Below are 144,179 nucleotides of genomic sequence, written 5' to 3'. Positions count from 1 at the left end.
TATATTTAGGATCTTCCTTTCTGCCTCCTTCATCTTCAGTCTCCACTCCGTTCTATAGGCACAATCACTCCTTTATCTTCTTTTGTCCATCTCCAGATACATACATACATATATCAAAGGCTTTTTCCCCCTTACAAGGGAGGTAGCCAAAAAACAATACATATTTCTTATCAAATAAATCAGATACATATTTCATATCAAATAAAACAGATAAATATTTCTTACAAAATTGTTCATTACTTCCTCATTTGCTTGCCTACTTTACTCTTCACTTCATTCTTACTCACTAACACTAAATCCCTCCTAAGCACTCTCATATTCACCTTTAGAGAGTGTAGTGGCAGTTACCAGATTTCGTGTTACTGAAGGGAAGCCCAAGGAAGGAACACTGTTCATGTTAGAGGTGATGCAACAAGTATTAAACTAGATTATTCTTCACGAGAGGAATGATTTTTGACAATTATAATTACAGTATTTATAAATTCCAGATCTGATGGTCGGCCAAAGTATCTTGTTGTTAATGCTGATGAAGGAGAGCCAGGAACCTGCAAGGACCGTGAGATTATGCGCCATGATCCCCATAAGTTAGTTGAGGGTTGTCTTATTGCTGGACGGGCCATGGGGGCAAGGGCTGCCTACATCTACATCCGAGGAGAATTTTATAATGAGGCTTCAAACATGCAAGTTGCCATTAATGAGGTATGAACAGTATATTATGGTATAGGCAGTATATATGTGGTGTGGAAAATGGAAGTGGATAGCAGGAACTTGAGGATAAAACCAAGAATGAAATGGTGGATTGAGTGAAGGGGGTATTGGAATGTTCATTGAGCAAGGAAGGGAGTGAAATTGAGGGATGAATGGAGGGTGGTTGGAAATGGATGAGGAAATGACATCGCCTGAAGGAATGTTTACTTGTCTGCTTTGTCAATTTCTCAAGTGAATAAGAAGGAGGGGGTCACCATGGGAGTATTGTGGCATTATTCTTATCTCCTCACCACAGGAGCATAGGGAAATAAGAGGTGGAGGCTTAGGAGTTGTAAAAGATAGATATAAGGAGGATGGTAGAAAGGAAGAAGAGCAAAACTATAAAAGTTGCTCTGTGTTTCTTTGGAGGTTTGTCTCTAAACTAGATCAATCCTGTGTGGCTCAGAATCATAGAAGTTCTTCCAAAGTCCCTATGATATTGACTGCGTATAGCAATACTAGAACTAAAGATAATTGGGATCACATGAAGAATCGTCACCCTAGACTTCAACAGGTTGACAATTCTTTAAGTGGGCTATCCTAGGGTGACAATTCTTCATGTGTGCCATCCTGGGTTTACAATTCCTCAGTTGTATAAGTTGATGACAATAAGCTTATCCTTCATTCAACCTAACCTAATCTAACTTAATCTAACAAACCTAGCCTAACCTAATCTTTATTCCACTGTTGATATTCGGCATACTGGGGTGACAGTTCTTCAGGTGGTATCTCATGGGGTGACGATTCTTCATGTGGGCATTCTGGGGTGACAATTCTTCATATGACCCAATAATTGTTTTAACAGGAAACCATATCACCCTTCATTAATATTCAACTTTTTCCACAACAGGCATACAAAGCAGGGCTCATTGGCAGGAATGCTTGCGGAACTGGCTACGACTTCGACGTGTTTATGCATCGTGGTGCAGGAGCCTATGTCTGTGGAGAAGAAACGGCTCTTATTGAATCCCTTGAGGGAAAGCAAGGCAAGCCACGTCTGAAGCCTCCTTTCCCTGCTGATGTTGGAGTGTTTGGTTGTCCAACTACTGTAGCCAATGTTGAAACTGTGGCTGTTGCCCCAGTAAGTTATTTACTAATTCAGTGGATACTTGAACAGAGAGATAGAGTATTCTATTATAATTGGTATACATATTTCTAATATCAATGTAGTAATTAAAATTGCAGTCATTGTATTAAAGTAGGGTTTTATGTGGGTCTGTGGCAAGTTTCCACACTCAAAACTTAAAACTGCATCATCATAATTTAGCATAAGATAAAATAGAGAAGAAAATAGTGAAATATTGCTAAAACTAAACACAAAGCCTGACATTGAAAATCCATAAACAATGAGAAGTTTCTTCATACTTGAATAAAATCACTTGAAGATAGATTTGTGGATTACATATAAGAACTTTGATATATGTGTGTTAATTAACTATAAATTATGGACAGAAGATTAAGAGTTCTTTTACATTGATCAGACTATTTGTCGACGTGGAGGGACCTGGTTCGCAGGTCTGGGCCGTACTCGTAACTCTGGTACGAAGCTGTACAACATCTCTGGCCATGTGAACAACCCGTGCACAGTGGAGGAAGAAATGAGCATCCCTATGAAAGAGTTGATTGATAGGCATGCTGGAGGAGTGCAAGGAGGCTGGGAGAACTTGCTAGGAGTTATTCCAGGGGGATCTTCCACTCCAATAATTCCTCAGAGGTAATTAATCAGAATCAGTTGAGCTGTCATAGTTCTAAGAATGTACAGTACATATGTATACCAAAGGCTTTTTTCCCCTTTACAAGGGAAGTAGCCAAAAAACAAAGGCACAATAACCACTCCCACCCATTCCATTGCCTACATACTCCACTCCCTTCCCTTCCTCTTATCTTGGCTCCTCCTGGATGAGGGGTCATCCTTGCATCTCACCCACTACCCTGGATCAGAAGCAGTGTTGCAAGACACAGCATATCCACAGCAAGGCTGCTTCATTAAATTGGCAACACCCCCTCTCGATCCCCTTATGCAGAAATGGAGAAGACGGAGAAATCCCTTCGGGCTGCATCAATTTATTTTTCACACATTCCCTTACCCCCCCATCCCCTTTCATGCATCACAGCATCATCTATACACAACCATTCTCCATTCACCTCTATCTTCTCTCGTCCTTCCTCAACAGACATTCCCCTCTTTCCCAATGCCCCTTATACCCCATCCATTCATCCATCTCATCCTTGGTCACCCCCTCATGTTCACTCCTTCTTCCTCTTGCTTTCCACACCTCTTTTTTACTAATCTTTCTTCACTCGTTCTTTCCCTGTGTCCAAACCATCCTAACACTCTTTCATCAACCCTATCTCCCAACTCCCTTTCCACTCCTGGTCTCCTCCTCACCACCTCATTTCTCACTCTATCCAGCCTGGTAATCCCTATCATACTTCTCAGGCACCTTATCTCAAATACAGTCAAACTCTTCCTCTTGTGTTCCATGTTTCTGCCCCATACAGTGCTGATAATGGAAGGGAAGGTAGTAAGAGGAAGATGGGCAGAATATTTTAGGGAGTTACCAAGATAAGAGGGAGGGAGGAGGGTGGAGGGGATTGGAATATATAGGAAATGGAATGGGTGGGAGTGGTTTCAGTGCCTTTTTCTTTTTGGCTACCCCTCGTTTAGGGGGGAAAAGCCTTTGGTATATGTATGTATGTACTAAATGTGAAGGAGGGTAGGGAGGGAAAGGTAGTTGCCGTGGGAAGTGCTAAGAAAATGTGATGAGTGAGGAAAATGTAGGAGAAATAAGGAAAGATGAAGTGAAGGCAGTTGTTATGATGACAGCAGGTAAGACACCTGGGTTGGATGGATGTCATGCAGAATATCTGAGAAAAGGAGGTACAGTAATGGTGGACTGGCTGGTGAGGTTATTTAATGTTTGTTTAAGAAAGGATAGGGTGCCGGAGGACTGGAGGAGTGCCTGTATAGTTCCACTTTACAAGGGAAAAGGGGACAAGTGTGAGTGTAGTAGTTTCAGAGGGATCAGCTTGTTAAGTGTAGTTGGGAAGGCTTATGGGAGGGTCTTGATTGAGTGGATTAGGAGAGGAACAGAGTAATTGGTGAGGAATAGTGTGGGTTTAGGGCAGGTAGGTGTTGTGTAGATCAGATTTTTGTGGTAAGACAGATATGTGAGAAAGCTATAGGAAAAGGTAAGGATGTTTTTGGGCTTTTATGGATTTGGAAGAGGCTTATGACAAGGTAGACAGGAAGGCACTGTGGCATGAGGGGATGGAAGGGGGGTTGCTGATTTAATGAAGCGGCCTTGCTGTGGATGTGCTGTCTTGCAACACTGCTTCTAACCTAGGGCAGTGGGCAAGATGCAGGGATGACCCATCATCCAGGAGGTGCCAAGATAAGAGGGTTGAGGGGAGGGGAGTATGTTTGGGATGGAATGGGTGGGAGTGGTTTTTATGCCTTTGTTTTTTGACTACCTCCCTTGTAAGGAGGAAAAGGCCTTTGGTATGTGTATGTACAGTGCTGTTGGCACAATCACTCCTTCATACCCTCTTAGCATCCATTCCCAAATGTATTTCTTGTTACACTTTTTAAAAATGTACTTTTTTTATCATTATTTTTACTATTATACCAAGGCCATCTTCCCCCTTACTAGGGAGGTAGCCAAGTCAAAGGCATGCATCCACTTCCATCCACCAGAAGAGAGAGAGAAAGGAGACCGGAATGACTCTTCATCCATGAGGAGCTAAGATGGATTGGAATTGAGGGTGGTAGATGGGAGTGGATTAGGAAGAAACCCTTGGTGTATAGATACAATGTTGAGACACTGTGACAGGTTTGAGGAAGGTGGAAGATTAAGACACGGGTCTAGGGCCGAGTTTATTCCGGACCGGTTTTGCTTAGAGCTTCTTCAGAGGAATGATACTCCTGGATAACGCTGATGGTAGGCACAGCAGATCCGACACCACAATCCCACCAACTACTCTTCCACCTTCCTCAGATGGAATGTTGTATGTGGGATTTGTGTTGGGTCTGTACTTTGACTAGACCATATGCCCTAACAAGGGAGAAAAGCTCTTTGATATGTATCTGTTGTATGTGGGGTAGGGTAAATCAAAGAGTGTTCTGGTGGTTTGGGCATATGGAAAGAATGAGTGAGGACAGACTATCACAAGGAATGTGAATGCTTAGTGGATGGAGAGATCTTGAGAGGAAACCAGTGAGGGGATTGACAGATGAGTGGAAGGTGGCGAGGGGAGGCAGGATAATGCCGGAGTGAATGTTCTCTTAACGTTTTGCCGGATGTCTTCCTTGAGTCTATAGACTATCAGATTTTGTGGACAATATATACCCCAGTACTGGCTGATCTTGCCAGCTGTCAGGTGGATTGATGGGGGGTAAAGTAGGCATTGGATCCAAGAAGAATATCTATTAAACAAAGAAAAGAAAGTGCAAAAGATAGGAGTGAATGGAGAGAGGGTGAGGAATGAGGTTGCCATATGATGAAGCAGTGGGGGGTAGGTCAGGAGTAGCTGTCAGGCTCTGATGTGGAGATGCTGAGATAGGAGGAACAGTGAATGTGCATTGATGGGTGTAGAGTTGGTCTATACTTTGACTTGGCCTTCCCTTTGTATTGGGAGAAGACCCCATGGATGTGTGTATATATTTCACATGATGTAGTTGTACTTTTGTCTCCTAATTATTCTGCCTTTTTTATGCCTTTACAGTGTATGCGTTGATGTCCCCATGGACTTTGATGGGTTGGTTGCCGCACAGACGTCACTTGGTACGGCTGCTCTTATTGTAATGAACAAGCAAACTGACGTAATCAAGGCTATTGCCCGCCTCATGGAATTCTATAAACACGAGTCCTGTGGGCAGTGCACACCTTGCCGAGAAGGTGTTTCTTGGATGTTCAAGATTATGACACGATTTGGTAAGTAGAGATAATGCGAAATGTTCTCCACTTCCAGCTATTTATGTTTGAATATAACATTTTTTAAAGAAGTCTAACAAATATAATGTTGAACCTGCAGAACATTTTACTTATGATTCAATAATTTTTGTCACCCAGTTGAGGGTGATGCACACCCAGATGAGATTGATGCACTGTGGGAAGTCTCTAAGCAGGTGGAAGGTCATACCATCTGTGCCCTTGGCGATGGTGCTGCATGGCCCGTGCAAGGGCTCATTCGCCATTTCCGACCAGTCCTTGAGGAGAGGATGGCACAGCATGCGGCCAAGAAAGGAGCAGTAGCAAACTAGGTCATCCATAACTTGAAGTTCAAGCGTAAGTGACAGGGAGAGGCAGGTGGAAGTGTATTATCATCTGGTCAGTGTCAAAAGTAGAAAACAAAGCTGCATGTTGAAGGTAAAAAAAATGCAGTATATTAAAATATCTGGCGTTGTTACTCTTGGCTCTCATTCCATTTATATTTTTTCAGCAAAATTCAGGACATTGTCAAAGAGAGCATCTGCCATTGGGTAGAGAATGATGGTATTGTATATATAAAAACCAGTTATATTTAATAAACTTTAAGAAGTTTATGTTAGACATTCTCTTAACCATGTAACTGAAAGATTGTGTATTAAAAAGTAGTTCTTACAAGATTTTAGATATTTCCTGGGCCTTTCTGAAGACCAGGTACTACCCCCTCAGGATGGAGATATACACAGTGGCTTGCATCATGAAGAGATAATACTTTGGTCTATGATAGATCTTTGGGTGCCCTTCAAGCCTCTGTCTCTTCTCAAGGGAGAAAAGAAAAGAAAAGAAAAAAAGAGAGAGAGAGAGAGAGAGAGAGAGACCTCACCTCAGAAATCATCAGTAACATTATTTGCACCAGATAACCAAAAAGGTGTCCTTCAGTAAAGTTGAAAGGACAATTCCCATTAGGCGAGCCCTAAATTTCTCGGCCTTCAACCCACAGAACAAGGTACTAACGGTGAAGTTCAGCAAGAAAGTAAAAATATTTAGATCAACAGCAAGTGCAGGTTTTAGCAGACTGAAAGTGTAATCAGTCTAAAGAGGATTCTCTAGAACCTCATTTAAACCATACTTCCCTAACATGTTTCCATACAGTAAAAAAAAAATAGGCATCATAAACTAAACTTGAAAAAAGAAACATACATACATATACCAAAGGCTTTTTCCCCCTTACACAGGGGGTAGCCAAAAAGAAAAAGGCATAGAAACCACTCCCACCCATTTCATTTCCCATATATTCCATTCCCCCCCACCCTCCTATCTTGGCACCTCCTGGATGACAGGTCATCCTTGCATCCTGTCCACTGCCCTGGGTCAGAAGCAGTGTCGCAAGACACAGCACATTCACAGCAAGGCCGCTTCATAAATTTGGCGACCCCTCATGCAGAAAAGGAGAAGACGGGGAGAAATCCCTTTGGGCTGCATCAATTTTTTTCTCATATATACTTCCTTACCCCCCATCCCCCACCCACTCCCCATCAAGCATCACAGTCTCATCTATACACAACAATGTGTAAATAAATATAAGAAAATGACTATACAGTATGAAAAAGGACAACTTAAAAAAGAAACGTGTAAATATACAAAAATTACTATACAGTATAATAAAAGACATAAAATAGAAACAATGTATACATAATTATACACCAATCCAGAGTCCTATTCACTGCCCATCCTCTCATAGATTAAGGGTCATCCCTGCCTCTCTGAGTCAGAGGCAATACAGCAAGACACTTCCTCCACAACAGGACCTTACATTTGATGCTGATTTAGCTCTATTGCCTCATTACATGGTGATCCACTTAAGAAATATACAGAGCAGAAAAATCCCTTCAGTCCATGTCATCCTTTTACAATCACTTCACTCATCTATCTTTTGCCCTCTCTTTTCCTTGCTCAACATTCATCTCTACTTTCCACGCTCTTTGCTACTTTTTCTTCATTTCATATATTCAAACCATCCCAGTACTCTTTGATCCACCCTATCTGTCAGTTTTTTCCACCCTAGATCTCTGCCTCACCTCTTCTATCCTTGTAGCCACTACCATACTTCATAACATTGTCCCAAATATTTATAAGCACTTCATTTTTTATCTATCTATATACCAATGGCTTCTTCCCATTATAAGGAAGGTAGGCAAGTCAAAGGCACACCCACTCCCAACCATTACACACCTATCCATCACCCTTGTTTCCCTCTTATCTTAGCTCCTCATGGATGAAGGGTCATCATGTCTCCCTCCCACTGCCTTCCTGCTTCCATTAAATTAAGTATGCCCCACACATTGCCATGGATATAATCATTCTATTATACAAAGTCTGTGTTCACCCCACAGTTACCCAATTCAATAGAGGTGTTCAAGTGAATCAAAGGCTTTAACAAGGGTGATGCAAACAAGGTCATCATATCAAAATAACAGGGCAGGACTCGCAGTAATGGATTTAAACTGGACAAATTTAGATTTAAGAAGGAAATAGGCAAGAATTGGTTTACTAATAGGGTGGTCAACGAATGGAATAGACTTGGTAACCATGTAGTGAGCGCTGAAACTATCAGTTGTTTTAAGAAATGGTTAGACAACTTTATGGATGGGGATGACAGGTGGTGATGGATATGGAGTTGCCTTGTGTAGGCCTTATGGTCTCTTGCAGTCTCCTTCATTCTTATGTTCTCATGGCACTTTTCACTCCCTCAGACATTTACTACCATCCTTATTCTATAATTCACCTCCACACCCAACTCTTCCATTCATTTGTATATTTGACCCCAATTACTTAGTTCTCTACTTGTCCTGCTTCTTGCCCTTTATACTCACCTCCAGCCCTCCCCCTTCAGGGGTATAGCTATGGATTTGGGGTCCCTGGATTATCTCCTTTGGGGGCCCCCAACATACTGATGCTTATCATGGATGACACGAAATCAACCTGTCTTGCAACATTTTTGTGTAATCTGGTATGTCTGATAGTGTGTCAAATAAAATGATAAAAATAATGATTAAGAGACTTTGATACAGAATACTCTTATATGATGACAAAAAGTAACATACAAAATGTGAAACTGAGATATTACATTTAGCAAATGTACCTGTCCTTTGTTATGCCACTGACCCCCTTCTCGCACAACTTCACAAACTTTCCCAATGAGGGGATGGAGAGGAGGGTCACTGATTAAGTGAAGCAGCCTTGCTGTGGATGTGCTGTGTCTTGCTGCATTGCTTCTGACCCAGGGCAATGGGTGAGATGCAGGGATGACCTGTCATCCAGGAGGAGCCAAGAAAAGAGGGAGGGGTTGGGGATGAAATGGGTGGGAGTGGAATTATGCCTTTTGACTTTGGCTATCTCCCTTGTAAGGAGGAGAAAGTCTTTGGTAAATTCACCAGAAGAGTTCATATATGACCAATGTATGTGTAATGCTATGACCTCACATGCACTCCCCCCCCCCCAAGAGTTGGAGTAACAACTTGCAGTGTAGCAGTACTGAAATTCTTTCATGTGGGCAGGATTCAAACTTTGACCGCTGTAGTGGTGGCCACAATTGCTACCACTACGCCATCGAGTTGTGTTATGTATGTGTATTTATAAGTGTGCTCAGGGATTTGAGAACAATGTTGCCAATGATGATATGGTTTAACGTCACACACTCCCCCCTATTGGGAGGCTAGGACGGTGCCCCTCACAGAGGCCTTTGTAGCGTGGAATTTAATGAACCATGCCCTTGGTTCAACTTCGCTGGTGGCAGGATTCGAACTGCCCTCACCTCAACCTTCGCCGCATGTAACGACGCCCTAACCTGCTCAGCCAGCAAGCTTCCTATCAATGTTGCCAAATAAAATAAATAAGAAAAAAAAATGTAGTAGAAAATCTAAAGATTTTGTAAATCATAAGACAACCTCCCTAATAGAAGTTAACATAACCATAATAAATGTTGCCTTTGGTATATGTATGTATGTATCATTATAAGTCTTGGAACTTGGTAATTCTGGGACACACAAATTACCTAGAACATTGAAAACCTCAGTTCCAATTGATACCAAAATGATATTTTTCTTTTTAGCATTTTCTGTAATAAATAAGTGTATGAATGAAAGTCACTAGGTCCTTGGCTTATCTTTAATAGGAATTTGCAGTTGGGCAACAAACTGGGCTAACAAACCACCTGATCTCTTATGACTATGACAACAAGCTTACCCAGTTGCAGCAGGGTTACTAAAAACTACACCATGCATTTTCATACAGTGTGTGAAAAATATAGGTACTTTTATTGGGGAATAATAGTGAAACTATTAAAGATATTTTGGTGATGTCAATGAACTTCCTTATCATGATAACTATGCTTTTGGATGACTAGCTTTTGACATCAAAACCAACTTACAAGATTGCAATTAAGTGAAAGAAATCATAATTTATTTTTTTAGCCTCTGCTACAGTGACATTTCCCAAGTTAGATAAAATAGTCTGATAGTAGCAAAAATATAATCTGAGTATATCACCAGCAGAGGAGGGGGGGTAGGCTAAGAGCTATAACTTCTTAGATAGTATTGTCTATGTTCAATATAATCAACTGGTAGTTCCCAGAATAACACAGTATGCTGTAACTGCACCATTTGGGACCAACAATGGACACCTGAACAAGATGCTCATGTAGTGTGGATGTTAGAGGTTCACCTCTCTGTCCATCTCCAAAGCTCAACAAACAACCTCACCTATACCCCGAGGAACTGACCTTGGGGGACCCAAAATTTCTATCTACTTTCACATTTACCCAGGGATTAGAAAATTATCTTATGAAGACAGTCTTAGGTACATTAACTTATACTCTTTGGAAAGACAGAGTGCAGAGTAATTTAATAGAGGTATAATGGATCAAAGGTTTTAAAATGGATGCAGACAAGGTCATCATAGTATGACAGCAGGACAGGACTCAAAGTAATGGGTTTAAATTTGATAAATTTAAATTTAAGAGGGACACAGGCAAGAACTGATTTACCAATAGAGTAGTTGACAAATGGAATAGACTTAGTAACCATGTAGTGCGTAAAGAAACTATTGGTTGTTTTAAGAGAAGGTTAGATAACTTTATGGATGGGGATGATAGGTGGTAATGGACATGGAACTGCCTAGTGTAGGCCTTATGTTTTTTTTGCAGTCTCCTCCACTCCTATGTTCTTTTTTTTGCATAGAACTGACAAACACTTCCATTGGAAAAGAACACAAAATAATAGATCTCACTCTTGATAGACATTTGGGAATGGATGCGAAGAGGAGACTGTATGAAGGAGTGATTGTGCCAACAGCACTGTATGGGGCAGAAACGTGGAACATAAGAGAAGAAGAGAGAAGGAGTTTGAATGTGTTTGAGATGAGGTGTCTGAGAAGTATGGTGGGGGTTACTAGGCTAGATAGAGTGAGAAATGAGGAGGTGAGGAGGAGAACAGGGGTGAAAAAGGATTTGGGAGATAGGGTTGATGAAAGAATATTAGGATGGTTTGGACACATGGAAAGAATGAGTGAAGAAAGACTAGTAAAAGAGGTATGGAAGGCAGATGTGGAGGGAGTGAACATGAGGGGACGTCCTAGGATGAGGTGGATGGATGGGGTGAAGGGGGCTTTGGGGAAGAGGGGAATGTCTGTTGAGGAAGGAAGGGAGAGGACGGAAGACAGAGGTGAGTGGAGAATGGTTGTATATGGATGATGTTGTGACTGCATGAGGAGGAATGGGCGGGGAAGTGGGGGGTGGGGTAGTATGTGTGAGTAAATTTTGACGCAGCCCGAAGGGATTTCTCCCCGTCCTCGCCTTATATGCAAAGGGGGACGGAGAGGGGGGGTCGCCGATTAAATGAAGCGGCCTCGCTGTGGATGTACTGTGTCTTGCGACACTGCTTCTGACCCAGGGCGGTGGGCAGGGTGCAGCGATGACCCGTCATCCAGGAGGTGCTCAGATGAGAGGAAGGGTGGGAGGGGTGTGGAGTGTATTTAGAGATGAAATGGGTGGGAGTGTTTTTATGCCTTTCCCTTTTTGGCTACCTCCCTTGGAAGGGGGAAAAAGCCTTGGTATATGTATGTATGTATGTACTCTTGATACTACAGTAACATCTAACAGCGAAAATAAACAAGACAATAAACATTGTAAAATCACTCACAAGCACAAAATTTTGTTACTATCCATTCTTGGGCCCAGTACAGAGATCAAGTGCATGTTCCTCAGGGCAGAGGTAGAAGGATTGGTGGGTTTTGGAAATAGGCAGAAGGGAAAGAGTTCTCTCCATCATGTACTTTGAAGGCCCACCACTACCAGGTATCCTTCCGTGGCCCCTTTCAAGATGATGATGATGATATAGTTTAATGTCACAAACTCCCCACTAATGGAAGGCTAGGATAGTGCCCTTCACAGAGGACTTTGTAACCTGGAATTTAATGAACCATGCCCTTGGTTCAACTTCACCAGTGGTAGGACTCGAACTGCCATCCCCTCGACCTTCGCTGCAAGTAACGACGCCCTAACCCACTCGGCCAGCGAGCTTCCCTTTCAAGATAATGACCCTAAATAGATCTTGTATTTCTTATTCATAGTCCTTCCTCAGCTTCTTGTTTGATGGTATATCCTTCTGTATACCATTCCTTAATTTCCTTTCCATTACAGTCTTCTGCTAGCATTCCAACTGGTTCCTCTTTCAATCTTTCAGCAATCTCAACCTCTTCCTTCACAATGTAATCATAACTATCATCTTCTACTTTGACATGAAATTCATCTTCATCCTTCAAGGATTCATCAACACCCTTCTCCTTTGCAACAACTTCATCCTTGTCATCCATATCCTCGTTCAAAAAATCTTCACCAACATCGTGTTCTTTAATCACCAAAGCATTACCATTAAGCTCCTCTTTGGAAAAATTTTCCATATCCACATGAACAAGAGGAAAAGCAGCAACAGTCATTTCAACCTGAAATGTATATAATATAATATCAGGATTTACAGCACTTGATGTTGCAACCACTTTGAAAATGAAAGTTGTTCTTAACTAATGAACATTCAATTTATTTTGTAATAAAACAATTTAAAAAATCTTTACCACCACTTAATTTATGTGAGAATTATTAAACTTTCCATGGAATGCATAGAGAGGGCAGAAAGAAGTAAATGCGGGCAAAAATAAAGTGATAAGATATGCAAGGCAAGATGTTGGTGGCAGGTCTTACTTGCTTACTAGTTTCCCGCTCTTCCATAGACATTTCTGTTGATAATTTTCTGGACCATTTGAGTTGTGATGGGGCCACTCCATGATTGAGTCGAGCCTTCAGTGGATCATCTGGAAAAAAAAAAAAAAATTATCATCTTGTCTTTTTTTTATATATATCATGAGCCCTACAAGATAAAGTTGTATAATGACTTACAACAAAAGTGTGGAGTTCACAGTTTATTTTTAATTGTTGAAACAATCATGACTGTTGTTGAATCAACTGTTGCCTTGAGTTTTACTAAATGGAAAACCTGCAGCCCCACAGTGGTTGATCTTGGGCCCTTCTGCAGATCTCTCTGGGAAGGAAATGTGGACTGTTGTCTGTTACATTGGTATGGGAATGTTCCTGTCACTGGCTGAAATGTTAAGGGAAGAGGGGCAATTGCCAGTTGTCAGCTTTTCATGTGTGAAAAGTTGTAAGAAATACAGCTAAAGTTCATTAGAAAGATCTTGGGCCCAGTCTATACACTAAATTCAATGAAGCGGTGATTGTGCCAACAGCACTGTATGGGGCAGAAACTTGGAACATAAGAGAGGAAGAGTTTAAATGTGTTTGGGATGAAATGGCTGAGAAGTATGGTAGGGGTAACTAGCCTGGATAGAGTAAGAAGTGAGGAGACGAGGAGGAGAATGGGGGTGGAAAGGGAGTTGGGAGATAGGGTTAATGAAAGAGTATTGGGATGGTTTGGATACATGGAAAGAATGAGTATAGAAATATTAGTAAAAGAGGTGTGGAAGGCAGAGATGGAGGGAGTGAACATGACAGAACAACTATGGATGAGATGGATGGATGGGGTAAAGGGGGCACTGGAAAAGAGGGAAATGTCTGTCAAGGAAGGAAGGGAGAAGACAGAAGATACAGTTGAGTGGAGAATGATTGTGTATGGATGATATTGTGATGCATGGGAGTGGGTGGGGGATGAGGTAGTATAAGTGAATTATATTTTGGCACAGCCCAGAGGGATTTCTCCTTGTCTTCTCTTTTTCTGCATGAGGGGACAGAGAGGGGTTCACTAATGAAATGAAGCAACCTTGTTGTGTCTTGCTACACTGCTTCTGACCCAGGGCAGTGGGCAAGATGCAAGGATGACCCATCATCCAGGAGCCAAGAAAAGAGGGAGGGAGGGGTGGTGAATGGGAGTGAAGTATGTAGGAATGAAATGGGTGGGAGTGGATTTATGCCTTTGACTTTAGCTACTTCCCTTGTAAGGGGGAAAAAGCCCTTGGTATATGTATGTATAAATCTTTGTCTGCATAATGTCCTGACAATATTATATTCTTTTCCAATGTGCATGTTTTTCTTTTTCTTTTATGTTCTTCAGAGATCTGTTTGTCATATAAAAAAAAAAAATCAATAGAAAATCACTACAAACAAATAATAGCCAAAATGTTTATGGCAAAGTTTGATACGAAGGGCATATCAAAGGGTCACTGGAGCAGAGGTCACACTTGCCAGATCATCATAAAGAACTTGGCAAGAACAATGGGTAAAAATAATATTTTGGACAGTAATCACTTACCAATTACACAAATATTTTGGACAGTAATCACACTTACCAATTACACACAGTGTTCCTATAAGATCTATTTTTTCTTAGGAATTATCAACAAGAAATTGTCAGAGATTAATGATGATAACAGCACTCAATTTTGAAAACAATAAACTAGGCATGTACTATGGAGAAAACATCTATGTTGTAGTTTTGAAAATTTAAAGCATATAGGAAATGTTTAATTTTGGGCAATAATAACCTAACCCAGGGGTTCTCAAACTTTTTTGGCTGCGACCCCCTACAAATTACTTCGATAGTCGCGACCCACTTCCCCAACAACAAATTTCTGACAATCACTATAACGCATTTCCCTGTCTGTGTGTATCTGCTTGCCTGTCTATGTATGCATGTAACCTATGTAGGTACGGGCACAAAATTAAAAAAAAAAATTTAACCCTTAAATTATTGTTGCATATGAAAGACAACTTTATTAGAAACAAAATGCTAATTTTTTAAATAGCTTGAAAAATAAGGGATATGATTTTTTTAATTATTTTTAGCCCGCATTTTTGGCTAGACTTTACCATAACAAAATGTTAGAATTAAGGGTGGTAATTTGTAAAGATTTCGGTAAAGAAATACACATTAACTATAAACCACTGGTCCAATCTTATTAAAATTCGGAATACTTGGGTTTTATGGATCAACAAATCACATGAGCATATCAGAAACAATGCAAGACATCTCCATCATACCATATTTGCTTTTTCATGACAACCATGAAGTTGTCAATTTTCAGATTATATTATCATAAATAAAATCCAAACCACTGGCCCAATTGACATGCAACTTGACATGTGAAGGTTTTATGGGCCAATAAATCACCTGAGCATGTTAACAGCATTGCAGGACCTTCTTCTTATACCATTCTTACTAACACCTATCATTTTGCCATGGCAACTGTTGTCAATTAAGAAATAATCAATAAAATCCAAACTGCTGGCCCAATTGACATGCAACTTGACATGTGAAGGTTTTATGGGTCAACACATCACCTGAGCATGTCATTAAACATTGCAGGACCTTCTTATAACATTCTTACTAACATCTATCATGTTGCCATGGCAACTGTTGTTAATTTAGAAATAATCTATAAAATCCAAACTGCTGGCCCAATTGACATGCAACTTGGTATGTGAAGGTTTTATGGGTCAACAAATCACCTGAGGATGTCATTAACATTGCAGGACCTTCTTATACCATTCTTACTAACACCTATCATGTTGCCATAGCAACTGTTGTCAATTTAGAAATAATGCTGGTACATTGTGACAAATTGATGGTGGAAAAAGAAGTCACGGGTCTAGTTCCGAGTTCCTGAGTTTATTCCTGACTGGTTTCGCTCTATGCTTCTTCTGAAGAAGCATAGAGCGAAACCGGTCAGGAATAAACTCAGGAACTCGGAATTAGAAATAATCTATAAAATCCAAACCGCTGGCCCAATTGACATACAACTTGGTATGTAAAGGTTTTATGGGTTAACAAATCATCTGAGCATGTCATTAACATTGCAGGACCTTCTTCTTATACCATTCTTACTAACACCTATCATGTTGCCATGGCAACTGTTGTCAATTTAGAAATAATCAATAAAATCCAAACTGCTGGCCCAATTGACATGCAACTTGGCATGTGAAGGTTTTATCATAAAGCCCAATTCTTCAAAAGCAAACAAATATTCATCGATTCAAACGCAAATTTGGTTATCAACCTCGGCAAATTAGTTTTCTGAGTAAAAATATTAAGGTAAGGGATCAATAAAATATTATTATAATGTAAGAAAATTTTTGGACAATCTATAGTCTCACCCAACCATAGAATTTGATATGTGGCTTATGTGTTACTGGTGAGAAATGTTGTGATATGAACAATGGTGTACATCATTTCCATCGCATATGCATACTTTTGAAGTACTTAAGTATTGAAGTTATGTACTTTTGCCTTCATCTCCTGAACGATCTGGGGGGAGGGTGTGGGAAATCGGGGTTTTTGGGTGGGGAAGACTAATAAATGGAGTAATGCGCATTGCCAAACAACATAATAAAAATATATATATATACATATATATAAAAACAACAACTAAAAATCACATTTAAAGGGCCCTACACTCGCTCAGACTTTCAATCAGACTTGTCTGCACAGACCAAATATGAGCAAATAAATCTGCCTCCACACTATTCAGACAAGTCTGTGTGAACAGTTCAGTTAGCTTTGGTTCAGGTTAACAGGAACATGTATACAACCAAGGAAGACCTCCTAGCTGGTTTGGCTGTGACATTAATAGCAAGAAAAAGAAAACTAGACAAGAAGAAATTGAAAAAAAAAAGTGGTGTAAACAATGGCTTTTACAGAGGGATCAGTTTTCACATATGAATCTGCTATCAGAACTACGACTGGAGTTGAATGACTGGTTTTTAACTATCTACGTATGGATGAAGAAAGGTATTGGAACCTCCTGTCACTAGTTACACCTCTCATAGAGAAGCAAGATACCTGTATGAGAAAAGCCATTAGTCCCCATGAGTGCTTAACTGCAACTCTCAGGTTTTTAGCAACAGGAAGAAGCTATGAAGATATGAAGTTTTCAGCAATAATTTCCCCCCCAAGCATTAAGTGCTGTAATACCAGAAACATGACAAGCAATCTACAGGGCATTATATAAAAACTTTATGAAGATAAGTACTTTATTGAAGTTGCCAAAAATGCGAAACCAGTGGAATGCAGTGAAAACAAAATATGCGCCATTGTGGTTTTACTTTTTCGTGAACCTGTCAACTGAAAAACCATATGAAAATAGGAAACTTAAACTAGGCTTTTGCATCGAGCTTGTCAGGTCAATAAACATGATTAACAGTCTTAAAACTACATTGGATAAAAGGAACTGATATACTCACTAGCAGACAGTGACTGAGACGTCACGTCTGTTGTGAGTGACGAGTTTTGAGGGAGGTATTCAGGCTGGGGAAATGTACCTTCTAACCGTTTATTAGGCTTGGATAATGTCCAGTGCCTATTCAAGTTGCCAAGTTGAGCCTCAAACAGTACATCATTCATGAGTTTCACTGCATATAATCGCTGATCTTTTGCAACATGTCTAAGTGCTGTAGCAAAATTCTTCCCCATAATATCAAAATCATCTTCTGGAGGGAATAATTTAAAATGTTCTCCGATCAATGACAAAACAGCATCAGTCTGATCCACTTTGTGCTTTCGTTGAGGCTTCTTGCTTTTGGTTAATACCCCAGATTCTGTACAGTTGGAGACTAATGTTGGTTCATTGGTTTGACAGCTGGTGCTAGCTTCCAGTGATGTCTTGGGTGTCTCGGGTCGACTGTCAGCCTCACAGTCACTGATTTCCACTTCCTGTGAACAAGTAATGAAATTATTGTCAGTAACTTAGTACAGGACAAGTGTGGGGTTGGCCAGTACTGGCCTAATGCAATATCAGCGTATTTAGTAGTTTTTTCTTAGTTTCAGTTTCCCACATCGGAAGAAGAATGGAGAAGTGTTGGAAAGGGATTTGAAGACAAATGGCATTTTCCTCACTGTTTAGGAGCAGTGGATGGGAAACACATCCAGATCATTCCATCACCAGATAGTGGCTCATTTTATTACAATTACAAAGGCTACCATAGTTTGGTGTTGATGGGAATAGCAAATGCTAATTATGAGTTTATCATGTGTGACTTTGGTACAAATGGTAGAATCTCAGATGGTGGAGTCTTGGACAACACTAAATTTTATGATAAACTTGTTGGTGGTCTCTTGTGTGTATCTGTTGCAGAGAAAGTGCATAATAGTGAGAAAGTGCTAACCTGTATTTCTTGGTGACGAAGCTTTCGCTATGAGAAAAGATTTTCTTAAACCCTTTAGTCAAAAAGACTTAACAGATGAGCACAGTGTTTAAGGGGGTTGTCTCTCATTTCGGTGATAAGCTCGATCAGATTATGCATTTCCGGTCCTCCCAACCTTATTTTTTTATGCAAGACAATGGAAATTTAACACAATGTGCAAGGGATTGGGATGCATCTGTGACGGAAATTTCATTGAAATCCATTGAGAACTTTTTACACAACAGACAATTTACTTGCAATTTTGAGTTATTTTTGAAATAACGTTATTTTTCCAAAAGTATGAGGAGAATAATAATTTCCTTTGGTGTACATTTAGTAGACATCCAGATGTACCTAAACTAGCATACTCGTAATTATAAGTGAAAAAGAAAGTTAGCCTTACAGCAAATTATAAAAAAAAAAAAAAAAAAATAACAAATTTAAAAAATTGTCAAAAATATATTTCAAGTAGGTTAAGAATGAATTTCCTAGTTTTGTTAGATATAAGTATCACAATCATTTTCCAACAAGAATGATCAAAATTGCTTATTTACACAAAGTTATAGTTACTTTGGTGCGAAAAAACTAGTTTTGAGAAAATAGCATTTATGTTTATATATTCACTACTCCATAAAAGTGCCTCTAAAGCGTATCAAATGCACATATCTACTTACATAATCCTTTGACCATTTCTGGGAAGTAAGCAGCAATGGAAATAAGCGTAAATGCTTTTTGTGTTATCCTCGGCAATTTGCATTTATTATTTCGAACTATGTGTTCTTTTCATTATTTGCACTTCATGTACATTGATTCATTGCCAAATAAAGTCTATCTATCTATATTTATGAGTGTAGCTGCAGTGTGGCCGTGGGAAAGTTCGTACAATGTGACAGTCCTAACCTTCCATATCCTTCACATAATGAATGGTACACATGCATTACAATCCCTTTGCTAAGGTGAGTATTCTTGCACTTCTCAGGTTCAGAATGGAGCAAAATACTTTGGCAACTATCACATCTGACACTGATGGTGCAGTCAAAGTATGAAGGCGTAATTTTATAAGTACTTTTGTTGCCACAATCAACACAACTAACCAAATTCAGTATGTCTGATAATGTCTGATGTGAAATATTATACATGCCACTATTCTCACTCACTTCCTGAACGTTTGCAAGTTCTGGTGGCAACAAACTATGTCTAAAGCTTGCTGCACTTTGGGTGGGAGGTGGATAGAAGCGAGAGGCAACAGTGGGAGGGTCGCCAGCCACTTGTTGTTCCTCCAGCCCCGCGGCGGTGCATGTGGGTTCACCATTGTCTTTGACTTTTTTCCACCTCTTCAGAACGTTCTGACGACTTGCTGCACGTATAGCCTTCTTCTTAGCACTCACGCGAGGCATATTTAGTTATGGAGTAGTGAATTTATAAACAAGAAATGTATAATACAGGATACAGCACGTGGAGTGACGCACGTCTATACTCTAACCCTGTATCGATCGCACTGAGTGTCTGAGTGTGGTGACTGCTGCCTAAACTATCGTACAACAATATCAGAGTATAAAATTCTCAAAAACAACAACAAAAAAACGACAAAATACAAGGAAAACAAACCACAGCAAAGATAGGGGCGTGGCTGACGGGCTGACCTTTAAATTTCTGGCCCTTTAAACCCGCCATTACCTGAGAAGGGTGGCGTTCTACGTCTGGAAACCAGTCCCGCGGTGTTGAGGGACACCACACCAATCCACACACGAAGTGTGAAAAAATCGAATATTTTTCACCGAAATGAGAGACAACCCCCTTAATTATCGTCTGTCTAGAGCTCGTAGAGTAATTGAGAATGTATTTGGTATTTTGGGGTCGCACTACTTAGCGACAACTAGCAAGAACCAGCGACAACTAACAAGAACTAGCGTCAACTGCATTAATTAAACCGACAACTAATATTTTTGGGCATAAAATGTATCTTGCAATGATTTATGATGTATTCGAACCTAATTTGATGCGATATACACGACCTAAATTTAATTTATTTCCCGATGAATTTAGCGTCAACTAATCTCAGTGTACGCTGGCGGCCATATTGCTCTGCCAGCACAGGGGTTTGGTGTAAATTACCAACTCGCAATGGTTAGGTGGTTTACATCCTGATGAGGCTCACTTCCTTCTAGAAAAGCCTTTTTAACACGTCATCCGAAACTAATCCTTGAAATAAAGTAAAACATGCAAGACAAGATATATGTACAATAGAATGGATGGAAGCTATTGCGCAGCAAAATTACAAGAGAAAACCTAAGAGGAAATTTATTAATCATATTTATTTTGTTTTGACACTGATTGCCAATTTATCTTCACTTTTTCTTCAATTCAACAGTTGAGTTGATAGTTATTACTGAATTCTCATAAATTTTCGCAGTACCACTGACAGAGATGACACCGAGTTCACATGGCTTCGGGTGATTTCGGCCCAGGGTTTTTCTGGACCGAAATCGCCGGTTATGTATTATTCTTTTAATAATATATTTTCTTTCAATAATAGATAAATAATAATAGCAGTCCTCCAAATGTTGCTATCATTGCTTATCTATCATTGCAAGAGAATATTTTATTGAATGTTAAAATTACTTATATATCATTTCAAGTAATAATATTTTTTCCACATACTGTGTGAAAATGAAATTTATGAAACAAATTATCTAAATTGAAATTATACAACTTTCATGTGTGGACTAAGGTAGTGTAATTGTTGCACAAAAAGTTGCCTAACATTGATACCATATTATAACAAGGAGTCTAGGGTTGGGTTGTCCAAAAAACCAATTCTGGCGTTAGTATATTTTGATATTAAATGTCATGGTAACGCTCTGTGTTACCATGATGTTTAATGTCAAGATATATTTAATGCCAAGATAGTGCAAAAATTTGTTTTGAAAAACCCAGCCTAGAAGTTCAATATCATTAGTGAGCATGCAAGAGGGAAGCGCATCAATGTAGGATGTTTCGGCCACTGACGTTTCGGCCAGAACTCTGCAGGGTAGGACGTTTCGGCCAGTCCTCCAAATGTTGCTATTATTATTTACTTATTATTGAAAGAAAATATATTATTAAAATAATTAAAAAAAAATTCTTATATATAATTTCAACTTTTTTTTTTTTTTTTGTACATACTGTGTGAAAACGAAATGAAATTGTACAGTGCACCAAGCCAGGGCAGCAAGCCTTCAAGCTTAAAAGGTTATTTTCGCTGGGCCGAAATCACCTGATCCCGTTCATATCACCTTTCCACGCTCAACAATCGTCAGTTGAGATGACACTAATTACTGAATTCACATCACTTTTCGCAATACACAAAGATTTTTGCATCATCAATTCATCATAAGCTAATACAAGCTAAAAAAAAAAATCTATGCGACTTTTAATTTACAATAATCTTAAAATTAATCAAATATTGCCTACTAAAAAGATTACATAAATCGTGGATCTCATGAATAAAACATCTTTTTGGTGTATTGACTAAATTGAAAGACAATAACTTGTAGAACGCAGTATGTTGACGTTTTGACCTACATTTGTGGACGTTCCAACTCGTATGTGTGGACGTTCTAGACTCGATGTGCGGACGTTCTGTCTCGTAGGTGTGGACGTTTTGACAGGTTACCCCAAGGTCTAAATATACAGGTCAGACCGTTTGAATTATTGTGCGCAGTGAAACACTGAAGAAAACTGTGAAACGCCAAGGAAGACAGGAATATATATATATATATATATAGACAGGAACTATAATATATTTATATATATATTTTATATAATATTTGTCACAATATAACTAATTGCGTGGAGCGGTGCGAGCGAAGGCAACAACATTCCCGAACGACGGACCAGCTTCAACTGACAGCTATAGGACCCGAGAACCCCACTCTGAACAGCCAGGTGACGTTCACGGGCCCGCTGCGCCAACTCCCTCGAAATTCGGTCGGAAGTGGTTAGACCTTATGACCTTAGATCTTGGGTTACCCTTGGCAGCAACGAATTTTTTAGTCAACAAATATCCGCACAGTAAGAAATATGACAATATGAAAATAGTATGGAATAAATATGAACATGTATTCAGGTCCTGGCTATTTAAATGTGGACAAATTTCATTGATCGGATAAAAACATCTTATCTTTGATCATATTACATGGAAATCACACATTTTAAAGAAAATAGGTAAAATAATACAACCATATGCTATTTTTTTTATATATATAAAATCGTGCATGTCAGCAAAAATCGTCCTTTTTCAGGTTTGGTCGGTGTTAGTCGGTTATTAGTGAGTCGGACGGTATTCGTAACTGTGGCCGGTAATTTTGCAGAGGATAAAAACATAACTTTCTTTAACCAAATTACATGGAAATCACACATTCTAAAGAAGAAATAGGTCAAATAATGCAACCATATGCTAATTTTTTATATAGAAAAAACCGTCATTGTTTGGGTTTGGTCGGGTTGGTCGGCGATTAGTGAGACCCCCAGCGTCAACTGAAATTAGTTGACGCTAATTCATTGGCAAATAAATTAAATTTAGGTCGTGTATATCGCATCAAATTAGGTTCGAATACATTATAAATCATTGCAAGATACATTTTATGCCCAAAAAATATTAGTTATCGGTTTAATTAATGCAGTTGACGCTAGTTCTTGTTAGTTGTTGCTGGTTCTTGCTAGTTGTCGCTAAGTAGTGTGACCGGGTATTTTGGCTGCCAGATTTAGGATATTTCACACAAAAATATATGTAGGACTTCAGAACATAAACAGTGTTGTAATGGCTTGTTGTATTTTGCACAATTTTTTACGTATAATTTCCTCTGATCATTACACACCATCAGAGTGCTTTGATGTAGAAGACACTGAGAGTGGTACACATACTATAGGCCTCAGAACAGATTCAAGTAACTTGGTTTCACTGAACATAGGACATAACAGACATCCTGCCCTGGATGCCAAGCAAGTTCGTGAAATGTACCTACAATACTTTAACAATGACGGCAAACTTTTGTGGCAGAATCATATAGTAGTGGGGCCGCACAGCTCAAATATTCAGAAGAATTGTGCAGTTCGTGATAAAAGCACCAAATTGGGCACACTTGTAGAACGACATATTATGAAGCGATTTGGATATTTGGCCACCACAGATTTAGCCTCTGAGGGCTGTGGCAGCCATTTTACAAAATGGCGGCCAGGTGACATTAAAATAGCTACCAGAGGAATTAAAATGGCTATGGCTTCTACATTTGTGGAACGATTTCATCGTTTATGGGGTCTATGGATGCGCCTCACTGCGTACTACAAACGTATGGGACTAAATTTCCGAAACTCTAAATTTTTAGGGGGGGTCAAACCATCCATAGACCCCATAAACGCATCCATAGACCCCATAAACGATTAAATCGTTCCACAAATATAGAAGCCATAGCCATTTTAATTCCTTTAGTAGCCATTTTAATGTCACCTGGCCGCCATTTTGTAAAATGGCTGCCACAGGCCTAAGGGGGGGGGAGGGAAGGGACTCTAATATATTTATTTTTCATTGCAGATTGTTGATGGTGGTCGTCACTTAACAGCAGCCATGTCCAAGAGCTTCAAGTTGGTCGACCCAGAGCGACCTGTCTCAACGTCGTCACATCCACCAACAACGAAATGGAACCTGTGTATCATCTGTCAAGACAACACAAAAGAGACACTGACTCGTCCCTCACAGTCCAAGCGAAAAGATGTCGGGAGCGGCTACAGTTCCCTTGCCGAAAATCTGATCAGATTCAATGAACTAAAGGAGCTTCTATGTACGCTTCAGTTACACCGGCTTGACGAAGGTCATGGAATTGAAGCAGCTATGGTTGCGAACAGTGCTGGTTATCACGAAACCAGTCGACTAAAATATAACAGGACAAAACTACAGAGAGCCGAAAAGCGAAAGCGTGTAACTGTTGATGACAGCCATAATACTGGTGCATGCAAGCGCACCAGGTCCCTCTCAGCGAGCACAGGTAATTCAGGGCCCCCCTCCTGTTTCTTCTGTGAACAACCTGCAGGCTCAGAACGGCTTCATGAGGCAGCGACCTTCACAATTAACAGGCACGTGAGGGACTGTGCGACCCTCCTTGAAGACAGTACCCTACTTCGCAAACTCAGTGCTGGGGATATGGTGGCCCTGGAATGTAAATACCATGCCAAATGTTTGTCACAGCTGTATAATCGTGCCAGAGCGGCCCGATGTTCTGAAGCGACAGAAGAAACTGAACAAGAGAAACAGCTGTCAAGAGTAGCTTTTGCTCAACTTGTGCTCTTTATTGAAGAGACCAGGCAGCATGAGGAGACGGCGCCAGTGTTCAAGTTAGCAGAACTGGCTGAACTATACCAGTTAAGAATTGAACAGCTAGGCGTCAGGTGCAACACAAGGGTACATTACACACGTCTCAAGCAGAGACTCCTTGCCCACTTCCCTGACATGCAATCACACAGCAAGGGAAGAGACATCCTGTTGGCATTCCGAAAAGATGTTGGCGATGCTATTGCTAAAGCTTGTGAAATGGACAGCGACAATGATGCTATCCATCTTGCATGTGCTGCAGAAATTGTGCGCTGCCAGATGTTTGGTGAATCCAAGCCTTTCATTGGGTTCCCTGAAAGATGCCAGAAAGAGTCTGTGCCCCAAATGCTGATTTGCCTGGTCAACATGATTTTAGAGGGACCCAACATCAAGGGCCAGATGACAGACACAGGCACTGCAGCGGTTGCCATTGCTCAAATTTTGAAGTTCAACAGCATAAAACACAAACGTATGCAAAGCACCTCACCATCATCCACTGTACGGCACAGCCATGCGCAAGAAACGCCTCTTCCAATATATGTGGGGATGATGTTACACGCCCACACGCGGAAGAAGGAACTGGTGGATAGGCTCGCACACGTTGGCCTGAGCATCTCGTATGATCGTGTCCTCCGCCTCACAGCACAGATGGCGAACAATGTCTGCAAGCAGTTTCACTTGGAGCAAGTTGTCTGCCCGCCCTCGATGCATGGAAAAGTTTTTACTACTGCTGCAGTAGATAATATAGATCACAATCCGAGTTCAACAACAGCGAAGTCCTCATTCATGGCACAGCTATCTCACTGATCCAACATCCCAGTTTCATGGGAGAAGGTGTGGATCGAACCATAGTCGTAACTGGAGGATCTGGGAACGCAAGCACGTTCATCCGCCAGCTGCCACAGTGCTACACTGACGTCCCTCCTGTAACAAGCAGTGTCAAGAATGTGCCTGTTCCTGCTGTTAGGGTGATGTCACTTGACAGAGAGGCTAAAATGCATACTGAGGAAGAATATCTCTGGCTACACAATGCAAGGCAGGTCGTAGATGGAAATTATCAGGGAGGCGAGAACACATCTTGGGCCGCTTTCCATGCCAGCCGTCAGCCACCAGAAGTTAGACCAATCAGCCCCACCGCCCTGCTTCCCATGTTCCAGGACAGTGAGGACGGGCTGCATGATCCCCACTGGACAAGATTACCACAAGTAGCCTAAATTTGCCGTGAACTGCTGTCATGTAAATGTAAGATGGGTTGTATGAATCGTTGCAAATGCAAAAAGGCTGCACTTGAATGTACTGCTCTGTGCCTGTGTGAGGGGAAGTGCACCCAGAACTAGACATTTCTACATTTAATTTTGAGTGTTTCATCATAGCACTGTAACATCATGTTTCATTGAAACGTATTATGCTGAATTTTGTATTTCTTGAGTAAATTCTTTTGTATTTCTTTTGTCTTTCTTTTACACGCCATTCCATTGTCATTTCTTTTACGCTTGCTAGGTAATTATGTCACCCACAGAGCTATAGGTTGGACTATAGTTTAGGGTTAGGTTAGGTTAGCTAGTTTAGTCCAACCGATAGTTGGGGGAGTAGCGCCCGCCCGGGCAGCTTAGCTATAGTTAGGCCTTCCTGCTGCCATGTTGGGGGCCAACCAGTTGCGTGACCCTTTACGTAGTCGCGCGGACAGTCTTAAAAAAAAAATCCTAAATGTAGTGGGACACAGCGATTATTGTATTTTTCTCCTCCCCCCTTTTGTAGAGACATTTTGTAGAGCCTCATTAGTTGCATATATAGGCACAGTGATAGTTGTCACCAAAGTATAAACGTAGAAGCCACAGTGATTTGAAAAATACCCCCTTTTCCCCCAAACCCCCCCCCTAAAAAATTCGAATTTCGAAAATTTAGTCCCATACGTTTGTAGTACGCAGTGAGGCGCATCCATAGACCCCATAAACGATGAAATCGTTCCACAAATGTAGAAGCCATAGTCATTTTAATTCCTCTGGTGGCTATTTTATTGTCACCTGGCCGCCATTTTGTAAAATGGCTGCCACAGCCCTCAGAGGCTAAATCTGTGGTGGCCAAATATCCAAATCGCTTCATAATATGTCGTTCTACAAGTGTGCCCAATTTGGTGCTTTTATCACTAAATGCACATTAGGTTAGCTATGCTGCCCCACTATGGTGAGTGCAGACAAATAGTGTATATAAATATATAATGACATGAAATATAAATGTGTTTTACTCACCTGTATTGGAGAGTCATCTATAGTAGATACAGAGTGACTTGGTAATTCTTGGTCTGACAGAAACTGCAGAAAGTTAAAGTACCACAGACGAGGTGTGTAGACATCTTCCGCACCACTTCCAGATTTCTTGGAGGACACTACTTTTTTCAGTTCCCTTCTGTATGTACTGCGGATGTTATTTATCTTTTTAACTACTGTTTCTCTGGCTCCACTTCTCTCAGCTTTTTAGCAAGCCTTTCATATGCAGCTGCCTTTTTCTGCCTGTCACTGTATTCTTTGCTTTTAATTCTCCATATTGATGGTTCACTTCGATATATATCAATGAAGTCCATGATAAATTCCTTTTTACGAAAGTCAGACATCACTACCAGTTGTTTACAGTAGCGCTACAACTGAAATCTGAGGAAATGGCGGGAACTCGTCTACACACGCACAGAGATGTCTGCGCAGACATAATATCAAGCTACAGTTGATTTTGCACAGACCTAGCAAATAGTCTGTGCAGACCACAAATCTCCTCTGCACACATTCATACTTGTCTGCGCATACATGGTCTGTGCAGACAAGTCTGAGCGTGTGTAGGGTCCTTTACCCAATGATCTTGAGCTGCTCATATACGGGAGAAAATAGGTTAAAAAACTATATTCTTACATTAAAATATTATGTTATTGATGTCTTACCTTAATATTTTCAATCGGAAAACTAATTTGCCGAGGTTGATAGACAAATTTGCGTTTGAATCGGTGAATATTGATTTACTTTTGAAGAATCGGGCGTACACTTGCACAACAACAAGATAATTTGAATATCCTGCGCATACGCTGAACGCTCAAAGCATTCAAACTAAGCCAAACAAAATCCAACGGGTCGCAAAATATGGCGTTATAAACAGTACCAGAGCGATTGTAGCGCCACGCTTGTTTTCGGATGGGCTTGCTCTCCAGCCTTGGGGCGATGCTGGAAACCGCAAATGCCAGCCTAGCCTTCCGCATGCGGTCGGTGAGTAAAGGATTGCGGTCAGCGGTACGGCTAGGGAGATTCAAGTCCTTCTGCAGGCGGTGCATTACTGTCCTTACTGAGACATTTTCTAGAAGTTTCGGGTGACTTTCCTTTAGTTGTGCAGCAGTAACCCTTGGATTTTTCCTTACTTCCCTTTTTAGAAGGTTGTCAGTTGCCTTTGAAGTCTTTCGAGGGCGTCCAGGGATGGGTTTGTACTAGGGACAAACGTCGGGTGGGAGGCCGCGAGCTGCCGCCAGCAACGCCATCACCGTTGACTTGGCTCGGCCAGAACGCCATCACCGTTGACTTGGCTCGGCCAGAACGCCATCACCGTTGACTTGGCTCGGCCAGAACGCCATCACCGTTGACTTGGCTCGGCCAGAACGCCATCACCGTTGACTTGGCTCGGCCAGAACGCCATCACCGTTGACTTGGCTCGGCCAGAACGCCATCACCGTTGACTTGGCTCGGCCAGAACGCCATCACCGTTGACTTGGCTCGGCCAGAACGCCATCACCGTTGACTTGGCTCGGCCAGAACGCCATCACCGTTGACTTGGCTCGGCCAGAACGCCATCACCGTTGACTTGGCTCGGCCAGAACGCCATCACCGTTGACTTGGCTCGGCCAGAACGCCATCACCGTTGACTTGGCTCGGCCAGAACGCCATCACCGTTGACTTGGCTCGGCCAGAACGCCATCACCGTTGACTTGGCTCGGCCAGAACGCCATCACCGTTGACTTGGCTCGGCCAGAACGCCATCACCGTTGACTTGGCTCGGCCAGAACGCCATCACCGTTGACTTGGCTCGGCCAGAACGCCATCACCGTTGACTTGGCTCGGCCAGAACGCCATCACCGTTGACTTGGCTCGGCCAGAACGCCATCACCGTTGACTTGGCTCGGCCAGAACGCCATCACCGTTGACTTGGCTCGGCCAGAACGCCATCACCGTTGACTTGGCTCGGCCAGAACGCCATCACCGTTGACTTGGCTCGGCCAGAACGCCATCACCGTTGACTTGGCTCGGCCAGAACGCCATCACCGTTGACTTGGCTCGGCCAGAACGCCATCACCGTTGACTTGGCTCGGCCAGAACGCCATCACCGTTGACTTGGCTCGGCCAGAACGCCATCACCGTTGACTTGGCTCGGCCAGAACGCCATCACCGTTGACTTGGCTCGGCCAGAACGCCATCACCGTTGACTTGGCTCGGCCAGAACGCCATCACCGTTGACTTGGCTCGGCCAGAACGCCATCACCGTTGACTTGGCTCGGCCAGAACGCCATCACCGTTGACTTGGCTCGGCCAGAACGCCATCACCGTTGACTTGGCTCGGCCAGAACGCCATCACCGTTGACTTGGCTCGGCCAGAACGCCATCACCGTTGACTTGGCTCGGCCAGAACGCCATCACCGTCGACTTGGCTCGGCCAGAACGCCATCACCGTTGACTTGGCTCGGCCAGAACGCCATCACCGTTGACTTGGCTCGGCCAGAAAGCCATCACCTAGCTTTCTCCTCTTGGGATAAATATTTGTGAACCATGGAGGCAATTCATAGGCCAGAAAAGCTGTAGCTCCAAAATCTTGGGCACAATGGTCAGGAGCAAACCTCTACAACGTTTTACCTTGCCCTCTCAAACAACACTGAGTGGCCAAGCAGTCCGCCATGTGGTCCACAGACTCGCTGAGAAAGATGCCAGATGTCCCCAGCGACAGTAACCGACTGTATAGCCTACTCATCGCAAATAACATACGGACCTCGGTTCCATACCATTTTACCGGGTAGGTCCGAGTCTAGCTTCCTTCTGAATGCATTTACTTTGTCGTACATTGTCAAAATGTTTGTGTTTGGGCCTTGTATGGACAAGTTCAGCTCATTCAGTTTTTCATATATGCTTGCAAGATATGCAAGTTTTGCTAGCCATATGGAGTCACACAAATGAACAGAGAGTGGACCCGCATTCAAGAAGAAAGAGTCGAACTTCATCCCTCACCTGATACAGGCGTGTGAGAACTTTGCCTCGGGAGAGCCACCTGGCCTCTGTGTGGAGCAATAAAGCCTCATAGTCCGAACCCATGTCCTTACAAAGTATGGCAAACAATCTGGCGTTCAGTGGCCGTGACTTTATGAAGTTGACTATTAATTGCAGTTTCAAGAACACTGTTTAGCTCTGGAACAAGAGCCTTACTGGCTAGAGCTTCCCAATGAATAATACAATGAGTGAAATTCACATTAGGAGCCACCTGCATGATTTTTCCTCTTAATCCTTTCCTTTTACCTAGCATTCCCCCAGCCCCGTCTGTGCATACACCGACACACTGGTCCCACGGCAATCCCATCTCACGTAGCTTGTAGTCTAACTCTGTGAAAATAGCATCCCCTGTGCATGTTCCTTCCAGAGTAGAGCAAAACAGCATGTCTTCATGAAGTCTTCCATCAAAACTATATCTTATGAATACGAGTAACTGAGCAGAATTTGAGATGTCAGTCGATTCATCAATCTGCAAAGCATACCTCACATTCTTCACTCTTTCAATCAGTTGACACCGAATATTATCTGCAATGTCATGAATACGCCGCCTTACGGTGTCGTTTGACAGAGGGATGGTATCAAGGTCACCGGCCACTTTTTCTCTGTGCATAGCTCGACACATTGCCACTGCAGCAGGCTTTATGAGGTCTTCATCAATTGTACGTGCCTCTTTCCTCTGTGCAATTAGGTATGCAACCGCATATGATGCCGTTTGAGCTTTGGCAGGAGTTGTAATTCTCTGTATTATCACCTGCTTTTGTCCTTGTAGATATTTTTCCTTTCGTTGGAAAAAGTCTTTTGTCTTTTGAGCATGATCTGGATGTTTGGTTTGCAAGTGTCTTTTCATTTTTGCTGGTTTCAGGCTTTCGTGTGCAAGAACCTCAAAACACAGAACACACTGAGGAGGATGAATATCATTAACTGTACAGCAAGTAAATCCATACTGTATGAATTCTTCCTAATATTTTTGGCGCTTGGATGGTCGATCACACTGGTATGTTTTTGCGTTATGACTGTCATGGCCTTTATTCCCACTTGACGTGCTTGGTTGCTCGGAATTAACATCATCAGATGCTTCAGTGATATCTATTGATGTGTCCTTGCTTGTAGATCTACGAATTAGCCACCGTTCCATGGTGCAGGCTAGAGTAACGATGTCACGAGAGTAGAGTTACACGATCCTTTCGAAACGATACTAACGGCCTTCTCACAAAGTACACACCTTTACCGAGTGCATATGCCACCTGTAACTACACGAATAATTCTAGAATAAGACTTTCTGAAGTGAGGATGCACATTACAAAGCGGTAACTATTATCAATATTACAAGATTATTAGTGAGGCGTACTTAATATAGCAAAGAAAGCATGCATACATAACATGGTTTTATGATGTATTATCGAACATCGGGCACATCGACCACTACTGACAAGTACTATGCTTAAAGCATCGAAAAATGGCCTTTAGGGCGTGGTTTATGAAATCCCCAGTGTTGCCATTATCACCGTACCTCTGTCTTTCTTTCTCTTTTTGTGTTTCTATACAAAATTGGTGTATTTCCGAAGTTTTCGTTTCTCCCAGTCGTAAACTTGGCATATGATCGAGAGAGCGCGAGGCTGCAGTTTCCTGCACCACACTGTCAGTGGAGGAATTCTTGGGGTCGCATACAAGTGAAAGAACAGTAAGAAGGAGATGTGGCAACATTGGATGGTGGCTCCGCCTTATCGGCCATTTCTTGCTGCGGCGAGTTATAGACGCGTTAGGATGGGTAGTGGGAGGAAGAGGAGGAGGGGTTGCACGATCTCGATCGCGACCCCTCAAAATTATTTCGCGATCCCTCTGGTGGTCGGGACCCCCACTTTGAGAACCTCTGACCTATCCTACAATATAACCACCTTAGGAAGAAAATTATACTGAAAAAATATGGTTACATGCAAGAGAGACCTGGGACAATGAACTGACTCACTAAATGAAATGTTGTTGTCATCCTAAAAACTTTCACCTTTTTTTGTGACAGCACAGAACATGTAAACAAGGGCTTTGTGGTTCAGACTACTGTATGTCAGGGGGAAAAGTTACCCCTTTAAAATTTTGGAAATACTTAGAAATTGATTCATCATCCAGCTCTAATATTTTTAATTTACTATTGTAATGATTAGAATTAATTATAAAGAAATCCATAAAAAGAACTGGATTCGTTAACAAATGATGAAAAAAAATGTTACTACGTAAACATTAAGTCCTAATCTCACTATCGGACGAAGGGTAAAGAAAGGGCTCATTGTTTTGAACTAGTCTATCTACGTGGCATATTGGAGAAGCCACGAAAACTTCAAGACAGTCGACCCAGGCTGCTAAATCATACATACATACATACATATACCACGGCTTTTTCCCCCTTACAAGGGAGGTAGCCAAAAAGGGAAAGGCATAAAAACACTCCCACCCATTTCATCCCTACATACACTCCACACCCCTCCCACCCTCCCTCTCATAATCCGAAATAATCCCTTCACGAAGGTAAGAGTTAGTCAGAACCATTAATTAACATTTAAAGAAATTTAATTGGGAAGCCCTTGTCCAATAGAAGAGTGAGGGGAATGAGACGATAGAGGGGAATGCAAGTCGAATGCTAGCAATAGCTCCCTTGGAGTGTTGCTACGTATTTGAATAACCCTTTACGTTCTCATAACTAGGTTATATAATTTTTTAAATATGTATCAAACCCAATTCTCATTTATAGTCAGTTTTGAGGTCTTAAGGTGTCATGACATAACTACGGTATAGGGGGTTAGCCCTAACCTACCTAGCCTAACTTAAAATAATTTGTAAACTTTAAGAAGGGTAATTTAAAGATTTCTGAAGAGGCGTTTCCTATGTTATATTTCAGGAAGAGGCATATTAACCTCTTGTTACCTCCCTATAGTCTCGTAAGGATTTATTCTGCCTCACGAATCTTTCAGCTACCCTACGCCGTTTCTTATTGATGTAGTAGTGTTTCTGAAGACGGGTTATAAAATTTTACAGGGAACCAGTCCTGGAGTAAAATGTACTATTGAAAGGGAACACAAGTTTGCAACACCCCCCCCCCTTCCCTGGTGTGGGAAGTTTATGGAAGTTCTGGAAGAATAAATACAGAGAAAAGATCGAGTTTCCTTTCAACCAAGAATGGAAAAGTGGACTAGGACCCACTTACCCAATCCCCATGTCCTACCAGACGACTAATCTGCGGTCCAGTACCAACCCTCATCCTTCGGTTTGTGTGTCATTGACACAAGGAGCAGCGGAAAAATGATCGCTTACCCGGAGGGAGCGTTGCAATCTCTATCAACTGAATCAGTGTTGATCGGAACCTATGGTATTTTGATGTATTGATATGTCTGTCGCGTTTCGCCGCGATAGAATGGTGGCAGCGTGTTCGGATTCCTTAGCTTTATGCTATTGATTCCATCTTACCCACGAGACCTAATTACAGTAAATATGGTCACATAGTGTAGTAGTAGAAAATTCTTTATTTTTTTCTTGAGCTTGATCTTTGTCATGATTTATACTTTGCATGTCTCAACTATTGTTATTGAACAGATATGTCTTATGTTAGATGTTCACCTTTCTAAGATTTTTTTTAGTGGTTAAAGCGCACTAGGAAACATGATGTCTAATGATGTGGATGACTCCTTTACGGAGTTAATTCAATTGGAAAATGAGGTCCAACAAGCGGTAACAGAAACACAAAACCTTACACAGTCCCACCAGGAGGAGTGTGTTCACAGGTAAGGGATTTAAAACAACAGATTAACAATATGGACAGGCAGATGTCTCATTTACAGGGGACAATGCAACATTTAATACAAATGCATAATAACGCACAACCACCAGGTACACCAACACCACATGCACCTCACAACCCATACAATCCCTCCGCAGGTGGACCCCTCAATACTGTAACAGGGACACCGCAATCCAGACCCCAGGACCATCCCTTAGCAGGATGGTGAATCAAATCTGTTCCTAGTTGTAAGATTTACTGTTTTTGTACTTTTATACTTTTGTACTTGCTTGTAACTTTTGTGTAGTATCATAGGATTAGTCAAAGTAGATATTCCTCTAGGTTTAAGTTGGAAGGAAAGAAGTTTGTAATGGAAATTTTGTAATGTGTCACAGAAACTTTTCATAAATGTGAATGTTTTAGTGGTATTATGGATCTTGTCTTAAGTCTTGCTCTTGTGGTACCTGGTTGGTACATTTCTTAGGATGGAGTGCGCCCCTTTCCAAACCCCTTTGAAACTCAATTTTTAAGAGTTGTTTCTGGCAAGGAAGTCTGGACGGATAGTCATTAGGATGCCTAGATAAGAGCCAAGTTTGTCTTCTTAAATGGAGAAGCTCTTTTGAGGTAGAGTGCCGTGATCTCCTGTGTAAGTGGAGTCAATCCAACCCCAGCATTAGGCCAGGCAAAGCTACTAGGAAAGCAGTGTCCCCATTGAAGTGCTCCAATATATCCATGTTTTTATGTTGTTACAAGAGTAAAATATTTTTTTTTGGTATGCTAGACTGAGTTGGTTAGACAAAGATCTATATTCCACTGGAGCAGACACATAGTAAAGGTTATGCCAGCCCATGACGGAAAGGGCTTGATATTAGAGTGGACATGAATCAATTTTTCCCCAAGGGAAAAGCTATGTCAGGGGGAAAAGTTACCCCTTTAAAATTTTGGAAATACTTAGAAATTGATTCATCATCCAGCTCTAATATTTTTAATTTACTATTGTAATGATTAGAATTAATTATAAAGAAATCCATAAAAAGAACTGGATTCGTTAACAAATGATGAAAAAAAATGTTACTACGTAAACATTAAGTCCTAATCTCGCTATCGGACGAAGGGTAAAGAAAGGGCTCATTGTTTTAAACTAGTCTAGCTACGTGGCATATTGGAGAAGCCACGAAAACTTCAAGACAGCCGACCCAGGCTGCTAAATCATAATCCGAAATAATCCCTTCACGAAGGTAAGAGTTAGTCAGAACCATTAATTAACATTTAAAGAAATTTAATTGGGAAGCCCTTGTCCAATAGAAGAGTGAGGGGAATGAGACGATAGAGGGGAATGCAAGTCGAATGCTAGCAATACCTCCCTTGGAGTGTTGCTACGTATTTGAATAACCCTTTACGTTCTCATAACTAGGTTATATAATTTTTTAAATATGTATCAAACCCAATTCTCATTTATAGTCAGTTTTGAGGTCTTAAGGTGTCATGATATAACTACGGTATAGGGGGTTAGCCCTAACCTACCTAGCCTAACATAAAATAATTTGTAAACTTTAAGTAGGGTAATTTAAAGATTTCTGAAGAGGCGTTTCCTATGTTATATTTCAGGAAGAGGCATATTAACCTCTTGTTACCTCCCTATAGTCTCGTAAGGATTTATTCTGCCTCACGAATCTTTCAGCTACCCTACGCCGTTTCTTATTGAAGTAGTAGTGTTTCTGAAGACAGGTTATAAAATTTTACAGGGAACCAGTCCTGGAGTAAAATGTACTATTGAAAGGGAACACAAGTTTGCAACACCCCCCCCCCCTTCCCTGGTGTGGGAAGTTTATGGAAGTTCTGGAAGAATAAATACAGAGAAAAGATCGAGTTTCCTTTCAACCAAGAATGGACAAGTGGACTAGGACCCGCTTACCCAATCTCCATGTCCTACCAGACGACTAATCTGCGGTCCAGTACCAACCCTCATCCTTCGGTTTGTGTGTCATTGACACAAGGAGCAGCGGAAAAATGATCGCTTACCCGGAGGGAGCGTTGCAATCGCTATCAACTGAATCAGTGTTGATCGGAACCTATGGTATTTTGATGTATTGATATGTCTGACGCGTTTCGCCGCGATAGAATGGTGGCAGCGTGTTCGGATTCCTTAGCTTTATGCTATTGATTCCATCTTACCCACGAGACCTAATTACAGTAAATATGGTCACATAGTGTAGTAGTAGAAAATTCTTTATTTTTTTCTTGAGCTTGATCTTTGTCATGATTTATACTTTGCATGTCTCAAGTATTGTTATTGAACAGATATGTCTTATGTTAGATGTTCACCTTTCTAAGATTTTTTTTAGTGGTTAAAGCGCACTAGGAAACATGATGCCTAATGATGTGGATGACTCCTTTACGGAGTTAATTCAATTGGAAAATGAGGTCCAACAAGCGGTAACAGAAACACAAAACCTTACACAGTCCCACCAGGGAGTGTGTTCACAGGTAAGGGATTTAAAACAACAGATTAACAATATGGACAGGGAGATGTCTCATCTACAGGGGACAATGCAACATTTAATACAAATGCATAATAACGCACAACCACCAGGAACACCAACACCACATGCACCTCACAACCCATACAACCCCTCCGCAGGTGGACCCCTCAATACTGTAACAGGGACACCGCAATCCAGACCCCAGGACCATCCCTTAGCAGGATGGTGAATCAAATCTGTTCCTAGTTGTAAGATTTACTATTTTTGTACTTTTATACTTTTGTACTTGCTTGTAACTTTTGTGTAGTATCATAGGATTAGTCAAAGTAGATATTCCTCTAGGTTTAAGTTGGAAGGAAAGAAGCTTGCAATGGAAATTTTGTAATGTGTCACAGAAACTTTTCATAAATGTGAATGTTTTAGTGGTATTATGGATCTTGTCTTAAGTCTTGCTCTTGTGGTACCTGGTTGGTACATTTCTTAGGATGGAGTGCGCCCCTTTCCAAACCCCTTTGAAACTCAATTTTTAAGAGTTGTTTCTGGCAAGGAAGTCTGGACGGATAGTCATTAGGATGCCTAGATAAGAGCCAAGTTTGTCTTCTTAAATGGAGAAGCTCTTTTGAGGTAGAGTGCCGTGATCTCCTGTGTAAGTGGAGTCAATCCAACCCCAGCATTAGGCCAGGCAAAGCTACTAGGAAAGCAGTGTCCCCATTGAAGTGCTCCAATATATCCATGTTTTTATGTTGTTACAAGAGTAAAATATTTTTTTTTGGTATGCTAGACTGAGTTGGTTAGACAAAGATCTATATTCCACTGGAGCAGACACATAGTAAAGGTTATGCCAGCCCATGACGGAAAGGGCTTGATATTAGAGTGGACATGAATCAATTTTTCCCCAAGGGAAAAGCTATGTCAGGGGGAAAAGTTACCCCTTTAAAATTTTGGAAATACTTAGAAATTGATTCATCATCCAGCTCTAATATTTTTAATTTACTATTGTAATGATTAGAATTAATTATAAAGAAATCCATAAAAAGAACTGGATTCGTTAACAAATGATGAAAAAAAATGTTACTACGTAAACATTAAGTCCTAATCTCGCTATCGGACGAAGGGTAAAGAAAGGGCTCATTGTTTTGAACTAGTCTATCTACGTGGCATATTGGAGAAGCCACGAAAACTTCAAGACAGCCGACCCAGGCTGCTAAATCATAATCCGAAATAATCCCTTCACGAAGGTAAGAGTTAGTCAGAACCATTAATTAACATTTAAAGAAATTTAATTGGGAAGCCCTTGTCCAATAGAAGAGTGAGGGGAATGAGACGATAGAGGGGAATGCAAGTCGAATGCTAGCAATAGCTCCCTTGGAGTGTTGCTACGTATTTGAATAACCCTTTACGTTCTCATAACTAGGTTATATAATTTTTTAAATATGTATCAAACCCAATTCTCATTTATAGTCAGTTTTGAGGTCTTAAGGTGTCATGACATAACTACGGTATAGGGGGTTAGCCCTAACCTACCTAGCCTAACATAAAATAATTTGTAAACTTTAAGTAGGGTAATTTAAAGATTTCTGAAGAGGCATTTCCTATGTTATATTTCAGGAAGAGGCATATTAACCTCTTGTTACCTCCCTATAGTCTCGTAAGGATTTATTCTGCCTCACGAATCTTTCAGCTACCCTACGTCGTTTCTTATTGATGTAGTAGTGTTTCTGAAGACGGGTTATAAAATTTTACAGGGAACCAGTCCTGGAGTAAAATGTACTATTGAAAGGGAACACAAGTTTGCAACACCCCCCCCCCCTTCCCTGGTGTGGGAAGTTTATGGAAGTTCTGGAAGAATAAATACAGAGAAAAGATCGAGTTTCCTTTCAACCAAGAATGGAAAAGTGGACTAGGACCCACTTACCCAATCCCCATGTCCTACCAGACGACTAATCTGCGGTCCAGTACCAACCCTCATCCTTCGGTTTGTGTGTCATTGACACAAGGAGCAGCGGAAAAATGATCGCTTACCCGGAGGGAGCGTTGCAATCTCTATCAACTGAATCAGTGTTGATCGGAACCTATGGTATTTTGATGTATTGATATGTCTGTCGCGTTTCGCCGCGACATGTAGACCTTACTGTTCCTCGCCTCAACCCTGCCAATGTAAACAAAATTATTTATGTAAAGTGTTTGCTAATGCATAACTTTTAATTTGAAAATTATGAAATCATACCTTTTGACTTCACCCGAGCCACTTCACATTCCATTGGCAGTGTAGGATTTTTAACAGGCCTTTCCATTGGAACCAAATCATCCGTGGGAGGATCATCACTTGACTCATTATTACATGCTTCCTCAGACACTGCATCAGCAATGAGATGTAGATTTCCCCACTTCTTGAAAGCTCTTTGAGACCTCCGTGGGGTAAGCCTACAAACACTATTATCATTTGTATGATGAAGTGAAGGTGTGCAAGACGTGATAGCATCAGCTTTAGCAGGCTCTGGTAAATGGATTGTTGGGACTGCTGAATCTGTCCGCATCAACCTGAAAGTTAAAACAGCCCTTAGCTCACAGTTTTTTATGGTGGGTACAGGTATTTCTCGTTTTGTGCGAGATGTGGGTTCCTACAGGCATCGCACAAACTGAAATAGGATATATATACTGTACAGTATATATATATATATATATATATATATATATATATATATAAAAGAAACAGTGAAGAATAGGGGGGATGGGGTTTTGGCCCCCAAAACTTGCATTTTTTTTTTTTTTTTTGGTATGAAAAACATTTATTTGACTAATAAAGTGAACATGTTCTAAAAATGTATCTTTCTAAACCTATATGTAACACTAAGGTGTAAATAAAGTGTAAATAAAGCACCCATTAACATTTAACACGATGCTCCCTCACTTCTCATAGTCCCTCGAAGTCACTCGCCATCTTCGTCTGTGCTGTCTACTTAACTCTGGCACATCCACTTTCACTTCTGTTTCAGGGTCATCCAATTCCTTTTCTTTTTCTGTTACTGGTTGCACAGGCGGTTTATTGAAAAATTGGCATTTTTTCTTTTGAAATTCAGTCTGCATTTGAGTGTAGCAGAAAAGTGTGTCCATACACTTTCTTGTGATCGTGGTGCTTCGTTCAACATTGGGGTCATGTTCTTCCAGCATGGCAAAACCTTCTTTTATTTTCCCCAATGCTTCATTGATTACATTGGCTGTGAGCATCCGTCCTCTTTCAGCCTTGTTTGTCGCTGCTGCTGCCGCCACTTCTGCTTCTTGTCTTTCCCTCCTGTTCTGTGCTTCAATGTCCAGCAGGTCTTTATTGCTCAATTCTTGTCTGTGTGACTGAAGCAGTTGATTAATGTCCTCTTCCTCCACTTCATCAAGGCCTAAATCCTGGGCATAGCTGATTGTGTCCTTGTTTGCCTTTGAAACGATGTCATCTACAGCGAAGCCTTCAAAGGAATGAACAAACTGAGGACACAGTTTTTTCCAAACACCATTCAGACATTTGGTTGGCACTTCATCCCAGGACTGTTTGATGAAAGTTACAGCATCCTTTATTGTAAAATTCTTCCAGAAATCTCGCAGCGTCTTGTTCTCCTCATTCATTTTCTTTACTGCAGCAGCCATCATAGACCTCAGGTAGTAGGCCTTGAACATTTGAATCAGCCCCTGGTCACAGGGCTGCAGCAGAGAAGTCATGTTTGGAGGCAGGAAGGCCAGCTTGATGTTGTTGCTGAGATTTTCAAGACTGGCTGGATGATTGGGAGCATTGTCTACCAGCAACAAGATCTTGAAGGGGATGCCTTCCTTGTTGCAATAGGCTTTCAGCTCACTGTGCAACTTGTTCTTGTAGTAGTCACTGAATATTTCCCCAGTCACCCAGCCCTTCTTGTTGGCGTACCAATGGACTGGCAGGAAAGCCCGGTCATAGCCCTGAAACACACAAGTTATCAGAGCATTAAGGTGTGGCCATGCTCCATTTTCTTAACAAAGAAAATGTATAAGCCACTCATCTTGTGTCACAGACCTAAACATTTGTAATGTCACTTGCATACACTTCACAAACCCTGATTAATTTATTATGCTAAATATTTTACTATATAACAACCATAAGAACTATTCCACCTACTCCCAACCCAAAAGAAATCGCAAACCCTAATAAATTAACCGTGCTAAATATTTTTACACAAGTTCTTTTTACATAATAAATAGTAAATAAAAAAGGTATTATTTTAGTTGTGCACACCTACGCGATATAGCATTAGAAAATTAAATATAAATTTTATAAATTATAATACATGAACGTAATGTGCGATTTTCTTGGCGGAAATAAAAAACAACAAACCTTGCTACAAGCAAATTTACTATCGAACGAAGCCGCTAGGATATGGTCCAGACGCCATGTCAGTCCAGTCACTATCTGACGATAGCTTTCACGTTGTGGACCGGGTGTTCTCCAACTCTAGGTGACGTTAATAAGCGCTGTTACAGACAACAGGGCTTCCTTGGACTTTATGAGAGAACACGGGGTTCTGCCGTCGTCTGTTAATTGCCCTAAGTACAATGATAATCAGGTCGTCAGCATCCGTGACGACGACGACAACCCGGACGATCTTTAGAATTTGAGGTACCAAATTACTAAACATAGGTTAGGTTCGGTAAGGTTAGGTTAGATTAGATTAATTTATCTTCCTTTCATTTCTTCGACCTCGCGTTCAATCAAAACAAACATGGCGTATCATTCAACCGCAGCGACTTCGTTCGTTAGAAAATAGGTTTTAGCCATTTTTGTATTGATTTCCGCCATGAAAATCGCATATTACGTTGATCTATTATAATGTACAAAATTAATAATTAATTTTTTATTGCTATATCACGAAGGAGTGCACGACTAAAAATTTACCTTAACCAATCTCACCTTAAGGGCTCTGGGGTTCTGAGAGTGATAGATAAGGACTGGCTTCAGCCTGCAGTCCCCTTCAGCGTTGGACCCCAGCAGCAATGTCAGACGGTCCTTGGAGGCCTTAAAACCAGGCGCTGTCTTCTCCTCCTGTGCGATGTACGTCCTCGCTGGCATCTTCTTCCAGTAAAGGCCGGTCTCGTCTACATAGAACACTTGCTTGGATGAGTATTGTCCTTCTTGTAAGGTTTTCTTAAGCATCTCTGGTAATTTCCTGGCCGATTCTATGTCTGCTGATGCTGCTTCTCTTGTCATTTTGATGTTATGAAACCCGTGTCTTAGCTTAAATTTTGCAAACCAACCAGAACTTGCTTGGAAGGATGTATTCAGTCCATCATTTCCTTCGATGTCGTTAATGAGGCTTTTAACTTTTTCCTGAATGATGGCCAAACTAACAGGAATGCTGGTCTTGTTCAGGTGTTGAATCCAAGTCGCCAGCATTTTTTCCATCCTCTCCATGGTGGACGACCTGCTGTAGAACCTCTGTAATGTCCTAGACGAACCAGCTTCTACAGTTGCTCGTATTTTATCAGCATTGTCTCGGACGCGTCTCAGTGTGCTCTCCCCCAATCCCAAGGCATGTGATATGACCGAAGTTTTTTGTCCTTGGTCATAGCGGCTCAAAATTTCCATCTTCTTAGCCAGAGTAAGCGACTTGCGCTGTATTTTCTTAGCTGGAGGGCCGCTGCCGGTTACAGGAGAAGATGAAGGACGTTTTGGGGCCATCTTGACGAACTAGTAAACTGGCTGGACTGGCCGTGACTGTAAACACACGATAGGGCTGTAAACATGGTCGCGGTCGCCTGTTGGCAGTCAGCGGAACAGCGGAACTACACATCTGTAGCACTGTTTGAAATGCGGTTGGAGCAGATCGCATCTTAGCGAACAGATCGCACAATTTTAACTAATTATAATATTTTCAATGTCGCATCTTAGCGAATTCGCACACAAAGAACACACATAAAACGAGAAATACCTGTATCCCTTAGAGGTAGCCAGCCTAGCTGGAATATATTATGAGCATAATAAGTATTATATTGTACATAGCATCCTGACAGTCAAGAAGGGTAGGTCCACATACAAAATGATAAATACTTATGCTAGTGGCAGTGTCTAGTGCAAAGGTGGTAGACCTACCCTTGACTTTCGTACACCATTCACAAGTTAATTTTATGGACTCAAGACCATAACGATATTGCATAAAAGCAGCCATACCTTTGGGAAAAACCTGCACTGTACTGTTGCAGATTCAAGATACAGTTCTTTGTGAAGTGTTTGTAGCACAAAACGCTTGAGTTTGACGGTTCCCACTTGTCCCGTTTTGCCTTGACGAAAAGTGTCCATTGCTGGCGAAGTTCGGAAATCTTCCTCCTCTCAATTTGACCCAAACCCTTTCTCCGTGGGTTGGGGAACTCAAATAAATACCTATCTTGTTGGGAACAGTTCGCTGCCACGCAACGTCGAGGCATTTTGTCTAAAATATGTAAAATGTCATAACATTATTCCGTAAACAGTCTGGCGCTGGCTAATGTACCCTAGATTGGTGGAGCTGTGCCAATTGGATACACACTTTTCGCGCTTAAAATTTCGCGGGCTTTTTTGTCCATAATAATGCTTATGTGGTAACTTTTATTGTTTGAGTTATCAGTAATGATTATATTTTTTCTTTTAAGGGTGTTTTTACCCCATCTGGATATATAATATAGCCCCTATAAGGTAGCGTGTATCCAATTGGCACAGTTCCCACCGGTTACGTTACGCTTGTTGACATCGGATGGGAAAAGTCAAATCATTATATATCTTCACATGGTAGCTTAGAAACAAACATTTTGTATTGTATAGGTAGAAAAAAACACTATAATTGTATACACAACTCTATAATAGAGAAGGAATTGTCATTGTGTAGTTTTTTCAATTTCATTTTAGGTTGTCGAAACCAAAAATGAAACGTACTATATACTACACTGAAGATGAGTTAGCACAGCATGTAAACTCTCATGAGTTTCAACGTGGTTGTGATAATACGTCGGTGACAATAAATGAAAGTAATATAACCATCGTGACTGTAAATGAGGGTTCTAGGAGAGAGGGCCAAGGTGGCACAGTGCTCGCAACATCACCTATTTATATTTTTTGCGTCGCCAGAGACATTTATTGAATGCTTAGAAGGTCCTCATAGGGATTTGAGTGCTGTCATTACATCCTGTCTTCCCCTCCCCCTCTAAATTCCACATCCGGTTACCTCCTCTCCCTCAGTGCATAGGCCTACGCACCAATCCCCCCCTCCCCCTCTCACACTCCACTTCCGTCTCTATGTAAGTGCAATTTCATACAAAGAATATATGTTTCACATAGAAACACAATTTCATAAAAAAATAAGTACATGCATTATTTTTACACATTACACATAAAAAATCATTTCCAAAATCACCCATTTTCATTTAGTCAGGACGAAGTTTTTTTTGTACAATTGAGGTTTTAAAGGTTTTGTATGAGATGAATTGACATATGTAGGTCATTGTTATAATGTTTTTTGTTACCAAGTTCCTCTTATATTAGGCTCAGGAACACGTAATCTCAATCCTTTGATTTTCTGTCAAAGTTTTTTTCAATTGTTCATAGTTGTCATTTTTTATTTTTGAATTACGTTAATTTTGTATTAGCAGGGCTCTACGAACCCTATATTTATATTATAGTAACTTTAAATGGACAAAAAACACACGCATATATTTTATTTTAATTTTTTATTCTGTGTATCCATTTGGATACATGCCCACCGGAATCGCCAGCGCGCGCCACCTCCACCAAGCTAGGGCTGATCTATGCTGACAGTCGTTCTAGGATTGACGTCATGGCGCGAAATATGAAATGCGTTTCACGAGATGCTGACTGTGTAATAAGGGCAGGGTTGAAAAACAATTAGGTATTGCATTTATTCTTCTGTTATTGTTACTAAATGTTTCCAGACCAGCTGATGGAAATTTTTACCCTGTCGGTTCCTCTTGTATTTATTTCCGAGACGGGATCCGTAGCTACTGGCTTGACCGAATGTCGAACAAATTCTAACGGATTTTTTTTTTATCAGTATCACTTTGAGGGTTAATTATTATGTATTTTGTTTTGTTAACATAATTCATACACTATAATTGTGTATAAATTGAATCGTAATATAATCGATTACAAGAGCAAGGAAACCTTACTAATGTAATGTTATGACGTATCAATAAAGAATTAAGTATCTGACATGTAATTTAGATTATGGAATAATGTTTCGAATTTACAGAGTACTGTCGAAATATATGTTTAAGAAAACTATTTACAAAATTGTGTTTTGAGAATCGAACACGCATATGGTAAATGTACATTTACACAAATGAAACGTCTGCTACGTGTACGTGTACGTAAACAAATAGAGATAGACGAATGGAGTGAGAGGGAGAGATTACTGACCTATGGAGTATGGATATCTTTAGGTCCGTAACGCAAAGTGTACTGGGCACTCCACAGCCAGAAAAACAAATATCTGGAGTAGAAACTGTAAGTCTGAAGTTATACGATTATTCTCAAGGTTTTCGGCAGTAACCTTATTGAGATTATTGTAATGAAAAACATCACATCATTCCACTTACGAGTCACAGGGAAAGCGAAATAAATGTAAAACAAATAGGCCTTAGTAATGACAGACTAGGGTGGGTAAATGTATGTAATTGACCATTTCGAGTTCTTTGTACACAGTGAACATCTGTTACTACTGTGAATTCTCAGTGAAAGGTTACGTATCAGATTTGAGAAGAAATGATTAATGTGTTGGATTGACACATAAAACTGGGTCAACTGGACCTATGATATATTTATATATTAGTTGGGCCATGAAAAGGTTCAGTTGGAAAGTAGAGAGGACATATTGTGTATAGAACAAATTCAACAATATCATTGCACAGAATGACTACGAATAGAGAACTACTCAGATTTTTTTATGTGATGAAAGCATTCTGTTCATAGACTTGCATGTAGATAAATGCATACTGAAGAAATTGAGTGTTCCAGAAAAAAAAATTAAGCAGAAAAAATACATATACCAAAGGCTCTTTTCCCCCTTATAAGGGAGGTAGCCAAAAAACACAAAGACATAAAAAACACTCCCACCCGTTCCATCCCCATCACACTCCGCTTCTCTCCACCCTCTTCCCTCCCTCTTATCTTGGCACCTCCTGGATGATGGGTCATCCCTGCATCTTGTTCAGTGCCCTGGGTCAGAAGCAGTGTTACAAGACACAGCACATCCACAGCAAGGCCGCTTCATTAAATCAGCAACCTCATGCCGAAAAGGAGAAGATGGGGGAGAAATCCCTTTGGGCTGCATCAAATTATTTCTCACACACAATCCCTCACCCTCCATCCCCCACCCATTCCACCTCATGGATCACAACATCATCCATATCATATACAACCATTCTCCATTCACCCCTGTCTTTTGTCCTCTCCTGTCCTTCCTCAACAGACATTCCCCTCTTCCCCAAAGCCCCTTTTACCCCATCCACCCATCTCATCCTAGGTCGCCCCCCCATGTTCACTCCTTCCACATCTGCCTTCCACACCTCTTTCACTAGTCTTTCTTCACTCATTCTTTCCATGTGTCCAAACCATCCCAAAACTCTTTTATCCATCCCATCCTAGGTATGGATCAAGTTTAACATAAGCTAAGACTGGCATTCATCATTTAAAGACTCCAAGAAAAAATTAAGAAGGAATATTGTATTATGAAAGTTTATTGAAAGTTGAAAAGAAATACAGAACTGTGCTTTTGTAAAACTGGACAAATCTTATAAAAAAAAATCTAAAAGCAAAGCAAAGGTGTCCAGTCCAAAGCGAGGTTAAAGTAAAGAATTCCAGAACTGTGAAAACAGAAAAAGGGGATATAAACTGAAAAAGACATTATGAATGCATAAATACTCAGTTTCAATATTCTGAAGTCTTTTCTAGCACCATCACCTTTGTCCTATTGTTTGCAGCTTCTGCTCTTGTTCCCTCCATCCTCTCTATCCAACACTTCTTTTTTTTTCTTTTTTTTGCACATATCACTTTTTTTGTTCACAGCACTTTTTTTTTTTTGCACACAGCATTATTATTATTATTATTTTTTTTTTTTTCTTTTTACATAGCACTTCCTCCTTGAAAAGTACTCATTCTTCCTCTACTTCAGTTCCTCTTTTCTTCTTCACTTTGGTCTATATGTTCAGATTTGCCTGGTATTCCATATCTTTTTAATTTTTATTTAATTTTCTCACCTTTAACATGTCTACCTCTCTTTCCCTTCCCCTCTATTTACCTCTACTCTTAATAGCCCATTTACTAGATACTATGATAATCCTAACTCTTCCGTGGATACATTTACATGCAGAACTCCTATCCCAGTTTAGCCATTGTCCACATTGTCTTTGAAGATACTTCAGTCCACTCCATCATGTATTTGCCTCTCTCATCACTTACCTACCTTCCCTCACCCTTTTATTGCTCCCAAAACTATATCTGCCATGCTTCTAGTCCAATTTATCTATTCCTTTCAATTTAGTTTATCTCATTGCTGACACATTCATCTTTCATCTCTCTTCTCACAAATGTACTACTGATTTCTTCCCATTTACTCTCATTTGTACCATATCCACACACATTTGATGACCCAGTTACCAGTGTTTTGGTTGGAGTCTTACTCCTAGACCTTCTTATTCCATGGCTTTTCATACTCCTATCCTTCAGAGCCATCTGTAGAGAAGCTTTTCCTGCTTTTGCATAAAGGTTATCTCATGGAAAAGTCATGCACATATCCTATAGACATATATATACGATAATGAAATGATGTTGGAAACGTCAACCATCTAGGAGGCCAACTTTGAAGGGACTTGTTGAACATTTAGAACATTGTAACACTTTCATCAGTAAAAGATTATTTGGATTTTTCCTTGCTCTCCACAGACACTCCTCCCACTAGTTGTGACTCCTCTATCATATCAGACAAACTGCCTCACCATTATCAGTACTAAGATTGTCTGGTTATCTGACACAAGAAATAAGTGGCCTCACATGATATGTAAAATATGAAAATTGGATATGTTATTAATATATATTATTTTTTCAGCTTTTAAAATCTCACATGAGTACAATGGAAGCAGAGGGTCGATTTGTATCTTGTTTTCTTTTCCACTGCCTATGTATTGTACACCAGCTGAAGCAAAAAAGCCTCAAGATTTTTTTGTAAGAAATTTTTATATAAAGTGTAACCATACAGAAAGATACAACATTGCATAGGTTTTGTTAGAACAAAAGTAAATTAGATCTAGTTAGTTTTGCCAAAATGTGTGAATTTCTCTTTTGTCTTTTTAACTACAGTGAATTACTCCATGTATATGTAGTATTTTAGAAACCACTATACTTGGGTGTCTGCATAGTGGTCTGCAGTTAACATTTTGGGAACTGTTCTAAGGGCACCTACATGTACCACAGGCACATGTCATTTGTCTGTCCCTCCTTTATACTGTCCCCCTGAACCTGTTCTTTACTAATTATATGACTGTATTACTATCTGACCCTCCAGTGGTGGGGGAGAGAAGAACGCTGCTACAGTGATCCTGTACATGTTATAGAAGATGGAATGAAGGAACTAGGGACCCCCCACTTTGCATTTTTCTCCTATGAAAAGTCAAGGCATACAAATGATAATCATAATAACACCACTAATGATAATAGTACGTACATATACTAAGTGATCTTTCCCCCTTACCAGGGAGGTAGCCAAAGTCAAGCGGAATAACTCCACTGCCACCCATTCCACTCTCATCCACCACCCCTCCCTCCTTCTCATCTTGGCTCCTCCTAGATGACGGCTTATTCCTGCATCTTGCCCATTGCCATGGGTCAGAAGCAGTGCAAGACACTAGATACAAGATTACATTATTACTATTATCAATGATGATAGTAATAGTGTTTTGGGTGCATGATATTGTGAGGTAAAAATCTGCTCGGTAGCATGAAGCTGATACTTTAGGGGCACTCCTACAGACTAGAGCCACACATCATTTTGTCTGGGTTCGAAATTATGCTACTTTATTGTACTATGACTGTCCCCCACTTTTAACACTGGCCTGTACCACTTCTATGAATATATATTTCCATTTTCACCAAACCCTGTCGTAGGAGAGAAAGAATACTGCTGCCGAGTGTTCCCACTTGGGTCGTAAAAGGTGAGTCAAATGGGACAGAGAATAGGACAAGGCATCTTACTCTCTGTAGCCCTAAAGGGTAAATTCCTAAAAAGAGTCAAAGTATTAGAGGGTCTGTTAGGAGTTTTCCAATCGAAACCCTAAGGTTTGGGTCTTTCAATGTATGTGGGTGTAGTACAGATGAGAGTTATAGGGGTGTAGTACAGATGAGAGTAATAGGGGTGTAGTGCAAATGAGAGTAATAGGGAAGAGATAGGCAGTATGTTTGTGAGAAGAAAGATGGATGTATTGGCATTGAGTGAAACAAAGTTGAAAGGGAGGGGTGAGATTGAGTTTGGAAGTATGTTGGGAGTGAGGAGAGGACAAGGGAGGGAAGGGGTGGCTATACTAGTAAGTGAAGAGATAGGCAAGCATGTGGTGGAGTGGAAGGAGGTTCTTAGGGGAGAGAGTGGGGGAATATCAGATAATTTTTTGGTGGAAGGTAGGTTGAGAATGGAGAAGAAATGGAGAAAGAGAAAAGAACAGAAGGTAGGAGGGTGCTAAGTAAACTGCTTGAATATGAACAAAAAGGAGGAGTGAAAGAAGTTGAGAGAAGAGTGGGAGGAGGCGTAGGATAGACTAAAGGTAGGAGTGGAAGAAGGATAAGAGTGTTTCAAGGAGGGAGTAACAAGGTGTGCAGAGATTGTGTGTGGAACAAGGATGATAGGAGGGAATAGAAGGAAGTGTAGTGAGTGATGGGATGATGAAACAAAGAAGGTTGTAGAAGAGAAGAAATGAGCATTCATGGACTGGTTACATAATAGGATAAGAGAAATATATGAGATGTAAAAAAAGAGAGAGAAGTAAAACAAGATAAAGGAGGCAAAAAGAAGAGCAGATGTAAAATGGGGGAAGAGTATGACGAAAAGTTTTAAAAGTAATAAAAAGATGTTTTAGAAGTAAATAAGACAGGAAATGGAGGCAAATCAAGTAGAAAAGAAAAGTTAAAACGTGCAGATGGAGAGATGGTAATGGAAGAGGCGGCTGTGAGAGGAAGATGGGCAGAGTATTTTAGGGAGTCGCTTAATGGGAATGGATGCGAAGAGGAGACTGTATGAAGGAGTGATTGTGCCAACAGCACTGTATGGGGCAGAAACGTGGAACATAAGAGAAGAAGAGAGAAGGAGTTTGAATGTGTTTGAGATGAGGTGTCTGAGAAGTATGGTGGGGGTTACTAGGCTGGATAGAGTGAGAAATGAGGAGGTGAGGAGGAGAACAGGGGTGAAAAAGGATTTGGGAGATAGGGTTGATGAAAGAATATTAGGATGGTTTTGGACACATGGAAAGAATGAGTGAAGAAAGACTAGTAAAAGAGGTATGGAAGGCAGATGTGGAGGGAGTGAACATGAGGGGACGTCCTAGGATGAGGTGGATGGATGGGGTGAAGGGGGCTTTGGGGAAGAGGGGAATGTCTGTTGAGGAAGGAAGGGAGAGGACGGAAGACAGAGGTGAGTGGAGAATGGTTGTATATGGATGATGTTGTGACTGCATGAGGAGGAATAGGCGGGGTGGGGTAGTATGTGTGAGTAAATTTTGACGCAGCCCGAAGGGATTTCTCCCCGTCCTCTCCTTATATGCAAAGGGGGACGGAGAGGGGGGGGTCGCCGATTAAATGAAGCGGCCTTGCTGTGGATGTACTGTGTCTTGCGACACTGCTTCTGACCCAGGGCGGTGGGCAGGGTTCAGGGATGACCCGTCATCCAGGAGGTGCTCAGATGAGAGGAAGGGTGGGAGGGGTGTGGAGTGTATTTAGGGATGAAATGGGTGGGAGTGTTTTTATGCCTTTCCTTTTGTGGCTACCTCCCTTGGAAGGGGGAAAAAGCCTTGGTATATGTATGTATGTATGCTTAATGTGGAGGAGGACAGAGAGGGAATGGTGGTTTTAGTGGGAGGCACTAAGAAAATGATGGTGATGGATGAGGAAAATAGGGCAGAAATGAGAAAAGATGTGATGAAAGCAGTTATTAGAATGATGAGAGCAGGTAAAGCACCTGGGTTGGATGGGTGTCATGTGGGGTGTCTGGAAAAGGCAGGTACAGTGATGGTGAACTGCCTGGTGAGGTTATTTAATGTTCGTCTAAGGGAGGATAGAGTGTTGGAGGACTGGAGGAGTGCATGTATTGTTGGCTCCTCATGGATAACAGGTCATCCCTGCATCTCGCCCATTGCCCCAGTTCAGGAGCAATGCAGTATGACACAGCACATCCATAGCAAAGCTGTTTCATTTAATTTGCAACCCCCTCCTCTCTGTCCCCTCATGTAACATGTATCACAGTATCATCCATACACAGCCATTCTCCACTCACCCCTATCATCTGCCTTCTCACTTCCTTCCTCAATAGACATCCCCCTTTTCCTCAGTGCCTCTTTTGTCCCATCCATTCATCTCATCCACAGTCATCCCCTCAAGTTCACTCCATCCACCTTTGTATTCCACACTTATTTTACTATTCTTTACTCATTCATTCCATGTGCCCAAACCATCCCAGTACTCTTTCATCAACCCTATCTTCCATCTCCTTTTCCACCCATGTTCTCCTCCTTACCTCCTCATTTCTCATTCTATCTAACCTTGTCACCCCTACCATACTTCTCAGACATTTCATCTCAATTAATCAAAGAAACTAAATTAACATTATTAAACTTTGAAATTTGTTGTTTCTTTTCATATTTTAGGTAGAGAAGCTAATAGATCGTGTGGAGTCGTCAACATTATTAGAAGACAGAAGAGATGGATGTCGAGGACTCAAAGCTATGTCCCGCAAGTACAGAGTACATGTTGGGGCACATGGCATGGATACACTTGTTCAGGTTGAAGAATTTGTCTTTCCGTGTTAACAAGTTGCATAAATATGGCAAAGGAAACATGGACTGGGAATGAGGCGTTTACTGCTGACGTTTTGTCTATTGACTTTCCTTTGAGAACGTCAGGAATAAATGCTTCACTTCCAGTCCATGTTCCCTTTGCCGTGTTTATGCAATTTGTCTTTCTGTATACTTAATGCAACTTGTATGTGTATTTGAATTATATTGAAGGTTAGGAGTGTACTTGAATTTCTGCACAAAAATTTTCATATTTTATATATTCTCTTAAAGGTGTTGGAAAGTGACAGGAATGATCATGAAATAGTCAACTATGCTTTGGAGACGCTCGCAAATGTTACATCATCTGAGGTTTACCCAGAAGAATCTGGTATGACATAATATTTGTCACTCGATGTATTTATATTTGTAAATTTGTGAACTGATTCTGCTTAGTTTCAGTAATTTGAGACTTGCAAGTACTTAATATTTGTATATCTATTCCCATAGAAGAAGAAGAGGGAGCTGCTCCAGAGAATCAAATATCAGACCTAGGAGTTCAGTTCACAGAAATATTTATTAAACGACAAGAAAATATTTCTCTTGTGTTAGAACTTCTTGATGAATTTGATTTTAAAGTCAGATATCCAACGATCAAACTTCTTACCAATCTTCTACAGAACAGGTGACTTAAGTCATTTTTGTGTACAAGCACTCCATGATAACTTAGTGAGATATATATCATCAAATAAGAAATGGGAGAAAATATGTGCTAGTATAATGTGTGTTTAACCTTTTTGCATTCATGGGATGTGCTGGCTTCTGTCATTGGATTTTATTGATTCAATGTGAAAAGGTTAAACCTATGTTCTTTAACTTTTGCTTTTATCTATAATTTGTGTGCTGGTGATTGCTGGACATTTTTATTCATTTAAGGGGGAGCTACTGTGTAGCAAATAGGGTAAATTGTAAACATTCATCCAGCTATTTCAGGTTGTTTGTAATGGTATAATTCTCTTTTACAGGCCTAAAGAACTTCAAGAAGCTATTCTTGTTGTACCAAGTGGAGTATCTAAACTTATGGATCAACTGTCTGACAGTAGAGAAGTTATTAGAAATGATGTATGAACAGGAACTTTTTATTCTTCATGTGTATGTGTGTGTGTGAGTGCACATGTATGTGTGTATATATGCAAGTTCTCATTTTCCTAGTGGATACTTGCATATTTTGTGAATCACGTGTTGTTTGTGATTTCTTTTCACGAATGTGTGTGTGTGTATCTTGTCAAAATCCTTTTCCAAGTCCAGACATACACAACCCACCCAGTTCTCATGCAGCACATCAATCACTCATGAATGAAAACTTAACAGGTTGGTCGCACAAGACTTTCCTTTTCTAAATCCAAATTGATTGTCAACCACGATTTATTCTTCAAGTAGTTCATCCATGAGTTGGATGGATGGGATGAAAGAGGCTTTGAGCAAGAGGGGAATGACTGTTGAACAAGGAAAGGAGAAGGCAGGGGATAGGGGTGAGTGGAGAATGGTTGCATATGAATGATACTTTGATGCAGCCCAAAGGGCCTGCATGACTCCGTCTTCTTTATTTTCTGCATGTGGGAACAGAGAGGTGGAGGGGGGTAGCCACTTAGTGAAGCAGCCTTGCTGTGGATGTATTGTGTCTTGGTGCATTACTTCTGACGAGGCAATGGGCAGGAGACTGAAGGAACTAAGATGAGAGGGAAACAAGGGTGGTAGGTGGATGGTAGTGGCAGTCTGCAAACATGTTAGTGTGGCTTGTTCCTTTCATCATGTTATTTACATAAATCAAGAACATTGTGAGTGCTAGTATTGACCCTTATGGTAATTAGATGTGAGTTGCTGGAGGTAGGTTTTGAAACTACTAATTAGTATATTATGTATTTTTCCAGACACTCCTACTACTAATTCAGCTTACAAAAGGAAACACAAATTTGCAGAAAATTATAGCTTTTGAAAATGCATATGATCATCTATTTGAAATTGTCAAAGATGAAGGTTTTGCCGATGGTGGAGTGGTGGTAGAAGATTGCCTCATACTCATGCTTAATCTCCTAAGAAACAATCCCTCCAACCAAACTTTTTTTAAAGAAGGTTAGCAAATCCTTTCCTTAATCAGACATTGAAACAAAATTATTGGATTTTATATATATATATATATATATATATATATATATATATATATATATATATATGTATATATATACGTACATATATATATATATATATATATATATATATATATATATATATATATATATATATATATATATATATATATATGTGTATATATATGTGTATATATATATATATATATATATATATATATATATACATATATATATATATATAATATGTATATATTATATATATATATATATATATATAAGGGCCTTGTTGATTGATAGGTTTTCATGAGCAAGAAAGAAATGAAAACATTTAGAATATAGAATTTACAGATATCATTGAAAAAAGCATGTTAAGGTTTAACATTTTATGGTGCCTTTGAAAAATGAATATCTTATTCAAAAAATGTAAAGGAGGTAGTTTGTACTAATTTTGTTCTTAGTTTAGTCATGATTATAGGGTCAGTTATGCATGCATATACCAAAGGCCCCCATACAAGGGAGATACCCAAAAAAAACATTATTAAAAAATATGTAAAGGAGGTACTTTGTACTAATTTTGTTCTTGGTTTAGTCATAATTATAGGGTCAGCTATGATGTATGTTAATCTTTTGTCCTTCCGTAGGTAGCTACATACAGAGGCTTACGTCATTTTTCACATTTCCCTTGGACTCCACTGAAGTAGGATGGTCAGCACAGAAAGTTACAAATATACATTACATGTTGCAGGTTTGTATAATTCTATTATTTGTATGTATGTATATATTGGGGAAAAGGGGAATGTCTGTTGAGGAAGGACGGGAGAGGACAGAAGACAGGGGTGAATGGAGAATGGTTGTATATGGATAATGTTGTGATGCGCGAGGTGGAATGGGTGGGGGGATGGGGGGTGAGGTAGTATGTGTGAGCAAAATTTGACGCAGCCCGAAGGGATTTCTCCCCGTCTTCTCCTTTTATGCATGGGGAGATGGAGAGGGGGGCATCACCGATTTAATGAAGTGGCCTTGCTGTGGATGTGCTGTGACTTGCGACACTGCCTCTGACCCAGGGCAGTGGACAAGGTGCAGGGATGACCCATCATCCAGGGGGTGCTAAGATGGGAGGGAGGGTGGAGGGGAATGGAGTGTATTTAGGGATGGAATGGTTGGGAATGATTTTATGCCTTTTTCTTTTTGGCTACCTCCCTTCTAAGGGGGAAAAAGCCTTGGTATATGTATGTTTATATTACAGTTCATTTATGGAATATTTATTGATATAACATTTACCTCCCCATCCATATGTACATTGAACAACTTTGGGACCATAACACAACCATGACACATACCCTATAGTCACCTCAAATAATTCCATCTCTTCTTTTCTGACCCACTCACATGCACAATTAAATGTACATACATATACCAAAGGCTTTTTCCCCCTTACAAATGTAAGAAAAAAATTGACCATCTTCAATAGAATTCCTATTCCATACATCAACAACACAACAGTTGCCTTTCTACCAACCCTGTCATATATGTTCTCCAGGTCCATGAAATCCCCAAAAACATAATTACAATTCATCAAAAACTTCACACTGTGATCTGTCCTAAACCCACACTGCTCTTCTCCAGTTATTCCCTCTGTTCCCATCCTAATTCTTTTAGTTAACACATACCCAGCCACATACAACAGACTGTTCCCCCTAAAACTACTCAGTTAATACTGGTATCCCCTCCCTTTGTATAGTTGAACAAAGTGCAACTCTGATCCATCACACTTTCTTCACTGAGATTACACATACCCAGTGTAGTAAGCCCGCCCCCAATATATATACTGTATATATATATATATATATATACATATATATATATATATATATATATATATATATATATATATATATACATACATACATATACCAAGGCTTTTTCCCCCTTACAAGGGAGGTAGCCAAAAAGGAAAAGGCATAAAATCATTCCCACCCATTCCATCCCTGAATACACTCCACACCCCTCCACCCTCCCTCTTATCTTAGCACCTCCTGGATGACGGGTCATCCCTGCACCTTGTCCATTGCCCTGGGTCAGAAGCAGTGTCGCAAGACAGCACATCCACAACGGGCCGCTTCATTAAATAGGCGACCCCCCATGCATAAAAGGAGAAGATGGGGAGAAATCCATTCGGGCTGCGTCAAATTTTGCTCACACATACTACCTCACCCCCCATCCCCCCACCCATTCCACCTCATGCATCACAACATTGTCCATATACAACCATTCTCCATTCACCCCTGTCTTCTGTCCTCTTCCATCCTTCCTCAACAGACATTCCCCTCTTCCCCAAAGCCCCCTTCACCCCATCCATCCACCTCATCCTAGGATGTCCCCTCATGTTCACTCCCTCCACATCTGCCTTCCATACCTCTTTTACTAGTCTTTCTTCACTCATTCTTTCCATGTGTTATGATAATAATAATAATAATAATAATAATAAGTTTATTTGGCATTGAATCAATATACATGGAGTGCAGATAATGAAAAGAACACATAGTTCAAAATAACAATTACAATTGCCGAGAATAACAAAAAAGTATGTAAGCCAGTAATTTAATTGTTTGTTGCTCTATTACAGCTAGTAAGGACCTTGGTGTCCCCTCACAACACAACTCAGGTTGTGACATCGTGCCAGAAAGCCATGCATCAGTCAGGTCTCCTCCATGCTCTTTGCTCCTTGCTCATGGCCTCTGGCGTCCCCGCAGACATTCTCACAGACACGATAAACACAGTGTCAGATTTGATACGAGGAAATCAGATGAATCAAGAATTTTTTGCAAGTGTGATGGCTCCCTCTAGTCCACCAAGGTTAGATGTAATTAAGATTTCTTATATTTTTGTTACGATTTAGCGATGGGAATACCACTGAAGAACCATTTACGGTATTGTTATGAATATCTGTCTTTATGGTCTTTATTGACAGTATACATCTGGGAACTTTATCAACTTCTTCATATGCAACAAAAAACCAGTTCAGGACATCCTTCAACATTTGATCAGACACAACCTATTTAGAAAAAATAGTAATATTCCTTTCTCATTTTCTTCAGGCCAGCCATTGTTGTTCTGCTGATGTCAATGGTGAATGATAAACAGCCATTTGTTCTTCGTTGTGCTGTGCTCTATTGCTTCCAGTGTTTTCTATACCGCAATGAAGTTGGTCAGTCACAAATCATTCAGACACTGCTTCCACAGACAGCTGATGGTAAATTTTCAACTCTGAAGTTCCATTAGATTTATTTATAATTAATTTTGTTTGTTTTATTACTGGAAAGATGAATATGAAACCAGAGTATTTGCAGATTTCTTTTATTGTCATCTTTGAAGTTTGTACTGTGTTTTCTATAAGTGTAAATACTTTGAAACTAAGTATTTTTTTTTAAACATTTTGTTATTGTATAGTTAAGCAGAGGGGGTAAATCAGTTTCAGCTGTTGGGTCCAATGGTGAAATATGCATCACTGCAATGCATTTGATCAGGACTGGGATGGGGTTCAGCTTTAATTGTTCGGTTTTGGCAGATGACATCACATATTAACCATGTGATCAGAAATAACTAGTTTATTTAGATTTTTTAGACATTCAAGCTAATTTCATCCATTCAGATTGATATATTATGAACCTAATAATTTTTTTTCTCTTTCTTCCTGCTCATCACAAATCAGAAGGTATACAAGATGTAGAAAAAATTCTTTGTTATTGTGTGGGTGTATTCTGCTAGTGTACCCATAGTAATATTATTGACAGCTGTAGAATTATACAGATGAAACCTCTGTAGTTGTCAGTTTTTGTAGCATTGATTTGCCATAACACTGATTACTTACAAACTGTAAAGGGCACTAAAAACTGCATTAGATTTGGTTTATACCCTTACCTTGGTCCACATGGTTTCTGTATTCATAGTTTTCTTCTTGAGCTTAGCTGCTTTGGCAGTCAGCTTGCTATGACATTTTACATATCACATATCACACATATCAGTTTCTTTAGGGCCAGTGCTGGGTGCCTGCAAATGGTAGCTTTATGAAATAGAAGTAGAAGAGAATCAGTTCTCTGCTACTTCTTTGCGTGACTTGTCAACACCCGTACCTCCGTTTTGAGGGGCAGGCGCTCTCTCTCTCTCTCTGTGTCTCTCTCTCTCTCTGTGTCTCTCTCTCTCTCTCTGTGTCTCTCTCTCTCTCTCTGTGTCTCTCTCTCTCTCTCTGTGTCTCTCTCTCTCTCTCTCTGTGTCTCTCTCTCTCTCTCTCTCTCTGTGTCTCTCTCTCTCTGTGTCTCTCTCTCTCTCTCTGTGTCTCTCTCTCTCTGTCTCTCTCTCTCTCTCTCTCTCTCTCTCTCTCTGTCTCTCTCTCTCTCTGTCTCTCTCTCTCTCTCTGTGTCTCTGTCTCTCTCTCTCTGTCTCTCTCTCTCTCTGTCTCTCTCTCTCTCTGTCTCTCTCTCTCTCTGTCTCTCTCTCTCTCTCTCTCTCTCTCTGTCTCTCTCTGTCTCTCTCTCTCTCTGTCTCTCTCTCTCTCTGTCTCTCTCTCTCTCTGTCTCTCTCTCTCTCTCTCTCTCTCTCTCTCTCTCTCTCTCTCTCTCTCTCTCTCTCTCTCTCTTCTACTACTACTACTACAAGCCAAGAAGGCCTGAGGACCATTGCCAGCTGCTGTGGGGATGTGGGTTTCCAGTCAATGAAACTCTAGGCAAAAGTGATGATTATTGTACATCTCTGCAGCAAAATCATGCAAACATGCTCTGAAGCTTTGTGAAAATAAAAAATATGAAAGCTGAGGTTTGGGTGACCTAAACTGTTCTTAATGGGATGTTATCAAGCTTCTAAGAAATGTTGGCATGATTAAGTTGTTGAACTAAACTCCCATCCTTTTCCTGCTTTGTTTCTTCTAACATCACAACTAACCACAGGTCTTGTTTTGCAGTTGTGTCTGGAAACAAACCTCCTCGTAAGTCTCCTCAAACATCTGCATGATTTATTCAGTATCTAGCAATTGTATTTGAGTGTGAAATGTGTTTTGCATGACTGTGACAAAAATTTTAAAGGGTAACGGTGGAGGGTAATGTTTGTGATTCATTAAAACATTTTTCTTTCTATTTTGTTGATTTAGTGTGCAGTATAACTATTTTGCATTATCATATGCTGTTAAAAAAATTGGAGAGAAAATATTTATGTTGTTAGATATATATAGAAATCAGCTATATGCTGTTAAAAAAATTGGAGAAAAAATATTTATGTTAGATATATATAGAAATCAGCTAAGGCAAGAATGTTAGTAAAGGGTTGGTTCTTAGATACAGATCCTGATATAGATGTGCATGCACCTTATGACAAGAGGAGGGTATGCAGTTTCACACATTAAACTTGTCAGTTCTGTGGTGTATTTAATTTGGCACACAGTGATGGGCCCATGTGCAATTAGTTATGATGTTTATTAAATGTTATTTTTAGTGGGTTTATATGTGTGTGTATATATATATATGTATATATGTATATATATGACAGATTTTTGAGTGGACACTAGGGAGGAGTGTAACAACGTGTCTTGTCAGATTTTTGTTTGGACACGACACTGGCTTAATGATATATCTTTACAAATGTTTGAGTGAACACTGGGCTGGAATTTAATATTGTTTGGCTGTATGTTAATTTGAGCTTTCACAGATGTCTTATTCTTCTTTAATTAGCAAAAAATATCAGCTGAGTAGACAAGATTCTCTTAGCTGGTGTATGAGACCTTTTTGGGTTTTTATTATGGTTGTTATTCAAGCTTTACAATCCGCTTGGATTCTCTAGTTTCGCCAGTTTTTCAATTATAGTACTGGTGTGTTATAATACTATTTTTTTTTTTTTTCTACTTCAGTGTGCACTTTTTACACATTGCATTTTTAGCTTTCTAGTTGCACTATATCCTTGCAAAGTCTTTATTACAAATCTATTTGTGATTTTAGTTGAATTGGTTTGGAAAAAGAAATTTCAGCAGTAAAGGTAGTTCTTTGTCAGATCTTTGAAAGAGGGTTTTAGAAACATGCTTTTAGAAGCCTTGCTTTTATGTATAAAATGCTTTGAACATTTAGTATATATAAATCTATCCTTATCCTTACTTATAAGAGATAAATGAAACTGAAGTCTTGTTATTTTCTCCACTTACCTTTTACCAGTTATATTCTCTATACGAGTTTGTCATTGGGTTATCTCAGAAGATAGGTTGTCTTCTGTTGTCTGCCGTTAAGTGGTGAGGCTAATTCATTGTGGCTTGACATGTTTTTTTTTTTTTTTTCCTACAGCAAATCAGATCACTGCTGGACAGTTACTCTGTGGAGGTCTTTTTTCTGCCGACCCTGTATCCAATTGGTTTGCTGCCGTTGCTCTTTCCCACGCCCTCATTGATAACCAAGCACAAAAGGTTTAGTTTTCTTTGCATTTCATAGTTTAATACAGTAAATATGTTTCATAGGGGGAATGGGTGGGGGATGGGGGGTGAGGAAGTATGTATGAAAAAAAAATGTTGACGCAGCCCGAAGGGATTTCTCCCCATCTCCTTTTCTGCATGGGGGGACGGAGAGGGGGTTGCCAAATTTATGAAGCGGCCTTGCTGTGGATGTGCTGTGTCTTGCGACACTGCTTCTGACCCAGGGCAGTGGACAGGATGCAGGGATGACCCTTCATCCAGGAGGTGCAAAGATAAGAGGGAGGGAGGAGGGTGGAGGGGAGTGGAATATATAGGAAATGGATGGGTGGTAGTGGTTTCTATGCCTTTTTCTTTTTGGCTACCCCCCAGTGTAAGGGGGAAAAAGCCTTTGGTATATGTATGTATGTAAAAGTAAGGTGATGAGATGTACAAAGGGAGAAAGTGGTAGCAGACTGGAAATGAGTATTAAGGGAGAGACTGGAGGAAGTGAATAGTTTTAGATACTTGGCTGCGAATGTGGTGGGAAAGGGAGGAGTAGAGGAGGAGGAGGAGGTAGAATGTAGATTGAGAGAAGCAAGTAAATCCCTTGGGGGATTAAAAAGTGTAATGAGAAATAGACATTTGGGAATGGATGCTAAAAGGAGACTGTATGAAGGAGTGATTGTACTGACAGCACTGTATGGGGCAGAAACATGGAACATAAGAGGATAAGAAGAGGAGTTTGAAAGTGTGTGAGATAAAGTGCCTGAGAAGTAGAATAGGGATTCTTAGGCTGGATAGAGTGAGAAATGAGGAGGTGAGAAGGAGAATGGGGTTGGAAAGAGAGTTGGGAGATAGGGTTGATGAAAGAGTATTGGATGGTTTGGACACATGGAAAGAATGAATGAAGAAAGATTCGTAAAAGAGGAGTGGAAGGCAGAGGTAGAAGGAGTGAACATGAGGGGGCAACCAAGGATGAGATGGATGGATGGGGTAAAAGGGGTATTGGGAAAGAGGGGAATGTATGTTGAGGAAGGACAGAAGAAGACAGAAGCTTGGGGTGAATGGAGAATGGTTGTGCATGGATGATGCTATGATGCATGAAAGGGAGTGGGTGGGGGATGGGGGGTGAGGGAGTGTGAAAAATAATTTAATGCAGACTGAAGGGATTTCTCCCCATCTTCTTTCTTTCTGTATGAGGGGACGGAGATGAGGGGTTGCTGATTTAATGAAGAGGCCTTGCTGTGGATATGCTGTCTTGCAATACTGCTTGTGACCTAGGGCAGTGGGCAAAATGCAGGGATGACCCATCATCCAGGAGGAGCTAAGATTAGAGGGAGGGGGGTGATTAGGATTTTTTTTATTTATTTATTTTTATTTTTTTTTGCTACCTCCCATGTAAAGGGAAATTGCCTTTTTTACATGTATGTAATTAAACGAACTTGTACCACTTCGTAATAGTATATTTCAAATACTTCCTCAACAGGAGCAGCTACTCCGAGTTCAGTTAGCCACAGGTGTGGGGAGTCCTCCTGTATCCTTGCTACAACAGTGTAGCACCATCCTGCAGTCGGGAGCCAAGGTTCTCACCAGACTCGGGCTTTTGATGCTGTTGTCCACGTGGCTCACAAAGTGCCCAGTGGCTGCAGCACATCTTCTTGGTCAACCTTCCATGGTGCCCTTCCTCACAGCACATGTATGTTTATTCAGTTATTTGTTTTGTACAGTACTACCTCTCATTAACGGACTAAAAGGGGGATAATGATGTCCATTGATTTGGAGTGGATTTTGGGTGGCATAGTGATTGCATGCACTAAACAACAGCACTGAAAACACAGCAAAAACACCGCAAACACAGCTAATTAACATCCGTTAATGAGAGGTCTCACTGTACTTATCTTTTAAGGTGTCTGCTTAGTGTATGAATGTAGCCAATATTGAATGTTTTGTATCTTTCAGTATCCAGTTTGGTCTTAAAATCTTGTATAGTTTTTGCACTCGCTATTTCCTCATTCAATTTGTTCCAGATATCTACCACTCTCTGTGGGAAGCCATTCTTTTTTAGATCTCTTCTGTAACTATCCTTTTTAAGTTTCTTTTCATGTCCTCTTGTTTTTTCTTTTATCCCACTTTAATAAATTATCTCTATCAAGGACTTCCATCTCCTTTCATAATTCTGTAGATGGTCAGTAGATCTCCTCTTGTGAGTAAATCAGATCCAGCTGATAGGTCCTGCTTTAGAGGTGCTCCTTCTTGCTGCATCACCTTTGACCCTCCAAGCAGTGTGGTGGGGGGTTGGGGATGGATCCTCATCCACATGATGGAGTGATGAATGGGATTTGGATGGGTGAAGGTTTAATGTATGCTTTGGCTTGGCCACCCTCTTATGAAGGAGGACAATGGCCTTTGGTATGTATGCATTATTATTTTGTTTGTATTTATATATTCTTTAAATGTATTAATGCTATTTTTGTGCTCGCCTCAAATTTTAGCCTCTTTCCTGTAACATTTAAACACTTCGAAATAAATTTCCTGCTTTCAGTTAGGCAATTCCACTTTCAAAAGGTAAAATGATTACTTAATGTGCAAGAAAATTTAGGTGCCATTATCATTCCCATAAAAATTATTTCAATGTGATTGATTCAGTTTAACATCATGAAATTCCCCCTGTCAGGAGGCTAGGACAGTGCCCCTTACAGAGGCTTTTGTAGCATGGAATTTAATGAATTGTATCCTTCGTTCAACTCGCTGGTGGCAGGGTTCAAACCACCATCACCTCACCTCCATTGCAAATAGCAACATTAACCTATTTGGCCAGGAAGCATCCATTCTCCAATGTAGTTTGGTATAATCTTCAACTTAATGACCTAAGGTTCTTTTAAGATATACGAAATAATTTTGTGTGAGCCACTTATCTCTGTCTATCTATACTAAAGGCTTCTGGAAATAAGCTTACATGCTTTTTTGTGTTATCCTCGGCAGTTGTAATTGTTATTTCGAACTGTGTTCTTTTCGTTATCTGCACTTCATGTATATTGATTCATTGCCAAATAAACTAACTTATTTACTATTCTTCCCCCTTATAAGGGAGGTAGCCTAGTCACAAGCACACACCCGCTCCCACCCACCATCATTGTTTCAGCTCCTCATGGATGAAGATTCTTCCCTGTCTCCTGCCCACTGCCTGGGTCAGAAGCAATGCAGCAAGCCACAGTTATACCAGTTGGATATTTAACCTGTTAGGATAAAGTCCATACATACATACATATACCAAAGGATTTTTCCCCCTTACACGGGGGGTAGCCAAAAAGAAAAGGGCATAGAAACCACTCCAACCCATTTCATTTCCAATATATTCCACTCCCCTCCACCCTCCTCCCTCCCTCCTATCTTGGCACCTCCTGGATGATGGGTCATCCCTGCATCCTGTCCACTGCCCTGGGTCAGAAGCAGTGTCGCAAGACACAGCACATCCACAGCAAGGCTGCTTCATAAATTCGGTGACCCCCCCCTCTCTGTCCCCTCATGCAGAAAAGGAGAAGACGGGGAGAAATCCCTTCGGGCTGTGTCAATTTTTTTTTTTTCTCATACATACTTCCTCACCCCTCATCCCCCATCCACTACCCCTCATACATCACAGTCTCATCTATACACAACCTTCTCCATTCACCCCTATCTTCTGTCCTCCCCTGTCCTTCCTTTACAGACATTAATCTTTTTTGTAAAGCCCCTTTCACCCCATCCATCCATCTCATCCTAGGACGCCCCCTCATATTCACTCCTTCCACCTCCGTCTTCCACACTTCTTTTACTAATCTTTCTTCACTCATTCTTTCCATGTGTCCAAACCATCCTAATACTCTTTCATCAACCCTATCTCCCAGTTCCCTTTCCACCCCTTTTCTCTTCCTCACCTCCTCATTTCTCACTCTATCTAGCCCAGTAACCCCTATCATATTTCTCAGACATTTCATCTCAAACACATTCAGACTCCTTCTCTCTTCCATGTTTCTGCCCCATACAGTGCTATTTGCACAATCACTCCTTCATGTAACCTCCTCTTAGCATCCATTCCCAGATGTCTATTTCTCATTACACTTTTTAATCCACCAAGGCATTTACTTGCTTCTCTCAATCTACATTCTACCTCCACCCCCACTCCTCTCTTTCCTGTCACATTCGCACCCAAGTATCTGAAACTATCCACTTCCTCCAGTTTCTCACTCTTAATGCTCACTTCCAGCCTACTGTCACTCTCCATGATAGCTAATTTAATTTTGTCTTTTCAGATTAGCAGTAATGAACATGACGAACTGGAACTTGTCTGTCAAGGCCTGTGTGCATTTCTCTTAGGCATATGTGGCAAGTTCAATGACGGGTCTGTATCGAATTTTACACAAGAAGGAATCACAAGACTGATTGCTGACCGTATTGGTGTTGAGCATTTCAGTGACAAATTAAGTGATGTCTCAAAACATGAAGCGTATTCAAAGGCTGCCAAGTATCCCCAGATTTCGGCAAAGCAGCCATCAGATTTGGTGTTTGACCATGCGTTCTGCAAGCTTTTCAAGGGGCTAGAAGGTGAGCTTCACTATGGGAATGCATATTGTTTAGAAACAGACTTGGAAATCTGTATATAGTACTACCTCTCATTAACGGACTAAAAGGCGGGTAACGGTGTCCATTGATGTGAATAATCCGTTGATTTGGAGTGGTTTTTGGGTGGCATAGTGATTGCATGCACTAAACAACAGCACCAAAAACACCGCAAACGCAGCGAAAATACCACAAACACAGCTAATTAAAATTAATGTCCATTAATGAGAGGTCTCACTGTATTTAGTAAGTAAACCCAGTCAGCCGTAAATTGCATAGTAAGGTGGCTAAGCATGGGAAGGAGATATCTATTATACATACATACATATACCAAGGCTTTTTCCCCCTTCCAAGGGAGGTAGCCAAAAAGGGAAAGGCATAAAAACACTCCCACCCATTTCATCCCTAAATATCTATTATAATTTAGATAAACTCATGAACTTTATGTGTTTATTATTACTATATTTTTATCTCTCCCCCTCCCCTATGTGATGTTTACCAATGGCTTCTCCTTCTGTTCAGTGATGGCCCTTAGAGCTGTCACACCTGACTTGACAAATGGAGGAGTGACAGAACCTACACCTGCTGAAGTTACCAAATATAAGGAAATAATTCGTGAGCAGGATACAGAAATGACAAATTTGAAGTCGTCTGTGGAAGAACTTAAGAAAGAATTAGAGACCTTAAAGGCGGAAAGAGAGAATTTTACAACCAAGATTGCAGAACTCCAAGACCAGAACACAGGTGGGTTTAGAATTTTTTCTAATGTTGCATTTTATTTATTTTGTCTTTGGTATTGGCCCTGTCTGGGGTATTGGCTATATGTTATTGTGGCAAAGTAGCATGCAGTTGATACTTTAGGGTCTATATGGGGTGCACCTACGGACCAGAGGCACACATCATTTTGCCTGTGATAGAGGAAAACTCTGTTTGTAGAGAAATGATGACACTTTTTATACTACAACTGTCCCTCTGTTATGCTGTCCCCCAACCCCTTGTTACTGTCCTGTACAATTTCTCTGAATATTCATTTATTTTTTCGCCTACCTACCCTGTGGTGGGGGCAAAGAATACTGCCACCAAGTATTTCCACTTGGATCATAAGAGGTGACAGGGATTGGGACCAGGCATCCTTCTCCCTGTAGCCCCACAGGGGACATTCCTAAAAAAAAGTAAAGGCATAAGAGGGTCTAGGAGTTTTCCGACCAGCACCCTAAGGTTTGGGTCTTTTAATGTGTGTGGATGTGGTACAGATGAGAATAAAAGGGAAGAGATAGGTAGTATGTTTATGAGAAGAAAGATGGATGTGTTGGCTTTGAATGAACTAAGTTGAAAGGGAAAGGCGAGTGTAAGTGGGAGGTTATCAGGAGTGAAGACAGGGTGAGGGAGGGAAGGGGTGGCTATACTAGCAAGTGAAGAGATAGTTAAACGTGTAGTGGAGTGGAAGGTTTCCTCAAGGATAATGTGGATGAAGGTGAAACTGGGAAAGGAGATGTGGGTTTTTGTAAGTGCATATGGGCCTGGCAGTGAGAAGAGTGTAGAAGAAAGGGAGTTTTTTTTTTTATAGATTTAAATGAGTGCATAGAAGGATTAGGGAGAAATGTCAATGTAATAGCACTATGAGACCTTAATGCTAGGGTAGGAAATGATCCAATTGATGGAGTGGTTGGGAAATGTGGAGTTCCAGGAAAGAATCATTGTGGAGAGTTGATGGTGGAGATGTGTCTAGAAAGAGAGTTGATGATAGCAAATACAGTGTTTCGGAAGAAAGTCAAGCATAAGTACACATGGGAGAGGGTGGTGGATGGAAGGGTGGTAGATAGAGCGTTAATGGATTATGTAGTGGTAGATAGGAGTATAATAGGAAGAGTTAAGGATGTACATGTGCTAAGGGGAGGGTGGGGGAATATCAGATCATTTTCCAGTGGAAGGTAAGCTGAGAGTGGAGGATAGATGGAGAAAGAGGAAAAGGACAAAAGGTAGGGAGGTTCTTAGAGTGAACTCCTTAAATGAAAAGGAAAAGGAGGAGTACAAGAAGAAGCTGAGGGAGGAGTGGGAGGGAGTGAAGGATAGAGTAGAGCTAGGAGTGGAGTAGGAATGGGGATGGTTCAAGGAGGGAGTCACAAAGTGTGCAAAGATGGTGTGTGGAACAAGAAGGACAGGAGGAAATAGAAAGAAGGGTAGTGAATGGTGGGATGAGGAAACAAAGAAGGTTGTAGAAGAGAAGAAGCGAGCTTTCACAGATTGGTTACAAAATAGGACGAGGGAGTCATACGAGAGGTACAAAGAAAAGAAAAGAGAAGTAAAGCAAAAGGTAAAGGAGGCAAAGAGGAGAGCAGATGTGAAATGGGGTAAGAGTATGACAGAAAATTTTGAAAGTAATAAAAAGATGTTTTGGAAAGAAATTAAGAGAGGAAGAGGAGGCAAATCAAGCAGAGAAGAAAAGGTAAAAGGTGCAGATGGAGAGATGATAATGGAAGAGAAGGCAGTAAGGGGAAGATGGGCAGAATGTTGTATGGAGTTGCTAAATATGAAGGAGGATAGGGAGGGAAAGATAGCTGCAGTGGGAAATGGTAAGAAAATTACCGGGATGAGTGAGGAAAATGGAGGAGAAATAAGGAAGGATGAAGTGAAGGCAGTTGTTAAGATGATGAAAGCAGGAAAGGCACCTGGTCTGGATGGATGCCATGCAGAATGTCTTAAAAAAAAGGAGGTACAATGATGGTGAACTGGCTGGTGAGGTTATTTAATGTTTGCTGGAGAGAGGGTAGAGTGCCGGAGGACTGGAGGAGTGCCTTTATAGTTCCACTTTACAAGTGAAAAGGGGACAAGTGTGAATGTAGTAGTTTCAGAGGGATTAGCTTGTTAAGTGTAGTTGGGAAGGCTTATGGGAGGATCTTGATTGAGAGGATTAGGAGAGGAACAGAGGGAGTAATTGGTGAGGAACAGTGTGGATTTAGGACGGGTAGAGGTTGTGTAGATCAGATCTTTGTGGTAAGACATATATGTGAGAAAGCTATAGGAAGGGGGAAGGATGTTTTTTTGGCTTTTATGGATCTGGGAAAGGCTTACGACAGGGTAGACAGAAAGGCACTGTGGGAGGTTTTCTGGATATACGAGATAAAAGGAAAGCTTCTAGGAGCTGTCAAGAGTTTTTATGAGAGTAGTAGAGCTTGTGTCAGGACTAGAAATGGAGAGTGAGTGGTTCGAGGTAAAGGTGGGACTTCGTCAGGGATGCGTTATGTCGCCCTGGCTGTTCAACTTGTACATGGATGGGGTAGTGCGAGAGGTAAATGCAAGGGTGGTGGGTCAGGGATTGGAGATGGTTAAAGAAAATGGAGAAAAGTGGGTGAGCCAGCGGTTGTTTGCGGACAACACTGCAGGATCGGAGGAGGGATTGAGGAAGTTGGTGACATAGTTTGGGAGAGTGTGTGATAGAAGAAAGCTGAAGATAAATGTGGGTAAAAGTAAGGTGATGAGATGTTCAAGGGGTGAAAGTGGCAGCAGACTGGAAATGAGCATTAAGGGAGAGCGACTGGAGTAAGTGGATAGTTTTAGATACTTGGGTGCAAATGTGGCAGGAAAAGGTGGAGTGGAGGTGGAGGTAGAATGTAGATTGAGAGAAGCGAGTAAATGCCTTGGTGGATTAAAAAGTGTAATGAGGAACAGACATTTGGGAATGAACGTGAGGGGACGTTCTAGGATGAGGTTGATGGATGGGGTGAAGGGGGCTTTGGGGAAGAGGGGAATGTCTGTTGAGGAAGGACGGGAGAGGACAGAAGACGGGTGAATAGAGAATAGATAAATGTGGATGATGTTGTAATGCATGAGGTGGAATGGGTGGGGGGATGGGGGGTGAGGTAGTATGTGTGAGCAAAATTTGACACAGCCCGAAGGGATTTCTCCCCGTCTTCTCCTTTTATGCATGGGGGGACGGAGAGGGGGATCGCTGATTTAATGAACGGCCTTGCTGTGGATGTGCTGTGTCTTGCGACACTGCTTATTATTATTATTATTATTTTTTTTTTTTTTTTTTTTATCAGGTAGAAAAGGCTTTCATAAAGGAGATGTGATGGTTTTCACCAGTATTTAAGTGCATCTTTATGTATATAAAGAAAAGAGGAAAACGAGAGGGGGTTCAGGGTAGGCAGGAGGTTGTACCCAGTTAAGAAAAACTATTCAGGACATTCCTACATTCACATACCAACAGCTTTTTCACCCTTACAAGGGAGGTAGCAAAACACAAAGGCATAAAATCCACTCCCACCCATTCCATCCCCACCTACTCCACCCCCATTTACCCCCTGCCCTCCCTCTTATCTTGACTTCTTCTGGATGACAGATCATCCCTGCATCTCGCCCATTGCCCTGGGTCAGAAGGAGTGTATTAAGACACATTCCTACTTCATTAATGTTTCTCCACGAACATGCCTTTCAATATAACGGTAATTGTGGACTCAGATATCGCTGACAGGAAACATACAGCCCCACAGTAGTGAGCAGATGAGTCCACAGACTCTTCCACTTTGCTGACCTCCCCCACCCCCTCCCTCTGTGGGATGCACATGGTGTAAACAAAACATGCCCGTGGCATAAAGGTTAAGAAGAGTAGCAGAAAGGAGGAATAAAATGGAGGAGAATAGTCTCCAGTTATCAAAGAATGGTTGAAGTGTAGGGGTCTCTGGATACACCTAGAATGTCTGTTGAGAGTGGAAGAGAGTGCAAAATATGGGAGCGAACGGAAGATCATAAATGGGCTAAAGGATGATGGGGCCCAATGGGAGGTTTAATGTTTTTGTTCCATAAATTATTTTTAGCAGATGAGGAGAGGATTGCCATATGATAAGGTGGTGAATGTAAACCAATTCTGGATATTGAACTGCCTTGCTGCAGAAGAGCTGTTTCACTGCATTGCCTTTGACCCCAGAAATGTGGCAAAGAACAGGGCAGCCTTTCATCCCACAGGTGCTGATATGGGAGAAGTGGTGAACTGGTGTTTTTTTTATTATTATTATTATTATTATTATTATCATTATCATCATCCTGTCACCCTCCACCCCCATACTTAAAAGGGGTAAAAGACCTTTGATACATATAATACAACTCCTCTATAAGTACAGTAAGGTTCAGGGTTCATGAAGAGGATGCTCATAACAAGCAAGGTAAAAGAAAAACAAATGGATGGGGGATGGGTGGCCTTGGCTGGCTACCCTCCTTATAAGGGGGAAGAGGCCTTATGGTGTACAGATAGACGTTGGTTAAAATTTAAACTTATTCCAGTTCTGAAGACCCACCAAGGTATTGGTCACGAGTCTTCGTCAGTTCCACCTTCAGCTTCTACATCCGAGGAAACCAGTACTGAAAGTCCTTCAAACACAAATCAAGAATCTGATCAAATACAGCAATTACAACAACAGTTGCATGATATAACTTATGCCAGGGATTACTACTATTATCAGATGGTTGAAAAAGATAACCAACTTCAAGCACTGCAGGTTTGGATATGATATTTATTTTATATATTTCTGTCTGTGAGATGTTTTCATAGGCTATATGTTAATTAACTGATGTCTCAAATTGTACATACACACACACACAAATATATATATATATATATATATATATATATATATATATATATATATATATATATATATATATATATATATATATATATATATATATATATATAGCAAGGGCTTTTCCCTCCTTATAAGGGAGGAGCCAAAGTTAAAGGCATAAATCAACCCATTCCATCCCCACATATTCCACTCCCATCCACCAACCCTCCCTCCCCTCTTTTCTTGGTTCCTCCAGGAAGATGGGTCATCCCTGCATCTCACCCACTGCCCTAGGTCAGAAGCAATGCAGCAAGACACAGCAAATCCACAGTAAGGCTCCTTCATTTAATCATGCAACAAAAGACGGGGAGAAATCCCTTCAGGCTGCATCAGAATATCATTCATACATACTCCCTAATCCCCTTCTCCATCTCCCACCCACTCCCTTTCATGCATCATAGCATCATCCATACACAACCATTCTTCACTCACCCATCTTCTGTCTTCTCCCTTCCTTCCTCAACAGACATTCCCCTCTTTCCCAATCCCCCTTTCATCCATCCATCTCACCCTTGGTTGCACCCTCATGTTCACTCCTTCCACCTCAGCCTTCCACTCTTGTTTTACTAATCTTTCTTTACCCATTCTCTCCATGTGTCCAAACCATCCCAATACTCTTTCATCAACCCTATCTCCCAACTCCTTTTCCACCCATGCTCTCCTCCTCACCTCATTTCTCACTCTGTTCAGCCTAGTAACCCCTACCATACTTCTCAGGGATTTCATCTCAAACACATTTAAACTCCTCTTTTATGTTCCATGTTTCTGCTCCACACAGTGTTGTCGGCACAATCACCTCTTCACACAATCTCTATTAGCATCCATTCCCATATGTCCATTTCTCATTACACTTTTAAATCCACCAAGGCATTTACTTGCTTCTCTCAATCTATATTCTACCTCCACCCTCACTCCTCCCTTTCCCGTCACACCCACACCCAAGTATCTAAAGCTCCACTTCCTCCAGTCTCTCTCCCTTAATAATCACTTCCAGTTTGCTGCCATCCTCTCCCCTTGCACATCTCATCACCTTACATTTATCTTCAACTTCTTTCGCATGCATTCCCAAACTCCACCACTAATTTCCTTAATCCCTCCTCTGATCCTGCCACAAGCACAGTGTCGTCAGCAAACAACGACTGACTTACTCCCATTTTTCTCCATTTTCTTGAACCCACTTCTTCACACCTTGGTACATGATCCTAATTACTTAATGCTCTTTCAAAGTTTTCTACATCTCCTTTTACCTTGTAATTCTCCCCTCCCATTAGTCATTTTCATGGTACTTTCCACTCCTTTAATCAAACCTTCCGTATCCTCTTATACATTCAACAAATCCCTGAAATACTCTGCCCATCTTCCCCTTACTGCTTTTACTTCCATTATTAGCTAGGTAGGTGTTTGATGGAGAATTTTGAAAAGGAAGTGGAAATGACAAAGGGTGGGTTAAGTCAGGTAGAGGAGAATGTAAAATCAATAATACCTATATTTTTTTTCAGCAGCAGCAGCAACAGGCACCACAAGAACATACTGAAGTAAGTAAAGATACATCATTAAAGCACAATACTATAGATTATGTTTTTTGTATATGAAATTAAAATGTTATTATAGTTGGTTTTAGGAGCAGTAATAAACCACACCCATTTGCAGTTGATAATAAGTTATATTGTTTGTGATAACTTAAACAAGATTAATAAATCTAATCATGTATATTTTTGAAGACTTTAGTAAATGGTCATCCAGAAAATGGCACCAACTCGTCCTTCTTTGAATCCACGGCCAACCCAGAACTCGAAAATCTTCGTAAGCAGCTGGAAGACCTGCAGCTTGTCTTATATAACAAAGATGCAGAGATTCAACAGATCAAAGAAATCGCTGCAAGTGGAACTATGAACACAAGTACAGTGTCACAACTAGAGGAAGAGGTATGAGCTATGATGATATTTTCATTAATATATTGGTGATGGGGGATAAGAATTTTGTCATTGCCCCTGCATGTTGTTGTTGTTGTTGTCGTTCCCTAGACTGTCTGTCCGAGCAGTCCCGTCTCCCCAAGGAAGGCCACAGCCGAAACTGGGTTTTCCCACAAATCCTTTATAGAGTGTATGTTGTGTTGTTTGCGTGCATGATTGTGTATAATGCAGTCTTCCATTATGTGTTGTATGGTATGGGGTGAAGGTGACAAAATGAGATGGACTGAAGCGACCAGGAATCTAACTTCAAGTTTCTCTTTTGAAGAGTCAAAGCAAATGAGGGTCTGAGAGGAAGGCTTTGACCAAAGTTTTAGTAATAGGATGTTTGAGTATGTATGGATGTAGAGCAAGAGAGATTGAAAAGGAGATTAGTATTATATTTATGAGACAAAAGATGAACATGTTAACATAGTGGAGGGGATATAATGTCATAAGACTTGAGCGTAATGGTTATCTGGGGGTGGGGTGGAGGAAGTATGAGAATGGTGGTTATAGCATCTGACAGGCATAAGGGAAAAGGGGAAAATGGAGGAGGAATTGGGTGAGAGGCAAGGAGGCAGAATGGCTGGATCCTTGTTAGAAACCCTGAAAATAAAAACAATAAGATAACAGTCAGAATGCTGTTATTTTAATACTACTTGTATACAAGAGAAAGGTTTCCATATTTTTCAAGTATATGTGGATGCTCACTGGACGAGTAAGTTAGAGTGTTGCTACTTGCAGCAGAGGTCAAGGTGATGGCAGTTTGAACTATGCCACAAGCGAGTTGAACCAAGGGGATGATTCATTAAATTCCATGCTACAAAATCCGCTGAAAGGGGGCACTCTCCTAGTTTTCAGATAAGGGAAGATTGTGACATTAAACCGATTAAGTCATATATATATATATGAAGGAGGAGTGGGAAATTTTGAAAGTAATAAAAAGATGTTTTGGAAAGAAATTAAGAGAGGAAGAGGAGGCATGATGAAAGCAGGTAGTAGATCAGATCTTTGTGGTAAGACAGATATGTGAGAAAGCTATAGGAAAATGTTTGCTTGGCTTTTATGGATCTGGAAAAGGCTTATGATAGGGTAGACAGAAAGGCACTGTGGGAGGTTATGCAGATTTATGGGATAGGAGGAAAGCTTTTGGGAGCTGTCAAGAGTTTTTATGTGAGTAGTAGAGCATGTGTTAGGATTAGAAATTATGTGATAGAAGAAAGCTAAAGATAAATGTGGGTAAAAGTAAGGTGATGAGATGTACAAGGGGTGAAAGTGGCAGTAGACTGGAAGTGAACATTAAGGGAGAGCGACTGGAGGAAGTGGAAAGTTTTAGATACTTGGGTGCAAGTGTAGCAGGAAAAGGTGGAGTGAAGGTGGAGGTAGAATGTAGATTGAGAGAAGCGAGTAAATGCCTTGGTGGTTTAAAGAGTGTAATGAGGAATAGACATTTGGGAATGGATGCGAAGAGGAGACTGTATGAAGGAGTGATTGTGCCAACAGCACTGTATCAGAAACGTGGTGATGAAAGAATATTAGGATGGTTTGGACACATGGAAAGAATGAGTGAATAAAGACTAGTAAAAGAGGTATGGAAGGCATAGGGATGAAATGGATGGGAGTGTTTTTATGCCTTTCCCTTTTTGGCTACCTCCCTTGGAAGGGGGAAAAAGCCTTGGTATATGTATGTATGTATGTATAATATATATATATATATATACATATATGTAGAGATACGTCTCCAGTACACAGATTTTCATCTTATCAATCACAATAACTTTTCCATTTTAATTCCTTACAAACGTAATTGAGATTATCAGGAGTATGTACCTCAGTGGAAGCATGTTTGGACGCTGAAACGTCGACCCAAGGACTTGAACCTAGCCTGCTCGTCACAAGTGGAAAGTGACTTAAACAATTGATCTTACTTGGTTAAGTCATTGTCCATTTGTGACATGTGGGCTAGGTTTGAGTCCTTAGCCCAACAACGTTCCAATTTCCAAAAATGCTTCTATCATAGTGCATATTACCTTGGAAAGGAGAGGTGGATGGAGTGAACTTGGGGGGGCCATTGAGGATAAGATGAAAGGGGCTTTGAATAAGAAGAATGTCTGTTGAGCAGTGAATGAAGAAGGCAGGGGATACAGGGGAGTGGAAAGTAGTTGTGTAAGCATGATATTTTGACGCAGCCCAAAGGGATTTCTCCCTGTCTTCCCCATTTTCTGTTTGAGGGGACAAGGAGGGAGGATTGTCTTGTAAGTGAAGCATTCCTGCTGTGGACGTGCTGTGTCTTGCTGCATTGCATCTGGCATGAGCAGTGGGTGGGGGAGCAGGGATGACCCTTCATCCACAGGAAGCAAAAACATAAGACAGAAATGGTGACGGATCAGTGTGGAATGAGTGATAGTGAAGGATGAGTGTTTCTTTATCTTCTATATAAAAAAAAAAAAAAAAGTCTTTTTAGGGCTCCAGTTTGTATGAGTCTTCTGGCAAGAGAAGTCATTATTGTTGTGCATAGGGGTTGAACTGATATGAATATGTATGGCTTGGAAATGTTCTCATCTTGTATGACAGGATAATTGATAGTTTCTCCTGAATGAATTAGTCACTTCCTCAAAAATATTCCAGATTAAAAAGCTAAATTCTGAGAAAACAGCACTTGAAAAGCACAATTCTGAGCTTCAGAGTTCCGTAGTAAATACTGAAGGAGAACTTTCAACAGCACAATCCAAGATTAAAGAACTTGAGTTGCTCGTAAATGAAGCTAAGAAAGTTGAAGATGTACCTGCAGTAGCCAGTAATAGTGATGTGGATGCTGTTCGCAAGGACCTTGAAGTAAGTATATTGAGATACGGAAGTAGTTTTAAGCATCCACTGGGAGAAGGGTAAACATTAAAGCTGTGTGTAGATGCATATATATTACTAGAGTGGATGCTTTAAGTAAGTATACCAAGATACAGAAATAGATTAAGTACATACATATACCAAAGACTTTTTCCCTCTTACAAGGGAGGTAGTCAAAAAACAGAGGCATAAAATCCACTCTCACCCTATCCATCCCCACATACTCTCTCTCCCTACCTCTTATCTTGGTTCCTCCTGGATGACTGGTCATCCCTGCATCTCGCCCACATAAGTACACACACACACACGCACCGGGTGGGGGGGAGATATGTGGGAGAAGGTTAAACATAGAAGCTGTAAGCAGGAGTTATGTATCATTAGGGAAGGGTAATAAAAGGAATGATTCTTAATTCAGTTCCCTTCATTATCACATCATTAATAAACAAACACTAACTGTACACATTAAAATCACCCTACACAGAATCCTGGGCAAGCACTATTTCACCAGTTTGACCTTGTCTATCACACTATGTATATGGTAACAGGGCTGTGGAGTCGGAGTTGGAGTCGGAAGCAATTACGGTCACTGGAGTCGGAGTCGGAAGCAATTACGGTGTCACTGGAGCCGAAGTCAGTAAAAATATACGAACTCCGACTCCAGTTAAATTTTAAACTTTATATAATGCCTTCATTTAGTCTGTAGAGTTATGCAGTGCACACTCCTTATAAGTAGATTCTATAAAGAAAAAATAATTTTACATACATACATACATATACCAAGGCTTTTTCCCCCTTACAAGGGAGGTAGCCAAAAAGGAAAAGGCATAAAATCATTCCCATCCATTCCATCCCTGAATACACTCCACATCCTCCACCCTCCCTCTTTTCTTAGCACCTCCTGGATGACGGGTCATCCCTGCACCTTGTCCACTGCCCTGGGTCAGAAGCAGTGTCGCAAATAATTTCATAAAATGTAATAAATCTCATCGTCTTATCTTTGTGGTCATTCCACTAAACCCCCAAAACGTCCTTGTGCAACGCTGGCTTTCAAATTTATACAAAGAGCGATAACATCCAAAGTATTACCTGAATAAATTAGATAAACACCTCCATTTTACACCTTCTGTTGACACAGTCACAGGAGCTGTAAAGTTAAGTCCCATATGTGTCATTTCCATCATTCCATCAATTTGGTGGTTTCTCCCACTGCTGTGTTGCCAAACAGTAGGATAATTATGATTTCAACTGTAGACTAACGCAATAATAATATCTCTTCTCTCCTTTCCCCTTCTTTGTCCCCTCTATACTTTTTAACATTGAATTATTGAAATAAGGATATTTAAAGTTGAAAAAAAAGTTTCACGTTTCAAACATGTTCAGCTGTATCTTGTATTGTACTCATATCGATAAGATCGGTTCCAGAACCAGAGTAATGTCCATCCCAATAATCGCATAGCAGGACCAGTATTTAGTTAAATCAAGAGGTACATTATAGAATCTTTATTTTACTGAATTTTCTTCAATATCCTTTCAAAAAATCTCTACTTCAGTAATAAAGTATTAATGAAGAGGTCAAACATAGGAAAGCCACACTATAACATATATCTTTATTCTTTGATATAAACCAGTTATAATGATATAAGTCTACTCAAGATTGGCGCGTATGTGTGTTGTATAGGCTTTATAAAATATGTAGGCCATAATCAGTTGATTACATGAATAGGAGTCAGGGTCGGTGGTGCCAAAAATAGAAGAGATGGAGTCGGAGTTGGTGGTTTTGTGTTCCGACTCCACAGCCCTGTATGGTAAAGCAAAGTTTTTGGTGGTACTCCATTGAACCTCCACCTTCCTTCAGACTACCAAGGTGTTCTCTTGTAGGCACAACACAACACAGCACAGCAACCCCTCCAGTAGGAAAGAACAGGGGCAATGGATTATTGATTTCATTATTCCAAGATTTAATGTTACATACATACACCAAAGGCTTTTCCCCCTTGCATGGGAGGTAGCCAAAAAACAAAGGCATAGAAACCATTCCCACCCATTCCATCCCCTACATACTCCACCACCTCTAACCTGTTCCCTCTTATCTTGTTTTGAATAGAGCTATTTACATTTTTCTGTAGTAATTGCTCCCCTTTTCATCAATAGATTTCCCTTGAAAGTCTGAAAAAGGAGCAAGAAGATCTACTTGTTCTGCTGACTGATCAGGACACCAAAATGGCAGAGTACAAGAAACGTCTGAAAGCTCGAGGGGAGGAACTAAGTGACGACGATGACGATGAAGATGTTGATATTGACATTAATGCAGTCTGTGATGCTGATGGTAATGATCAAGATGATTTGATGTAATATAATTAAAACCCAAGTTATGTGAATGCAGTGTGGAAAATAATTATCTTCCAGTTATGTATTATAAAATATATTTGGAATGCATAAGAAAACTTGAAGCTTTTGGAGTGCCACTTGATGGCCCTGTGATAAACTGTATATTCACTGACTCTGTATATTATGCTCGTAGCCTAAATTAATAAATAGAAATATTTAAATCAGTTGTTGCAATATAATTCAGCTAAGCACAGGCTATTTACAAGGTTTTATAAAGGTATTGGATTTTTTTGAGCATAGAAATATTGTTCCAAATTATTTTGTAGAATAACTTGTCTCCATCTTTAATGGTTTTAATGTTCACCATGACTGTTCTTAGTTGGTGTTTATAACTTTCTTTGTATCTTGGATTTGAATATTGTTGAGAGATAATAAAGATACAATTTTTATCTGTTGAAATTTTGTATTAAATTTTTTATTCATACCATCAATTGGAGGTATACCCTAGGAAACAAGTTGCTCCATTCATATGCTGGCACCAGTCCCTATGGTCTCTTCAAGCTACTGCTACCAGGTAGTAATAGTGAAACTACTAAAGATGCTATGGCAATATCAATGAACTGCCTTAGCCCGATAACCATGCTTTCGGATGACTGGTATTTGACACATCAAACAATTTCCAAAAATGCAACTGAATGAAAGTTAAATAATAATTTCTTTTAACCACAGCTACAGTGATGTCTCTCAAGTTACATGAAATAGTCTAGTATACTATATACAAAGGGCATTTTCCCGCTTACCAGGGAAGTAGCCAAGTCAAAAGGCATATACCCACACATTCCACTGTTATCCACCACCCCTTCCCTTCATGTCTACCATATCATAAGCCTTTTCTAAATCCATAAAGGCCTTAAAAACATCCTTACCTTTTCCCTAAACTTTCTCACATGTCTTGCTAATCTGATCCATGCAATCCCCACCTTTCCTAGACCCACACTATTCCTCACCAATTACTCCCTCTGTTCCTCTCTTAATCCTCTCAAAACGCTCCCATAAGCCTTTCCAACTACACTTGACAAAGTGATCCCTCTAAAACTGCTACACTCACATTTGTCCCCTTTTCCCTTGTAATATGGAACTATACAGGCAGTCTTCCGGTACTCTACACATTAAACCTCACTAGTCGGTCCATTACTACCAGTGTTGCTCCTTCCAAGTAAACTACAATTAAGTAAATATGATTAGGTAGATATCTGAATGCTCAATGCATTTCATGTTACAAATACTTTAACAGCAGCAAATCAGATATATCTATCCAATAGTATTTTATCAACAAATGAAAAAAAAGAAAAAAAAACTATCACCAAATAAATAAATGCTTTCATGTAGAGCATGTGGGGATAGCCATACATTTTCATACAGTGTATGAAAAATATAGTTCACCATGCTTTTGGATGACTGGTTTTTGACACATCAAAGCCAACTTCCAAAAATACAATTAAAAGATAGTTGGATAATAATTTTCTTAACCTCTGTTACAGTGATATCTCCCAAGTTAAATAAAATGGTCTAATATTAGCAAAATTTTCTCCGTCTTCTCATTTTTGGCATGAGGGGATGGAATGGGGGGTTGGGGTCACCAATTAAAGTATCCTTGCTGTGGATGTGCTGTGTCTTGCTACATTGCTTCTGAACAGGGCAGTGGGCAAGATGCAGGGATGACCTGTCATCCAGGAGGAGCCAAGATAAGAGGGAGGGTGGGGGGTGAGTGGAAATGGAATGGGTGGGAGTGGATTTTGTGCCTTTGTTTTTGGCTACCTCCCATGTAAGGGAGGAGGGGTGGGGAGGCTACAAGGTTCTTAAATAGAGTAGTTTCCTATGTTTGATAAAATCACCTGGTAGTTGTCAGAATAAAATAAAGTACACTGTAACTGCACCATTTGGGACCAACAATGAACACCTGAACAAGATGCTCCTGTAGTAGGGATGCCTGAGCTTCATCACTTCTATCCATCCAAAAAGCCCAACAAGTTTCATATCCACCCTGGGGGCCTGCTCCTAGGGGTTGCCACTTTGTCTTTAAACAGGAATTAAAAATTCTATCTACTTTCACATCTACCCAGGGCTTAGAAAGTTACCTTACGAAGACAGGCTCAGGCACCTTCACTTACACTCTCTGGAAAGGCAGAGTATGGGGTGATCTAATAGAGGTATTTACATACATACATATACCAAGGCTTTTTCACCCTTACAAGGGAGGTAGCCAATAGAGGTATTTAAATGGGTCAAGAGTCATGGGTGATGTATACAGGGTCATCATATTATGACAGCAGGGCAGGACTTGTAATAATTTTAAATTTATTTGAATTGAGCAAATTTAGATTTAAGAAGGACATGGCAAGAACTACTTTACCAATAGGGTGGTGAGCAAATGTAATAAATTTATCAACCATGTAGTGAGTGCTGAAACTATTGGTTGTTTTAAGAGAAGGTAACTTCATGGATGGGGATGATAGGTGGTAAAGAACATGAACTGCCTAGTGCAAACCTTATGGCCTTTTGCACTCTCCTCCATTCTTATATTCTTTTTGGCACTCGGAGAACTGACAAATAATGACGAAACCCTCCACTGGGATAAAAATAAAAAACAATAATAATGAATTGTAGGTCTCACTTCTGATACTACAATAATGACATTCAACTTGCACATCAATCATCTTAAAGTGAAAATAAATGAGAATATAAGCATACTAAAATCACTCACAAGCATGGAATTTATTACAATCCATTCTTGGGCCCAGTATGGTGACCAAATGCCTGTTCCACAAGGCTGCAAGTCCGGATAGAGGTAAAAGGGAGCAGGAGGCAGCATTCTCTTTGTTATGTATCTTGCAGGATCACCACTACCCCTCCTTCAGTGGTCCCTTTCAAGACAATGACCCGAACCAGAGTTTCTAATTCTTACTCATTCATAGTCTTTCCTCAGCTTCTTGTTTGATGGTGCATCCCTCTACATACCATTCCTTAATTTCCTTTCCATTACAATCTTCTGTTGGCATTCCACCTGGTTCCTCTTTCAATCTTTCATCAATCTCAACCTCTTCCTTCACAACACAATCAAGACTACCATCTTCTGCTTTAACATGAAATTCATCCTCATCCATCAGAGATTCATCAACATCCTTCTCCTCCATTACAACTAGTTCATCCATGCCATTCATCTTCTCATTTAAGAAATCTTCACCAAGATGATCTTTAATCACCAAATCATTACAATTAAGCTCCTCTTTGATAAAATGCTCCATATCCACATGGATGAAAGGGAAATCAGCAACAGTACCTTCACTGCAATTAGAGCCAATCCTATTACTAGTTCCCCTGATTATTCCTCTAGCATTGGATTTTCTTTGAGCACTCACTTGTTTTGATTTTGACTTTTGCACTCTCTTTGAGCATTTGCCCTTGCTAGAACTACTACCAGGACTCTCCTCAAGATCCTGAGTTGCCTGCTCCACAGAATGGGGAGAGTACTTGAATGGAAGCATATGGGTGTGGACAGAGCCCTGAAAGTCAGCAATGTTCCTTTTGGTGGCCATCTCAACCTGAAATATATGTAACATAATGTCAGGATGTAGAGCAAATCCTTTATTACGACCATTTATGAAAATAATTCTTAACTGATGAACATTCCATCTATTTTCTAATAAACAAACTAATTTTTTTTTACCAACACTTAATTCATGCATAAATTATCAAACTTTATAAGGAATGCAGAGAGAGGGGAGAAAGAAGCAAATGTGGGCAAAAATAAAGTGATAAGATATATAAGGAAAAATTATGGTGGCAGGTCAAATGGAAGTGTGAAAGGTAGCCTTACTAGCTCACTAGTTTCCTCCTCTTCGATAGACATTTCTGCTGATAATTTTGTGGACCATTTGAACTGTGTTGGGACCACTCTATGATTGAGTTGAGCCTTCACTGGATGATCTGGAAAACTAGAAAATTACTATCTTGCCTGTTTTTTGTGCCTATCATGAGCCATCCAGGATCAAGTTATATAATTACTAACAGTTAAAGTGTTGAGTTCACATTTCATTATTATTGGTTGGTACAACCTCCCTTGTAAGGGGAAAAAATCCAAGTTTCATTAGATAGAAAACCTGCAGCCACACAGTGGTTGACAACAGGCCTTGGGCCCTTCCACAGATCTCTCTGGACTGCTGTCTGTTACATTAGTGTAGGAACGTTCATGTCACTGACTGAATGGTAAGGGACAACAGACAGTTGTCAGTTGTCCAAGTGTAAAAAGGTGTAAGAAATATTGATGAAATTAATAAGAGAGAGATTTTGGGCTCAGTCCATAGACTAAATGTCGGCCCTTACGGTGCAGTCACACTGCACACAGTTTGCTGGGAGGGTAGAGGGTAGCTGGATGCCTAGTGGGTCAGAAGCAAGAACAAACACACATTATCTAATACAGAGGGTGGTGTGGGACCCTGCAGATCCCCTACACAAGGAAATTGGTGTCCTCAAAATATCCTGGGATGATATATCCTAACAATTAAATATAACAGGTTGATATGTTGTGCTGACTCATCGATTGGTATATTATGGTTGGGCCATCTTTCTCTGATGGATACAATAGATTACCTTGCTATAGATATTGAGCATGTAGCTTTTGATTCACTGAGTAGTATGGCAGGATAAGGCTAATATATAGGTTGGTAGGGATGTCTGTAGGTAGGTAGGATGATAGGGATGCCTGCATATATAGGTAGGTAGGATTGCAAATGGTTATATATTTGTAGGTAGGCAGGATGGTAGGGATGGGTAAACAAGTGGGTAGGTGGTCTAACGTACATGAATGGCTTGTGTGTGGGTGTTGGAGGTTGCATGTAATGCTGGTATATTTGGTGTTTAAAAATCAGCCCCAATGAAATTATATTTTTCGTGTTACTGTTCATCACTGAACTTCTGTAAATAGATGAGTATCACACAATTACTGGCAATGTTATCCAACTAATTAACACAAATTTTCTTCATGTAAATTATATTGTTTTAATATGAAATATGATACACTTAACAATATTAACCATTACCTTTAGCATAGTGATTTTGCCAGCTGACAGCTCCAGTTCCATTGAAATAATTTAAGAAGATTTCCCTAATTCTTAGAGCACTGTTTTGGAAACGATACTGACATGATCGATGTTGAAATCTCATTGGAATTGGTTCTTTGGGGATATTTGAATAAAGTGAACTAGGACCTTCTTTCTCAAGGATGTAGTTGTGTAAAACACACACAGCTTTAACAATTAATGTTGCTGTTTTAACATCTGTCTCAATTGTTTTGAGTAACACTCGCCATTTGCTACACAGAATCTCAAAACCACATTCAACACTTCTGCGGGCTCGTGATAATCGGTAATTAAATATTTTCTTCCTGTCATCAAGCTGTCTTTGGGGAAATGGTCTCATGAGATAAGGCAAGAGTGGGTATCCTTCATCAGCTACTATGACATAGGGAACAGTGATATCAGTATCAGGAAGCACATGTGGAGATGGCACATTAAGTTCTCCCTTTTCTAATAATTTGTACAGAGATGATGATCTGAAAAGTCCAGAGTCACTCTGTCGACATACCCCTCCAACATCAACAATGAGAAATTTGCCATTGGCGTCAGTCACCACTTGGAGAAATATTGAAAAATCTTTCTTGTAGTTGAAATATTTTGAACCACTCTTGATAGGACACTTAATTTCACAATGCCTTCCATCTAAGCTTCCAATGCAGTTGGGGAAATCACACTTCTGTAGATACGTTTCTGTTGATGCCAGCCATATCTCTCTTGTTGGATAAGGTAAATATTCCTCCTGAAGAACCTCCCAAATAGCTTTGCATGTTTCCTTGATGATGACAGCCACAGTGCTTTTTCCAACACAGAAATGTGAAGCCAATGATCGGAAGGATTCTCCAGTAGCCAAAAACCTGCCGAAATATTCATTAATTAAATGTAAGGAGTGAATACATAAAGTATATTTTATTCAGTCTCACTCCTAACAAGATTATTGTAGCATTTCATCTTTAAAAATGAGTGAAAATAATAATGATTAGTATGTATTGCTATGCTTGCCTTGATATGTATATAATGGCACTGATATATATTACTATCACATTATCAATCTTTTCTTTTTATAGAGAAAGCAGTCAAAGTCAAATGAAAGAATCTCAGAGATAACTACAGGAAAGACCTGAGAAATCAGGGTGCAAAAAGATCTGGACATGGTGCTCATGAATTGGGAACTAGTACCTGGCCCTGTTTTGGTCAGATGAGCTTTCTAAAAGGCCTGACTCTAAAAATTCAGATTTAACACAATGAATCTGCCTCGGTACTTGATGAGGAAGACAACAACATTGATATTGGTAATGAAACACAGTTTTCAGAAGCAAGTCATTATGATAAATATGTGCCACCTTCTCCACAGCCACCATCTCCATCAAAACACCCTATAATACTTTCTATGGACCATCAACATCTTGAGAATTTAATGCTGGACTATATGACTTCCAATGGGACTTGAGTGCATCAACTAAAAGAACTTTGTGCTAAGTCCCAGACACTGCCTGTTGTTGTAAGAATTTAAACAATTGGAAAATTATACTAATAGATCTAGTCCAACTTTTCCAGTATCAGATTCTATTGAAATACACATTCTACCAATCAGTTATGCAACATTACAAGATTCAACTTCTTTTACCATATACAACTACTAATGAACTATTACAATTACTTAGTATATTTTATTGAATTTCTTGAGAACTACAGTAATTACTTAGCACTGTTAATATTTTTCTTAAGTTATACAATCACTTAGCATATATTTCTTATTTATGTTAGGTGTGAATATATAATTACTGTGAGATGCATGATATAATTATTGTGAGATGCATAATTATGGAAAACTTTTTTAAAATGTGCAAACTGGATTTCTTTTTGTCACTTATTTTTCAGGCAGGATCAGAGGGATTGAGAAAGTTAGTGACAGAGTTTGGGATTGTGTGCAAAAGAAGGAAGTTGAAGATAGATGTGGTTAAAAGTAAAGTGATCAGATGTACAAGAGGAAAAAGTGCCAGCAGACTGGAAGTGAGTATTAAGGGAGACTGGAGAAAGTGTTTAGTTTTAGATACTTGGGTAAGGGAGGAGTGGAGGAGGTAAAATGTAGATTGTAAGAAGCAAGTAAATGCCTTGGGGGATTAAAAAGTGTAATGAGAAATAGACATTTGAGAATGGATGCTAAGAGGAGATTGCATGAAGGAGTGATTGTGCTGACAGCACTGTATGGAGTAGACACATGGAACACAAGAAAGGAAGAATGGAGGAGTTTGAATGTATTTGAAATAAGGTGCCTGAGAAATATGATAGCAGTTACTAGGCTGGATAGAGTGAGATACGAGGAAGTAAGGAAGACAACGGGGGTGGAAAGGGAGTTGTTGTTGTTGTTCCCTAGGCTGTCTGTCCAAGCAGTCCTATCTCTCCAAGGAATGCCACAGCCGAAACTGGGTTTTCCCACAAATCCTTTATAGAGTGTATGTTGTGTTGTTTGCGTGCATGATTGTATATAATGCAGTCTTCCATTATGTGTTGTATGGTATGGGGTGAAGTGTTACATCCTGGGCAGCTGTTCACAATGCGGTCATCCAGCCTCTTCTGGTAGCTTAGAAGTGCTGGGTGGTGGCTGCACCACAGTCTGGCCAGGTGGACTCTGTCCTTTCGTGGGAGAGAGGATTCAGAAGGGTGGATATCAGGGGGTCTGGCATGTAGCAGTGTGTTGTCTTTCAGTGTGTTAATGGAGCAGTGAGTGATATGATTATGAATATGTTTCCGGAGGCTGGTATTTGGTGGTTGTGGAGGAAGAGAAGAGAGTATCTGTGTGTGATACAGGTCTTTGGGTGTTGTTTTAATGTTTCTTGGTGTGTGTGGGTGTTCTGCTATGTAGTGTAGCGGGTGTGATGTGTTTGTGGTGGCTGCAGCAAGTGTTTGTGTGCCTCTCATGTCGAGGTGGTCCTTGACTTTGAGGACTTTAGTTTCATGGTGTAAATGGTCTGTAGGTGTTGTATTTGTGCAGCCTGTAATTGTTTTTAGGGCTTTGTTTTGTATAATTTGAAGGGTGTTGTGGTGTGGAAAGGGAGTTGGGAGATAGGGTTGATGAAAGAGTATTGGAATGGTTTGGACACACGGAAAGATTGAGTGAAAAAAAGACTAGGAATATACAGTGTATGATTGATGAAAGTCAAAATGTAACTCGCGTAGATCATGCAAATATATGCCTATATGGCCAATTTGGAGTATCTTGATATAACCTTATACCATTAACCATATATGTAGAATATATTTAATTTTGCCCCTGCCTACAAAAATTCCCGCGAACGCTCTGGTACCACGAACTAACAGTAAAGTCGGTAGCGATTTTTTATGAGTCGTGTATCTATATATTTAATTATCTATTTATTTCTTATTCTATTAATTTATCTATTTTTTTTATTTTTTTTTTGGGGGGGGTCTGCAGTGCAGAATGGCTCACCCGCAGGAGTGCGTGAAGCGGCCTGAAATACGAGACAATTTCCTCTTTCATTGTTTGGCTATATACTTATTCATCGCAAAGCGGAAAAAATCGTCCACTCTTTCTTCACTCAGACGGCGACTTTGTCCCCAACTGGGTGAGCAGCGTCGTCAGCCACGTTCTGTGTCTTCACTCGACGCTGTATGCGACAAGAAAGTAGCGGCGAATAGAAAACATTTTCTTTCTTGAGAAACATCTTTATAATTACCAGGTAAGGTTGGGTTAGGTTAACATAGGTTAGGTGTGGTTGTCTATTCTCCACTACGACACCCCCCCCCCAAAAAAAAATGGCATTGACGTTACTAATTGCGGTACATGCTTATGGGGGGTTCAAAATACTCAGAATTATATAAGATCTATCCAATGGCATATATAATTATTGCATATGTGAGATTGGTAAATAACTATATTTACCCTTTTAACATTTCCTTACCTCAGTGTTATGACCAATCTCTGTTCGGCACTAACTGGTTTTCTGAAGTTGGTTGTCATTTTTGTCAGACGAACTTCCAGTATGTTTAGTAAACAGTCAAATGTTCTAGGAGTCATCCGTAGATGCTCGAAAAAATTATCGTCGTACACGCGAGATTGACATTTGATTTCACCATGTCTTTTTTCCTTGTCAACGTCGTGAACCCAGCAAGAATTGCCGACATCTAAGTCATCTAATTTCAGAGATACAGACTCAGTTAGAAGCAATTTTCTAGAGAATTTTGACAGTGACATTGAGCCGAGTGGTCGTGAGCAGCACCTAAACAATGACGGACTCTCCGCGCGATTTTTCCCTCTTCCGGTGTGGACACGGCATGCCTTGCCTCTACCCTCCTAGCAAATCGCGTGGATTGTGGTCGCACTCTTGGTGACGGCACGCAAGGTATTTTCTCGCTAGCACGCTACTTGCTTTTGCTACTTCGTTTGAGTACTAACGACTTCAGTTTTGTTTTTTTCAAAATGTCAAATTACTCTTGCGTCATATAGTGAGAAGCTGAATGACGAACAGAAGTTAAGCCTATACAAACATTAGACATATTGTTAAGATGTTTTTACAGAAGTCTAGAATATTATGGGTTCGAGTGTGGAAAGGATTTTACCACCGAGAACGTAAAAAAAAAAAAAAAAAAAAAAAAATACACATACTGTACAAATGCAGCAAACACTTCGTAGATGAATCTGGACCTACTGATGAACCCGTCAACTGCATGCTGGAATAACTGTCAATACGCTGAATGTCGAACTTGGCTGCAGGGACATCGACCTTTGGAAATAGGTAGTATGTCGCCATTGTTATCTCTCTTTTTATATACGAAAGGCATCGAGTTTGTCCGCATTATCCGGGCACTTGGTAGTTTGCCCAACTGCCGATAGAGGTTGTACCTAATTATTAAAAATGACCGTTTAGTCCTAATAAACCAAAGAAACATTGGTTAAGAAATTAGGAAGTCAATTGAAGGTAAAGGATAAGAATTATTTTGTGAGTGGCCAAATATCCTTGTGCGTGGATTAGCCAGTTTTCGACGTCATGATAAAAACTGGGGAGTTTGAGTCTGCCATCTTCCTGGTTGTCACTAGCTGGGGTCACCAATTTGTAGCTTTCTGGTATGGACAACCAAGGAAGAACACCAAACTCCTGATTATACAGTAATCTCTATATCTTTGAATCACCGAATCAGGTAAGTATATGGGGAGCCTGAAATCCAGAGCTGGAGGTCCTCCATCGATGCTAAGAGAGAGAAGGTCTTGGAGCTGAAGGTGATTTGTTGCTGCAAAGGTTGGTGAGGCTGTTCTGAACTTGGTTGGCAAGAGTTCGTCCTTTTAAACCCCGCAGCAGGTTCACAAAAGGGTCCCGTCGGATTGTCTAGCCTGACTGGTCGCCTTCCCCTTGGCTGTGGGGTGTGTGAGCGAGCTGTGAGCCTTGGCGAGTGCATACGCCTTCGCTCCCGTTAGTGACGTCATCAATCTGGGTTGGGCTGGCCAGGGAGGCAGACGTCTCAGGTGTAGCCGGCGTCGGTGGTTGAGATAACGTCACCACATTACGACATGCCTCATAGCAATAGTGGTTAGTGGCTGGCATTTTGAAAAGATAAATCAAGGAGGATCCCGTCAAAATGGCCGATAAATGAAGATATTTTTCACAAGAAGATTAATAGTGTAGCGAGGCATACATATTTGTTTGTCCGCATGGGCCCTGTGCACAATAATTGGTGACGTCGATCAGCAATTGGGGTGTCGTTTTTTAGGATCTGTGGGGATTGCTATTGTATACACACATTTATTTGTCCCTTCAAAGAATTAATACCCTAACAGTGGAACATTGGCGTAGTGGGGAATAAACAGCCATTGTAACTGTTGATAATATGCAACGCAATCGATAGATTCCAATTAAATGTCCACATTTATTGGTCACTATAGAATTAATATAGAATTAGTGGAATATTGGATCATTGGTTCGATATATGTATATTTCCGCAAAATAGAATTTAAACACTTAATTTCGTTTAAAAGTGGCAACACACTAGGCACTTCTCACTAGCATGCTACTTACATTTGCTATTGCGTTTGAGTAGAAGCGACTTCGGTTACAATATTCTATACATCATAAGAACATCTCGACAATGTATCTAACATTCGTATAGATTTAACTTATTTTGCTTCGTCATTTAACTCCTCACTTTATATGATGCAAGAGTAATTTGACATTTGGAAATTTGAAAAACAAAATAACGTAACCGAAGTCGTCTGTACTCAAACGAAGTAGCAAAAGCAAGTAGCATACGAGCGAGAAATGTCCAATGTACCGGCACTTGAACTCTTGTAAGCGGCGGCACACTGGGAACTTCTCGCTAGCATGCTACTCGCTTTTGCTACTTGTTTTGCTAGCAAGCTGTGGCGTATTCGTAACATAGGGTATATTTTGCTGGTGACTTTTTGGATAGCGGTTAGAGAAAGCAATAACAATACTTCCTGCCAAACATTCTTTTGCCTCCTTGTACCATGTATCCTGATATATATACTGTGAAAGACTGTGTAACAGTACTTCAGTTGCTAATACAGATACGAAAGCTACAGAAACTGAAGAAACAGAAGGAAAAGCTGTGCCGTTACTCGCGGCTAGCGGTGTGTCATCGTTATTGTAAGGAAATGCAAGGTAATGAGATAGAGCCATTAATAAAATGTATGAATTTTCCTTAGTGGGCCATAACCAAATATCAGTTCTATTCCAGTATGACGCAATTGTATTTTTCAGTTTTTTTTTTTTTTTTTCCATTTGTAAAATATATTTTTCTCTTGAATGGTTTTGTTATGTTATGTTAAGTGATGTAGTAATGGTATGCTCGTATCGCAAGTCTCATTAAATTTTCATGTCTGCGTGATTCTCATTCACTAATACCATTTAGACTGGAAAATGAGGGTTGTGAGACTGAATTTTTCAAAGCACTAGGAGCAAAGCATATATATATATATATATATATATATATATATATATATATATATATATATATATATATATATATATATATATATATATATATTATATATATATGTGTGTGTATAAATATTTATATATATATATATATATATATATATATTATATATATACATATATATGTGTGTGTATATACATACATATATATATATATATATATATATATATAATGTATATATATATATATATATATATATATTATATATATATGTGTGTGTGTATATATATATTATATATATATATATATATATATATATATATATATATATACATACATATATATGTGTGTGTGTATATACCATATATATATATAATGTATATATATATATATATATATATATATATATACATATATATATATATATATATATATATATATATATATATATCATAATGATCGAATAACCCAAGTACTGTCCTGGAAACATGATCTATCATTTGTTTGACTAGGAAGTAATGACGTCAGTATGGATTGAAGTATAGAAAAAATACATTAATATGTATAGTGATCTGAAAGATGTAGTCCAGGTAACTGAAGAAAATTTCAAAGCAAGAGTCAAATTGCTTTTGCTGGAAAACCGGGATTATGGACCAATATGACCCATAGACACTCAAATTTATTTAAAGATTTAGAGGGGGTTAAATAACAAAATTATGAAAACACCTCCAAATAAGATGATTCACTTTAACTGATACATACAACATATTGGTAGAGACGGGGTACCGGAATAGCACTGGGAAAGAAACAAAGCTATTGCGCACAATATGCCAGGTAGTATCTAAATAAGATGATATTGTAGAGACCCAAACAGAGAGAAATATATATATAAGGATATATGTCAAAGCCAAAATAGACACTAGAAAAGGGACGGTAGAACTGGGGACAGGTTAGGTTAGGAACAACAACAAGTAAAGTAAAAAAAAAAGTGCATTTTTGGGGTTCTGGCTGAACATAAAAAAGAAAATAGCCAAACCAAAGTTAGAAGGTCAAATACACTTTGGGGAAGGGGAAGAGTATAAACTATTGGAAAATGAAATTAATATTTTAGGAGCATGGTCAAGCAAACAAATTAATGAAACCCTAGCAGAGTTAAGGCTAAAAAATGTTTAGGACAGAACATCTACATGGGCTGGAAGCCTTAACCAGAGTAAAAATCTTCATCAAGCAATCAGAAGCCTGTTTTAATAACAACCAGGATATATGCCAATGCCAAGACAGACATTAGAAAAGGGACAGTAAAACTGGGGATAGGTTAGGTTAGGAACAAGTAAAGTGCATTCTTTGGGGCTCTGGCTGAACATAAAGAAAAAAGTGGCCAAACCAAAGTTAGAAGGTCGAATCCACTTTGGGAAAGGGGGAAAGTATAAGCCATTGAAAGAAGAATTAATATTTTAGAAAGACTCATAGTCAAGCAAACAAATTAATGAAACCCTAGCAGATTTGGTAAACAATCTAACCACTAAGAATTGCAGAAGCCCACTGAAGGCTAAAGATATGTTTAGGAAAGAACACCTACATGGGCTAGAAGCCTTAACAACCATAGTAAATATCTTCATCAAGCAAGCAGAAGCCTGCTCTAATGAGCCAGGCTAGGATGGGCCAAAGTGAAGAATTACCCACAAAAGGGCTTAACAAATTATATTAACATTAACATGGCCTGGGATAAAATAGATGACTTGATTTATAACTAGACAAAAAACTTACAAGCATTCTCTCACAGGATAGTGTATAAATATGCCGTAATAAAAAGGATCTTGGCATAATTATTAGTTATGATCTTAAATTATATTAGCAGTGAATTTCTGCCTAGGACTGATTGCGCGATCTTTTGCTTTTAAAAGTCCGTCTGTCCATAATCCTGATTTCGGTTTATCCGGGTAGTGTCCGACTAATAATTTGAATCCGGACGGCCGACAAATGAATTCAAAGAACGCGCGCCTCACGTACTGCCGAAAATGCCCGATAGGTGGCGGCAGGCGGTTGTAAATAAATCCGGCCGACGCTCGTAAACCGTGTTTTGTCCAGTATCGGTGAACAATTCTGTGCATTTTTCAGTACGAATAGATGCCGTAAATATTTTAATTATGCCTCCCAAGTCTAATAAGCGTAAGCGAATGGCCCTAACTGTGGCTCAAAAACTGGAATTGATAAGACAATTAGAGAAAGGAGCTAGTGTTACGAGTGTTTGTGAGGAGTATGGTGTGGCCAAGCAAACTTTGTCTGACATTAGAAAGTCAAAAGATAAGCTGGTAGAATATTCTGCCAAGTATTGTGTGGATGCGTCTGGAAGTGAAGGTGGTAAAGGTCCACCGAGAAAAAATATTGGGACTGGAAAAGGTGCTGCATTAGATGCTGCAGTTATGAAGTGGTATATGCAGCAGCGATCAGTGGGGATGAATATCCGTGGTATAGAAAGCCTTGCAGGAGCTAGGAAGCTGGCACAGAAAATGGAAATAGAAAATTTCAGGGGGAGTGATGGCTGGCTGTGGCGATTCCGCAATCGACACAGACTTTTTAATGCAACTGTGCGGGGTGAAGCTGGTGATGCAGACACAGTCAGCATCGAAACTTTTCGAACTAAGCTGGATAAATTGATTCAAGATGAAGATTTAAGCCACTCCCAAGTGTATAACAGTGATGAGACAGGTATCTTTTGGCGTTTATTGCCCAAGAATAGTCAGATGAGAAAAGGCAAAGAAACTGTAAGGAGTAAAAAATCGAGTAAGGAGCGTCTCTCAATACTCATCTGTGCCAATGCTAGTGGTACCCACCGTCTCAAGCTTGCTGTCGTGGGTAAATCTAAGGCACCTAGAGCTCTAGAAGCCATAACTAGTGATTTACCAGTGCACTACTTCGCCTCAGGAAAGGCATGGTTTACTTCTGCCATATTCCTTGAGTGGTTCATAAAATATTTTGTGCCAGCTGTTCGTGAGCATCAGATTCACAGTTTGAAAATTGCGCCAGAGGATGTCAAAGCGCTCCTTATTTTGGATAACGCCCTAGCCCATCCCAATGAAAGTGTGCTTGTTAGTGATGATGGTCGCATTCGTGCGATGTTTATGCCTCCTAACATGACATCAGTGATACAGCCTATGGATCAGGGCATCATTTCATCACTGAAAAGGCGTTACATCACACGATATCTTGATGAGGTGTTAGTCATCCTGCAAGAAGACGACGAAGCTGAGGACACAAGAGGGGTAAAAACACTTGCCAATATAAAGTCTTATAGCATTTGTTCCGCTCTCTACAATCTTGCATACAGCTGGGATGCACTGAAGGTGTCAACACTAGCCAACTGTTGGAAAAAACTCCTGCAGGACGAAGATATAGAAGCAAATTTTGAAGGGTTTGAGGTTGAGGACATACACAGGCTGCTGCAGCGTGGTGGAGAGAGAGGTCCTAGTGTCGATGACGTCCAAGATTGGCTGGAAGAACAAGAAGATGACCCAGGGCACCAGGTGATGACTGAGGATGATATTGTGGCTTCTGTTACTAATCCTGAGGAGAACAGCAGTGAAGATGAGGATGAGGTACCAGTCAAGAAAGTTAATTTATCTACTCTGAGAACTTACATAGATGCTCTGCTGGACTACACAACATACAGCACCATTCCAGAAACCAGCTTGCATTATGGGTCTCTCAGAATGCTCAGGGAATTGATTATCAAGGAGCAGGACCAAGGTGGCCGTCAAACAAAAGTCACCAGCTTCTTCTCTCCAGTTCACTGTCTTGTGTCCCCAGGTCCAGACAGCCCTGAACCTGGCGCCTGTGGTAAATAAAACTATAGTTCTGTTGTTTTTTATCTTTTTCAGGATAATTATTTAATTTCATTTGCATTATATATATATTATGTATATATATATACATTGGTGTTATCCAGATTTTTCATTATCTGGACCGGTTTCTGCACCATTTAGTCTGGAAAAACAAAGGTCAAGTGTATATAAATCAATAGTTCATTCACATATGGAATATGCTGTACCCATATAGGTGCTGAACCTTATTAAAGACATTAACACATTGGAAAAAGTATGATGGCAAGCCATAAAAATGATTCCAAATATCAGAAATCATACAAAAATAAACTAAAACAAATTAAACTAGTTTCCCTAAAAAAATAGATTGAGGTGATTTGATGAAGGTCTTTAAGATTCTAAAGGGAATTGACAATGTCAAAAGTAACAATTTTCACACTGAATGCAAATCAGACTAGAATTAATGTCCTAAAATTTTCAGGAAGTAGATTAAATTTGGAAGTGGGTAGAAACAACTGCCAACCATGTAGTAAATTGATGGAATAAATTTCCTACAGAGGCAGTGCAATGTAGTTCAGTTTGAACTTTTATTATTCATTTAGATGAACACCTAAGCAATATGCTGTAATGTCTGCCATTTATTATATCTTAATTCATTTATATTTATAATTTATTTATTATTTATGTTTTTTATAGATTATTATTAGCTTTATTATTGATCATTCCAGCAGATGTGAAATGGGGAAGAGTATAACATTTTTTAAAGTAATAAAAAGATGTTTTGGAAAGAAAGAGAGGAAGAGGAGGTGAATCAAGTAGAGAAGAAAAGGTAAAAGGTGCAGATGGAGAGATGATAATGGAAGAGATGGCAGTAAGAGGAAGATAGGCAGAGTATTTTAGAGAGTTGCTAAATGTGAAGGAGGACAGGGAGGGAAAGGTAGTTGCAGTGGGAAGCGCTGAGAAAATGACCGTGATGAGTGAGGAAAGTGGAGGAGAAATAAGGAAAGATGAAGTGAAGGCAGTTGTCAAGATGATGAGAGCAGGTAAGGCACCTAGGTTGGGTGGGTGTCGTGCAGAATGTCTTAAAAAGAAAAGGAGGGACAGTGATAGTGGACTGGCTGGTGAGGTTATTTAATGTTTGTTTAAGAGAGGGTAGAGTGCTGGAGGACTAGAAGAGTGCCTGTATATTTCCATTTTACAAGGGAAAGGGGGACAAGTGTGAGTGTAGTAGTTTCAGAGGGGTCAGTTTGTTAAGTGTAGTTGGGAAGACTTATGGGAAGGTCTTGATTGAGAGGATTAGGAGAGAAACAGGGAGTAATTGGTGAGGAACAGTGTGGGTTTAGGACAGGTAGTGGTTGCATGGATCAGGTTTTTGTGACAAGACATATGTGAGAAAGCTTTAGGAAAAGGTAAGGATGTTTTTTGAGCCTTTATGGATTTGGAAAAGGCTTATGACGAGATAGACAGGAAGGCACTGTGGGAGGTATTGCAGATATATAGGATAGGAATAAAGCTTTTAAGAGCAGTCAAGAGTTTTTACAAGAGCAGTAGAGCTTGTGTTAGAATCAGAAATGTGAATGGTTTGAGTTAAAGGTGGGACTTCACCAAGGATGTGTTATATCACCTTGGCTGTTCAATTTATACATGGATTGGGTGGTGCAAAAGGTAAATGCAAGGGTAATGTGTTGGGAATTGGAGATGGTTAAAGAAAATGGAGAAAAGTGGGAGATAAGCCAGTTGTTGTGTGCTGATGACACTGCACTTGTGGCAAGATCAGAGGGATTGAGGAATCAACACAACTTATAACTTACCTGTTATATTTATTTAGATATATCATCCCACCATTTTTTGAGGACACCAATATTCTTGTGGAGGGGATCTGAAGGGTCCCACACCAACCTCTGCTGAATAACAGCACTTATTATTTCTTCATTGTGTCTGAGCTGGTGTAGGTGCAGATTGCTTGGTGTCCCATAAGTCTGTCCCATAAGTCACTGAGAGATTTTAATTGACATATGGCTTCACATAGTGGGAAAGGTAGTGGATAAGCTTGGAGAGAACCCATTACTTGCATCTGGTATGCCCACTGATGTTAGATAATGTGTTTGTTCTTGCCCCAGACCCACTAGGCATCCTACTACCCTTTACCCTCCCATTCAACTGCATGCAATGTGGCTGCACCCTAAGGGCCCAAGATATCTCTCTTATCAACTTCAGCTGTATTTCTTATATCTTTTCATACATGGAGAGCTGACAACAAGCAACTACCCCTCTTCTCTTACAGCTTCAGTCAGTGATAGGAATGTTACCACAGTAATCAAAATGTAACACAAACAACAGTCCAAAGTTTCTTCCCAGAGAGATCTGCAGAAAGGTCCAGTGCCTGTTGTCAGTCACTGTGGGGCTGTAGGTTTTTCATGTAGTGAAACTCAAGGCAACAATTGATTGGACATACTGTAGTTGTTCCAACAAATAATAAATTGTGAATTCCACACTTTGCTATTAGTCATTATACAACTATCCAAAATGGCTCATGATGTATACAAAAAACAGACAAGATAGTCCCATGGTCTTTATTTTAGGACCAACATTTTTACATAATATGAAAAGAAATGGTATCCTTTAATAATTTTATTTATTGATAATGATAAAACAACCTTTATTGTCCCTTACAGGCATATAAATAATTTATACTTGCAATCTCTTTCATTGGAATATAAACAAAACGGACAACATCTTGACAGTAAGTGGTAAAATTGCTTTGCTCAGTTTTGAAGTTCGTATTCACACAGTAATGGGAGCTTGATTTTTCTGAAACTCATATATCTTATACATTTGTCTATGTAGTTTCCTAGTATAGTGTTTAAAATATCTATTTCACATTGATTGTTTGGCTAGATGACTAGACACATTGGTCCTTAAAAAAGGACCATGGGCATTGTACTGCCAAAAAGTCCATTTTCTATGATGACACAGAATGCACTTTTTTTTTTTTATGGCTATTTGATAAATATTTGTAACTTTTTTATCCTTGCAGGTCATGGACTGTTCACCAGGCTTTGCTGTGAAATCCTTTTACTCACTCAAAGAAGCAATACAGCATATTGAAGAACAGCTAATTCCAGATGAAGTGGAAAGCATTGACATTACTCAGATGCCTCCAGACGTCAATGAGCTTACAGATAAAGAAGAATTAGATGACGAAATCATTGATGGTGATTGCAGAGACCCCTTGTTCTTACCACCAGAAGTGAGTGGTACTGTGGAACTATATCAGTACCATGAAGGAGGAGGACTCACCGCCTAGGAAGAAGTCATAGGTCTCACAAACAGAAAGGGTTGCATAGAGGAAAGAAAAACCGACCTACAATATAGAAAATGCCACCAATGGAGTGGAAGATAAAAGAGAGGAAATGAAAGAGAAACTTAGAGGGAAAAGTAATGTAGAATTGTTTGAACAATTTTTTACTGAAGAACTGCTAGAAATGATTGTCACTCAAAGTTATATGCTTGTCAAAATAATGTGCATGGATATGATACCACTCCTGATTGCTTACGGATGTTTTTAGGGATATTGGTATTCACTGGATACCATAGGCTACCAAGCGAACGTCAATATTGGAGCTGTGATGAAAATTTGGACACACCTATCATAAGGAATGCCATGCCAAGGAACAGGTACACAGAAATCAAGAAATATCTACATTTTGTTGATAATGAAAAGGCCTCCCAAAACAAGGACAAGAAAGCATTCAAACTAAGACCAATACAGTATATGATTATCTGAATTAGAAGTTCAAATCATTTGGCATATTTTCCAGAGAATTGTCTATTGATGAACAGGTTGTGAGGTATTATGGAAAGAATGGCCTGAAACAGTTCTTGAGAGGAAAGCTTATCTGCTTTGGATTCAAGCAGTGGATTATGTGTTGTGGAAGAACAGGATACTGCTATCAAATGGATCTCTACCAAGGCAAAGAGAAGAAAGAAATTGGAAGCATGTTCAAAGACACCCTTGGGGGAAAAGTAGTCCTGGCCATGACGCAACACCTAGATAATACGAGTGACCATGAAATTTACCTGGATAATTTCTTCATCAGTTACAAGTTGCTTGCACACATGAAAGATCTGGGTATTCGAGTCACTGGAACAACTCGTGCAAACCGAACTGCCAAGTGTTCACTGGAGAGTGACAATGACATGAAACAAAAGTCACGTGGAGTTTATGACTACACCACCCATGATCAGGTTGGGGATTGAGGCTAGTTGGCTAAATTGAGGTCTGAAGGTGTTTGGAACTGTGGGGGATGATTGGGGGGGGGAATGTACATGTTAACTATTGTCAGTGTTGATTTGTTGCCTGTGCGGATTCGAATGGATTGGATTTCTGTTGTGTTATCTGTGGTAGGGAGGAGAATTTTGGTTGTGGCACTTGTGTCCACAAAACAGATGGAGTGGTGGATCAGGGTGATGAGTCCACCGCCATTGCCGTCGGTCCGGTCTTGTCTGATGGTGGTGTAATTATGAAATGATGGTGTTTTGTGTGAGTGTCTTAGTTTTGTTTCTTGTATAATTGCAATGTGTATGTTGTGTTGTTTAAGAAAGTGTTCAAGTTCATGTTTTTTTGTGTTAATACCGTCAATGTTGTGTTGTAATATGTTGATGTGTGTTCTGTATGTGTTGTATGTTGCCATTTCGGGTTGAGGTTGGGGTGTTAATGGGGAAGGTATAGGATCTGGGTTAGAGGGGGGGGAAAGGAGAGATTGGGGACAAAGGAAGGGGAGTACTGATTGGGGATAAGGGCAAAGGGAAATTGGGAGTGGGTAAGGGTGCTGGCTGTGGTTGGGGAGGTGGGAGTGGGGTTACTGGAGGGCAGGTAGAACATGTCCAAGTGTTTGTGTATTGGTTTGTGTCAGCAAGTGTTGTACAAGTGAGGTGGGCCCAGTTTTTGCACATATTGCACTGAACTGAGCCCTTTGTCTGTCTGCTTGAAGTAATGGGTTTAGAGCATGTTGGGCATGTGCATTTTGTGGTGGGCCCAGGATTGCTCTCAACATCTCCGGCTAAAAGTAGAAGAAGAGGGGTGATCGCCGGAAAATCACCCCTCGGTGCAGAAAAAATGTAATATTGCATGTTGAGAAAAAGGATTGTGGTACTCCCCAAGGCAGACGTAGCTCCTCTTGGGGATCGGTGCCACCTTCATAGAGCCGGTGGCCAGGGCAGGTTGCTGCTGTTTGGCCCCCAACTCTTGGGGTTGGGGGGTGGTCCCACGATGTAGACGCTGTGGCTCCAGGACCCATGGGAGGAGTTGATCACCTTGACTGGCTGATCCAGAAGTACCGGATTGGTGTGAGAGGGAAGAAATGGTACTTCAACCTATTCACTAACTTGGTTGACACTGCTGTTGTAAATGCCTGGATAATCAGCACAATCATCTCAGGAACTCAAACATCTCTCCTGGACTTCAAGCGCTCCATTGTTAGGTATTATCTACCAGTCGTGGGCGTTGCGATAAGTAAAGCAATAATGCGATAAAGCGATAATATCGCTTTAACCGAAAATTTACCGCTTATCGTTTATTGCAAGACCGGAAAAAATTATCGCTTTCAAATTTCCCGCGATAAATCCAGCGATAAAGTAGAAGACGAAAAACTGTTATGGTGGGAGGTTACAGGCTCATTGTTATGCGGCAAACAGATGCGGCCAGGCGCCTGGCGGCCCGCACTTCTGTTGTCACTGTTTCTTTGAATAGCCCCCCAACTGGACGCATCTGATCTCAGCTCTGTGTTTCATTGTGCTACCAGCGATCCAAAGCTTCTTTGTGTGTTATAACTTATATATACTTAATTCTTATTGTATATTGCTATCTTAACTAAATATCTAATTAATATATATTGGTTTTATATATTTTTTGCGTTTTGAGGTGCGCCTTGCGCGTGCCTCCCGTTCGTACAAATGTCGCGTGATTTTGTGTTTTAACTTTTCCTTTTCAGGAAATTGTTTAGGTTTTTGCATTTTATATTGCGTTATTAATTAATGTCACGGCGGGCATGCTTCAGTGTTCGAGAATAGTGATTAGTGAGTGTCAAGATGTCAGGCAAGAGGACAGTGGAGGACTTTCTCCGCGTGGAGGCCAGCAGCAGTGATGTGACTCAGGAAAGGGAGTGGAACATTTCCGGGAGTTCGGGATCTGTGGACATTCCCACCATCTCCCGCTCGAGCTCCCTCATGTCCCTGGGCAGTGAGCCAGAGGACAGCTGCCCTGGCAGCCAGGCCAGTGACCAGGGAGACGTTGTGATTGCGGGTGGCTGCAGTATTTCGAGCCGGGAGCTGCAGATCATCAAAGACAAGATGGCCGCTCTGACAAACTATTACAAGTTGTCCCACGTGATCAAGTCTAAGAACGCACCAGACACTTCTTCCAAGGTCCTGGGAAAGACAATCAAGGTCTACAACTTGAAGGCCAAGTGCCAAAAGTGCTTCGCGGAGGTGTCTTTCTGGAACAACACCACTGGCAACCTGGTCTCGCACTACAAGACCAAGGTACTATTTAGAACTATTCAGTTTTCAAATGGCTAGATAACAAAATGAGCTCATAGCCAAACTATTAGTTTCATGTAAATTAAAGAACTCTTATTCTTTCAGCACACTCATGACTTGTATGAGCTGAAGGCAGCCATCAGCAGGACCAGCAGGCGCGGCCTCAAGCATCCAAGTAGAGATGACCAGCCGCAGCACCACCAGCACTCCTTAAAGGAATCTTTTGCCCAGGCAACAAGATTTACACAGGTAAAGATTTTTTATAAAAAACAAGTCTGCGATAAATGTTTTGCCAAAACGATAATAATAATGCACTAAATTTATAATTTATCGCATTATTAAAATTTATAATTTTATTTGATAAGTTGAACAATTACTTAAAATTCTGTTAATTGCTACACTTGTTACAAAATGTTATAGACATGGTAACTTTTAATTTTTTCCTTTGTGGTGCAGGATAATGGTAAGGAGGCAATAACCAAGTGGTTCGCGAGGTGCCTCATCCCACTCAGCATCACAGACCACCCAGCCACCAGGGAGATGTTCCAAGTCTTCCAGCCTGAGTTCAGGGTGCCCAGCCGCCACACCCTGACTCGCGACATCAAGGCCATGGGGGAGGAGGCAAGAGAGGAGATCAAGAGCATTCTCAAGGACCTGCCGCATGTTGCGACAACAGCAGACAGCTGGACGGCACACAACAGGTAAAGCATTTTAAAAATTCTTAAAATGTAGGAATTATATGTTAATAATTGTTGTATGTCTATGTAATCTGATTAAAAGACACACATTACATACATACAAACATATATGCAGGTCCTTCATTGGGTCGACAGTCCACTGGATCGACCCCACTGACCTGTCCAGGAAGATGGCCACCCTGGCGATCAAGGAGATCAAGGTGAGTCAAATTTAGAACATAAAAGTTGAGACTTGCATCAGAACTAATTTTAATAAAATATACTTTATTATATTATTAAACACATTAAAATAAGAAAAACTAAATGTAATAAATATTAATCTATATTTATTATATTAAGCATCTCCCACTTTAATTCATTTAATTAATATAATAAACTTGAATGTTAATGGTACTATATGTTATTAAGTTGTCTTATAATCTATCAGGTTAGCCAGACCAAGGGCATCATCGCCACCAAGCTGGACCAGGTCAACCGCGCCTTCAACATCTCGCGGAAGGTTGTCCTCACCACCACGGACAACGGGGCGAACTATGTCGCGGACTTCAGCAACTATGGCCCAGGGATTGGCGAGGCAGAGGAGGATGCCACCAACCCTGACGTCGAGGAAGTGATCAACAGCCCAGAGGACCAGGAGGAGGAGCAGGAGAGGGAGGGCCTTGACATCATCAGCGTCACCATGGCCCTTGCTGCAGCAGCTGCAGTGCAGGACTCACCCAGGCTGCCCAAGCATCAAAGATGCAGGCAAGTAAAAGCAAAGTTTATCTAAAGATTTAAGATTGTCATGCTAACTAACAAACAGTTAAAATGTATTTTTGTTTTTTAAATTACTAAAACTTTTCTTTTATTTCAGCGCGCACACTGTCAACTTGCTGGCGTCCATAGATGTCTCCCAAGTTCACCACTGGAACTATGGGAAGGCCGCCGCCCCCTTCAAGAAGACCCTAGCCAGGGCCCAGGGCCTGTGGAACCTACAGAACAGGTCCTCCACATCAGCCAACACCATCAAGCAAGTGGTAGGGAGAAAGCTTCCAACACCTGTGGTCACAAGGTGAGCCAAAAGACATTTTTGTTCAAATAATTTTAGATATTTTGATAAATTAATTTTAAATATTTTATACTTTTATTTAAATATTTTTACAAGTAACAAGACAAAACTATTTCTTGGTCTGTTTGTTTTCTTTTTGTCCATGTCCTTCATGTTGCTCACTTTGCCCAACAGGTGGAACTCACTGTATGATGCCTGCAGTGTGCTGCTGCAGTGCGTCATGGACGACGACGCCCGCTTGGAAGCAGTGAACGAGGTTTTGAGGAATGAGGGTGGCACCAACAGGAACAGGACCTCCTACTATGGCTTCGATGACCAGGACAAGCAGGTAAAGTCACAAAGCAGTTAGATGTGAACTTTTATCTTTCTTTTAGATACAGTTCTGTTGTTACCATTTTTGCCTTATTTTGAGACTTTGTTTTGCCATCAGGTACTGCAGGAGTACTGCAAGGTCATGAAGCCACTTGCCAACTGCCTGGACCGCCTACAGACTGAGGAGAACGCATACCTGGGAGTATTGCTGCCCACCCTCACCCTCATGAGAGTGGCGCTGGAGCGCATGGAGGAAGCTCGAGGGGACCAGGCCCTCACCTACGCCAAGCCCTTGGTGCGCACCCTCCTGCGACAGGAGGGCAACAAGGGAGGATTTAACAACAGGTACAAACAACCTAACCTATGACATTAAAAAAAATAATTAATTCTTTGTTTAATTTTTGCGGCGCTAAAAGTTTAACCTTTTAACCAAACTATAACTATTACTTTGCTTTACAGGTTCAGCGCCATGTTCAAAGACCTGGACCTGCTGATGGCATCTGCCCTGCATCCCAACTATGGCATGACCATATTTAACTCTGTGGCCCCCAACATGAAGGAAGAAATCTTCCAGAGGATTGTGAAGGAGATGAAGGCGCTCATCAGGCAAGAGACAGAAGAGAGAGACAACAGCCAAGACATGGAGGAGCATGAGGAGGTCAGCGCCGACCCATTTGCAGAGCTGTGTGACACAACCCAGGCTGACCAGGAGGACAACCTGGAAGAGGACATCAAGAAGGAGCTGCTGGCTTGGAAGAGGAGCAAGGAGGTAATAAGACTATTGTGCTTAAAACTTATTGCTTTGTTCTTACATACTAGCAAATGTAATGTTGCGATAAAATGTTGCGATAATTGCGCTAACAAATGTAATATTGCGATAATAGGAAAAGGAGCTGGGAGATAGGGTTGATGAAAGAATATTAGGATGGTTTGGACACATGGAAAGAATGAGTGAAGAAAGACTAGTAAAAGAGGTATGGAAGGCAGATGTGGAGGGAGTGAACATGAAGGGACGTCCTAGGATGAGGTGGATGGATGGGGTGAAGGGGACTTTGGGGAAGAGGGGAATGTCTGTTGAGGAAGGACGGGAGAGGACAGAAGACAGGGGTGAATGGAGAATGGTTGTATATGGATGATGTTGTGATTGCATGAGGTGGAATGGGCGGGGAGATGGGGGGTGAGGTAGTATGTGTGAGCAAAATTTGACGCAGCCCGAAGGGATTTCTCCCCGTCCTCTCCTTTTATGCAATGGGGGACAGAGAGGGGGGGTCGCCGATTTAATGAAGCGGCCTTGCTGTGGATGTGCTGTGTCTTGCGACACTGCTTCTGACCCAGGGCAGTGGACAAGGTGCAGGGATGACCCGTCATCCAGGAGGTGCTCAGATAAGAGGGAGGGTGGAGGGGTGTGGAGTGTATTCAGGGATGGAATGGGTGGAAATGATTTTATGCCTTTCCCTTTTTGGCTACCTCCCTTGTAAGGGGAAAAAAGCCATGGTATATGTATGTATATGTAAATATTTGTAATTGTTGCAGGCAACAGTTAAGAAGTCGCACTTCCCAGCAAAGTATAGGGACCAGTGGGTGACCCTCTTCATTAAGTACAACACTGGGATCCCAAGCTCAGCAGCAGTGGAGCGATTATTCAGCACAGCTGGGGATGTCCTGAGGCCAAAGAGGGCGTGCCTCAGTGAGGACAACTTTGAGGACCTGGTGTTTCTGAAGGGAAACCTCCACCTCCTCAAGCAGAAGTTCAAGGTGCCAAGGCGGGTGGATGAGGAGGATGAGGAGATGTTTTAAATTGTTGTATTTGTGTTTGTGATGCTGTGCTGTGATAGTTTTGTTAATTTGTCTACATTAAATGTTGTTATAAAGTAATAAAATGTTAATTTCGGGTCCTTTAGTCTTTTATTAAGTAATATATGGTGTTTTAAGTGTAAAAAAGAGGTTTTTAAATGCATAAGTAGCAAAAATAGAGTATTTTTGGATTTATCGCAGGATTTATCGCTTTAAGGTATCGTGGAAATTTATCGCTTTATCGTTATAGGACTTAGCAGAAAAATTTATCGCTTTGTCGTTATCGCTTTATCGCAAAATTTATCGCTGCCCACCACTGTTATCTACAGATGACCTCTCCTTCAAAACCTAAGCACCCAGGGCAAGTGAAGAAGATGACTGGGAAAGTGCTTCATGATGTACGATTTGATGGTACAGGACACCAACTTGAAAGAACAGAGGGAGGAAAACAAATGAAATGTGCACAGTGTAAGAAGAAAGTCAGCAAGCAGTGTGTGAATTGCAATGTTGGACTACACATGGGAGACTGTGAGAATCGGTGGCATACCTACAATGGAAATGGTACATAACAACCTTATGTATGCTTATACATAATGTACATATTATGTATATTATACCCATGGCATTCAGAAAGTTGGATGGAAATTGTTTACTTTGATACAAGTCTTAGGGTGAAGGTTGTAATTTTTTTTTTTTTTTTTTTTCTGGTGCCTATGGTCCTAAAATAAGGACTTAACTATATAAATGTATATTGACTATGAATGAGGATTTTTCAATTTTATGTGCAATTATGTTTTTCTTGCAATAAAAACTACCAAAAAATATAAGAATTTAATTGAAAAAATTGGGCTCTAATGGATTAACCAGCATGGTTCATTATATATACAAAAAATAGACAATATAGTAATTTTTAAATTTTCCAGATCATCCAATGAAGGCTCAACTCAACCATGGAGTGGTCTCATCACAGTTCAAATGGTCCACAAAATCATCAACAGAAATGTCTATTGAAGAGGAGGAGGCTAGTGAGCAAGTAAGACTACTTTTCACACTTGCATTTGACCTGTCACCATCATCTTTCCTTGTATATCTTATCACTTAATTCTTGTCCATATTTGCTTTTCTCTCCCCTTTCTTTACATTCCTTGGAAAGTTTGATAATTTATGCACAAATTAAGTGATGGTAAAGAAAAAATGGAATTTGTTAATTTGAAAATAATCTGAATGTTCTTCAGTTATGAAGTAGTTTCATAAAGTGGTTGTAACAATAGGTTTGCTGTAAATCCTGACATTATGTTATGTATATTTCAGGTTGAAATGACCACCAAAAGAAAAATTGCTGACTTTGGGGGCTCTGTCCACACCAGTATTCTTCCATTCAAATGCTCTCCCCATTCTGGGGAGCAGACAGTTCAGGAACTTAGGGAAAGGCCCAGTAGTACTTCTAACAAGGGCAAGTGCTCAAAGAGGGTGCAAAAGTCAAAATCAAAACAGATGGGTGCTCAAAGAGAATCCAAAGATAATTTTCCTTTCATCCATGTGGATATGGAGCATTTTGTCAAAGAGGAGCTTAATGGTAATGATTTAGTGATTAAAGAACATGATGTTGGTGAAGATTTCTTGAAGGAGGAGATGGATGGCATGGATGAAGTTGTTGTAAAGGAGGAGAAGAATATTGATGAATCCCTGATGGATGAGGATGAATTTCATGTCAAAGTAGAAGATGGTAGTCTTGATTGTGTTGTGAAGGAAGAAATTTAGATTGATGAAAGATTGAAAGAGGAACCAGGTGGAATTCCAGCTGAAGATTATAATGGAAAGAAGATTAAGGAATGGTGTACAGAGGAATGCATCATCAAACAAGAATTTGTGGAAGAACTGTGAATTAGTGAAAATTAGAGACTGGTTAGGTTCATTGACTTGAAAGGGGCCATTGGCAGATATCTGCTAGTGGTGGTCCTGCAAGACATATGACAGAGAGAACTCTCTCCCTTCTGCCCATTTACAAAACTCGCCAATCCTTTTACCACTCTCAAGAGGTGCAGCCCTAAGGAACAGGCATTTGGTCCCTCTACTGGGCCCAAGAATAACCAAAATCCGTGTTTGTGAGTGATTTTAAAATGTTTATGTTCTTGTTTATTTTCACTGTAAGATGGCTAATGTGGAGGCTGAAAGTCATTACAGTAGTAAAAAAAAAAATGACTTTTTTTTTTTTCAATGGATGGTTTAGTCACTGGTTGTCATTTCTCTGTATGTAAAAAAGACCATAAAATCAAGGATTCTGCAAAAGACCATAAGGCCTACATTAGGCAGGTCCTTGTCCATTACCATCTATTATGCCTATTCCTAAGGTTTATCTAACCCTCTTAAAACAACCAATACTTCCACTGTTCACTACATGGTTACTAAGTCTGCTCCACTTTTGGTAAACCAGTTCTTGACTATGTCATCCCTAAATCTAAATTTGTCCAAATTAAATGGTTATCATGCTAAGGAAGCTCATTGCCTTTACCATAGCATCTTCATTTTCACTATTACTCCCTGGTGGTAGTACCTATTTTTCATACACTGTATGAAAATGCATGGGTATCTCCACTTGCTCCACATAAAAGTATTTTTTTTTTCATTTATTTATTTATTATTTGTTTATTTATTCAGGAATGGAATGGGTGGAAATGATTTTATGCCTTTCCCTTTTTGGCTACCTCCCTTGTAAGGGGGAAAAAGCCTTGGTATATGTATGTATGTATGTTTATTTATTTAGTTTTAGTTTATAAAATGCCAATGGATGAATATGTCTGCTTCTTGCTGTGGAATGATTAAGAAATCAAAACACATGAAGCATGTGGGGATCATGGACTGATCCTGCATGTAGGCAGGCAGATATGACATCCAATAGAAATGAGTACTTTGGTTGGTCTAAGTAACTCATAGAGTTCAGTGGAAATTGGGATTGGGTTTCCAGGGAGATTTTCCCAGTGATATATTCACCTATGCAAGTACAATTTATGTAGAAATAATTATCTCACTGCCAAGTTACATCCGCAATGACACTGCTTTCACATCAATCACAAACTCTTGGTGTGGGAATGAAAACAGCATCTATGATAATACTAGATTTTGTTCTTCATTGGTTCCAAAAGTAAACACTGTATCTTCATAACCCAATATGGTGGCTGCTGACTTACTGACAGCCAAACGGTGAAACACAATACATCTACATTTTCTATACGTACTATTTCATACATAGAGAGGCAGAAAGGAGAAATATAAATGTGTTTGAGATGAAATGTCTGAGAAGTATGAAAAGGTTACAAAGTTGGATAGAGTAAGAAATGAGGAGAGCAGGGGTAGAAAAGGAGAAGGCAGATAGAGCTAATAAAAAATCTTGGGATGGTTTGAGGTGTGGAAGGGAGAAGTGGATGGAGTGAACTTGAGGGGATGAGATGGATGGGGTGAAAGGGTTTTGAGTAAGAGGGGAATGTCTGTTGAACAGGGAATGGAGAGGGCAGCAGATAGGGGTGAGTGGAGATGGCTGTGTATAAAATAATGATACTTGATGCAAGGAAGGTAAGGGACAGGGGGTGGGGGAGAGTGAGGAGTGGTTGTGTGTGGATGATAGTTTGACACAGTCTGAAGGGATTTCTCCCTGTATCCTATTTTCCACATGAGGGGATGGGAAGGGATGGTCACCGATTAAGGGGGTACGCGACACCTGGAGGTCATTTTCTAAAATATTTAGAGTAAAGAGCTGAAACTTCTCAGGTAAATAGGTATCCATATTGCTTACATTTTAGGTGAAGCAGAATGATGTATGTACACATGTACATATGTACACATGTACATATGTACGTATACCAGTAGCGACATTTAAAAGTGCACAGCACCATAATACGTGGACCAATTTGTTTTATATTTTGGCTATGATTAGTCAGTAGGCACACCTAGGGCCGGTCATTGAGTAATTGAACAATTTCCTTTATACTTTTGCATACAGGCATTTCAATTTTAATGGCTGGCAAAAATCGTGAAAAATACAATTTTTTTGCTCTTGTTTCCATTATTACTCCGAACTCTTTCATTCTATTCAAAATATTCAAACGATCGGCCCTAGCAGTTACTAAAAGTAATATTCCCTGTAAGTTTCATCTAAATCTAATGTATATTAGATTTTTTATGATTAAAAAAATGTAGAAAAATATCGAACGGAGATATGGCAACTTGAAATATGAATATATCTGTAACTTGCTTATAGTTTCACCAATTTGACTGATTTTTTCATGGCTTAATTCTTATTATATAATAAGTAAGTACAGTAAAAATTATCAACATATTTTAATTATAAGTACTTTAAATACTGAAAAACTAAAGTATAAGTATGTCACAGTAGTGACGACGCACAGACGACAACATCATATAATTTGCTTTTTTGTACCTTTGGCGGTTTCTTCATATGAAACCTCTCTGCTGGGGGTCTTCAGGGTATCTAAATCATTGGAAAGAGGTTTATTTTCCAGTAGTGGGCACCTTCTCTTTCCTCATCAGATTCCCCTCGCCAATCTATGTTGGTAGGGCACCCCCTCCAGCATCATATGATGTCCCTTCTTCTTTCTTCTTCCTGTATAGCCTTGATCTTTTTCCTCTTGCTTTCTTCTTTGGATTTAATCTTCCTCTTTGAATTGTTTAGTCTAATGTTGTCCTTTACCTCTGTCACCGTCACAGAGGTGCAGGTGAGGGCGGTGGTGGAGTGAGAGGTGGTGAGATCTTTAGTCGTCTTTGACTGCTTGCCATCTTTGACTGCTGTTTTTTGTCATTGTGATGTTCTTTTGTTCTTTTTGCTACCCATGATGACTGTACTAAAGAGTAATATGTACTAGCTAAAGTAATAGATTGCAATGAGAGCTCATGAGACATGCGTACTTCCCTTTTCAGAGTTAGCCGGTAACTAACGCTTAGTTTCGCACAAAGTTGGCGAAATATTCTCCCTCCACCTTCCTCCCTTCCCCTCCACAATCGTATTGGCCGTTGATACACTGGGCGAGTGTAAATTCAATAAAATTTCAACGTTATTCGCTGCGCCTGAAGGTCCTAAGTGGCACGCCTCCTTCTAGTGTGGGTTGCGCCTTTAAATCTGTCCCTTTAATCCTCACCCAGGACCTTTAAATTGCGCGCGCGGCTGGAAAATTATTTGTCGGGATTTATTTCTAAGTGGTATACGAACATTTTGAACACAGTTTTGAAAAATGCCATATCTTGACCAAATTCACCCCCCCAGGTGTCGCGTACCCCCTTAAGTGAAGTGGCCTTGCTGTGGATGTACTGTGTTTTGCTGCATTGCTTCATGCCCAGGTCAGTGGGCAGGACATTAGGATGGCCCACCACCCATGAGGAGCTAAGATGAGAGGAAGGAAAGGGTGGTGAAGGGGAGTGGGATGGGTGGGAGTGGGTACGTGCCTTTGACTTGACTACCTCCCTTGCAAGAGGGAAAAAGCTCTTGGTGTATAGGTAGATGACCCTTCATCCATGAGGAGCTAAGATGAGAGGGAAATGAGGGTGGTGGATGGGAGTGGATGCATGCCTTTTCACTTGGCCACCTCCCTTATAAAGGGCAAAAAAAGCCCATGATATATAGATAGAAAGATTTCATACATAACACATCATATTACATGTATCATATTGATGCCTATCACTTCCTTCCCCATTACAAAATAAAGCAAAATTTATAGGCCTAATCTTTCTACTGGAACCCTTCTGACTACATGAGTGAGAAGGAATCTGTACAAGTGTTTCTCATCCAGTTTGGGATGAAGTTGGTTTTGATGTGCCAAAAACGACTCATCCAAAAGGATTGTTATCGTACAAAGGAAGTTCATTGATATCACTCTAACATCTTCAGTAGTTTCACTATTACTCCCTGGTAGTAGTACCTATATTTTTCATACATTGTATTAAAACAAATGGCTATCTGCACATTATTATTATTTTTTTTTTATTATTATTTTTTTCTCCTCCAGTAGGTGATAAAATGCCATTGAATGGATATGTCTACTTTTTGCTGTGAAATTCTTAAGAAATAGAAATGTATTGAGCATTAGGGGATCACAGACTGATTGTGCATGTCAACAGGCAGATATGACATCAAATAGATTTGAGTACTTTGGTTGTGATATTAACTCATTGAGCTAGTGGAAATTGGGATAAGGTTTCCAGGGAGGTTCTCCCACCTACACCGTGGGGAATAGAATCACAGTGATGTGATCATTCTTAAATGAGAATGAGATCCATGCTATCAGACATCAAATATATTGTCAAAATTCCAGGAGACATTGGCACCATGTTGGTGGTGAGAAACTAAGAGCAAACAATTACAATGATGCCATCTTTATGTGACATTCACTCACTACAGGACAACACTTTACCCCTTTACCCTTCCGCCCAGGACCACTTCAGGATAGGGTATTTTTAACCCAGAAGAAAAGTAAATCTCTTATGTCTACAACTTGATAGTTTTCATTTCTGTGAATAAGATATACCAAGAAGTTAAGTTTCTCTGGTATGCAAAGACCAAATGAATGCAACATGTCATTGAATGTTCAGGAGTCACACATGTTCTTTTATTGCATTGAAAGTAGGTGTTATGTTACACTATTTTTATATGAGTGTTAGTGGGTATCATGATGGTAAAGGGAGAAAGTAATATCTTTGCCAGGCAGTGTGGTAACAAGAATACCTGTATATATTGTTTCAAATCAGTTCAGTGCCTGATTGATGTAACTATAAACAAAGTTAAAAAAGAAATGTTTTGTGCAGCATTTGTTTGTTGTACATTTGTCTTACTTATGTCTTTGTTTATTCAAATAAAGTCTACCTGTGATAATGGAATTCTTTGTAGTCTTGGAAGTACATACCCTTTATCCTTTATAAGGAAAGGCTCAGTCAAAGCTTACACCAACATCATAACAAATTGAGTTCACCCCTCCTATCATGGCACCACGGGGGGGGGGGGGGTGAAGGGTTGATAATAATGATATATCTATCTTTTGTGTCTTGTTGCACTGCCGATCCAGACAGTGGGATGGCCCTTCATATACAAGGAGCAGAGATTTTTTCAAGAGGGAAACAAATGGGTGGAGGGTGGGTGAATGCCTTTGCTGGCTACCTCCCTTGAGAAAGGGAAGAAAACTTTTATCATATAAGTTAGGCTTATAGTCTGCCCCACATTAGGCAGCCAGTTAGGCTGGTTGAAGGCAAACTTTTGTGGAGAGTGGGATTTATCTAACAATATTGGGTGCCAATGGGAAGGGGGGGGAGGAATAAGACTGTGAGGGAGGTGACAACTGTGTTTTAAGTCATGTTCCCAGGCAATCTGCTTGCAAGGATGGGGGGAGGAGGTGAGAAAGCAAAGAGCAGCAAGCCAGGCTCACATATGATGCTCTAAGGCAGCGTTTCTCAACCTGGGGTGCTAGCACCCCCAGGGGGTTTCTGAAATCAATTTCAGGGGGTGCTGGGGAAGGTCACATACATCTTTATCTTTATAGTAACCAGGTGTTAGCCAATGGTAGGGGGTGCTGGACTGTTTAGGCCTGACCAAAAGGGGTGCTGAGGTCGAAAAAGGTTAAGAAACGCTGCTCTAAGCCAATCTGCTTGCAAAGGGGGAGGGGTGAGAAAGCAGGAGCAGCAAGCCAGGCACAAGAATGCTGCTCTGAGGCGATCTGAATCTTCAGCATTGCCCATCCTTTATATATGTGGGCAGGTCACGACCCGTGCTCCTAATTGTCGTGAGGTCAAGTGTGAGGAGAGGAAAGTCGGGGGCAAAACATTCTAAGGCTGCTGACTCGCGTAAAATATATGAGGCAGGTATCTCACATGAGTTCCTTCAAGGGGGCTTTGTGGTGTCTCATGTGGCATTGGTTCGTCATCCAGCTGGCCCTACGCCGGTTGGCTCTGTGTAGCGTGCAGTTATATTAAGAGGCGGTCAGGGTCGAAGGATTGGGGAGAGAAGGTTGATGAAGGCACGCTCGCGATGATACGTGACGTACAACGGATGAAACATGATGATCGAGTAAGAGGACAGTGGAACGCACTACAACAGGGCCCAGGTGTAGTGTGATGCGATGCTAGCAGCATAACAAGCGGCGTCGCCTTGGAGTTAGGATGCATGGTAGTCGAAGATGGAGCGTGGCAGCGAAAAAATTATGACTACCATCACATCAACGTAACGGAGTTGGACGCGGTTATAAAAGGAGTCGATTTGGCGCTGAAATTGGGGGTACGAGAGATCGAAATTAGGACTGACTCAGCCACAGTAGCGAGGTGGATGAACTCAGTGCTGACGGCTGAGAAGAGAATACGCACGAAAGGGGCTGCAGAGGTTCTTGTGAAGCGTCATCTTGGTATCTTGAGTGAACTAATAGGCGAGTTCAGTGTGAAGATGAGCATGACCCAGGTGCCGTCGGGAATGATCAAAGCGGATGCGTTAACCAGAGTGAAGAAAATCTGGCTGAAAGTGCCGGAAGAACAAGACAAGAAGTTTAGAGTGTGCGCTGTAGGGTCCCTTTGCGCGAAAAGGTTGCATGGAACTCATCACCTAGGTGTCGATAGGTCATTGTTCTTGGCAAGGAAAGTTGACCAAATATAACGAGGGAAGAAGTCCTGCAGGCGGTGACAGCGTGCGTCCGATGTCAGTCAATAGACCCCACCCCCAGACCGCACGCGGCATGGGAACTGAGCGTAGAAGAAAACTGGAGGAGGCTGGCAGTTGATGTAACCCACTATCGGCGGGGCATGTACCCATCGATGGTTGACTGCGGCCCGGGACACTTCGCCGTCTGGCGGGAGCAAAAGACGGAGACGGGAAAGAAAATTGCACGGGTGATAAGATATTTCTGGGACGGGGTCCAGTGGATGAAGTCCTGATGGATAATAGCGCCGCAGTTCGGTTGAGGGTGCCGAAAGAAATGCTCGACAAGTGGAACAGAAAACGTTTCTTTCGGGCTGCTTACCGGCCGAGCGTAAATGGAATAGTAGAACGATACCATCGCACGATTAAATTCATCGCCGAGAGGGCGCTAATACCACCCAAAGAGGCAGTCTTCTGGTATAACATGTCCCCTGGGTCAGGCCAAGACGAAGGCTTGGTTCCACAGTGAGCCTAATTTAAATATGATTGGCGAAATCCCCGGGTAGGGCTGAGGTTACTAGCCAGTACTGAAGAAGACCCCACCTCAATACAGGTGGGGGAGGAGGTATGGGTGAGGCCAAAGGATGGTAAGTGCACGTCACAGTGGACGAGGGGGATCGTAACGGAGGTAAATTCGCGGAACAACGTCTCTGTCGATGGAGTGCCGCGACACATCTTGGATCTTCATTGTGTGATGAGTGATGGAGAAAATGAGGAAGAAAGTCACGACGTGGTAGTGAACGAGGGAGCGGCATTCCGGAGGCCCCAGCGCGACAGACATCCTCCAAGATGGCTGAAGGACTACGAAGTAGGAAATGGAGGAGACTAAGAAGACGAAGAATAGGGTGATTTCGAGATCAAGGGGGGGGGAATGTGGTGCAAACGGGGGTGCGCAGTTGGGACCCACGGCGCGGGGTCAAAAGGTCTGAGTAAGGAGGAATGGCATTGGTACGCGAAGGCATCGCGGCCCCCAGTGTGTGTGTGCGTGTGCAACGAGGGAAAGCAAGTAGAACTGTGCTAGGATTAGGTTTACTAACTGTTGGGTGGGTACAACACGTTTTCCCTCAGCGCCACCTATATAAAGAGGCGCGCGGGCATTACCGGGCATTCCAAGTGGGTCTGCCACACATCTATCTTATCTCTAACTTCCTTCTATTTCAATCTCTCCTTACACTAAACCCCTAAACCCCCCCCCTCCCTCCCTGTACCCCATCTTATCTATCCTGCCCTAAACCGGGCATTCCCTGACAGTCACTGTACGTTCATAGAGCAAGGACCCAACACTAACAGATAATGGTATTTGGTAAGCTAGGATAGGAAGAGATAGAAATATGGTGCAAAACGAAGGGCGATTAAAGAGTGAAGCAGAAGCAACCAAAGGAATGGGTTTTCTACAGAAATCAGTTAAATGATCGAAAAAAAAGATAAATAAATAAATAATAATAGTAATAATTACTGTGGTATAGACCAAGCTCAAACAATATATGAGTTCAAATTTAAATATGATAATTGGAAATCAAAGACAAAGATTAAGTTGAAACTGTATGTGAATCTGAGTCTAGGTATGTTAGAAAATTAGAGAGTAGGAGACAGGACTCAATGAGTAATGCTCTTCTCCTGTATACTACAATTAGGTAAATATATACACAGTGAACAGCTGTGACAACATGACACAGCCCCACCTTTAATTCAAACCATTCACTCTCTCCATTTCCAATTCAAACACAGGTTCTGCCACTCTTGTAAAAACTCCTGACTGTCCTTAACAGCATTCCCCCAATATCATATATCTGCAATACCTCCCATAGTGCCTTCCTGTCTACCCTGTCATAAGTCTTTTCTAAATCCATAAATGCCCAAAATATATCACCTCTTAAAGTTTTCTCACATGTGCACCTTATCACAAAAATCTGATCCACACAACCCTACCTTGCCTAAACTCACACTGCTCCTCATCAATTACTCCCTCTGTTCCTCTTCTAATCCTCAAAACCCTCCCATAAGACTTCAACAAACTGATCCTTCTAAAACAATTACAATCACATTTATCCCCTTTTTACTTGTAAAGTGAAACTATACAGACATTCCTCCAGTCCTCAGGCACTTTACCCTCATTAGATACACATTAACCAACCTCACTAGCCATTCCACTATTACTATACCTCTCTTCTTCAGACATTCCACATAACACCTATCTAACCCTGGTTTCTCAACTGTTCTCATAATTTTCAAGGCTACTTATACTTCTTTTTATTTCTCCAGTTCCCTCTCCCATCACAGACATTTTCTTAGATCCTCCCACTACTGCCACCAATCCCTTCCTATCCACATTCAACAGCTCTAAGATACTCTGTCCAAAGGATTTTTCTGCCTCTTCCTTTAATTTTTTTTTTTCTTCTTGTCAAATTATAGGTGCATCTTATATGCAGGTGCATTTCACATGGTATGAAATATCAAAACCTTATTTTGCAGAGACCCCACCACCACTGCACATTCTAATCTAGGTGGAATAAGATTTTGTTTTTCATCATGTGTCCATGTACGTAGTCAGCAGTTTCACCCATAATTTTGCTAGTGTTTTAAGTGATGGCTTATCCATTATCAACACATCTAAATCCATTTTTGCTTTTGTAATTGTTTCACATTCCATTGAATGAGTCATTTGGCATTTTTGCCCATATTTGAATTAAAGGCCCACCCAGAGGCCATTGATGGTTAAGTTACTTGGGAGCCATGGGTTTCCTGCAAGAGGAACCTGGGACAACAAATTTGGTTGCTTAATTCCAATACTTCGCATATACATTTGGCTCAAATTGTTTATTTTTGTAACAATATGCAATTCTTGTCTTAAGTTCATGATTTTTGCATTATTTCCAAACATATTAGTGTTCCTGACATCATGTTATTTATGTAAATCAAGAACATCATGAGTGCTAGTACTGACCCTTGAGGTAATTAGATGCAGGTTGTAGGATGTAGGTATTGAAACTACTAATTAGTGTGTTACGTATTTTTTCACACTTCTAATTCAGCTTACAAAAGGAAACACAAATTGCAGAAAAATATAACTTGAAAATACATATGATCATTTATTTGAAATTGTCAAAGATGAAGGCTTTGCTGTTGGTAGATTGCCTCATACTCATGCTTAATCCCTTCAACCAAACTTTTTTTTATAAAGGTTAGCAAATCCTTTCCTAAGTCATTGAAACAAAATTGTTGGATTTTAACATTTTATTTTTGTATGACTTGGATGGCTACCACCCTTATATGGGGGAAGAAGCCTTACCGATAGATTTTCTTTAGAAAAATTAAGATTTAGAAAAGAGAATTTACAGATGATTTTGAAAAAAGGCATTTCAAGCTTACACATTTTGTGTTCTTTTTGAAGAAGGGAATCTTATAAAAAAAAGTTTATATATATAAATAGAGGAGATACTTTGGAGTAATTCTGTTCTTGGTTTAGTTATAATTATAGGGTCGATTATGGTATATATTATGTTAATCTGGGATGGTCAGCAGAGAAAGTCATACATATTCATTTCATGTTGCAGATTTGTAAACTTTTATTATAGTTTATTTATGGAATACTCTGATGCAAGGATGGGACAGGGTGGGGAGATAGGGGGAGTAGGTGATGGTTATGTGTGAATGATATTTTGATGCAGCCTGAAAAGATTTCTTCCTGTCTTCTCTATTTCTGCATATGAGGGAAATGGAGAGGGGGTGGGGGGTTGCCGATTAAGTGAGGCGGCCTTGCTGTGGATGTACTGTGTCTTGCTGCATTGCATTTTGACTCAGGGCAGTTGACAGGATACAAAAATCACCTTTCATCCACAAAGGAGCTAAGATGAGAGGGAGGAAAAGGTAGTGGATGGAACTGGAATGGATGGGAGTAGGAACATGCATTAGTTACCTCCCTTATAAGGGAGAAAAAAGCCCTTGCTATATAGATAGGTTAAGTCTTCACTCCCAAGGTGCCATGATAGGAGGACAACAGACAGATGTTTGGATGAATGTGGTTTAGGTATATACATTTGGTCACTGCCCCTATAGAGGAGAAAAGGTCTTTTGGTACCTCCCTTATAAATAAAATAGTCTGGTATTAGCAAAAATAAAATCTTTTTGAGTATATCACTAGCATAGAGGAGGGTGAAACTAAGAGGTATAACCTCTTAGTGTTGTCTCCTATATTCAGTAAAATCATCTGGTAGTTGCCAGAATAGAGTATGCTGTAAATGCACCATCTAGGACCACCTGAATGAGATGCTCCTGTAGTACAGATGTTCATCACCTCTGTCTATCATCTCCAAAGCCCAACAACAGCTTCGCCTCCACCTTGAGGACCTGCTCTTAGGGGTTAGTTGGTCTCTAAATGGGACCCAAAATTTCTAAATACTTTCATATTTACCCAGAAAGCCTTAAGCACCTTAACTTACACTCTCTAGAAGGGCGTAGAGTGTAGGGTGATCTAATAGACCTATTCAAATGCGTGAAGGGTTTTAACAAGGATAATGCAGATGAGGTTATATTTTGACAGCAGGAAAGGACTCAAAGTAATGGATTTGAATTGAACAAATCTAGATTTAAGGACAACACAGGCAAGAACAGGTTTATCAATAGTGGTTAACAAATGGAATAGACTTAGTAACCATGTAGTGAGTGCTGAAACTATTAGTTGTTTCAAGAGAAGGTTACATAACTTTATGGATGGGAATGATAGGTGGTGATGGACATGGAACTGCCTTGTGTAGACCTTATGGTCCCTTGCAGTTTCCTCCATTCTTATGTTCTTTTTCTGTATACAGACTACTGATATCAGTGACCAGGCCCTTCCATTGGAAAAGAACACAAAAAATGGAAGGTCTCACTTTTGATATTACAGCAATGACCTTCAGCCTGAACATCCAACATCTTACAGTGAAAATGAACAAGAACATAAATATTCTAAAATCACTCACATGCAAGGAATTTGGTTATCCATTCTTGGGCCCAGTACAGAAACCAAATGCCTGTTCCTCAGTGCTGCAAATCCAGATAGAGATAAAAGGATTGGTGGGTTTTCTAAATGGGCACAAGGGAGATCATTCTATCATTTATCTTACTTGACCACCACTAGCAAGTATCCATCACTGGTCCCTTTCAAGAAAATCAACCTAACCAGTCTCTAATTCTCACTCACTCATAGTCCTTCCTCAGCTTCTTGTTTGATGGTGCATCCCTCTACATACCATTCCTTAGTTTCCTTTCTATTACAATCTGCTTGTATTCCTCCTGGTTCCCTTTTCAATCTTTCATCAATCTCAACTTCTTCCTTCACAATATAATCAAGACTACAATCTTCTACTTTGACATGAAATTCATCTTCATCCATCAAGGATTCATTAAGATCCTTCTCCTCATTTACAATGACTTCATCCTTGCCATCCATTTCCTCATTGAAGAGATCGTCACCAACATCATGTTCTTTAAGCACTAAATCATTACCATTAAGCTCTTCTTTGGCAAAATGTGCCATATCCACATGGACGAAAGGAATATCAGCAATGGTCATTTCAACCTGAAATATATGTTATATAATGTCAGGATTTCAGCAAACTTATTGTTGCAACCACTTTATCACACTACTTCTTAACTAATGAACATTCAACTTACTTTCTAATGAACAAATTCTATTTTTTTTTTCTTTACCACCACTTACTTCATGCATAAATGATCAACCTTTCCAAGCAATGCAGAGAGATGGGAGAAAGAAGCAAATGTGGACAAAACTAAAGTGATAAGATATACAAAAAATTATGGTGGCAGATCAAATGCAAGCGTGAAAGGTGGTTATACTTGTTCACGAGCTTCCTCCTCTTTGATAGACATTTCTGTTGATAATTTTCTGGACCATCTGAACTGCGATGGGGCCACTCCATGATTGAGTCCAGCATTCAGTGGGTGATCTGGAAAATTTAAAAATTACTATCTTGTTGGTTTTTGTATATATCATGAGCCATCCAGATCAAACTGTACAATGACTAACAGTAAAAGCATGAAGTTCACAGTTCATTATTTGTTGGAACAATCTTGACTGCTGTTGAATCAATTGTTGCCTCTAGATTCACACAATGGTTGACTTTGGGCCCCTCAGTTGATCTCTCTGGGAAGAAACTTTGGACTGTTATCTGTGTTACATTGGTGTGGGAATGTTACTGTCACTGGCTGAAGTAGTACAGAATGAGGGGCTTTTGCCAGCTGTCAGCTCCCTTTGTGTGAAAAGGTGAAAGAAATACAGCTGAAGTTGATAAGAAAGAGATCTTAAGCCCAGTCCATAGACTAATGCACCTCCTGATGAAGGTAAGTGGGTTGACAGGTTTTGAAAATGGGTGGACACTGGACTGACCAATTAAATGAAATGTTGTTGTTGTCATCCTACTCACTGTCATTGGTCTTGACAGGAGCACAATATATCCTTCTTGAGTAACATGTGGACCTGGTTAGAGTCCAATGCAAGTGCCTGGGGGGCTTTGGCCTTTGGGTCTCCTGAGACAGCAGATTGATTGATTAAGCACTCCTCAATTTCCTAAATATTTTCATAGGTCATCAGTGAGAAAGGAGGGGGGGGGGTAAATTAATAAATAGCTGATTTGGGAAAGATATACAATGCAAACTGACTGAATCAAATAAAATATAAGTTATAAAAATGACTATGAATTATGGGAAAATACTCAAATTTTATTGTTTTCATCTGCATAATATCCTGACAATATTATATTATTTTGCAGCATGTAATTTTTTTCTTTTATCTTCTTCAGATATATATATATATTTTTTTTATAAGAAAATTAGTACAAATAGAAAATCACTACAAATAAATAATAACAGCCACAAAGTTTATGGCAAAATCCGATGTGAAGGGCACTAAGGGTCACTGGAGCAAAGGGCAAGTTGGTCACACTTGACAGAGAATCATAAAGAACTTGGAAAGAACACTGGGTGAATATAACATTCTGGACACTAATCATAACAATTATGCATATTATTCCTATAAGATCAAATTTTTCTTGGGAAATATCAACAAGAAATTGTCAGACTAATAATAACAGTAGCACTTTTTTTTTTTTTTTAATAATAAACTAGGTATTATATCCATGAAGAAAACACCTGTATTGTAGTTTTGAAAATTCAAAGATGTGTTGTAGCTTTGAAAATTTAAAGAAAATAAGAAATATTTAATTTGAGACAATAAAAACCTAACCTTACTCTAGGAAACAATCTATTCTGAAGATCTGTCGCTGGTTACTTGGGAGCCATGGGTCTCCAGCAAGAGAGATCTAGGACACTGGACTGACCAATTAAATGAAATGTTGTTGTTGTCATCCTACTCGCTTTCACCTTCTTTGTGACAGCACAGAACATGTGAGGAGGAACCTTGTGGTTCAGACTATGGCAGGTACAGGTTAGCAGCCTGAAGCAGGAAAAGATCAATTTCCTGCCCCTCAAATTGTTTAAGGAAAAATCGAGGCATGATTTTTTTTATTTCCCCTAACAACATTATGATTTTGTAAAGCACTAGAGGATAATAAATAAATAAATAAAATAATAATAATTGAAGGCCATCTGTCAACATTTGTGATGATTACAAAAATGATGCAGCCTAATGGGATGTTCTCCCCATTTTCTCTATTTTCCACATGAGGGGAGAGTGGGGGAATTGCTGTATAAGTGAAGTGGTCTTGCTGTAGATGTGCTGTATTACTTCTGATCTGGGAAGCTAAGATGAGAGGGAAACAAGGGTGGCAGACAGGAGTGGAATGGGTGGGAGTGGGTGCATGTGTCTTTGACTTGGCTACTTCCCTTTTATGGGGAAGGAATTCCTTGGCCATGTGTCTTTGACTTGGCTACTTCCCTTTTATGGGGAAGGAATTCCTTGGCATATAGAACAGAGACAATAATGATGGAAAAAACTGCTCTGCATGAGTAACTGCCAAGCATGTGTACAAGTTGGATTTATTTTGTAATATTATTTATTTTCAAAAGAACCCTGTGTAAAACAAATATCTTAAAAGTAGTTTTTAAAGGAGCTTTTGACAAAATATTCATTGTCTGCTAATTTGCAATGCATCTCTTTGTATTAAGTCTGATGTTATGAACTGTGTAACAATTCTAGCCATCTCAATTAACAATGCCATCCTCTAGCAAAACAGATGATTTCTCCAGCAATATTGAGAGTTTTTCATTGTCTTTGAGAGTAGTCTCGGCTCTCTACACATCTCAAACAACAGCTAAGATATAGGAGAAGACAGCATAATTGTGGGCTATCAATTTAAACTGGAATATCTCTCTGAAGAAGAGTTGAGTCTCCAGATTTCAATCCATCAGAAAATAACTGGTTGGAGCTTCAGGTGGATAACACAGATTGGTAGGCCATGCAAACAGTTTTCCTCACCTCATCCCTGTTTTACATATTAATCTATTGCATCTTAGGCCTACATACTTTTTGGTCTGGTCCAAGGATCACAATCCATATGATCATCCTCAACAGACTCCTTTTGTGGTTGTAGTGGTTTTGCAGTCTCCAGTTCACTTGCCTGTAGTAGAGCATCAACTATCTGAAAAAAAGCTAACTTAGTAAATTGGGAAAATGTTCTAGACCCTCTATACTACATGTACTATAGACAGTAACAAGTCTTAAGAAGCAGCAATTAAGTTTCTATTCTTTACTCACAGGCCCTCTATACTACATGTACTATAGACAGTCACAAGTCTCAAGAAGCAGCAACTAAATTTCTATTCTTTACTCACAGGCACCATGTGTATGTAGGCTATAAAATAAGCACATGGTCACTCAAGACCAATGGATATGGCCCTGTAATGACTAATGTCTGAATGTCTTGCATGTTATTGCAACAAATAGGCCTGGTAGTAGGATTTACTCATGGTATGTCTGCTGTGGGAGGTGGGTAGGGAAGGCCTATGCATGGTATATGATGTTAGAACTCACTACAGGTTGAGTCCCAATTCAGCAGGAACAAACATTTGCATTTTCTCAAACCACTCTAGCATTATTTTTTGTGTCATCCAGGCCCACTTGCTTGCCCGATAGTGAACTGGCAAATCCCGTACACCCTTTAGCATTCATGAATCCTGGCTCTTCCCAATTACCAACAGTTTGCAGTGATGAGTGCCAGCTGCATTCAAACATGCCAACAGTCACTCAGTCTTTTGGCACTTTAAGCCCCTCCAGGTTTTCCTCATGTTTCAAGGTTTTGCGAGGCATACAATGCCAGTACAGAGCCGTCTCTTTAGCATCATACACCTCTTCTGCACTTAAAACTTCTTCCCAGGTCAGTTCAGCAAACATATCTACATATGATTCAGCATTTTCGTGATCTGATTTGGACTCGCCACACATTGTACCTTCTGAGATACCATGTCTCTTCTTAAACCTATCAAGCCATCCTCTTGACAAATTAAATTTACCTTTGATGTTCATTTCTTAAAAAAAGAAAGAAAAAAAAAATGCTGACCTGCTCTAGGATCATGTCTCCAGAAATCTTTATACTCTCAATACGTACCTGACAAAACCACTCCATCAGACATTTCTCTAAGTCCTCATATTTCCCAGGCTTCATATGTTTACGCATGCTCCTTTGTCTTTTACCATCCCTTTTGGCAAAACACAACAACAACTGCACTTTCTGTTTTTTCATATCATAAACGGTAGACAAGCCAACATCATAAACATCACACAGCTTTCAGACCGACACACCACGGTCTAATTTCTTCAATAACTCCATTTTTTGCACAATTATGAGGGACATCCACTTTTTCTTAACATCTTGACCACATTTACCACCCACTGATTTTCGCTCAAAAGACATTTTTAGCTAATGTGAAGAAATCATGTAAAAATAAGCCATTATCCACGACAGACGCTCCTCGCAAAATTTGAATCTTTTAAACACAGTTCTGCCAGGTTTTTCTGACAAAATTTCCCTAGCTGCACACTCAAAATTTCCCTGTTTGCCTCAGAATTCCCCTATCTAGAAAATAGCACACCATTAACAGGTTTAATCTTGGGGAAATTTCCAAAGTTAATCTTGAAAATGGTTGAATATATTTCCCTGTGCAAATCAGAATTTCTCTAACTTTATTTGGCAGCACTGTGGTAAACAGTCCCACTGTCGTGATGCGGCGCCAGCGGTAAACACACGTTCGGTTCGGTCTCCTTTGCCGAGCGCTCACGGTTTGGTACACCTAGTATGCCGGTAATATGCCGCTAAACGCAGAAATGCTGTTTAACCCTAGGCCTACGCCTATTGCCCCAATACTAATTTGTGCCGCTAAACCCGGGATTCCGGTATTCACTGCAGGACAAGCCTAAAAAATATTACAAACTTACCCTTTTGCGCTCCCTCTTGGCAGCTGCTGGTCGTCTTGTAGTTGACCTGACATTGGTTGAGTCCTCCACTAGGATAGACTGTATCGATGATCCTGTCCTGGGACGAGGCGGCAGCAACGCTATCAGTGGAACAGCGTCTGGCATCAATTTCCATGGCGTATTATCGTACGGATTATTCTCTCGTAGCAGGCGGACTTTTGTTAGATTCGCAATTGATTCCTCGGGAAAATGGTCTGCACAAATAAATGATGAAGCTGGATGGTAAGTAAAATTGGCTCGAGTGTGTTTCACAACACTTACCCACTTTGCAAATCTGGCTGGTTCCTTGTCCGGCTTCGGAAACCTAAACACGCCGACCCCGTTTTTGCTACGGTTTTTATTACAGTTCCACACAGAACAAATCTTCCCGCGGGCTATCCTCTTCCTCCTCACCTTCTTTTGCGGTTCACCCTCTTCTTCGATCATTTTCTAAAATGTTAGTCTAAATATGATATTAGGTAGCCTGCGTCACGCACCACGTTTACAATGCATGAAAGATAAACATAACCTTTGACGTCACTGCGATGCAGACAGCGCAACCAGTAGATTTTGCGATTTTGCCGTGGCAGACGAATTGTTTGCCACAGACATGATTTCGAAGTAAAAAAATAAATAAATAAAAAATAAAGAGTATTTGTGTAGTTTACTTAGCTATTATTAACTTTGATAAGTACTAGAAACATTCTGGTGGTTGCCTCTTAATTAATATCAGTATTATTCATGTATCAACATTATTTTAATTTATTATAACCATTATTGCTATATACCATTTATTCATGTGCTATAGTGGGATATGGGGATAGAGTTCAAACATTTCTATCGTCTTCCTGCGATCATAACAAATAAGAAGAGAAAACCGAGGAAAGGTTCACTGGATGAAACTTTGGTTTTCACGAATCGTACGAAAATACATGAAAGAATTTAACTTGCCATGCAATCTACTCAGATCATTTCGCATTGGGTAAGTCTTAGATTTTGCAAAATGAAAGGTTTACTGTAACCCATTACAGTATCAAAAGGTGCGCCATAGGCTATTTGGATAAATCTTACGTATGAAGGGCCCAGGTGACACATGAAAATTCTTTTTTTTGTAACAAAACATACAAATTACTCGTATTTGAGTACAAGTAACATTTCTTATTCCATTACTATAGAGACTAAAATTCCAGAATCACGCAACCATAGCTATTTACTTAAAACTTGCATGATTCATTACTTCTTGACCTAATGTTACCTAATCTAACGTAACATTTCCATAGGAGAAAGGAAATGTTTTTCAAATGCCCCCCCCCAAAAAAAATGGGTTTGTGTGAGACAGGAATAGAACCTGAAATGGTTAAGTTAGGAGCTATTGGACAACGTAACTCTCGTGTGAATTATCCGTTTCCGATCTGACAATATTTTGACAATTCTCTTCTCAACGTCCACATTTTTTCTCAATTCACACCTTCGAATATACCTGTTCACGAGGGGCTAAAGTATAATGTAGGAAATTCAACATTATATATCTTCGCCGCCGTACCAGAAAATCTCGTACTCGTTTTGAAGCTTACCTCAAATAAGAATGCAGGGCCACCAATAACTATCGTAGTAAAGAGAATTTCAATTTTACCTTTATGTTTATTTTAGAATTATTGCTGATATGGTGGATCATAACGAGACAATATTTATAAAAAAAATCAGGACAGTTGCTTTGAAAGGTCGCTCTTGCCATCGTGCTGCTAAGTTGTCTGTGCGGGTGCCTCTAAAGTCTAAACAGTCCCCAAAGTATTAAATGGAGACCACCATGTAGATATTCGAGTATAGTACTTTCTAGAATACTTCATATATATGGAGTGATTCACTGCAGTCATACTGACTAAAAAGAAATTCACATATGTTGACAAAGCTAACTTAATTAAATTTATTTTTGTGCTTACAAAACCTAGAGTAACCACTTCGTTAACAAAATGTCTATAATTTGACCGTATTTACTTTTGAGTTCTTCCCAAAGTAAATAAGTTACCCAAAAACTCTTTATTTTTTCAATTTAAAATTACTGATCCTATCGTCAAATCGTCGTCTGCTTCAGCCATTCGCTTAATACCTACCAGTGGCGCCACCAACTTCGCAATGACGTCATAGATTGTGTTTATTCTTCATGAATTGTAATCGTTTCGAATGCCACAGGTTTTTCAGATATCAAATTTAGGGTATTGTGCCCTGAAAATGATTGATGAAAAGAGTGAACCGCCAAAGAAGAAGGTGAGGAAGAGGAATATAGACCAGGGAAGGTGTTGTTCTGTGTGGAAATGTGGCAAAAGCCGTGGCAGACATGGACTTGGCGTATTTGGCTTTCCTAAGCCGGACAAGGAACCAGCCAGATTTGCAAAGTGGGTACGCGTTGTCAAACACACTCGAGCCAATTTTACTTATCATCCAGCCTCATCATTTATTTGTGCAGACCATTTCCCCGAAGAATCAATTGCGAATCTTACAAAAATCCGCCTGCTACGAGAGCAAAATCCGCACGATAAGACACCATGGAAATTGGTCCCAGATGCTGTGCCTCTAATATCAATGCTCCCGCCTCGTCCCAGGCCAGGATCATCGTTAAAATCGACCCCAGTGGCGGGCACAAGCATGACAAGTAGTCTAGCAAATCATAATCATATCACTGTCAGGTCCATCCCAGGACGGCCAGCAGCTGCCAAGAGGGAGCGCAAGAGGGTAAGTTTGTAATATTTACCATGCATAGACCTACCCTGTATCGTACTCCCCCCCCCACAGCACAGTGCAGGCCTAGTAGCATGAGTAAATTCTACTACCAGGCCTATTTATTATTATAGCAATATAATATGCAAGACAGGCATTAGTCATTACCTTATTCATTGGCCTTGAGTGACGTGTGCACGTGATGCCTGTGAGTAAAGAGTTGAAAAATTGTATCAGTTGCTTCTTGAGACCCATGTCTCCCTGTAGTACATGTATAAAAAAAAAGAAAAACATATATATATATATATATATATATATATTATTTTTATTTAATTATTTTTTCTCTCCAGATAGTTGATGCTCTACTGCAGGCAAGTGAACTGGAGACTGCAAAATCACCACAACCTTATACGGAGCCTGACGAGGATGATTATATGGATTATGATCCGTGGACCAGACCGAAAAGTATGTAGGTCTAGTTAAGATGCAATAGATTAATATGTAAAACAAGGATGAGGTGAGGAAAACTGTTTGCATAGCCTACCAGCCTTTGTTAGCCGTCTGTTGCTCCAACCAGTTATTTTCTGATGGATTGAAATCTAGAGACACCAAGTCTTCTTCTTCAGAGATACTCCAATTCTAATTGATAGCCCATAACTGTCTTCTCCCATATCTTGGCATCACAACATCATCCATATACAACCATTCTTCATTCACCCGTCTTCTGTCCTCTCCCGTCCTTCCTCAACAGACACTCCCCTCTTCCCCAAAGCCCCCTTCACCCCATCCATCCACTTCATCCTAGGACGTCCCTTCATGTTCACTCCCTCCACATCTGCCTTCCATACCTCTTTTACTAGTCTTTCTTCACTCTTTCTTTCCATGTGTCCAAACCATCCTAATACTCTTTCATCAACCCTATCTCCCAACTCCCTTTCCACCCCTGTTCTCCTCCTCACCACCTCATTTCTCACTCTATCTAGCCTAGTAACCCCCATCATACTTCTCAGACACCTCATCTCAAACACATTCAAACTCCTTCTCTCTTCCTCTCTTATGTTCCATGTTTCTGCCCCATACAGTGCTGTTGACACAATCACTCCTTCATACAATCACCTCTTAGCATCCATTCCCAAATGTCTATTCCTCATTACACTTTTTAAATCCACCAAGGCATTTACTCACTTCACTTCTCTCAATCTACATTCTACCTCCACCTTCACTCCACCTTTTCCTGCCACATTTGCACCCAAGTATCTAAAACTATCCACTTCCTCCAGTCTCTCTCCCTTAATGCTCACTTCCAGTCTACTGCCACTTTCACCCCTTGTACATCTCATCACCTTACTTTTACCTACATTTATCTTCAGCTTTCTTATATCACACACTCTCCCAAACTCTGTCACCAACTTCCTCAATCCCTCCAATCCTGCCACAAGCACAGTGTCGTCCACAAACAACAGCTGGCTCACCTCCCACTTTTCTCCATTTTCTTTAACCATCTCCAATCCCTGACCCACTACCCTTGCATTTACCTCTCACACTATCCCATCCATGTATAAGTTGAACAGCCAGGGCGACATAACACATCCTTGACGAAGTCCCACCTTTACCTCGAACCACTCACTCTCTCCATTTCTAATCCTGACACAAGCTCTACTACCCTCATAAAAACTCTTGACAGCTCCTAGAAGCTTTCCTCCTCTCCTGTATATCCACAAAACCTCCCACAATATTGGTAAAAGAATTGTCTGTTTTGCTACAGGATCACATTGTCAATCAAGATGACTTGGGTTGTTACACAATTCATGTTAGATATAATACCAAGAGATGGTAGTGTTAGTTGTACCCATGTTTGATGGTTACTCAGCACAGAGCAGTTCTTCCACCAAGTGTTGGTCTGAAAGGCTTCCATTATTGTCTATTTGTGTATTCCTTCCTGCCCCTGAAAGGGAGGTACCCAAGTCAAAGGCACACACCCCCATCTCCACCCATTCCACTCCTATGCACCACCCTTTCATTTAAGCTCCACATAGATGACAGGTCATCCCTGTCTCTAGCTCACTGCCTGGGTTAGAAGCAATCCAGCAATACACAGTGCATCCACAACAAGGCTGTTCACTTGGTCAGCAACTCCCCTTCTCCCTCCCCTCAATCAGAAAATAGAGAAGACAGGGAGAAATCCCATAGGCAGAATCATTTTTAGTCCTTATAAATGTTGACAAATTACTTCCAAGTTTTGGCACAATATTTTGAGATGGTTTGTATCTGTGGTGGTTATACTTCTGCACCTTACAAAATCATTGGGTGTTGTTAGAAAAAATATTTATATACAAGCTTTGATTTTTCCTCAAACATTTTGAGGGGGAGGAATTTTATCATTTCATGCTTGAGGCTGCTAAGCTGTACCTGCAACAGTGAACCACAAAGTCCTTGCTAACTCTGTGCTAACTCTTTATGTCATGAAGAAGGCGAAAGTGAGTAGGATAACATTTCATTTAATCACTCGGTGCATTGTCTTAGGTCTCTCTTGTAGGAGACCATGGCTCCCAAATACCAGCAAGAGTTTTCCAGTAGAGACTATTTTCCCAAAAGTAAACAGTTCCTATTTGCTTTAAAAATTCAAAACTACAGTACTAGTGCCTTCTCCATAGACTTGTATACCTATTTTTTTTTTAAGCTAGATTGCTGCTATTATTATTAGTCTGACAATTTCTTGTTGATTTTTCCTAAAAAGATATAGGTCTTATAATAACAATATGTATGATTGTTAAATGTGATTACTTTCCAGTGTTCTTGCCAGGTGCTTTATGATACTCTGGCAAATGTGACCAACTTATCATCTCCTCCAGTGACACTTTGCTCTGCCCTTTGTATCAGATTTTGCCATAAACATTGTGACTGTCATTATTTGTTTGTAGTGTTTTTCAATTTGTTTTAATTTTGTCATAAAAAACACATCTCATAAGAAGATAAAAGACAAAGTTGCATGTTGGGAAATAGTATTCTCAGAACATTATGCAAAGATAAAAACAGTAAAATTTGGGTGGTTTGCCATAATTCATAGTAAGTTTTGTAACTCACTTTTATTGATATTTTGTTTGATCCAGTCAATTTGCATTGTATTTCCCTCTCCAAAGTAAACCATTTATGAATTCTAACACACACACCCTCCTCCATTTTCACTGATGACCTATGAAAATGGTTCAGAAACTGAGGAATTTGGGTGAGAGAGTTCTTAATTAATTGATCTGCTGTCCCAGGAGACCCAAAGGTCATAGCCCCCCCCCAGACACTGGCAGTGACAGGAACATTCCCAAACCAATGTAACACAGATAACAGTCCAAAGTTTCTTCCCAGAGAGATCTGCAGAAGGACCCAAGGTCAACCAAAGCAGGTTTTCCATTTAGTGAACCTAGATTCAACAGTTGATTCAATAGCAGTCAAGATTGTTCCAACAAATGATAATGAACTGTGAACTCCATACTTTTGCTGTTAGTTATTATACAACTTGATCCTGGATAGTCATTTTTTAATTTTCCAGATCATCCACTGAATGCTGGACTCAATCATGGAGTTGTCCCATCACAGTCGAAATGGTCCAGAAAATTATCAACAGAAATGTCTATTGAAGAGGAGGAAGCTCATGAGCAAGTAAGACTACCTTTTAACAGGTGCATCTGAGCTGCCACCATCATCTTTCCTTGTATATCTTATAATCTTACTTTTGCCCCACATTTGCTTCTTTCTCACCCTTCCCTCATTCCTTGGAAAGTTTGATCATTCATGCATAAATTAAGCGGTGGTAAAGAAGAAAATGGAATATACTTATTAGAAAATCAATTGAATGTTCATCAGTTAAATCCTGACATTACATCACATATATTTCAGGTTGAAATGACTGTTCCTGATTTTCCTTTCATCTATGTGGATATGGAGCATTTTGCCAATGAAGAGTTTAATGATAATGATTTCATTAAAGAACATGATGTTGGTGAAGATTTCTGGAATGAGATGGATGGCATGGATGAAGTTGTTGTAAAGGAGGAGACAGTTAATGAATCCCTGCTGGATGAGGACGAATTTCATGTCAACATAGTAGATGGTAACCTTGATTATATTGTGAAGGAAGAACTTGAGATTGATGAAAGATTGAAAGAGGAACCAGGTGGAATACCAGTAGAAGATTGTAATGGAAAAGAAATCAAGGAATGGTATATAGAGGGATGCCCCACCAAACAAGAAACTGAGAAAGGACTATGAATTAGTGAGAATTAGAGACTGGTTAGGTTTATTGTTTTGAAAGGGGTCATTGAAGGACACTTGCTAGTGGTGGGCCAGTAAGATGCATGACAGAATGATCCCCCTCTGCCCATTTACAAAACCCACCAATCCTTTTACCTCTGTCTGGAGGTGCAGCCCTAAGGAACAGGCATTTGGTGTCTTTACTGGATCCAGGAATGGATAACTAAATTCCATGCTTGTGACTGATTTTAGTATATTTATGTTCTTGTTCATTTTCACTGTAAGATGTCAGATCTGCAGGCTGAAGGTCATTGCTGTAATATCAAATGTGAGACCTATCATTTTTTGTTCTTTTCCAGTGGAAGGGCTTGATCACAGGTGTCAGTAGTCTGTATACAGAAAAAGAACATAACAGAGGAAACTGCAAGGGACCATAAGGTCTACACTAGGCAGTTCCATGTCCATCACCACCTATCCAACCCATCCATAAAGTTATGTAACCTTCTCTGAAAACAACCCATTGTTTCAGCAGTCACTACATGGTTACTAAGTCTATTCCATTTGTTAACTACTATTAATAAACCAGTTCTTGCCTGTTTCGTCCTTAAATCTAGATTTGTCTGATTCAAATCCATTACTTTGAGTCCCTCCCTGCTGTCAAAATATAACCTCATCTGCATCACTCTTGTTAAAACCCTTCACATATTTGAATAGCTCTATTAGATCACCCTACACTCTACATTTTTCTAGAGAGTGTAAGTTAAGGTGCCTAAGGCTGTCCGGGTAAATTTGAAAGTAGTTAGAAATTTTGGGTCCCGTTTAGAGACCAACTAACCCCTAAGAGCAGGTCCTCAGGGTGGAGGCGAAGCTGTTGTTGGGCTTTGGAGATGATAGACAGAGGTGATGAACATCTGTACTACAGGAGCATCTCATTCAGGTGTCCATTGTTGGTCCCAGATGGTGCATTTACAGCATACTCTATTCTGGCAACCACTAGATGATTTTATTGAATATAGGAGAGAACACTTAAGAGGTACCTCTTAGTTTCACCCACCTCTGCGCTAGTGATGTACTCAAAAGATTTTATTTTTGCTAATACCAGACAATTTTATTTAACTTGGGAGAGATCACTGTAGCAGAGGTTAAAGAAATTATTATTAAACTCAATTGCATTTAGGGGAGATGGTTTTAATGTGTTAAAAACTAGTCATCCGAAAGCATGGTTATCATGCTAAGGAAGTTTGACATCACCATTGTTTAATTACATCTCTACTCATCATGTGTTCATTACTCTTCTTCACAAGCTTATGTAATAACTCCCTAACAGCAGATTTAAGTGCGCAAACTATATCTTCTGCCTGGCCAGGTCATCATATTTTCCTCCTTACATTGTAACACTGCTTTCATTGTCCACCAATGCACTATCAGTCCTTCATTCACACTGCCAGTTTACCCCCTCCTCCTCACCAAGCTGGGTAATCATCCGCCTTCAACACTGACATCACAGTTTGCACATGCACAAACTCATGTATGCACACATGTACACTTGCACATGAGAAAATTAAAATAAGTGGGAATGTGCACTCACTTGTCTAAGTGTTCATCAACCCATTGACTTCACTAACTGTTGTGTCAATGTAATACCTGACACTTATCTTTCTTAATCTTAACACAATTCCTAATCCCCCTGTCTTCTTCTTCTTTTCACTCCCTCTCTCCCTTGTAAAGGGGAAAAAGCCTTTAGTATATGTATGTAATTGGTTATGGCAACCTCTTGTGTCCTCTCAGGTTTTCCCAATTCTTTCATCAGCAATGCAGGTGTTGCTTCTTTCTTTGTCAGGCAGTCAGCCAGTTGCTTCACAATTTCCATCCATTCCCCATTTTGAAATTCTCCCCTAGTTGTCATGTCCCAAAAGACAGCCATATTAATCCTCAAGTTCCTATCCTCCACAAGCTTAGTTGATTTCAAACTGTCAACCAAAGATTTGTTGTCAACAAGGCATGTTCCACAGATGATATATAGGTTCCCAAGAATTGTTTTCATCAGCACTGGTTATGGATAAAGATGCTATATTCGATTATGTGTAGGAGGTAACTGCTCTGATATCAGCGTTAAATTAGATTTTTACTCTCCATATGTTTAGTACTCTTCTTCACAAGCTTATATAAAAACTCACCTCACCAATAGTGGAATTGAGTACACAACATATATGCCTGGCCAGGTCTTCATATTTTCCTCCTCACATAACACTGGTTGCACTGTCCACCACTGCACTGTAAGTCCTTCACTCACACCATCTGTATGCCACCCCCCAGGCTGGTCAATCATTGGCCTCCAATACTGTGACATCACAGCTTGTACACATGCAGACTTCTGCACACACACATGTACACTGCGTGGGAGAAAAATTAATATGCGTGGGAGTATGCGCTCAGTTATTTCACTTATCTAAGTGGAATTGTTATGTCACTATACTACCTAACTAATCCACTTACAATTCCACTTTTATAACTATAACTATACTTAATCTTAACAACCATAATATCTTAAGTAGTTTCACTATGGTTCCATGCAGCATTACCTACATTTTTCACACATATGAAAATGCATGGCTATCTCCATGAGGAGTTAAGACAAGAGAGAGGAAGGGCTAGTGGAGTGGAATGGGTGGGAGTAGGTACATGCCTTTGACTTGGCGACCTCCCTTGTAAGGGGGAAAAGCTCTTGTTATATAGATGAAAAAATTATTTATTATATATATATATACACGAGACTATGGCCGTGGAAGGGGTACGACCCTCAAATTTTTACGATTTTGAGTTATAGGTGCCAGCCTGTTGTTCAAGGGTGTAAAAGTCTTGTGGGAGGGTCGGTTAGAGGAAATTCAGCCATTCTGATGGTTAGAATAAGGCACAAAGTTGAGTGATTTGGTGCAAAGTGTTGGGCAAATTAACTCTCAGCCAGCTACGGAAGAGGGACAAGCCACGAGAGTTGTGCCCAGTGAGAATGCCCCACTCCCACACATCCCCAATTACAGCCCAGCTGGCTGTGTTTATGTTTCCCCTCTCCTGGGTTGGTAAATCCGCTAAGGGCATTGTCAGGAACATAAAGGATTCTTCCTGACAATGAACTTAACTGTCTCAAGCCAGTATAAAGGATGAGAGTCAACCATAACATATAAAAAAATAAATTAATATACTACCTCTTAAACCATGCACTCTAAAAAATTAGAGTAGTGGTGAATAAAATAAGGCTGTAACCAAAAACAAAATCAATATTTTTATCAAAAACCATATGGCATGACAGAACTCTTTTACATTTAGACTGTTTTCCTTGTAGTAATCAGTAATAAGCTGCATGATTCTCTCAAAAGTAGGTGCGTGTGGGTTGTCCCCGTGGCCTCGTGTATATATATATTACAGTATATATATATATATATATATATATAATTTGTTTTTTTTCCAAGTTGATGTCATTGCATGGCATTCTTGTGAAGTGATCAAGAAATTGAAATGCATTGAGCATTTGGAAATGACGGACTGATTGTACATGTAGGCAGGCAGATATGACATCAAATAGAATCAAGTACTTTGGTTGGTGGAAGTAACTCATAGATCTCAGTGGAAATTGGGATAGGGTTTCCAGGGAGGTTCTCCCACCTACACTGTGGAGAATAGAATCAGTGATGTGATCATTCTTAAATGAGAATGAGATCCATGCTATCAGACATCAAATATATTTTCTAAGTTTAAGTAGACATTGCCACTATGTTTTTCGTAAGAAACAAAAACAGTTACAATGATACCTTCTTTACATGACATCCACTCCCTACAGGATGACCCTCTAACCTTCCACCCAGGACTTCATTAGGATAGGAATCTTCTAACCCAGAAGAAAAGTAAATCTCTATGTCTAGGGCTCTATAATTTTCATTTGTGTGAATAAGGTCAGTGGTGGTATTCATCCAATTCTTATCAGTTCATACAAACCAGTTCTTAGAATTTCATGAGTTCTACAAACTGGTTATTAAGAATCGGCTTCTACAGGCTATAATACAGTCTAAGTGATATTTGCACATGACTGGCCTAGTGAAAGAACCTATTGTTAAAGATTCTTAATCCTACCATTGAATAAGATGTATCAAGAAATTTAGTTACTCTGGTATGCAGGGACTGAATAAATGTGATACATCACTGAATGTTCAGCAGTCACACATGCTCTGCTGTCACATTGAAAGTAAGTATTATGTTACATTTTACCTGAGTGTTAGTGGATATCATAGTGGAAAAGGGAGTGTAATTATAAGAATACCTGCATTGTTTCAGATCAGTTCATTGCCTGATTCATGCAACTATAATCCATTGACCCAAGACAGTGGTTGGGATACAAGAATGATCCATCATCCATGAGGAGTTAAGATGAGAGGGGGAAAAGGGTGGTGGAAGGAAATTAAGTGGATGGGATTGGAGATGTGCCTTTTGATTTGGCTAACTCCCTGGTGAGGGAAAAAAAGCCCTTGGTATGTAGACAGTATCAACAGTTAACAAAAAATATAATTTTTTGTGCACCATTTGCTTGTTGCACAATTGTATTACTAATGTTTTGGTTGATTCGAATAAATTCTACCTGTGATAATGGGATTCCTCACAGCTTTGGAAGAGAAGGCTCAGTCAGAGTTTACAACATCATAACAAATTAAATTCAATTAACCACCTCTCCTATCATGATGCCATGGGGATGAAAGGTTGAAGATAATGATGAATCCATCTCTTGCTGTGTAGGTGCTGTCCTGTCACACTGCTTCTGATTCACTCACAAGGAGCAAAGATTTTTCAAAAAGGATACAAATGGGTGGAAAGTAGGTGAATGCCTTCGCTGGCCACCTCTTTTAGATTGGGGAAGAAACCTTTTGGCATATAGATACAATAATAATAATATGCCATACCTAGTGATTCTTTCATGTGTACACATATACTATATATATATCTATATCAAAAATCTTTTACCCCCTTTTAAAGGAGGTACCAAAAGACCTGTTCTCCTCTATAGGGGTAGTGACCAAATGTATATACCTAAACCACACTCATCCAAACATCTATCTGTTGTCCCCCTATCATGGCACCTTGGGAGTGAAAGGTTGATCTATCCATATAGCAAGGGGTTTTCCCCCTTATAAGGGAGGTAGCCAATGCATGTTCTTACTCCTATCCATTCCATTTCCATCCACTACCTTTTCCTCCCTCTCATTTAAGCTTTTTGTGGATGAAAGGTGATTTTTGTATCCTGTCAACTGTGCTGAGTCAAAATGCAATACAGCAAGACACGGTACATCCACAGCAAGGCCATTTCTCTTAATCGGCTACCCTCATCCCCCTCTCCATTTCCCTCATGTGTGAAAATAGGGAAGATGGGGAGAAATCTTTTCAGGCTGCATCAAAATATCATTCACACATAACCATTACATACTCCCCCTATCCCCCCTACCCCATCCCAGCCTTGCATCAGAGTATTCCATGAATAAACTATAATAAAATTATACAAACCTGCAACATGTAATGAATATATATGATTTTCTCTGCTGACCATCTCAAAGTTGAGTCCAAGGGAAATGTGAAAAATTATGTAAGTCTGAATGTTGCTACATATGGAAGGACAAAAGATTAACATAATATTTACCATAATCAACCCTATAACTATAACTAAATGAAGAACAAAATTACTCCCAAAGCATCTCCTCTATTTATATATATATTTTTTATAAATTCACTTCTTCCAAAGAAACACAAAATGTGTAAGCTTGACATATCTTTTTTCAATAGCATCTGTTAAATCTGTTTTCTAAATCTTAATTTCTCTAAAGAAAATCTATCAGTAAGGCTTCTTTCCCCATATAAGGGTGGTAGCCATCCAAGTCTTACAAAAGTAAAATTTTAAAATCCAACAATTTTGTTTCAATGTATGACTAAGGAAAGAATTTGCTAACCTTCATTTAAAAAAAAAAATTGGAGGGATTGTTTCTTAGGAAAATAAGCATGAGTATGAAGCAATCTACCACCACCCTACCATCAGCAAAACCTTCATCTTTGACAATTAATGATAAATTATCATATGTTTTTTCAAGAATTATATTTTTCTGTAATTTGTATATCCTTTTGTAAGCTGAATTAGAAGTGTTTGAAAAGATACATAACATGCTAATTAGTAGTTTCAAAACCTACATCTTACAACCTGCATCTAATTACCACAAGGGTCAGCACTAGCACTCATGATGTTCTTGATTTACATAAATAACATGATGACAAGGACAAACTACACTAACATGTTTGGAGACAATGCAAAAATCATGGACATAGATGAGAATTGCATAGTTACAAAAATATCTAAAAAATATACAATTGGACCCAAATGTGGGATATTAACTGCAATTCCAAAAAATGTGAAGTATTGGAAAGGATCAACTTGTTATCCCAGGTTCCTCCTGCAGGAGACCCATGGCTTCCAGCAGGTAGCCTAACCACCAATGGCCACATGGGCAAAAATGCTAAGACATCATCAATGATTCATTCAATGGAATGTGAAACAATTACAAAAGCAAAGTTGGATTTAGATGTGTTGATAATGGATAAGCCATCACTTAAACACGCCAGCAAAATTATGGGTGAAAATGTTGGCTACATACAGTAGATGGACATGAAATCTTATTCCACGCAGATTAGAATGTGCAGTGGTGGTGGAGACTATGCAAAATGAGGTTTTGATATTTCCTACCATGTGAAATGCACCTGCATATAAGATACACCTATAATTTGACAAGAAGAAAATGAATAGAAAAAGAGGAAGAAAAATTCATTGCCCTTGTAGTGGACTGGTATGGACAACCAAGAAAGAAATCAAACTCCTGACTACGCAGTAATCTTCATTTCTTAATCACTGAATCAGGCGAGAATATGGCGAGCCTGAAATCAGGAGCTGGAGGTTCTTGATCGATGCTAGGAGGAAAAAGGTCTTGGGGCTGGAGGCAAGTTGTTGCTGTGATGATTGTTGAGGCTGTTCTAAACTCGGTTGGCAAGAGGCTGCCCTTATAAACCCCGTGGCGGGATCACGGATGGGTCCCGTTGGAACGTCTATCCTTCTGATTGGTCACCTTCCCCTTGGCTGAGGTGGTGGGATCATGGACGGGTCCCGTTGAAACGTCTAGCCTTCTAATTGGTTGGCTTCCCTTTGGCTGAGGTCCGCGTGATCAAGTTGTGAGCCTTGACGAGTGGATACGCCTCCGTTCGCGTTGGTGACGTCATCAGTCTGGGTTGGACCGGCCAGGGAAGCAGACATCTCCGGTGTGGCCGGCGTCGGCTGTTGAGACAACGTCACGACACCACTCCCTTCCCTTCAGTCTTTGTAAGCGAACAGTGCAGAGGGTAAGGGGTCGCACGAGCGGAGTGGGAGTAGCGGGCAGGCCTTCTGACCAGACGACTGGAGCGGGTGATTGTCCCGTCGAGCGAGATCTCTATAGAGGATGGACTGGATAATGCAGTGACTATTATATGTGGCGATGGGTGTCCTGTTTTGGCTGCGAGCAGGTCGTATGACGAATGATCTTTACCTTGACTCGGGGGTTGCTGTAGGAGGTAGGATACTTACGGCTGATCCCGTGTCCACCAGGAAGGAGAGTCCAGAATTATCATAATGCACTGAGAGGAGGGTGAAGGCATGGTTGGCAGGGATGGTGGTGCCTACAGACTCCCGTGTCTGATGTTTCCCGACCAGCTCCACGGCTCAGTACTTCTGAGTGCTTTCCCACCAAAGCGGGCATGGTACCAGCAGGTGCCATCATCCCTAGGTGGCGCAACGCTTCGTGACATTTGATTTTTGTAAGTTAACTGCTTCAGCAATTTTCTTATTTCGGCTATTTCCTCCCGTAGTTGCTGCGCACTTTGGATCCCGGTAACTGGGATAGGCCCACGAACACTAACACCTGTAATATCACTACACACTGTGTTCAATGAATTGTTGCTCTTTTCTGAGAGCATGGTGTTTATTAGAGGTCCACAATCACTAGCACGTGTAATATTACTGCACACGCTGTTCACTGTACTAGTGTTGCTTTTTTTCTGAGGACGTGGTATTTATCGAAGCTTGTAGGGACCCGTGGTGCTGGTACATCCTGTCGGCGGTGGAGTAGTAGGCGTCGTCGTCCTTGTCGGCAGTTAGGGAGACCAGATTTAGCTGGAGGTCATCAGGCATCTTGGAGAGATGTATTGACCGAAGAAGTTCCTTGGGAAGGTGCACCTTTGTACGAGCGTTGAGTGTAGCCATTCTCCTGAAAAGCGCTGATGGCCGGTCGTCTCCGAGTTGGATTTGCTGTATTTCCTTGTAAAGTTCCTCGTCAGATCTGGCATAGTAGTTCCTCAAGGCCGCCTTGAGGGCGTTACATTTGTGTTCCGCTGGTGGCCTAATGATAACGTTCAGGGCGAGAGAGATAACTTCCGTCGGTAGTACGGCAATATACGCTCCGAAGGCTTGCTGATCGGTCACTCCAGTCTGAATGGCCAAATATCCTTGTGCATGGATTAGTCAGTTTTCCACGTCATGGGAAAAACTGGGGAGTTTGAGTTCTGATTCTGCCATCTTCCTGGTAGTAACTCCGGTGGTCACCAATTTGTAGCGTTCTGGTATGGTCAACCAAGGAAGAAATGAAACTCCTGACTACGCAGTAATCTTAATCTCTTAATCAGCGAATATGGCGAGCCTGAAATCTGGAGCTAAAGGTCCTCGGTCGATGCTAGGAGGAAGGTCTTGGAGCTGGAGGCGAGTTGTTGCTGCTGTGTTGGTGAGGCTGTTCTGACCTCAGTTGGCAAGAGTTGTCCTTATAAACCCCGTGGCAGGATCACGGACGGGTCCCATTGAAACGTCTAGCCTTCTGATTGGTCGCCTTCCCTTTGGCTGAGGTCTGCGTGATCGAGTTGTGAGCCTTGACGTGTGGATACGCCTCCTGTCGCGTTGGTAACGTCATCAGTCTGGGTTGGACCGGCCAGGGAAGCAGCCATTTCTGGTGATGCCGGCACACAAAAACAAAATACAAGCAGAACAAATTAAATATCAAGACGTTTTGCAGATCTTTACAGAAGCGGACCAGCCCCCGGACACCTACGGACCCTGCTTCAATTTTACACCAAAGAAGCGAGTGTCCCCAGAGATACAAAGACGCCACAGTTAGCGCCTTTTTCAGAAGAGCCCTCAGCCACTGTTCTTCTTGGAGTGACACCCAAAAAGAGTTTGATCCGGTCCACCAACTCCTTATCAACAATGGATACACGAATCTAGAGGCCCAAGCCAATCTCCGCAGAGTGATCGACAATTGGTAGACAAACACGCCCCACTACAGTAGAACGCGATGGAACCGTAATTAAGGTGTTCTACAAAGTTTACATGTCTACCAAATACAAGGAGGATGAGATGATAAAAAACATAATCATAGAAATGTGGTCCCCCCCCAAAAAAAAGTGACAAATTGTCCTTCACATTTTTTTTTTTTACTAAAGTAGAAAGACCTCGTCTCTACTTTTAAAGAACAACCCCGCACCAGTCAATCCCACGTAGTATATAAATACACATGCCCAGAGGAGGACTGGACTCCCCTTTCAGTCTACGTGGGAAGAACGACCACCACATTATCCAGAATAATCACCATGCACTTGCAACACGGAGGACCTAAGGTACACCACTGGGCCCAGCACCAACGCCACCTCGATAGGGAGACTATAGTCAAAAACATTGACGCTGTGGCAAAAGAAGAGGACCCACAGCGCCTGATCATCCTGGAAGCCATCTGGATAAAGGAGCTGCAATCTGCCGTTGATAGGTAAGTAAATGACTTCGCCTTCCTCCCTAGCATGAAACATGTTCGGAGGAGCCAGATGGACAACCCCAGGAAATCGGAGTCTCCTCCACAGAGGCCTTCCATTCCCCGCCAAAGGGAAGAACGTACAGCCATACGTCGTTCTCAAAGACTGAGAGGCAGACTGGCGCCGCATCCGGGAGTGATCTCTCCGATCACCCTTTCCACCAACCCGTGATCTCTCACCGTGCTCCGTGGTCATACGTGGGACCTCCCTCAGTTACAACACGGTGACTTCTCTCCGTGCTTTTCATTCAATTTAAAACATGCTCCCTTTCCCTTTTCCTTCACTTCAACTGAGGATGCAGAAATATATTTGAAACGTCTTGATACTTAATTTGTTCTGCTTGTATTTTGTTTTTGTTTGGGGTAATGGCTGCATGTTGTTATGGCAAAGTAGCATGCAGTTTATACCTTAGGGTCTATATAGGGCGCCCCTACGGACCAGAGCCACACATCATTTTGTCTGTGATAGAGGAGGACTCTGCTCACAGATAAATTATGAAACTTTTATTATTCTGCTACTGTCCCTCCGTTACGCTGTCCCCCAACCCCTTGTTGGTGTCCAGCACGATTTCTCTAAATTTAATTTCCTTGTTTCGCTTACACTGTGCCGGGGGAAAAGAATGCTACCATCAAGTATTCTCACTTGGATCATAAGAGGCGAGAAAAAACGGGACGGGGATTGGGACCAGGCATCCTTCTCCCTGTAGCACCACAGGGAACATTCCTGAAAAAAGTAAAGGTATAAGAGGGTCTAGGAGTTTTCCAACCAGCACCCTGAGGTTTGGGTCTTTTAATGTGCGTGGATGTGGTACAGATGAGAGTAAAAGGGAAGAGATAGGTAGTATGTTTGTGAGTAGAAAGATGGATGTGTTGGCTTTGAGTGAAACTAAGTTGAGAGGGAAGGGCGAGTGTGAGTTTGGGAGTGTAGTTGGGAGATTCTCAGGAGTGAAGAGAGGGCGAGGGGGAGAGGGGGTGGCTATAATATTAAGGGAAGAGATAGGTAAACATGTAGTGGAGTGGAAGGAGGTTTCTTCAAGGTTAATGTGGATGAAGGTGAAACTGGGAAAGGAGATGTGAGTTTTTGTAATAACATATGGGCCTGGTAGTGAGAAGAGTGTAGAAGAAAGGGAGGCTTTTTGGATAGATTTAAATGAGTGCATAGAGGGATTAGGGAGGAACGTCAATGTAGTAGTACTGGGAGACCTTAATGCTAGGGTATGAAATGAACCAATTGACGGAGTGGTTGGGAAATGTGGAGTTCCAGGAAAGAATCGTAGTGAAGAGTTGATGGTGGAAATGTGTCTAGAAAGAGCTGATGTTAGCAAATACAGTGTTTCGGAAGAAAGTCAAGCATAAGTACACATGGGAGAGGGTGGTGGATGGAAGGGTGGTAGATAGAGCGTTAATGGACTATGCAGTGGTAGATAGGAGTATAATAGGAAGAGTTAAGGATGTACATGTTCTAAGGGAAGAGAGTGGAGGATAGATGGAGAAAGAGGAAAGGGACAAAAAGTAGGGAGGTGCTTGAGTGAACTCTTTAAATAAGAAGGAAAAGGAGAAGGAGTACAAGAAGAAGCTGAGAGAGGAGTGAGAGGGAGTGAAGGATAGAGTAGAGCTAGGACTGGAGGAGGAATTGGGGATGGTTCAAGGAGGGAGTCACAAAGTGAGCAAAGATGGTGTGTGGAACAAAAAGGATGGGAGGAAACAGAAGGAAGGGAAGTGAGTGGTGGGATGAGGAAACAAAGAAGGTTGTAGAAGAGGGAAGCGAGCTTTCACAGATTGGTTACAAAATAGCACGAGGGAGTCATATGAGAGATACAAAGAAGAGAGAAGTAAAGCAAAATGTAAAGGAGGCAAAGAGAAGAGATGTGAAATGGGGTAAGAGTATGATAGAAAATTTTGAAAATAAAAAGATGTTTTGGAAAGAAATTAAGAGAGGAAGAGGAGGCGAATCAAGCAGAGAAGAAAAGGTAAAAGGTGCAAATGGAGAGATGATAATGGAAGAGAAGGCAGTAAGAGGAAGATGGGCAAAGTATTTTAGACAGTTGCTAAATGTGAAAGAGGATAGTGGGAAGTGCTAAGAAAATGACCGTGATGAGGAAAATGGAGAAATAAGGAAAGATGAAGTGAAGGCAGTTGTTAAGATGATGAGAGCAGGTAAGGCACCTGGTCTGGATGGATGCCATGCAGAATGTAAAAAAAAAAAAAAAAAAAAAAAAAAAAAAGATATATATATATATATATATATATATATACATATATACATATGTATACATACATACATATGTATACATACATACGTACATATACCAAGGCTTTTTCCCCCTTACAAGGGAGGTAGACAAAAAGGGAAAGGCATTAAAACACTCCCACCCATTTCATCCCTAAATACACTCCACACCCCTCCCACCCTCCCTCTCATCTGAGCACCTCCTGGATGACGGGTCATCCCTGCACCTTGCCCATCGCCCTGGGTCAGAAGCAGTGTCGCAAGACACAGCAAGGCCGCTTCATTTAATCGGCGACCCCCCCTCTCCGTCCCCCCTTGCATATAAGGAGGGGACGGGGAGAAATCCCTTCGGTCAAAATTTGCTCACACATACTACCTCACCCCCCACCCCCGCCCATTCTTCCTCATGCAATCACAATATCATCCATATACAACCATTCTCCACTCACCTCTGTCTTCCTTCCTCAACAGACATTCCCCTCTTCCCCAAAGCCCCCTTCACCCCATCCATCCACCTCATCCTAGGACGTCCCCTCATGTTCACTCCCTCCACATCTGCCTTCCATACCTCTTTTACTAGTCTTTCTTCACTCATTCTTTCCATGTGTCCAAACCATCCTAATATTCTTTCATCAACCCTATCTCCCAGCTCCTTTTTCACCCCTGTTCTCCTCCTCACCTCCTCATTTCTCACTCTATCCAGCCTAGTAACCCCCATCATACTTCTCAGACACCTCATCTCAAACTCATTCAAACTCCTTCTCTCTTCTTCTCTTATGTTTGAAATAATGAATGCAAATTGCAGAGGATAACACAAAAAGCATGTACGCTCATTTCCATTGTGGAAATTCTTGAACAAACACTTTTATTCCATTCTCCCCCTTTAAGGCCGTTTTTAGTTATTTGTATTTATGTAATCCAGTATTGGGTAATTAAAGAAAACTGTAAATTAGTTGATTTATTGATCTATTATATACATCTAATAAATTGTAATCAAAATAACTCATATGTAATATTCTCTATCACAGTAGCCATAGTTGATTTAAACTGTTATAAATTAACCAAATACCTCACACTGGATTATTATTGAAACAATTATGAACAAAAGAGGTAATGTGTATGGGAGGTTAAATATTGAATGGATTAGAGGCCCCAATGGATTGATTGAAACATTTGGGTATTATACTTGCTAACCGTCCGGCCACTGTATTTAATATTTACACCTACATCCTATCCTAATCTAATTCTATAAGATTTTATTTATCTTTGGAAGAGAGATCATTATCATTGGGAGAGAACATTCTTGGCCATAATCCCTTTCACACACTCGCTTATTTTCCTATAACCTATTATAAAAGCTTCCTTGATCACCATGTTCGATCAATTCATGTGTAAGTTGTATTTGTGTGTACTCCCACTACCCAATTATTATGTTCCTGCTGCTAGGGATGGGTGTTCAGCTTAGACTACCCATACCCACACGTGAGACACTGCATAGCTAGCGAACAAGTTCAATCTTTGGATAAAATCACCGACTATTACTTCACAGTACAATTCAAGTTTCTGTTACCTTGTTTTGTGATGCAATATTTATGTGCTAAAAACCCTTAAAGTATTCCTCTAATGAAATCCTGAACTGTAGGATGAGTTTTTTTTTCTCCTTCACCTAAATTTAAGGTTCCTAGTCTGTACTTACATATGAATACCGTATTTTTCGGACCATAAGGCGCGGGCAAAATCCTTAAAATCGGCCAAAATCGGGTGGTGCGCCTTATCGTGCGGTGCGCCTTATGTGTAACTTCAGTGCAAAAAAATGCCTCGGATAGTGACATACTATTTTGACACGTTTCGTAGTTAGCCTGCCGACGGCGACAGTGCATAGGCTTAACAAAAGTTACAACCAAGTTATAACCAAGGTGCATGTATCTTGACAAGAAAATTGCGAAAACTTCGACAGTTTTCGGGTCCATGCCATCGCATTCATTCACGCTAACATGGCTATGACATGATAGCGTACACAACACAGACAGCCATTTTGCATTGGTCTAGTCTCGCTCCACTCAAACTGTAGTCATTTGGGTATTTTTTTTAGTTTCGATCATGGGCGCAATATAGCAATATAAGATTAATTATTAATTTTGTAAGTTTAAATGTATCAACGTAATATGCTAATGAAAGAAGTCGGTAGCATAGGATCGGGACGCCAACGTCTCTCACGACGACGACAACGAGGACGAGCCGGATGACATTTAATTTGCAGGTAATGATTTATTAAACACAGGTTATTAGGTTAGACGAATTTATCACCCTTTCATTTCTTCGACGTCGGCATCTATCATAACAAACATGGCGTACCATTCGTCCGACACGACTTCGTTACTTACGAAATCCGTTTCAGCAATTTTTTTGTTTTTTATTTCCGCTCACAAAATTGCATATTACGTTGATACATTATAATTTACAAAATTAATAATTAATTTTCTATTGCTATATTGCGCCCATGGTCGAAACTAAAATTTTACCTTCATTTGTAATCTTGTGTTTTTAAGTGAATAGAGAATTC

The 144,179-nt window shown here is 40.4% G+C and overlaps 6 protein-coding genes and 1 long non-coding RNA gene across 18 annotated transcripts in view; 6 read left to right on the top strand and 1 right to left on the bottom strand.

The window, feature by feature from the left end:
• LOC143034480 (NADH dehydrogenase [ubiquinone] flavoprotein 1, mitochondrial-like) overlaps positions 1 to 6,292 on the top strand; it is a 9,586-nt gene extending 3,294 nt beyond the window's left edge. The window contains exons 4-8 of the mRNA XM_076200588.1: positions 489 to 699; positions 1,598 to 1,828; positions 2,229 to 2,461; positions 5,473 to 5,681; positions 5,820 to 6,292. Coding sequence (XP_076056703.1) covers positions 489 to 699; positions 1,598 to 1,828; positions 2,229 to 2,461; positions 5,473 to 5,681; positions 5,820 to 6,010 — 1,075 coding nt within the window. The 3' untranslated portion in view covers positions 6,011 to 6,292. The remainder of the gene's footprint in view (positions 1 to 488; positions 700 to 1,597; positions 1,829 to 2,228; positions 2,462 to 5,472; positions 5,682 to 5,819) is intronic.
• A 27,793-nt stretch (positions 6,293 to 34,085) lies between these two features.
• On the top strand, positions 34,086 to 38,449 carry LOC143034481 (uncharacterized). Of its 3 annotated transcripts, none has more exons than XM_076200590.1 (3): positions 34,086 to 34,992; positions 35,500 to 36,241; positions 37,983 to 38,449. In XM_076200590.1, exons 2-3 carry the CDS (start codon positions 36,122 to 36,124, stop codon positions 38,139 to 38,141), a joined length of 279 nt encoding a protein of 92 aa, XP_076056705.1. In that variant the 5' UTR covers positions 34,086 to 34,992; positions 35,500 to 36,121; the 3' UTR covers positions 38,142 to 38,449. The 3 variants fall into 3 exon arrangements, 2 of the variants coding, with proteins under 2 accessions (XP_076056705.1, XP_076056704.1); XR_012967249.1 differs by having other exon boundaries at positions 34,097 to 34,992; positions 35,500 to 37,475; XM_076200589.1 differs by having other exon boundaries at positions 34,097 to 34,992; positions 35,500 to 38,449.
• A 6,138-nt stretch (positions 38,450 to 44,587) lies between these two features.
• On the top strand, positions 44,588 to 77,650 carry p115 (General vesicular transport factor p115). 5 transcript variants are annotated; one of them, XM_076200586.1, is made up of 20 exons: positions 44,614 to 44,743; positions 47,799 to 47,949; positions 51,139 to 51,273; positions 51,559 to 51,655; positions 51,775 to 51,949; positions 52,290 to 52,386; positions 53,196 to 53,397; positions 54,056 to 54,159; positions 56,041 to 56,270; positions 56,513 to 56,667; positions 58,372 to 58,395; positions 59,735 to 59,853; positions 61,325 to 61,534; positions 64,128 to 64,419; positions 64,957 to 65,178; positions 69,715 to 69,929; positions 71,555 to 71,590; positions 71,777 to 71,980; positions 74,636 to 74,842; positions 77,003 to 77,650. In XM_076200586.1, exons 2-20 carry the CDS (start codon positions 47,896 to 47,898, stop codon positions 77,201 to 77,203), a joined length of 2,979 nt encoding a protein of 992 aa, XP_076056701.1. In that variant the 5' UTR covers positions 44,614 to 44,743; positions 47,799 to 47,895; the 3' UTR covers positions 77,204 to 77,650. The 5 variants fall into 5 exon arrangements, with proteins under 5 accessions (XP_076056699.1, XP_076056698.1, XP_076056700.1 ...); XM_076200584.1 differs by lacking the exon at positions 47,799 to 47,949 and having other exon boundaries at positions 44,588 to 44,743; positions 71,558 to 71,590; XM_076200583.1 differs by lacking the exon at positions 47,799 to 47,949 and having other exon boundaries at positions 44,588 to 44,743.
• Positions 77,651 to 84,467: 6,817 nt separating this feature from the next.
• LOC143034163 (uncharacterized) lies at positions 84,468 to 85,264 on the top strand. Its single transcript, XR_012967233.1, has 2 exons — positions 84,468 to 84,891; positions 84,928 to 85,264. It is a non-coding gene; the product is annotated as an uncharacterized LOC143034163 (long non-coding RNA).
• A 3,323-nt stretch (positions 85,265 to 88,587) lies between these two features.
• Positions 88,588 to 107,131, top strand: LOC143034478 (uncharacterized). 4 transcript variants are annotated; one of them, XM_076200582.1, is made up of 14 exons: positions 88,588 to 88,705; positions 99,038 to 99,587; positions 99,690 to 99,833; positions 100,041 to 100,285; positions 100,398 to 100,482; positions 100,710 to 101,026; positions 101,136 to 101,333; positions 101,505 to 101,658; positions 101,761 to 101,987; positions 102,102 to 102,411; positions 103,176 to 103,397; positions 103,766 to 103,997; positions 104,360 to 104,469; positions 104,748 to 107,131. In XM_076200582.1, the coding sequence occupies exons 2-14, from the start codon at positions 99,135 to 99,137 to the stop codon at positions 105,195 to 105,197; spliced, it is 3,147 nt and encodes a 1,048-aa protein (XP_076056697.1). In that variant the 5' UTR covers positions 88,588 to 88,705; positions 99,038 to 99,134; the 3' UTR covers positions 105,198 to 107,131. The 4 variants fall into 4 exon arrangements, 3 of the variants coding, with proteins under 3 accessions (XP_076056697.1, XP_076056696.1, XP_076056695.1); XM_076200581.1 differs by lacking the exon at positions 88,588 to 88,705 and adding an exon at positions 88,830 to 88,946; XM_076200580.1 differs by lacking the exon at positions 88,588 to 88,705 and adding an exon at positions 97,182 to 97,292.
• A 7,932-nt stretch (positions 107,132 to 115,063) lies between these two features.
• Positions 115,064 to 123,052, bottom strand: LOC143034477 (uncharacterized). Its single transcript, XM_076200579.1, has 4 exons — positions 122,507 to 123,052; positions 120,599 to 120,713; positions 117,955 to 118,064; positions 115,064 to 117,676 (listed from the first exon to the last, which is right to left on the bottom strand). The coding sequence occupies exons 1-4, from the start codon at positions 122,969 to 122,971 to the stop codon at positions 117,299 to 117,301; spliced, it is 1,068 nt and encodes a 355-aa protein (XP_076056694.1). The 5' UTR covers positions 122,972 to 123,052; the 3' UTR covers positions 115,064 to 117,298.
• Positions 123,053 to 124,404: 1,352 nt separating this feature from the next.
• Positions 124,405 to 130,093, top strand: LOC143034473 (uncharacterized). 3 transcript variants are annotated; one of them, XM_076200572.1, is made up of 5 exons: positions 124,406 to 125,254; positions 125,590 to 125,704; positions 128,784 to 128,893; positions 129,131 to 129,344; positions 129,844 to 130,093. In XM_076200572.1, exons 1-5 carry the CDS (start codon positions 124,706 to 124,708, stop codon positions 129,870 to 129,872), a joined length of 1,017 nt encoding a protein of 338 aa, XP_076056687.1. In that variant the 5' UTR covers positions 124,406 to 124,705; the 3' UTR covers positions 129,873 to 130,093. The 3 variants fall into 3 exon arrangements, with proteins under 3 accessions (XP_076056688.1, XP_076056687.1, XP_076056686.1); XM_076200573.1 differs by having other exon boundaries at positions 124,405 to 124,789; positions 129,131 to 130,093; XM_076200571.1 differs by having other exon boundaries at positions 124,407 to 125,254; positions 129,131 to 130,093.
• The last annotated feature ends 14,086 nt before the right edge of the window (positions 130,094 to 144,179 follow it).

This window comes from Oratosquilla oratoria, chromosome 17 (genome assembly GCF_046742065.1).
Source record: "Oratosquilla oratoria isolate Oo_2021 chromosome 17, ASM4674206v1, whole genome shotgun sequence".
Classification (NCBI taxonomy): Eukaryota; Metazoa; Arthropoda; class Malacostraca; order Stomatopoda; family Squillidae; genus Oratosquilla; species Oratosquilla oratoria.
The sequence above is the reverse complement of the archived record's forward strand: the minus strand, read 5'-3'. Positions and strand labels throughout refer to the sequence as shown.

What these genes read in the sequence shown, in the direction of transcription:
- LOC143034481 (XM_076200589.1), top strand. Translation starts at nt 36,122, where the DNA reads ATGATGCCTAATGATGTGGATGACTCCTTTACGGAGTTAATTCAATTG.
- p115 (XM_076200583.1), top strand. Translation starts at nt 44,666, where the DNA reads ATGGATATCTTTAGGTCCGTAACGCAAAGTGTACTGGGCACTCCACAG. An exon ending in CCAAACTTTTTTTAAAGAAG is followed by an intron (nt 53,398 to 54,055) that starts GTTAGCAAATCC and finishes GTCCTTCCGTAG; the next exon opens with GTAGCTACATACAGAGGCTT. An exon ending in CTGTTCGCAAGGACCTTGAA is followed by an intron (nt 74,843 to 77,002) that starts GTAAGTATATTG and finishes TTTCATCAATAG; the next exon opens with ATTTCCCTTGAAAGTCTGAA.
- LOC143034478 (XM_076200582.1), top strand. Translation starts at nt 99,135, where the DNA reads ATGTCAGGCAAGAGGACAGTGGAGGACTTTCTCCGCGTGGAGGCCAGC. An exon ending in CCAACACCTGTGGTCACAAG is followed by an intron (nt 101,334 to 101,504) that starts GTGAGCCAAAAG and finishes TTTGCCCAACAG; the next exon opens with GTGGAACTCACTGTATGATG. An exon ending in TCCTCAAGCAGAAGTTCAAG is followed by an intron (nt 103,398 to 103,765) that starts GTGCCAAGGCGG and finishes TGTTATCTACAG; the next exon opens with ATGACCTCTCCTTCAAAACC.
- LOC143034477 (XM_076200579.1), bottom strand. Translation starts at nt 122,971, where the DNA reads ATGATCGAAGAAGAGGGTGAACCGCAAAAGAAGGTGAGGAGGAAGAGG. An exon ending in TCCTTGGACCAGACCAAAAA is followed by an intron (nt 118,065 to 120,598) that starts GTATGTAGGCCT and finishes TAAATTTTCCAG; the next exon opens with ATCACCCACTGAATGCTGGA. An exon ending in AGGAGGAAGCTCGTGAACAA is followed by an intron (nt 117,677 to 117,954) that starts GTATAACCACCT and finishes CATATATTTCAG; the next exon opens with GTTGAAATGACCATTGCTGA.
- LOC143034473 (XM_076200571.1), top strand. Translation starts at nt 124,706, where the DNA reads ATGCCACAGGTTTTTCAGATATCAAATTTAGGGTATTGTGCCCTGAAA. An exon ending in TCCGTGGACCAGACCGAAAA is followed by an intron (nt 125,705 to 128,783) that starts GTATGTAGGTCT and finishes TTAATTTTCCAG; the next exon opens with ATCATCCACTGAATGCTGGA. An exon ending in AGGAGGAAGCTCATGAGCAA is followed by an intron (nt 128,894 to 129,130) that starts GTAAGACTACCT and finishes CATATATTTCAG; the next exon opens with GTTGAAATGACTGTTCCTGA.